General features: G+C 47.7%; 3 protein-coding genes across 7 annotated transcripts; 2 read left to right on the top strand and 1 right to left on the bottom strand.

The window, feature by feature from the left end:
* Positions 1–642: 642 nt before the first annotated feature.
* Positions 643–93,038, bottom strand: BBS5 (Bardet-Biedl syndrome 5). 5 transcript variants are annotated; one of them, XM_068133259.2, is made up of 13 exons: positions 92,914–93,038; positions 56,739–56,821; positions 56,522–56,587; positions 54,215–54,264; positions 53,982–54,109; positions 49,810–49,945; positions 40,637–40,732; positions 39,872–39,934; positions 21,815–21,949; positions 12,259–12,342; positions 3,001–3,024; positions 1,630–1,719; positions 643–1,393 (listed from the first exon to the last, which is right to left on the bottom strand). In XM_068133259.2, exons 2-13 carry the CDS (start codon positions 56,815–56,817, stop codon positions 1,355–1,357), a joined length of 990 nt encoding a protein of 329 aa, XP_067989360.2. In that variant the 5' UTR covers positions 56,818–56,821; positions 92,914–93,038; the 3' UTR covers positions 643–1,354. The 5 variants fall into 5 exon arrangements, with proteins under 5 accessions (XP_067989360.2, XP_067989362.2, XP_067989359.2 ...); XM_068133261.2 differs by lacking the exon at positions 92,914–93,038 and adding an exon at positions 87,850–87,869; XM_068133258.2 differs by lacking the exon at positions 92,914–93,038 and adding an exon at positions 56,988–57,066.
* Positions 9,303–11,950, top strand: LOC137437708 (uncharacterized). Its single transcript, XM_068132252.2, has 3 exons — positions 9,303–10,662; positions 10,790–10,927; positions 11,019–11,950. Exons 1-3 carry the CDS (start codon positions 9,312–9,314, stop codon positions 11,186–11,188), a joined length of 1,659 nt encoding a protein of 552 aa, XP_067988353.2. The 5' UTR covers positions 9,303–9,311; the 3' UTR covers positions 11,189–11,950.
* Positions 75,763–109,004, top strand: GLIPR2 (GLI pathogenesis related 2). Its single transcript, XM_068133264.2, has 6 exons — positions 75,763–75,889; positions 92,949–93,057; positions 100,498–100,601; positions 103,284–103,361; positions 103,607–103,775; positions 108,560–109,004. Exons 1-5 carry the CDS (start codon positions 75,877–75,879, stop codon positions 103,768–103,770), a joined length of 468 nt encoding a protein of 155 aa, XP_067989365.2. The 5' UTR covers positions 75,763–75,876; the 3' UTR covers positions 103,771–103,775; positions 108,560–109,004.
* The last annotated feature ends 12,892 nt before the right edge of the window (positions 109,005–121,896 follow it).

The following is a 121,896-nucleotide window of genomic DNA, read 5'->3' as shown; positions in this document are numbered from 1 at the left end:
GACGGGACGTGTTATTTTCGTGATTAATCTCCCTCGTTTGTGTTTGCTGTCAGTCGTGTGGGGACGTCCCGATTTAGGTTTATTAGAGTTATTAGATTTACCGGCGGGCTTTTTCACTGGCTTTACTTTTCCTAATAAACCCTTATATTACTTTTTGTACATAATATCTGAACGCAGTTTTCCTGGGTGTTTGATTTTAATAGATAAGGTTGCGGAGCCTTCGCTGCGCCCCGCCATTCCGCGCGTTGGTGTTGAACTTGAGTCCGCCATTGAGTGTTCGCCTCGGGAGTTAAAGTCTCGCAAATCGGTCATCCGTAACTGTGGTGTTAATCACGGTTACGCGACAGTATTTATACACCAATAAAGATTTGAATGCTGGCCGAATCGACCCAAAGATTTCAAAAATGGAAGCATCATTGCTGGCTTGGATGCTCAGCATTTAAAGGATAGTGTGGATAACCAACTAACTATAAGTTAGCAATGTGTAAACTTGCATAGGCTTATGATAGGCCGAATGGCTTCTTGTCTTGAATTCCTTGTAAGGGACCATGTATTATTAAAACTAGCAACGGTAGCAGCCCTACGGGTGGGGCTTCAATTGGGAGGCCCAAATGAAAAGGCAAAATATTAGAAATTGAAGGCTTTTTAAATTTTAAATGATTTATATAAACATCCGTTAAATCATATCACACGCAAATCATCAAAATCTAAACAGTATTTGTAGAATTTCAATAAAAGCCACATCACTGTTCATATCGGTAAATATTATTCCATCGTGTTTGGAAAAACTGGAAAATTGGAAAAACAGTATTGCCTATTTTACTCCAGGGGTCCCAGGATTACCCACCCCAAATTTCGTTGCGATCGGTTCAGCCGTTTTTGCGATACCTGAAATCAGACGGACAGACAGACATTTGGTGAATTATAGTAAGATGGTTTATTTTCCATCGTGCACTTTGTGTCAAAAAGATCAACGGTTGCAGAAAAAAAGGAATTTTAATGGGAATAATCCCAGAAAATTCCGGTGGAAGAATAATAAATCGGGTACCACAGCCTGAAAGGCATGTAGTACCATAATAAAAGAGGTCTGCTCATATTCGCAGTACAATGAAGAATTAGTAGTGCTCATGAAGGAATAGTGGCAATCTATATTGGTGGTCAGGTACAACGATGGATTGGAAGCAAGAAACCGACGCTTCGGGCTCGGACGAAGGATCAACGCGCTGGAAACGTCAGCTTCTATTTGCTTCCTTCGGAGGTTAGCATACCTCGATCAACGTCCTGTCCATTCCATCCATTGTTCATATCCGCTGCTTTGTTGTACCATTCACTTGGGAATAGCAGGAGAGTAGGTTCAAGGTAGCCATCTCACATCGAAGACAATTTCACGTTGCTGTAACAATTGCAAATGGGAGATCACAAACTGCTGTAATTCATCTTTCACTTTGATAATATAGTGCAGTTAATAGTAAAAGAAACCATCGCTCCAGAATGGAGAAACACTGCACATGAGCGGATGTGAATGTGAACCGGGAGGGATTTGATGGGATGTGATCTTATGGTGGTAGTAATCCCAGTTATGAACGATCTCTTAGTCCGTGAAAAGGGAGCAGAACTTTAGCTCAGGACCTCCCAGAGACTCTGCAGGGTGAAACCATCTCGTAGTTTTTCCACTGCTAGCCCCAGCTCTTCACAATACACTGGCTCATGATCTTGTTCCTGAAACAAAAGGGTTTCATTTTAGAAACTCGAAGTACAATCTTCGCAATTTATTTAAAAATAAGCAATTCCAGCAAAAATACTCGTTTGGTTTTTCCAGCGAGTGTGAAGGAAGGGCAGGGGACAAGATTAAAAGTGAATTAAATAAAGTAGTAAAGAACCCATCCTTACGGAGAGGTTAATTCCCCCAGAATTAGGATGGCTTGTGTTCCCCAGAATTGCGGACGGGTTCATCCCTCCACTTCTCTGATGTCAATAGTTTTCATGCAGAGAATTGGCGTATTTTATTATGACTTATTTTGCTCTCCCCTCTGGGTCGGTGCTCCTGCCTCACACCTAGCTCAGCTTCAAGCTGTTGAAACCAAAGCTTTCAGAATCATTGGAATCTCCTGCGATGAAGCTGATTCTGAGGGTCTTTCTCTCACTCACTGCAGGCAGGTTGGTGGTTTTTCTGTCTTCTACCGACTCCTCTCTGGCCTTCCCCCCCCCCCCCCCCCCCCAGCTCTATCTGGGCTCTGTCCCCCAAATATTCCTACAGGTCGCACAAGATCTGCCTGCAACCCTCTTATGGTGAAACTGCCAACATCGAGACTCTGCTCACCTTCACTCATTCATTCCTCTTTTCTCCCGCCTCTGGAACAAACTCCCTCACTCTTCAATCCCACTCATCCCTCCAGGTCTTTAAAGCAGCTGTTCACCACCATCTCTTATGGGGTTCACCACCCCCATCCACAACCTTGATCTTTTGGATACCACCGTGGATTCACCCCAGATCCCCTTTTTTGAAATACCGACTTCTTTCCTGGAAGTCCGAGCAGTGTCCATTTGTTTTATACCTCTCTCCCCCCCCACCCCCCTTCCCCTGCCCCCTGCCCCCTCCCCCCAAGCCCTCTCCCTCCCACAGATCACCCGATGTCCCTGTTCTCTACCGTTGTTGTGCTTGTGTGCTTCCCTCTCCCCACCTTGTCTCCCGCTCCCTTTAATACATGTTTTATGTGTCCGTTCATGTTTTTTGTGATTAATGTTAGCACTTCCACGAGCCTCGATCTTGTATTAAAAAAAAGAAAAAAAAAAAAAAAGAACAATGCACTGAAAAGTGTTTTGTGATACATGTAGTACAGTACCTTTACACATATGGGGATTACATGAAAATACAGTCTATACATCATCACAACATTCAAAAATAAAGATCTCTTTGTCATTGATTGGCTCCAAAATTTCAAATAAAGAATGTCCTGTGATTTATTATGTCTGTTTGTATTTTGCCCAGTTTGAGCTTACCTTGTTACTATCAGCAAAGTAAGCCTGTGAAAACAAAAACAATATCAATTGTGCAATTACATAAATACAGGTCTTTGTTGTTGGAATTCTGGAAACATAATCCTTGGTTTCATGATATAAACAGTGGAAGAATTTTGAACATGACAATTAAAACAAACCCTGTATTATGCAGGGAAGTATTCTGTGAGCAAAGCAGCGCCACATTGCACAATATCTACATACTAATTAATCTTACTATAATTCACCAAATGTCTGTCTGTCTGTTCGAAGGTACCGTAAAAACTGCTGAACCGATCGCAACGATATTTTGGGTGGATAATCCTGGGATCTCCAGGAGTAAAATAGGCTATTTAGTTTTCCCAATTTCAGCTTTGGACTCCCGCATAACATTCACGTTCGCATAACGTCCATTGTTCTCATTGTGACGATGTTGTTTTCCTGGGTGCTGCACAACGGCTGCACCGATCGCTGCACAGCTGCACCTATCGAACTCGGTGACCTCGGACAAAGACCTTTTATTATTCCTTTTAAACCTTTTATTAAAGTTAAATTTAAAAATTTAAATATTCCTTTAAAGGTCCCAAAAGTTTCTGGTTATTTATATATTAACTTGACCTTGCTAGTGAAGAAATCACCCATGTTTCTTTTTTAAAATAAACAATGGGATAATTAGACCAATATTTTGAACATTTGTAGTGTTTTTCACAACTTGGTATGCCCCGCCCCTCAAAAAAGTGGAGTTCAGCGAACCGCAGGTCACGTGACCGGTGACGTCATCTCCAGAACGAAATCCATGCCATTTCGATTCGCTATGCTTCGGCCCACGATCCGTTCCGTGTAATTTGTACGTACTCTACTTTTGATTTGCTTGATCTTAATCTGAGGTATGCTGAGACACATGTGTGTCACGCCTCGCCTCGTTGATAAGCCCGCAAGGTCGCTCCGTGGAGTAGCCTGCACATATTCACCTATGGGTGAATTAAATAAATAACAACTCACGGTCTGAGGTAACTCGGCAAAAAATTATCCGATTTGCACCAAATAAAGTTTATGAATGGTTGCACAGACCCCTAATTCTCACTAAAAGTGGAAACAGAATGTAAATTGGAGTTAAAATAAGTGTTTGATTTGTATCAAGCAAATGCACGTGGAGCATGCTTGTGAGCGAGCTGAGTTCTGGAGGTGACGTCACATGGATTACGTCATCGGCTTTGAGGTATGGGGCAGAATTTTTAGGGGCGTTCCCAAGTGGTTCGGTTTTCTTTCATTTTTAATGTTTCAGAGTGAATATAACAAAAAATCAATGCCATATTTGAATTCACCATAAAAAGACTCATTTGGATGACATCAAATGCATTTTGAGTTGAGATTCCGTGTCTGTGGACCTTTAAACCTTTTATTAATTTTTTTAATTAAAGACGTTTTATTTTATTTTATTATTATATTATTCCATCGTGTTTCAAATCGTGATACCAACTGTACACTTTTCTTTAGGAAAAAAAAATAGAATGATTTTGTACGAACATCACAATGAAACACAATCACAATTCACATATTCGTGAAATTCGAATATTTTCGTCACAATGAAAACATCGTCACAAACGGGTACTGGAGACAATGCGACAAACGTCACAAACGGGTACAATATCGGAGAGGTCATTGCCAAAACGATTTGTTTTCTCTGGTACGTGTTTTTGGGCGGGTACCGTTTCAGATAAACCGGTAAAATGCCTCCCAAACGGAAAGCCTCATTAACGAAAACGTCCATGGAAGCTGTTGCAAGAAAGAAGGCTAGGCTAGATGAGGACTGTCGGAGGCAGGAACAAGTACACGGCTGCACACCAGTCTCGGAGGCAGTCCGAGGAATAGAGATCTGGTGAACAAGGACGCGCCTTTTCATTTCGGCTTCCCAACTGAAGCCCCGCCCGTAGGCACAATACTAGTTTATTTAATGCACAATACTTGTTTATTTAATGCACAATACTAGTTTATTTAATGCACAATACTAGTTTATTTAATGCACAATACTAGTTTATTTAATGCACAATACTTGCACAGTGAAAATGTCTTTGAAGGTCCACATTTAGGCAATTCCGCACAATATCCAAAGCTTCGGAGCTTTACGTATGATGCCGAGCACATCACGGACACGCCAACGTAATCATTATTATTATTAAAGGTTGGATTGAATCTTCTACTTTAATATGCAGCACAAGGCTGTGGCGTAACAACATTGGCTGAGGGTGCAGCTGCGCTGGTGATGCAGTGCCCCCTGTTGGTTAGGCCAGGAAGTTGTAATTTGACTGTGGTGCCGGCGAAAGCTGGCCTACTTTTCGCAAAGAAGACCGTGGGATCTTTAACATCCACCAACCTAATGCCGGCAGATGGGACGCCGAGTTTAACGTGTATCCCAAGGATGGCACACACATTGATGAATCATCCTGCCTGTGAAACACCAGGATGACAGTTTATAGCCGGACTTAGATCCAAATCCAGGCTAGACAGCTTATAGGCGAGTGTGCATATCTCTAGGCCATCCTACCAGTCGCATAGTCAAGATGTGTTCTCAGGAATTTGTATCAACCAGATGGATACCATCTCAGTATGCTCAGTGATATTCACAAGAGTTTTGATTCACAGACATTTGACTGCACATGATTATTTTATTATTTAGATTTTTAACTTGCAGTGTAAGCCTCATGAAGGTTGATCACAGAATACTGAGACTGTACATGGTTTTATATTAAGTTCAGAGGATTGTTTCTGCAGCGCTGCCTCTTAAATGGTAGCGCTCTAGAGGTCAACCTACATTGCACTTAGGACATGTTACATTACTGGCATTACATGTAGTATGGCAGATAGGTGCAGGAATTGTGCCGTTGATGATACAAGCATAGCATTTGGCACACAGTCAGAGTATGTCCTAAGGAAGATATTTGGCTATAGGGCCATCGCAGATTTGTCGTTTAAAAAAAAAAAATGGCCGCCATTGTTGTCACAGGACAAATCTGTGATGGTCCTATAGCCAAATATCTTCCTTAGGGCATACTCTAACTGTGTACCAACTCTCGTGCTTGTATCATCAAAGGCACAATTCTCCCAAATATTTCACCTATCTGCCGTACTAAAAATTGGGCGCCATTTTTATTGGACACATCTGTGATGACTCTAATAGTCAGAATATTTAACTGTGTACCAAATACCATGCTTGTATGATTCAAACAACAGTTTATACCAATTAATATACCATATACCATATACCATAATATACCATATAAATGACGGCCATTCTAAAAACATTGTTGTCACAGGACAAATACATGACAACCCTATAGTTAGGGGTCTTTAATTATGTGCCAAATGTCAAGCTTGTATGACCACAACCACAGTTTATACACAGTAATGTACCAAATATATGTAAAATATTTGGTTTCCCTTTGTAATCCCTTCCAGGGCTCTTCCTGTTCAGGCTGGAGTTCCCCAAGGCAGTGTTCTGGGCCCTGTGCTATTTCTGGTCTTCATCAATGATCTCTCTGACTCTCTGGAAATTCCTCTCTATCTCTTTGCTGAGGACTCCACCCTACGCCGCTCCATTCCTCGTCCCTCAGATCGGCAGACTGCAGCCTCCTCACTATCTGCAGACCTGGACAAAATCACAGACTGGGCAAACAAGTGGAACATGTCTTTCAATCCTGACAAATCTCACACTCTTACTATGTCTCTCCGAAAAGAGCGACTGGACAACCCTCCCATCCACCTTTTCAACAATCCTCTGCAAGAAGTTCTGTCGCTCAAGCTTTTGGGTCTCACTATCTGCCATGATCTTTCCTGGGAAAACCACATTTCCAAGCTGGCCTCCAAAGCCAGTCGCCGACTGGGCATCCTCCGTCGTGCGAAGTCTTTCCTTGGCACACCTGAGCTCCTCACCACATATAAGGCTTTCATCCGCAGCTCAATGGAATACTGTTCCCCCCTCTGGGCTGATGCTCCTGCCGCACACCTACCTCGACTTCACGATGTTGAAACCAAAGCTTTCAGAATCATTGGAATCTCCCGTGATGAAGCTATCTCCGAGGGCCTTTCACTTACGGTGGTCTTGTGCTCTTTCACAGGCAGGTTGGTGGTCTTTCCGTCTTCTACCGACTCCTCTCCGGCCTTGCTCCCCCAGCTCTCTCTCTCTCTGTGTTCTGTCCCCCAAATATTCCTACAGGTCGCACACGATCTGCCTGCAACCCTCTTATGGTTAAACTGCCAAAATCAAGACTCTCTGCTCACCTTCACTTCTTCATTCCTCTTTTCTCCCGCCTCTGGAACAAACTCCCCCACTCCCTTCAATCCCACTCCTCCCTCCAGGTCTTTAAAACAGCTGTTCACCACCATCTCTTATCTTCCCCCATCCAAAACCTTGATCTTTTCTACCCCCGTTAATTTCACCCCAAATACACTTTTTTGAAATACCAACTTCTGTCCTGGAAGTCCTTGGTGTCCTTGTGTTTATACTTCTCGCTCCCCCCTCCCCCTTCCCACGCCTCCTCCCCCCAAGCCCTCTCCCTCCCACACATCTCCTGATGTCCCTGCTCTCAAATGTTGTGTTTGTGTGCTTCCCTTTCTCTCCCCCATCTTGTCTACCGCTCCCTCTTTTTATATATTTTGTTTGTCTGTTTCATTAATTTTTTTCGTGATAAATGTAAGCTCTTTCACGAACCTCGATTCTGTATCTGGGGAAAAAACAAACAAACAAAAAAAAAAGCAATGGAGGCCATTTTTAAAAATGGCCGCCATTGTTGTCACAGGACAAATCTGTGATGGCCCTATAGCCAAATATCTTCCTTAGGGCATACTCTAACTGTGTGCCAACTCTCGTGCTTGTATCGTCAAAGTCACAATTCTCCCAAATATTTCACCTATCTGCCGTACTAATGTACATGTTGTTACATGTAGAGAAGTTCAACAGATTATCCTTTCCCTAAAGTTTGGCTTTTAACAACAATCCAATATAGACAGGTCCATGCCAGGCAGAAATGGCGCCGTTTTCCAGTCAAGGTTTTCTCAGTGGATTTATATACTTTTGATCATACTCTGTCGAATAAGCTTGTGGGCCACCCTGAAATTTGCCTCAAATCCAAGATGGCGGCCAAAAATCCAAAATGGCCAACAGAATAGCTAAAATAGTATTTCTGAGAGTTGCTTTTACCCATAGATGATTTTTTTTCAACTGATTGTGGCCTATTATGATAAAGAAAGATAACTCAGTCATAACTCAGCCATAAAAATTAACAATCGGTACTTTATTAACAAAATGGCCGCCGGGCAACTTCCGTATTACGGAAACTGCTATAACTTCAGTTCCGAGTGTGATATGATTATAATTTTGGTGTCCAGTCATATGTTTTTGGGGTCAAGGAATCCATATTTGTACTTTTTATTTCAGTGAAATATATATTACAATACATTTTGATTCAATTTCTTGGTTTCCATTTCAGATTCCTTGAATCCGGATGCAAAGAAATGATTCCATGAATGCGGACGCAAAGAAATGATTCCATGAATCCTGGCTTAGCAGATACAGTGAATCCTCATAAAATTACTACATAAAGACAAAACTTTTTTGGCACAGGAGAAAAGGGTTGCACAATGGCATCCACGCCGATTTTGAGTTTAGCAAGGGGCGACAAACCGTTGTGCTGCCTCTGTAATGAAACTATTAAGGACGTTGAGTCAGCTTATAATATGACTGAGGAGGGATTGCAGTCTATTCAAGAATTAGCGGGAAGATGGGTTAAAGTTGACAAGAGTCTGTGTACTCAGGCACCATATGCTGAATTTCAATCAGCCGCTGTGAGACTATCTAGTGCAGGCCATGATGTCAAGATTCATGAGAACTGTAGAATCACATTTCGGAACAGAATTGCCCGAAAGGAAGCCCAGTCTCGCAAACTTCCCGTTTCCAGTTCAGAGAATATTCATGAGTCGAATGAACCAGTTGCTGCTCCCGCGTATAGGATACGCAGGGGGTCACTTGAGAAAAAGCAAATCTGTTTCGTGTGCAACGTGGATACGAAAGATGACAGTAAACCGTACAATAGTGGTGGTCTTGGTAGATGCTCCGAGAAGAATGCTGTCAGTAAAGTAGTGGAAATTAACATGAAACTGGAGTGGAAATTAACCAAGGTATTGTCAGTGGCTTGTTGTCATCAACCGAAGCAGGAGAGAAACAATTCCAAGACTTTGTTAACCTTAGACTCAAGGCTACTGGAGAAGGCAGAATGAACATTTTTGACAGGATTGTGAATCTCAAGATCAAAACGGGCATGGAGAAGGTCAAGAAAAATCCAAAGGCAGTGAACGTTCTCAAGGAGGATCGACAAGCATTTGGTGTGTTGGTAGGAAAGGCAACTACCCCTGAAGAGGCACATTCACACCCCCTGACAACTATTCCACTTGCCCTTGCCACACCAGAACGAGACATTCGACAAGGTTCTAAAGCAGCGCTGAGGAACTACCTTATTGAGGAATCTTCATCAACTACAGAGGAACCGCCAAATAGAAGCAACTGGCTGATTGACGGAATGGCAGCTGTAAAGTCAATCCCGGCTCAACAGACTTGGGGAGAATACACTGATGCCCTATTGAAATTCTGCATGCCACCAAGCCAGTCAAACCCAAAACAGCTTGGGATCATATTTGATTCCTACTGTACGTCCACTACAAAGGAGTTAACCCAACGACGCCGAGGGATCTCTGGTAGAAGAACCCACATCACAAGCCCCGAGCAGAGTATGCCCAGAGGCAAAGATTGGGACGCATTTCTGCATAATGCTGAAAACAAGACTGAGCTGATTAAATTTATGGTCACTTACTTCAAAAGTGATTCAGTCAGATCGAAACTCAGAATTCCACTCACCGTGACAGAGGAACAGAATACATGGTTGATCACGCAAACTAAGTTTGAACAACTTGAATCCTGCAACCATCATGAGGCTGACACCAGGCTTGTTCTTCATGCAAGCAAGTGCGAAGGTCCGGTTGTGATTAAGGCTTCAGATACAGATGTACTGATCCTCTTGAGCTATGCCTATTCTGTCTGCAAACCACCACAAGACTGGTTCATGAAGATTGACCATCGGTACGTCAGTGTCAAGAAACTAACGACTCATTTTGGAGATGAAGTGTGTCAAACTCTCCCAGCATATCATAGCATTACTGGATGTGACACGACATCATTCCCATTTCGCATCGGCAAAATCAAGCCATTGAAGAAGATGTTGAAACAAGAGAAATCCCATCTACTCTCTCAGCTGGGCAGATCAAATCAATCTTTTCAAGATGCTACCAGTGCTAAATGCTTCTTCAGAACCTGCATGTATTCTGGAAGTGAACAAGAAAGCTTTGTTGAAACAAGGATCCGAACGTACAACACTCAAAAGGTGAAATCTAGTTCCAGCATCCTTCCAGACGAGAGTAGCACCAATGAACACCTCAAGAGGAGTGACCTTCAGGCATGGGTGTGGTACCAGTGTCTCAAGCAAAACATTGAGTATCCTTCTATCACTGACAGAGGATGGGAAAATACAGATGATGGTATCAGGCCAATATGGTTTACCTGCCTGCAACTCCCTCCAAGCCTCTCCAAGAAAAAGAGCAAGAAAAGACAAATTCAAAGTAAGTATACTAAAAATATATCATTACTTTGATCATTGCTTTTCGTTCCTGTCATAAAGTTCCTCCAATGTATTCCCACTGGCAGTGCATTCATCCAGATTAAATATGTGTAACCTTCCACTTACAGGTCTCGCGGAGTATGATGCAGATTTAGAAGATGCAGTAGAAGAGAGAAGCCAGCCTTCAAGGAAGAAGAGACACAGGAATACAAGCAGAAAACATGTACAAGACAGTGAAGTTCACTGTAGAGAAAGAGAAAAGCAAGGTAGATAAGTCCAAAATGCAATCGTAATTTTGTTATTTTTATATGATTTACTGTTTTGAATCCCGACTATATCCATTCACATTTTTTATAGGTATCGGTGGGGCAGAAGAAAGAGCAGAAGAATCTGAAGTTGATGAAGAGTACCAAGGAGATGGGGAAAATTCGGAGAGCACCATGGAACAACTTTCTTCGGATACCTGTGGACTTTATTCAGACTTTCAGAGTGAAGAGAGTGATCTTGATCTTGATCTTAGTAACTGAGGATTATGTGCCTTTTGAACAACATATTTTTCCCAAAGCATAACCAAAGCCGGGGATCATATTGAATGGGAATTCAGATACATTTTATAAACCTGTGTAGTTTGGTAGACGAAGCAAAACTGACTAGGAGCCGTTCAGCGGCAGCCATCTTGGATTTATTGTTCATCCATGATTTAGGGGATGATCTATTGAGCTAGTGTCATGATAAACCAACTAAATGGATAACCAGACTTTGGAAACCAAGAAATTGAATCAAAATGTATTGTAATATATATTATGGAGCACAAGACATGACTGAATCTGCCACATCGGTGGCCAGTATTGGCAGCCATCTTAGATTTCTTTATGAACCAATGATTTCACTGAAATAAAAAGTACAAATATGGATTCCTTGACCCCAAAAACATATGACTGGACACCAAAATTATAATCATATCACACTCGGAACTGAAGTTATAGCAGTTTCCGTAATACGGAAGTTGCCCGGCGGCCATTTTGTTAATAAAGTACCGATTGTTAATTTTTATGGCTGAGTTATGACTGAGTTATCTTTCTTTATCATAATAGGCCACAATCAGTTGAAAAAAAATCATCTATGGGTAAAAGCAACTCTCAGAAATACTATTTTAGCTATTCTGGTGGCCATTTTGGATTTTTGGCCGCCATCTTGGATTTGAGGCAAATTTCAGGGTGGCCCACAAGCTTATTCGACAGAGTATGATCAAAAGTATATAAATCCACTGAGAAAACCTTGACTGGAAAACGGCGCCATTTCTGCCTGGCATGGACCTGTCTAATAGTGACATGGTAATTCTTGAGAACCAGTTCCTTTGTATGGCGTCCTCACCACTAGGCCATCACTTGTGCACACAACCGTTTGAATATATAGGAAAGGGCATTGAGGCCCAATTATGCTTGCCACATTCCATCCATAATGATAGGCCTATTATGCGGCAGATAGAAGAACAATGAGGGACAGCGGGACAGAAAAAAATAGCGTCATAGAGGAATAGAAACATCAAAAATGGAACAAATACAAAAATGAAGAAACTGGTTGTGACACGACTTACCACGAAAACATCTGCCTGTCCGTTTGAATCGATTTCCATGTCATCTTGCGTTTCTTGAACTGTAACTTCCTCCAGCGACTGAGGCTGAAATAATGCCGTCGCCATAAGAGAGCAACGTCTCAGATTGTCTTTCACTTTTGCAAAACGTTCAATCCACTAACTATATAATGTGATAAAATTCTGTTTAGCCGCCTATGCATATGAAGAGTATGATTCCAAAAAACGATAAATGCCAATTCCACGTTTTGTGAGCCTTCAGCAGCTTATCGATATATTTCCTTAAAATGCAATACACGTAATGTAGTTTCATGCAGAAAAAAACGGTTTTTCAAAACTCGGGATCCAACATCCGCAGTGACTCACAACACAATAGAGATAAAGTACGTTAAAGTAAGGAAAATGGTGGAATTTTGCCTCCTCCACCCAACTCAAATTTCCGTGTAGATTTATCTTCCCTGCATTTACTCTCACCTCCAATCCTCCTTTCCCTTCATTTCCCCCTCGATCCCACCCATCCCTCCTCCCCTCATTAACTCAATTTTCTCTTTGTCAATTGATAAGTAGATAACTCCGAGTGGATCTATGAATCAAGATGGCATAATGCTCTTCCTTATCATATGTCCGGAAGCTAAATTCATCGGCAAATGGGTTAATATAAGCCGATCGATACGTATCAAATAAGTATTGGGACAGTGAAGTCAAATTTGTTATTATTGTTATATACTCTAGAAATTTGGATTTCAGATCAAAAGATGAATATGAAGCAAGGGAACAGAAGGTCAACTTTTATTTCTTAGTATTTCTATGTTTGTATGTTTTTAGTATGGCGGCCATAGGCCATATTTTAAAACTTGGTTGCACCCACCTTGTGTAAACCGACATCCCCAATAATTTCATTAAGTGGACCCATTTGGACCATATTAGGAGGGCTGTCAAGTTCTCGCGGTGTGCGGGGGTTTAGGACAATGCGATTAATGTCTGCTGGTGTCAGGGTCCAAACGCGTTTTCTTGAATTCTTAAAATCACACACAACTCTGCCAATAATGGACATAGAGGGTCGTGTGAGGTGTCAAAATGATCAGAGTACTTCCATACAATATGTAAGCTACAACCCAGCTGTCAGTGACATCTGCGGTTACCTCTGGGTCAAGAAATCTGTAAAAATGGTGAAATTTATATTTTGTTTTACATTTTGATACATCATAAATGTCTTCATAACTCAGAGATTAACGAAGGTATTGGTTTAATGTGTACTTTAAAAGTTTCCCAGTACACTGTGCAAAATAATGATACCACACAAATATATCTGATATTAATATTTCTGAGTTTAATACCGCAAAACCTAAGTGTACCCCCTTATTTTCTTCATGGTATGCATACAACATAAGTTTGGATAAAGTCGATGTGATATTGGCAATTACTTCAGGTATAACATAGAGATAACCCTGGTGTTGGGCTAGCGGCTAGGGTGCCGGCTTAGGATCCTAGGATCCTGGGTTCGAATCCCGGTCGATCGCTGAATTAACGCCAGGGGGGTTGACTCAGCCTGTCATCCTTCCGAGGTCGGCTAATTGAGTACCAGTTCACTGGTAATTCCCTGTTTGTCGTTAAAGGTGGCAAAAATGGTTGGCGTCAGGAAGGGCATCTGGCCGTAAAACATCGCTTCAAAAAGTGGACCAAAAAACAACAACAACCACGGTTCCCGAAAAAGGCCAACCCCCGCTTTGCGGGGAAAAATGGCCTCTAAAGGTGGTTATTTATTTTTTATATATAACATAGAGATAAATATCATGATTTTCACGACTGCATTGCACATTAGCAAGACTAAAGAGACCTTAATTAAAGATGCCTTAGATTATTTTGGGCACCTGTGGAATAATACACACAAACACAAAAATACACCATAAATGTTTAATTTGGAGATACACGTGTTTCATAATACTAAATGTTTGTCCAACAAAATCAGAATTCACTTGAATGTCCATCATATTTTCTATTCAGTTGAATGCCCATCATGTTCATGATTTAACTAAGATGTCCAGCAAAATAAAAGTTCACTTGAATGTCCATCTTGGTAACTATCCATTTTAATGTCTATCATCTATCTATAATTCCACTAATCTCTGTGTGTATGTGTGTGTGTATGTGTGTGTGTATACGACAACGATTTCTCGACAACTACCGGTCCGATCTACTTGAAACTTGCCAGGTATATTGCTGGGGACCCGAGGATGTGCCTTTTCAAGGTTTGAAATTAATCGGACAAGTACTTACCGAGCTATGGCGATTTAGCCGTTCGCCGTTCGCTTTGGCGTTGCGAATGGACCAAACCATTTCATGTAAATAGAGGGGGGGGGGGGGGGGTTCTGTGGTCGTTGCGAATGGACCAAACCATTTCATGTAAATAGAGGGGGGGGATTGTCACTGTACTCGCAAGCCGTTCGCCGTTCGCTTTGGCGTTGCGAATGGACCAAACCATTTCATGTAAATAGAGGGGGGGGGATATAATTTTAGATATATATATAGTACGGGCATATATATAGTACAGGCATGCCCTAGTGTTCACAATTCACTTAAATGTCCACCATAATTACAATGCATCTGAAAGTCCATCAGTTAGTCTAATCATCTGCTTCTGAATCGGATGTCTCATCACCAGCCAGAGAGTTTGCCGGGTTTGTGCATCTTGGTCCGCATTTACATGCACCAATGCATGGGACGGACATGCTTTTACACGAGCATCTTGATGATGCACAACTTCTCTGGCATCCACAGCTTATTAACTCGCGGCAGGCATCTGGTACAGGTACGAGGCTCATTAGCTTTGGTACTAACTTCGCGCCATCGATGTGCCATCCACATTCCTCTGGTGGAGGAAGGTCAGGATATGCCTGTCCTGCATGTGTCCAGATCAGGGCTTGATAGGTAGCTCGCATGATGTGAAATGTCAGGGCATCTTTTGTTGGTGGTAGTTTACTCGGGTCATCCTTATGGTGAAAGAGTTTACATCGTAGACTGTCAATTGACTGATGTTTGTCACATGATGGCGAATACAGCCTCATTACAAACATTTCCACTCGGGCCATGTTCGTTGGTGTGAGCGTAGCTCCTACATGTCCAGAGAGAGCATATGACAAGAGGGATGCATGCTGTAGCATTACTCGCCATGTTGACTTCTTCCCCAGTCCAGCAAATTGACTGGTAGTGTCACATCCCGTTAAGGCATGGTATAGAGGCAACCCATCTATTACTTCAGAGCTAAGACCTTGCCGAATGAGGTTAACTGGAAAGAATCTTGGTTTCTTTCCTGTGCCACAGTTGATCCAAACATTAGGGCCAAGGTCATGATGCAGAGCGAGGACCAAGACATCCGTGTCTCGACTACAGATCACAATCTTTGCATAACTTTGCTGCACGGCGTCCAAGGCATGCAGAATGACTCTGGTGTCAGCTTCTTCTTGGCTTGAGTAAAGATGCCTAAGGTTTCCTTTAGAAGAGGAGACAGCACCTTCACCAGATGCTGTTCTCCAGCAACAATGAGTTCTTGACCATCTGCAAGTGTCGCAGCTTTCAGCAACATCTCTTTAGCAAGGAAGCTAATAAGGTTGGTCTTGTTGCTCTCAAGGGCAAGAAACGATTTCCATGAGGTAGGCAGTGGCACACTTCGACTGTCGACAATACGTCTCACTTGACGAGTTTTACCGATACGTTTCTCCCGCGTTGATGTCTTGATGGAGTTTCCCTTGTAGGTGTCAAATATGACGTCAACTCTGTTGCACCCATTCACAAAGTTAGCAAAAATTGTGGATGTGAAATGGTCAGCGTAATCTCCAAATGTCTGGCATTCTTTAGGTTTCTGTATGGCTTGTACCACGGCCATTGCGTCAATCAGAGTACAGTTTACTTCTTCTGAGATTGGACATTCAGTCACCGCATGCTTATCACCTAAGATGTGTGCAAGACTGGATTTGTCTGTTCGATGGAGTTGACCATCAAGGGTTGCCAACGAGGGCGGGACAGGGTAGAGCTCATGCCGTAGTATGTTAGCAAATTTTATGCCCCGACCAGTGCTTGCTGCTGATAGAAGTCTATGGTATATTTTTCTGTCTGCCTTCAGTCTTTTAGGTGTTGACTTCATGCTGGATGACTCCGTAGACATATCATGAAATGTCTTGGAATTATTCTTCCTTATTGGATCAAAGAAACCCTTTATTGGCGATGGCCCTAGCCGTGAAGTGATGAACTCTTCCAACAACCTTTTACCACGATCTTTTGCTGTCATCAGGTCTTCCTTCACGTTGTTTGGAGCAACATCATTTGTTGCTATACAAATCAACTCGTTCTCTTGACGTCCAAAAGGGTTGAAACTTTCAAGCTGGGTGACAAGTTTTTGGACATCATTCTCATCTCGTTTGAGCCTGGAGGATGAACCATCTTTGTGTACAGTGGAAACAGCAGATTTCATCCGAGCCAGTGTACGTGCATCATCAGCCAGTCATGCTCTCTCACTGCAGGTAAGTAACCAGCGATTCATTGCTGACTCTGAGCGAGTTATGCCAATGAGACCTCCCGATACTTTGCACATTTTGTTTACCAACTCCAGTGCCTGATCCGTCGAAACCTGGTTGAAATTCTCTGACCTGTGTTTGACAACAAAGTTTCCTGATGTGAACTCAGCCTGTACTTCTGGAGCAGTCTCATTCAGTTGTTGCATGTCTGCAAGATAGACGACTCCCCACCTGGTGTAGTTTACATGGTCGTACACAGCCATCAGTGGGAGCATTTATTTGAACATTTCCAGGTGGAGCTCCCAGTTCCCATCCCTCTCAGCTCTAATAAAGCATAACAGTGTGCTTACGAAATCAAGACATTGCTTCCATAGCATGAACGTTGGATTGCTTGAGTTTTCTTCAATGAATTGTTCAAACTCGTGTAGTGATTGTTGCATTACTTTTGTGGATTTCTCCAGACAAGATGTTAGCTCTGATTCCTTGTCACTTTCGAGCACGTATTTCAGCTCTATTAATGCTTCGTGTTGTACATGGTCATCACCCTTGCCAGTGTCAGTACGCCATACTTCATACTGCGTCCACAAGAGTCTCCAGATTGCTTCTGTCATCAACTTGTGAGCCCTCACAGCCCTGTTCCAGCTCTTGCCATCCATGATTTTGTGGGCAGCTGTGTCAGTGTACACTCTTGACTCGTACATCACTTCCGCCAGACCCGAGTCTTTGAAGTGATGTCCAAGGGTCTTCAAGAAGCTCAAGCCAATGTGAAAACCACCCAGTCTGACAATGACGTTCTGGAAATCGTCAGGATTATGCCAAATGAGTTCCTTGGCTTTGCAATACAAAGCCTTGTCAAATGTAATCACAACGTGTGGATGTCCCAAGTGCTTAGTAATGGCCTGACATCTTGTGAGCACTGTTGCGATTGTATCCAACTCATGGGCTGGAGCTGGAATTATCGGCAAATATCCAGTGATACTCTGTGGACTATCTTTGTCTGAAGTTTTCTGATTGAATGCTGTCCAACCTGGAATCTTCTGGTTCTCTTGCGAGTTCTTTCTGGCACATAACCAGACAACATCTAGTAGGCGAGCTTCCTGTGAAACCACTTCGTCGCATGTCATGATGTCCGTGGACACTGGTGCTGTGAATTTTGGCAACTGTCGGGTTGGTTGTCGATTAGCGGACTCAATTTCATTCAGCTGATGTGGAACAGACTTTAGAGACTTCTGTTTACCAATGACAGATGATGAATGGGGGATATTTTCAGAGGGGCCATGCTGGAAAGCTGCCATCTGGGTCACATGAAATGTTCCCTTGCCATCCAAGGTTTCTTCTACAATGTCCAAGTTGTCAGCAGCAAACTGCACAAACCTTCCAGGAACAAGTGAGTTTGGAACATCAACATTGTCATTTTCATGAAAGAGTTCAAGTTGGTCTGCTGCAATTGTGGTATCTATTCTGCGTAGTGTATCATAGCTGACACAGTCACCCATATTGTGCAGATATTGAACCAGAGTCTTCGACCTTGTCAGTTGATGTACAAAGAAAGCCGTACCAACATGCTTAGGTGTGAGTGTCTTACTGTTTGTTGCATGAAAGAGAATGGTTGCTCCAGTCTTAAGGATGCGGTTGTGAACGTCGTCATCACAGTTCATTTCCAACTCTTCAGTTGAATCTGCTTCATCAGAGTTGGTATACAGCCATTTAAGGAGCAGGTACAGGCTATCAGGGACACATGTTTCTGCGGCAGAAATGTTGATATCATCATAGGTACCAATGCCCTTTACATGATCGAGATCCGCTTTGATTTTGGTACACATAGCTTAGTGCTTGAAAGAATAGTTGATCATGAAAGGGACCACAAGGCACATATTCTGAAGCATCTGTCATGGACGTTGTGGTTTCTGATGTTGTTCTCAAAGCCTCAATTGCATCTCCAATGGACAGGGCTGGAAACACTAACAATGGCTTTGATTTGTCACGTTGCTGCTTGAAGAGGATCCTGGAACAATAGTGCTTCTGTAGTTTCTGCTTTAATTGGTGGGATCGATATGATGTTGATTGTATGCCTTCATCATCGAGGAGTATACAGTAATGTGTGAGAACATCACTCATTGAGTACACATTGCCTGCATCAAAGCCAGCGTCAAGCATATGCGTCAGTTTTTCAAAAGCTTTTGCAAACTTGTCTGATGTGGTAGAATCCTGTACCTGTGCTGTAGCCGAGCTCAAACGTTCAGCCTTTATTTTGCATCTCCTGTGATAATGAGCCTCGAATGCTATCAAGTCATTCTGACCAATCAGACACTTGAGTTTATGGTCAGATTTGGCGATGTCTTGGATACAGTCATTGACTGCATGGGACATCACTTGGTGAAGATCTTTGCGAGACCTACTCTGGCAGAAGATGCAAGACTTCCAATCAACACCAGGAACTACAGTCCTCGTCAGTGCAACACTGTGCTGTTCTGCTACCGGTGTTTCTGACACGACTGCTTTGCCAGAAACTTGTTTCGATTGTCTGTCCTTCATACGCTTCAGGTTCCGTGAACTTGTGAAGGCGGCGTAACATGATTTGTGCCATTTACCACCCTTCTCAACTAGAATGTTAATATCAGGAAATAAACGCTCCAGTGCTATACTGTTGTCCCCAAGTGAAACACGTTCTGTGTGAGCAGCTTTTACCTTCTCGGCCCCAACAAATGATGCCTTCAAAATCGGAAGATGAGCATCCTGGCAGAAAATGCAAGGATCCCACTGAGTCTCAGAAATGCGCTGTTTCTTGGTAGGAACAGTTGCTACGGGTGGAATGTTGTCACTCATCTTGTTCCAACTGTCTTATCGTGCTTGATGGCCTGAAAAAAAAACCAGCATTAGTAATATCACATGCATAACGACACATATAATGCTATATTTATTTATTTGTCATATTTTAGTTATTCATCTTTAGTTATTTATTTTTTAAATTTCATTTATTTACTTTATTTATTTATTGTAAACTTCATGCATTATATTAATATCAGATATATTTGTGTGGTATCATTATTTTGCACAGTGTACTGGGAAACTTTTAAAGTACACATTAAAGCAATACCTTCCTTATTCTATGAGTTATGAAGACATTTATGATGTATCAAAATCTAAAACAAAATATAAATTTCACCATTTTTACAGATTTCTTGACCCAGAGGTAACCGCAGATGTCACTGACAGCTGGGTTGTAGCTTACATATTGTATGGAAGTACTCTGATCATTTTGACACCTCACACGCCCCTCTATGTCCATTATTGGCAGAGTTATGTGTGATTTTAAGAATTCAAGAAAACGCGTTTGGACCCTGACACCAGCAGACATTAATCGCATTCTCGTAAACCCCCGCACACCGCGAGAACTTGACAACCCTCCTAATATGGTCCAAATGGGTCCACTTAATGAAATTATTGGGGTTGTCGGTTTACACAAGGTGGGTGCAGCCAGCTCAAAATCTAGAGGCCTTTTCCCCAAATGGCCGCCATACTATAATACCAGGTGGGTTGACTCAGCCTGGCATCCTTCCGAGTTCAGCAAAATGAGTACCAGCCTACTGGTAACAGGGGCTGCATCACTGCATCAGCATCACTGCAACTGCATCAGCGGCATAGCCGCGCTTACAGAAAATGATGCAACCAGCAGCCAGAAGGCTGTATACACAACAACAACATCGCCAAACACTTGGTATCTTCATTTGAGATGCTTTTCCAAGCCTTCACTGCAGCCATTTTCAGTTGTTTATTTCGGGGGTTTCTGACTTTCGTCTCCTCTTCAGCAAGTGAAATTCATGCTCCATTGGATTTAAATCAGGAGATTGACTTGGCCAGTCTAACACCTTCCACTTTTTCCCCTGATGAACTCAATTCCCCTGATGAAATGACACTTTCACCTTTCCATCACCTTAGTAAAGGTTTATCTTGATCTCATCTGTCCATAAAACTTTGTTCCGGAACTCACCGGCTCACCTCTCTACTTGGAAAATTCTAATCTGGCCTTTCTATTTTTGGTGCTGATGAGACATTTGCATCTTGCAGTGCAGCCTTTGTAATTCTGCTGTCAAAGTCTTCTGCGAACGGTAGATTGTGAATTTTTCACCCCTACACCATGGAGGTTGTTGATGATGTCACTGACAGTTGTTTTAGGGTTTTTCTTCACATCTCTGATGATTTTTCTGTCATCAACTGCAGTGGTTTTCCTTGGCCGACCTGGCCGTTGTCTATTTATAAGTACACTCGTGGTTTCTTTCTTTGTCAAGTTTTAACAAATTGTTGTATTTGCTCTGCCCAATTGTTATGTTGTGGTTCTAATTGAATTATTCTGTTCTTTCCACTTCCAAATTGCTTGTTTTTCTTTCATAGACAGTTCTCTGGTCTTCATGTTGCTTTATGTCTACAGACTCCAAAGGCAAAGGCTAAAACCAAGACTAGACATTCACAGCTCTTTTATGTGTGAATAATCAATGCAACAAGAAACACCTGAGCAACAATAAACACCTGTCAGTCATTTGTTCCAATGCTTATGCTTATCTAAAATGGGGGAATGAACATAAAAAGTGCTATTGTTCTACAATGGTAAAACATTTATTCATAGAAATACCAAGAAATAAAATCTCACCTTCTGTACTTTTGCCTCATATTCATCTTTTGATCTCAAATCCAAATTTCTTAAGTATACAGCAATAATAACAAATTTGACTTCGCTGTTCCAATACTTGTGGAGGGCAATGTATATAAGAGCCGCTTCATGTGTGGAGGGCAATGTATATAAGATCAGCTTATCAATATATTTCCGCCAGACTTTTCAAGGCAGAATAGTGTAAATATACAGAAGGGTCGCCCGTCATTTTGACAAACTTTTCCAATCGTAATACTATCAAGGATAGAGTGTTGTGGAAGCAACACAGAGTTGGGACAACTGTTGGATACAGTTAGCAATATAAAGAATAATGTACAGCAGAGTAGGACTGTGGTAAGTAAGAGCGGCACAGCTGCTTCTGTACCCAACCCATCTGTACCTTTTCCTCGGTCTCAAACTGCACACCAAACATGGGGTTTGTGGAATGGACACGATGTAAGGAGCGAATTTCCTTCACTGCCTCCTGCAGCTTTTCCACGGGGTCAATGCGGAATCCCAGCACATAACCTCCACTCTGAAAGGCATATTCTACAAGCCATTAGGGGTTAACACAATGAGAGGCCTTGCCCAAAATGGCATTTTAAAAAGGCATTTAAGACTCACCCCCATTTAAGACCCATATTTAAGACCTATTGTTACCATATAAGTAAAAAAAGAAGTAGGAAAGGACATGTTTTTGAAATGAGAGAGAACATGTGAGAGTGGAAGCAATTGTATATTATACTCAGAGGCAAAAGTTATTGTGACATGGAATTTTTTCATTGGTAATCTTGTGAATGAATTTTTGGATTTGAACCAGAGAAAGAGTGTGTTAAAATGGTCGAAGAAACGCAACCAAGCAGTTGTTGTTCGAATTGCACGAAATTTGCAAGAAGCATGACATATTCGAGAAAAATGGCCAGCAATGTTCACTTTAAAAGGCCAGACAACCAGACGCTTATCATTTCCACTCAATGCAGTCTTAAGAAGTGCAGAAGTCAGAAAAACACCTCTATTCATCGTTCTGGAACAAGTTCGACATGCCACACCTCGGGGAAAATGACAGATGGAGAGCTATAGGTATGCTTCAGTCTGGTACCTCGCAGCGTGATGTTGCTCGTCGATTCAACGTCCATAGAAACACCATTTGGCACAGCTTCACCGAGCTGACGGTAGGACACGTGTCTACAGGCGCACAGGTGAACGTTACATCAGGCCATGTGTTCTGGAAGGGGATCGTTTTGGAGGTGGGGGCGTTATGATCTGGGGTGGGATAACAGCTGCAGCAAGAACGCCAATGATTGTGATTGAGGGGAACTTGAATGCTGTGAGGTACCGAGACGAGATTTTGCAAATGGCCGCTTTACCGTTTTTGCAACAGAACGGCCCTAGAGTGACGTTTCAACACGATAACGCCAGACCACACGTTGCTCGAGTTGTACAGCAGTATCTTAATCAGAACAATGTTAATGTGTTACCCTGGCCTGCAAGATCCCCTGATTTGTCACCCATTGAACACGTCTGGGATGAAATGGAGCGACGTTTACGACGTCATCCGAATCCTCCAAAAACGCTGCAGGAACTCCGCCAAATCCTTCCTCGGATATGGAATGATCTTCCCAAGGACTTTCATCGACGTTTAGTGGCCTCAATGAGGCGGAGGTGCCAGGACTGCATCAATGCACAAGGTGGACACACTCGTTACTGACCGTGTGAACTTGCTTGTGAACCCCCTCTTGTGTTGTGGCTCATTTGCATATGCCAGGTGCACTGTTCTTATGGACTGTTGATCGTTACCATACCTTGAAACATTTGTCTTTACATGTAATAACATTTCATTCGCGGCAGTAAAAGTTTAACACTGATTCTGTTTGTTGTTTGTGTGTCACAATAACTTTTGCCTTTGAGTATAAAATAAATAAAATACATTTTTCGAATTCCTCATCTTGATACAGATTATATTGTTGCGAATATGGAATTTGGCCTCCATATCCGCTTGTAAATATTCCCCTATTTCCCCAATACTCCCCAACTATCCCCAATCCCCCATTCCCTAGTCCCATTGTCTGTAAACAACACTCTGTAGAACCGACCTTCCCCTTTTTCCCCCATTAAATGTCGTGCCCAGGTCCACCGCATCTCACGTAGACAACTTTCGGACATCTTGCTAGTTATTCTTAGTCTATGTCAGTTAAGGACTCGTTTCCATTAATTCTGACTCTTCATTGCACCAGAATGTGATTGTATGGCACCAGTAGTGAGTTTAGGACCTTCCCTTACCTCCTCCCATCTTCCCCATGAAACAACAACAACAACTACAACAACGGCGCGCGGGGGGAGTGTGCGTCCTCACACCGGCTCGGTTAGCCGCCATGACCATGCGCTCCGACGGGGTTACCACGAAGGGGCTCCTTGTCAGCCCCTCGTCAAGGGCGGAGCCGGTAACCCCCCCGCACGCACCCAATGAGAAGCAACGTGCCGATTCCATCTGGGGCGGAGCTAACGAGCCGAGGGCGTGTCACTCCCCGCCGGATATACGCGGCCACGTACCGGACGTGACGTCAGATGCGCCTGAACTACGGAGAGCAGAGGAAGCCACCGCCACCCCCAGCGCGACGATACCTCCCCGCATCTTTGGACCGGACCGAACCGGGTCGATTCTGCCCTGAGCCCAGGTGCACCTGGAGCCATCGATCCTGCCTTTCCTTGCCATCAATCCCCGTGTGAGTCAGTTTTTGTCCCGTTTATCTGTCGTCTGTTGGGGTTAATATAAGTGTGTCTAAGTGCCTGTCTTTCTATGGTGTCCCTCTTGTAGTTGTAATCTAACCTTCCGAACGAATATAACCTCCTCCGGAGGTCTTGAGAACTGAACCCTTGGTGTCGTGTCATTTGAACCCAGCCGTGTGTCCTTTTCCTTCATTGATCTAGCGTAGCGCGACTAGTCAACGTTCGAGCATAATCGGGTAAACTGTGCAGACGTGGTCATACCAAACCGCTCAGTAAACTAACATCCACCACCGCGTCTGTAACAATATCTTTACTATAATTCACCAAATGTCTATCTGTCTGTTTGAAGGTGCCGTAAAAACTGCTGAACTGCATTTCGCTCTTTCACGAGCCTCGATCTTGTATACAAAAAAAAAAAAAAACCGATCGTAACGATTTTTTGGGTGGATAATCCTGGGATCCCCAGGAGTAAAAGATGCTATTGAAGCGCGGTGCTACACGCGCCACTTGTATAACAAGGATGAAGCGGACAACGCAGTAGGTTCAAGAGTTTATTACAAGAGCTCAACTGTAGCACTGGAGCGCTCCGGGCTGCGCGCCCCGTGTATGTCCCGCGGCCACGCCTACCCCTCGGGCGTGGCCGCCGCCCACTTGGTGCACGGAATGATGCCCTCACGCCAGTGAGCTTTCGTGTCCGCCACACGCGCCCCCCCAGAATTCCCGCACACCTGGAGGGCCAGTTTGCGGGGCAAACGGATGACCCGGCCGAAGCGCCCTCTGGCGACCGGCGGCGTCCGGGGTGCAGAGATGCCAGCTGGGATGCCTCCGGCTGCACCCGGGATGGGTGCAGGATCGGGGGGCGGCGCGCCGGCGGGCCTGGGCGGTGCCGGGGGTCCGCCCGCAGGGCGGCGGCCCCGACGCGGGGGCCGAGCCACCGGCGGTGGGTGGTCCACGTCGAGGTGGGCCGGCTTGAGGCGATCCACCGAGACGCGGTCGGGAGTACCGCCGATGTCCAAGGTGAAATGTTTCACCCCGGTCTCCAGCACGCGGAAAGGCCCGTCGTACGGGGGCCGCAGTGGTGTCCGGTGGGCGTCGTGCCGGATGAAGACGTACTCCGCGGTGCGAAGCTCCGGGGCGACGTGCGTAGGCGGGTGCCCGTGGTGCGCCATCGGCACTGGGGCGAACCTCCGGGCTGTCTCCTGCAGCGCGGAGCGCCCCTGCGCCGCGGACCATGGTGCCGTGGGGTCGGGGAGGAACTCGCCCGGCACCCGCAGCGGTTGTCTGAAGACCAACTCCGCCGCGGATGCGTGCAGGCCGTCCTTGGGCGCCGTCCGGAGGCCCAGCAGGACCCAGGGGAGCCTGTCGACCCAGCCGCCGTCACGGAGGGTGGCCCGGAGCGCGGCCTTAAACGAGCGGTAGAAGCGCTCGCACAGGCCATTGGCCTGGGGGTGGTAGGCCGTGGTTCGGTGCAGCTGGACCCCGAGCCCCCGCGTGACCGCCCCCCAGAGCTCCGAGGTGAACTGGGGGCCGCGGTCGGACGAGATGTCCGAGGGGGGTACCGAACCGGACGACCCAGGTGGCGATGAACACCTGCGCGACGTCCGCCGCCGTCGTCGCCGCCAAAGGCACGGCCTCCGGCCACCGGGTGGTGCGGTCCACCATTGTCAGGACATGGGTGAAACCCCGCGAGGGGGGCAGAGGTCCCACCAGGTCCACATGCACGTGGGCGAACCTACGTTCCGGCACCGTGAACGGGGCCAATGGGGCCTGGGTGTGCCGGTGCACCTTCGCGCGCTGGCACGTGAGGCACGTCCTGGTCCAGCCGCAGACGGCCTTCCGGAGGCGATGCCAGACAAACTTGTCGGCGACCAACCTCTGGGAGGCCTTCGTGCCCGGGTGAGACAGGCCGTGGATGGCGTCAAAAACCTGGCGCTGCCAGCCCGTGGGCACGATGGGGCGAGGCCGCCCGAGGGAGACGTCGCACAAGAGGGCTGTGCCCGCGCCGTCGAACGGCACCTCGGTGATGCGGAGGCCCGTGACGGCGGTCCGCAAGGCCTGGACGCCGGGGTCGGCGGCCTGGTCCGCCGCCATCCAGGTATAGTCGATGCCAAGGTGGACTGCGTGGGCGACGGACCGGGAAAGGCAATCCGCCACCGGGTTGTCCTTCCCCGCGACGTGCCGGATGTCCGTTGTATATTCGGACACGGCCGAGAGGTGACGCTGCTGCCGGGCCGACCACGGCTTGGCGACCTTGCCCATCGCGAAGACCAGTGGCTTGTGGTCGACGAAGGCCGTGAACGCACGGCCCTCGAGCAGATGGCGGAAGTGCCTGACCGCCAGGTGAAGCCCGAGCAACTCACGGTCGAAGGTACTATAACGGCGTTCGGGCGGGCGAAGCTGCCGGCTGAAGAATGCCAGCAGTTGCCAGGCACCACGCACCCATTGCTCGTGCACCGCGCCCACCGCGTAGTCCGAGGCGTCGGTGGTGAGGGCGATCGGTGCATCGGGCGCCCGGTGCGCGAGCATGGTGGCGTTAGCCAAGGCGAGCTTTGCGCCCGCGAACGCCGCGTCCATCTGCTCGGTCCAGGTAACGTCACCTTTGCCCGGCTTGCCTCGGAGGGCCTCGTGCAAGGGGCGCAGGATCTGGGCGATGCGGGGCAGGAACCGATGGTAAAAGTTTAGCATGCCCAGGAACTCCTGGAGCCCCTTGATCGCGCGGGGGCACGGAAACCCCTTCACCGCCTCCACCTTGGCTGGTAGGGGGACGGCACCGTGCCTGGTGACGCGGTGCCCCAAAAAGTCGATGTCGGCGACTCCGAACCGGCACTTGGCGGGGTTCACGATGAGACCATGCTGGCCCAGACGTTCGAAGAGCGTGCGGAGATGGTGTAGGTGCTCTTCGCGGGACGCGCTGGCGACGAGGATGTCGTCCAGGTAGACGTAGACGAAATCCAAGTCGCGCAAGACGCTGTCCATTAGTCGCTGGAACGCCTGAGCCGCATTCTTCAAACCGAAGGGCATCCAAAGAAATTCGAAAAGTCCGAATGGCGTGATGACCGCCGTCTTCGGGATGTCCTCCGGCCTGACGGGGACCTGATGGTAGCCGCGTATGAGGTCCACCTTCGAAAAGAAGGACATGCCCGCCAACCGGGCGGAGAAGTCCTGAATGTAGGGGACGGGGTAGCGGTCGGGGGTGGTGGCGTCGTTGAGGCGCCGGTAGTCCCCGCACGGTCGCCATCCCCCGCCGGGCTTTGGCACAATGTGAAGCGGCGACGCCCAAGCACTCTCGGAGCGCCGCACGATGCCGAGTCGCTCCAGCATAGCTAACTCCGCTTTAGCTACCGCGAGCTTCGTCGGCTCGAGGCGGCGTGCCCGGGCATAGACCGGTGGCCCGGCGGTGGGGATGTGGTGTTCCACCCCGTGCTTGACGGCCCCCGCCGAGAAGGTGGGCCGCGTGAGGGCCGGGAAACCAGCGAGGAGGCGGGTGAATTCGTTCGCTGCCGGAAGCGTACAGATGAACCTGGCCGGAACCGAACCGCTCAGCAAGCCGCTCGGCGAGCCGCTCGATGAGCCGCTCCGGGAGCTGCTCAACGAGGCGGGCAGTGCGCACGCGAGCGAGCTGAACGTCTCAGCCTGGACAAGCCTTCTGTGCTTTACGTCCACCAACAGGCCATTGGCACAGAGGAAGTCTGCGCCAAGCAGTGCCATAGGCACGTCGGCAGTGACGAACGACCACCGGAAAACCTGCCCTCCGAACCGCAGAGAAAGGCAGCGTTTTCCGTACGTGCGAATGGACGTACCGTTGGCAGCAAGCAGCGCGGGGCCCCGGCCCACGGACTGCTTGTCGGACGTACCAGCGGGAACGACACTCACCTGCGCTCCCGTGTCACACAGGTAACGGCGCCCGGATAAGGTGTCCGTGATGAACAGTAGGCTGTTTGAACGGCCGGCGCTCAGTGCCACTACCGAGGGCCGGCCCGGGCGTTTCCCGACCTGCCGAATGAGCACGGCGGGCGACATTGCCGAGCCTTGTGGCCGAACTGGGCGTGGAAAAAACACCAGGTTTGCGGCGAAGGCGGCGGAGGCCGCGGTTTTTTCCGCGGCAGTGGGCGGGGCGTGGTGGCGGACACGAAGTGCGCATCAGCCTCGAGATCCACGAGGCGTGGTGCATCAGCATCAGGGTCAGCCCCGAGAGCCGCGACGGCCGCACCAAAACTCGCCTGGGTGTCCAAAGCCGCGAAGAACCTGTCGGCCTCGGCAGCGAGAGCTTGGGGTTCCGTCGTCGCAGAACCGGCCAACGCGAGGCGGCCTCGTGCCAGCAGCTGGCGTCGAAATAACGCCCGGAATAGAGCGTTCGGGGTTTCGTCGCCCATCAACGACAGCATGTGGTCCATACGGACCGACGGTCGTGTGTCACCGAGCTCGGGGAGGTCCAGGAGGCGGTCGGCCCGAGCGTCCACCGTGAGGCCGAACGTGGCGAGGAGGAGACGCTTGATCGCCTCGTACCTGTCGTCGGCCGGTGGGTTCCTCAGGACTGACACGATGCGGGCGGCCGTGCCGGGCCCGAGGGAAGCGACCACGTGGCAGTACCTGGTCTCGTCCACCGTGATGCCTCGAAGTCGGAACTGGGCTTCTGCCTGCAGGAACCAAACTTCGGCTTGAGCCTCCCAGAACTCGGGGAGTTTGATTTGGACCGCGTTGGTTGCCATTGCTGTGGCGGGGTTGGGTGGTCAGCGACGGCTGACCAGAACGTCGGAGGGTCACCAATGAAGCGCGGTGCTACGCGCGCTACTTGTATAACAAGGAGGAAGCGGACAACACGGTAGGTTCAAGAGTCTTTATTACAAGAGCTCAACTGTAGCACTGGAGCGCTCCGGGCTACGCGCCCGGTGTATATCCCGCGGCCACGCCTACCCCTCGGGCGTGGCCGCCGCCCACTTGGTGCGCGGAATGATGCCCTCATGCCAGTGAGCTTTCGTGTCCGCCACACTATTTAGTTTTCCCAATTTCAGCTTTAGTCTCCAGAATTCTTGGGTTTGGACTCCCGCATAACATTCGCATTTGCATGACGTTCATTGTGACGTCTTCTTACGTCGAGCAACGGTACCCGCCCTATGGGCGGGGCTTCAATTGTGAGGCCCAAATGAAAAGGCTAAATATCGGAAATTGAAGCCTTATTTTCTTTTAAACGATTTATATAAACATCCGTTAAATCTCGATCGGTGCAGCCGTTTGTGCGGCACCCGGGAAAATAACGTCATGCGGGAGCAAGTATCAGCAGGATGTGGCAGTGTGGGAGTCCACGTTTGCACCGATCGCTGCACCGTGTGCCGCACAAATGGCTGCACCGATCACTGCACCGTGTGCCGCACAAACGACTGCACCGATCACTGCACAGTGTGCCGCACAAACGACTGCACCGATCACTGCACAGTGTGCCGCACAAACGACTGCACCGATCGCTGCACCGTGTGCCACACAAACGACTGCACCGATCGCTGCACGGCTGCACCGATCGGATGTGGCATGAAGGAGGATCTGCACGTCGGCATGAAGGAGGATCAGATCTAACAGATCGCTGTCTCCATCGATCTTGCCAAGGTCGTAACACCTATCGGCTCAAAATCCTTTTAACTGTTGATTTGGTACAGTTACACGTATCGGGAATTTGGTACACGTATCGGGAGCACATACGACATAGCGATTGTGAACACTATTATCGATCACGATTCACGACCACGATCATCACGATCATGTTGTATCGATCACGATTTGAAACACGATGGAATAATATTTACCGATATGAACAGTGATGTGGCTTTTATTGAAATTCTAAATATCGTTTAGATTTCGATGATTTGCGTGTGATATGATTCATCGGATGTTTTTATATGAATCGTTTAAAATAAAAAAAACCTTCAATTTCTGATATTTTCCCATCGCCATATGCAGATTCGCCACGGTCCCACGATCGATGTTTCTATACGTGAACGTACCCGTTTCTTTGCGAACAGGTACGTTTTTCATGGAAGCCTTTCACGAACTTGCTGTCCATGTCTCACGTGCGACTGAAGGTGCTACAGGAATGTGGAATTTATTGGTTTCATGCTTTAGCATTCGCCATATCTGCATTGCCTGTTTGCTTCTGGCCTCCCAGGCCAGAAGGGTATTTCTCCAGTATCTATCAATTTGGATTAATCTATCACATGACATGTGCAAAAATGGCAAAAAACCCAAAACCGCGGCCCCTCTCACATCCCCCTTCTTCTATCTCCTCCCAATCTCCTAGACCTGGGGTTCTTAACCTGGGGTATCCATATAGACTAGAGGCAAAATCTGAAAAGGGGCCTAGAAATCACTTTAGGGAGTACGGAATGTTAGGAGCTGGCATCCATGTCAGACTGTTAAAGTGGTTCATAGTGAACATATTTCAAGTGGATGCCCATCAAATTTGGCCTTTTTAAATATTATACAGCCAAAACAAAGTGGCCGCCATTATCGAAAACTCCGAAAACTCCGGATTGTAATAAAATTACACAACTTTGTATTTATACAGGATAACAATGAAATTTGCTGTATTTGGACATATTATAATAATACACACATCTTCCTCAAACGATCTAAGTGATATTTTATCTATTTCTTTCCCTATGGAGAGACAAACATGAAAAAATGCTCTGAAAATCTAAGAAAATTACATCTTGATGCATTATATTGAGCTTGTACAAATGTACGGACATACTTTGATGAAGTTCGTTTGATTTCAAAAAAAAAACTGTGTTGGGATAATATTAACATCAGTCTTCGGTGGTGTAGTCCGAGTCATCTTGGGCACTGTTCAAAGGATTCCGACACGTTCCGTCAGCGCAACCACAACCAGCGGTACATCTTAGCTCCTTAAGACGACAACTGCATCTGTGAGATTCGCAATTCTTACACTGGCATTGTGTAAGCTTGAGGTAAACCTCTGGAAATGGTTTATCACTCATCAAATGAGGAAGTATATTTCCAGTTGTACCGTCCTTGTTCCATCCATTTCCCACCGGGGAAGATATATCTGGTTGTGCGATCAGTGAAGAGAGCCAAATTGTACACTGATGGTGTGCTCGCTTGATATGCAGCTTCAGAGAAGATCGGGTTGGTGGCAACTTCTCTGGTTCTTTGTGACCTTTGAGGAACATTTTGAAACGCACGTCATTGATGTTTGTGTTGTTATCATTGTTTGAATACAGTCTGCAGATGAAGCTCTCTACATCTGTCAGTGTTCTTTCAGTAAGTGTGCCGCGTCCGAGCCCGTCCAATAAGGGACAGTTCTTGATGAACGTTTTCCATGCTATTGTTTTGCCAATGCCACAAAATTGACTGACTGTGTCGCAGCCCGAGAGGGCATGGAATGCTGGAAGATTGTGGCGGGGAGCTGGATCAAGGTCTACAGCGTGCACAGCAACAAAGCTCCGTTGCTTCGCTGTTCCCGTTTGCAACCAAAGCTCTCCAGATAAGTCACTGGCAAAGTGAACGAGGAGAACAAGGACGTCTGTGTCCCTGGAACAAATGATCAGACGCTCAAACCCAAGATCTGTCACAGACTTGGCGTGTAACAATATTCTGGTATCAGCTTCATCGTGGTTTGATTTGAGGGAGTTGACGTCCGTTCCACGGGATGACTCAACCGCCGTTCGGTCATGGAATCCGCCAGATGTCACGACTTCACGATTCGGTTGAGTCGACCTTGCTTGACGAATGAGCTCCATGCTCAAAAAGTGTTCCAGGTCTTGCTTGTTTTCTGGGAGGTCAATAAATTGCCTCCAGTTGACGGGTAATGGCACATCCCTGTTGTCCACTTTGCGACGTATTGGCCGGGTTTTCCCGGTCCGTAAAATCCGAGTGGTGTCCTTGATGGTATGTGCTTCATACCTATCAAATACAACGTCAACTCTGGAGCAAGTGTCACTGAAGTGACTGAAGACAGAGGCTACGAACCGGTCTGCGAGTTGTCCAAAATTGTGGGCATTTGCAGGTTTGCCGATTGCTTGAACAAGTGCCTGGCCATCGATGATTACACACGTTTTCAGATTTGCTGTCGGCGGCTCTTTCTCTACAGTTGTTCTTGTCTGAAGGATATTTCCGAGAGCTGCTTTGTTTGTGGATCGCATTGCTCCGGATGTGTCTGCAAGTGATAGAGGAACCGGCGAAAGTTCATGGCTGAGGATTTCCTTCAGGTCCACCTCGCGTCCAGCTTCTTTTGAAACAAGCAAGCGTTGAAAGAGGTTACGGTCTGCTTTGACGAGTTTTTGTTTCAGAGTCGAATTTTTGTTCTGGACCTGATACATGCTTTTCAGCGTCAGGCTTTTCGACTGTCTGAGCTTGTCATGGAATCCCACTTTTTTCGTGATGAGACGTAAGCCCACAAATTCTTTCAATTTGTCTTGCCCTTGTGCATGTGCTGTCAGAAGACATTCCGTTATTTGAGGAGAAGCTACATCTCGAGTGGCCAGGCTAACGACAGCTAGATTTTGGTGTTGAAAAATGCCGAATTTCTTCAGTTGGTCGACAATCTTCTGAACATCTTCCTTGTCCCGCTTTAGTCTTGAGGGTCCGGCTTCTTTTACATAAGAAGGGTTGTAGTCTTCATCTGTAGCATGCATGTCCAACATGGCGCTTGTGTCGTCTACTATTCTGCTCCGTTCGTTGAATGTGAGGCACCATTGATCTCTTGCTCCTTCTGATCTCATTATTCCTACAAGACCACCGGCAACTTTGCCGACTTTGTTGACGTGCTCTAAGGCTTGATCCGTCGATAGCTGATTGAATGTGTTATTGGTTGTCTTGACCACAAAATTTCCATTCATGAACTCCTGGTGAACATGGCTTGTTTCACGGATCATAATGTCAGCAAGATACACTGCCCCCCAGCGAGTGTAGTTTGCGTGGTCATACTGAGCAAACCAGGGTAACATTGCAGCAAAGGACGATTTATGTAGGTTCCAATTTCCAGTTCTCTCTGCACGCAGGAACAGCAACAAGATGGAGATCATTTTGATGTACGTCACCCAAAATCTGGTAGTGGGTGGTTGTGTCTCTTGGAAGTCGTCCAACAGTCTTGTTATTCTGGAGTGCTGAACTGCGTCTTTCAGTGCTTTGACTTTGTTGCTGGTCACATCTCGCTCATTGTGTGCTTCCAAAGCTTCTACGACGTGGACTGATAATGTTTGGAGCTCAACTTCTTCTACTTGGTGATCTTTAGCCCATACGATGAATGTCGGCCAGAGTGTTTTCCAAACAGCTTCAAATGTTAGCTTGTGTGCACGAATAGCCCGGTTGTACGATTTGGCCTGCATGTTATTTTGAGCTGTATTCTCTCCAAAAACGGAACTCTCCGCCCACACCTCCGTAAGACTAGAGTCTGCAAAATGATTTCCAATCACACACATGAAATTCTTGACAATGTGGAACCCCCCAAGTCGCAAGAATATCGTTTTGCATTCATTACTGTTTGCCCACTATATTTCCTTGGCCTTGCAGTACAGCTGCTGGTCCAGAGTAATGACTGTGGACTGGCCAGGATTTATAATGTTGGAAATCCTCAGGCATCGCATCATAACTGTCCACAGCGTGTCGTTCTCGTGGGCCGGGGCGTTGAGGAGCGGCAAATACCCGATTGTGCAGAGCTCGTGTTTGTCTTGTGTTGTAACTTGGTTGAACCCGGTCCACGCTGGCACATCGTCACTGTTAGAGCCATAGATGCGAGAGAGAATCCAGGCCATATCTCGGGCAGAAGCTTCGTCAGACACCTGATCATCTGGGGTAAACATCGTCTCATTCAAGGTGGCTGTGAATTTAGGATCTTCTCGAGAAGATTGGCGAGTGACTTTCTCCAAACGATGAAGTTCGGGAGGGACCTTCAAGGACCTTGACTTTCCAAGAGGAAGTACTTCCTGTTGCTGATGTTGAGGGGTCCCTCTCTGGTAAACTACCATCTGCGTCGCATGAAACGTCCCCATACCATCTAACGTTTCTTCGATAATGTCGATGTTATCAGCAGCGTATTGGCAAAACTTGTTGGATGATATATTTGAAGGGACAGGAGTATTGTTGCAATCTGCGAAGTGTTGCAGATTTTGAACTCCAAGAGTTGTGTCCAGTCTACGTATCTGGTCATAGCTGGGACAGTGTCCTGCGTGATGGATGAGTTCAATCAACGATTTTGAACGTGTTGCCTGATGAATTGCTAGGCCAAGTCCAACGTGTTTTGGTGTGAGCGTTTTGTGCTTCGACACTGCGTAGACTAGGTCTTGACTTATGCTCAAAGCAGTTCGCTTCACAAATTTATCGTCAGCCTGTCCGTCCACTTCCCCAGACAGCAAAATACTGAGGAATAGAAACAAGCTCTCCGGTACAATCTTTTCGGCACTCTCCTTACTAACTGACGTGCAATTATTTAGGCCTGGACGAGAACTGATGTCACCTCTAATGCGTAACGCGCAGTGATGCAAGGTCAACAACTCTTCTGTCTCTGAGCGCGAGAACTGGGTTGGCCTAAGATCATCCATATTTCTCTTTGTCTCCATTTCATCCGAACGCCTTTTCTGTGTCTGAACAGCGATCTTAGATGACAGTGTGGAAAACAACAATTGTGGTTGATGTGGATCGAGTTGAGGTACAAAGTTGATCTGTCCTGGAAGAAGTCGGTGTAGTTTCTCTTTGAGGCGGGATTTATTGTCCCGGTATGGTCCAGCGTCAATGCCGAATTCGCTGAGCAAAGACCTGTACCTTTCCCAAACGTCTAGAAGCGTATGGATTTCACCTCGGGCCAGTCCAGTCGATACTTCAGATGCGACTTTCTCAAAGCAGATATCTCTGGACGTTTGAGTTGTGCTTGTACTAGATTTCGATGCTTTTCTATTGAACTGTACATAACACTTAAGATGATACCTGGCATCAGCAGCCACGAGATCACTTACTCCTGCCAGGCGACACCGCAACACAGGGTCTGTTTGAGCTCCTTGGAGAATTTTGTCAGAAACATCAAAGGTAGCGACCAAATACGTTTGTTTGCAACTTTTCTCTTGGCAGAAAAAGCACAAATCAGTGTCCATAATGGACAGTTTACTGCGTAGAGATTGTCTCGGTGGTGAACTTGTCTCAGGTGCACTGCTTGAGGTGGCAAGAGTGCTTTCATATTTTTTCCTGAGTCGAGTTATTTTGAACGAACTTGTAAACGTCGAATAGCAGTCTTTGTGATTCAGGACTTCAGTCTGTTTTGTGATTTCCTTAAAGTCAATGTTTTGAATTCTTTCAACAGTGTGCCAGTTCTCAGAGTCATTGTACTTCTTGCGCTCTGCAGCGGCTTCACGGACTCTTTGAATTCCGGCGTCTCCGAGGTTTCTCGTTGGTTTCTTTGGGTCTCTGTTTTGACAGAAGATGCAGAGGGTCCAGTCAGTACTTGTGTCAGAACTCCGCTTTTGGCTCTGGCATTTTACCTTGGATTCCATGTTGAAGCTCAACTCAGTTCACCACATCCTGCAAACATCAGAAATTGCATAATATGATAGCCAGTTTCTGCCGGCATTTTTACGTGGCGTCCCGACCGTGCCGTCCCATTACTGCCGTAATGTCGAATCCTATAAAAAATTGAAATTTGTGCAGCCCGACTTCACGATAGCCGGACTGCGGGCTGTAGGTATCAAACTTTTCAATCAGCGTTTTCCCGTCGCAAAGATGTCCGTGTTCAAGCCAAAAAAGATCAATGCTGCACCTGTATAGCTGGTGAAAAGCTGAAGTTCATCTCAAACATCGGTCATCGGTCTGAACATCAGGCAACACTGACGCTGAACGGAAGCGGAAACACCGGAAGTGAAGCTGACCTGATAACGAGGCACTTCCGGCCGCGCCCAACATGGTGGATACGAACAGAAAATACGTGAATCTTTCCATAATGAGTTTCAAGTTTGTGAGAGGTTTAACGCCTAATGATTTGGTGAAATTATGTTTTAAACACATATGCTAAAATCACATTATGCTAAAATAATTTATTATATAATAAATGATTTTAACATGTGATTAAAACATAATATCTTTGCATCAATATATTTAGGACAATTCATATATTTAGAACAATTCATAGGTATCAATGAGATACAAATGCAACATTTCAGAACCATATTTTTGGTAAAGGTTAACATATTTTTCTTAATAGTCAAATCTGACTATTGTATATAAATATGCACATAACTTTATCAAATATGTATAGTTTGGCATGATATTTGCAGGACATCTTACTGGTATCACTGGAGTAAAATATACCAAACTCACAAACATACCCACAGTAAAAGTCAAGATAAGTCGCGTGATTTGAAAATTAACAGAGTTCAGCTTTGAGATTTTTTGTACATTTTTGTGACTGATCTGTATATAACTTTATCAATTCGTTATGGAATGGCCTAATACTTCTTGGACACTTTACTGGTATTGCTGCGATGATATATGTCAAATTTCAGAACCACAGCTTCAGTACAACTGAAGTTATCAGACATTTTCTAAGTTATACATTTTCTATTTGTCCGGCCATTTTGTTTTTGGTATAAAAAAATTAAAAAGGCCCAAATCAATGGGCATCCACCTGAAATATGTTCAGTATGGGTCATATTAACTAGCTGACATGGATGCCTGCTCCTAACATTCCGTACCCCCTGAAGTGGAATTTGAACATTTTTCCACCAGTCTAATACCCCTTAGGGGTATGGGGACCAAAATCTGGGGTATGGGACTTGTAATAAATAATAATAATAAATTGTAATAAATTCAATGAAATATCAACTTTAAATATATAATAAACAAGTACACATACATTCAAAGTACACCGCCCCATGCCAAATAATTAAATATGCTGCAGCGCGGCATTGCCGGGGCGCCTCCGGCGCCCGGCAATACCGCAGTGCAGCTCATTGAGGCTGCATTGGGAGGGAGAGGTGTACACTAATTGATTGATTAATTGTATAATTAAAATCAATAAAAGATTATCACAAAATATTTTCATAATCAATTGGCTAATCGCATAACTAAACCAGTAGTGCTTCATCCGAAGATGTATCTTTTAGAAATTTAATTAAATAAGTCATTTATAAAAAATTAAATAATTAATTGATTACTCAATAAATAATTAATCGATTAATCAATAAATACTTAATAGATGAAATGATTAATCAATAAATCAAAAATATCCTTGATAGCCACATCACTTGGTCACTCATGTCCAAATATTAGCTTCCCAGCTCAAAAGGTGCCTGAGATATTGGCCAAATGAGAAAGAAAATAAATAAATGATTAATAATGAAAATAAATAAATAATAATCATAAAAAAATTAAATTATTAATCAATTTGGTCAGAGAACACATAAACTACCACTATTTCATCAGAATCTGTAACTTTAAAAAAAAAAATTTTTTTTGTCATTAATCGAATAATTAAATAATTAATCGATTAATTGATTAATTAATAAATCAAAAATATCCTTTGCAGCCAAATCACCTGGTCATTGGCATGTCCAAATATCAGCTTCCTAACTCAAAAGGTGCCTGAGTTAATAATGGTCAGAAGATAAATGAAATTTAATTAATTAAATAAGTACTTAATTAAACGCTAATAATTAAATAACTCCTCAATTAATTGATTATTCAAAAAACAAAAAATACCGTATTTGACAAAGGACTTGCTCACTACTGTGCCGAAATTTCAGCTTCCTAGCTCAAAGGATGGCTGAGATATCGTCCGGACAACCAAGAAAACAAACAAGAAACCAGAGTGAAAACTGAGTACTCTCTTTCAGCGTGCGTCACTGCCGAGCCCCCTTCGGTGCCCGGCAATGACGATTTGCAATGCCTGGAGGTGGCATAGGAAAGGAGCGGTGTACAATATGGCGATGGCGAAGAGGGCAATGAATGTGTTGGTTCCCTTCACAACTACGTATCTCTGTGAAACAGGTTTCTCTGCATTATTGAACCTGAAATCAAAGTGGAGAAATCGACGAGATGTGTCCGACGATATGTGAGTGGCGTCGCGAACTGTGCCTCGATTCCATATTCTGATTGCACGAAAACAGCAGCAACAATCTCACTGGATTAGTAAAACGGCTTGCGTAAAACTTGCATGTTTTAGTTTAGTTTGTTTTGTTTCTTTGTTAACAAGCAAAGAAATAAATAGGGATGAAATCCGAATGATTTTCTTTCCTGTTCTGTTCCTAATTAACCATATGTAAAACTAAGCTATTGAGATATTTTGAAGTCACACTGGAACCTAATGGGAATCAGGCCCGGATCCCCGAATTTGGCCCATTTTCTGAGTAATAAGTTACCAATTTTCATCCAAAAAAATAGGCAATTAAAGTAAAAACACCCCCCACAATGCACCACAGAGCACCTAGAAATCAAAAAAATTATAGGGGGACATGTCCCCAGTCCCCCCATAGCTATGCGCACCTTGGGTGCGCCTTGGTCAGTCAACAGTCTGGCAAAGGGGGTATGGGGACATCATGGGCAATCCGTTGGGGGTCTTGACAGGGAAAAAGGTTAAGAACCCCTGACCTAGACAGTCACTAAACTGTCACAGTCACTCAAACTTTTAGTATCACTGTCAGCCATGATCTTTCTTGAGCAGACCACATTTCAAAGTTGGTCTCCAAAGTTAGCGACTGGGCATCTTCCGTCAGGCAAGGTCCTTCCTTGGCACACCTGAACTCTTATCCACCGACAAAGCCTTAATCCACATCTCGATGGAGTACTGCTCTCCCCTCTGGGCTGGTGCTCCTGCCTCACACCTTGCTCAACTCAACACTGGAAACCAAGGCCTTCAAGATCATTGGAATCTCCCATGATGAAACGGAGTCTACGGGCTTATCACTTTCCCATCGCAGACAGGTCAGTGCTCTCTGTCTTCTACCACCTCCTTTCTGGTCTTGCATCCCCTGTTCTCTGACTGTGACTTCTGGTGAAACTCCCAAAATCCAGAATCACTGCTCACCTCCATGTGGAACAATTTGTTCCTGTTTTTTTTTTTCCACCTGTGGAGCAAACATCCACATTCTCTTCAATCTCATTCTTCCCTCCAGGTCTTCAAGACAGCTGTTCACCACCATCTCAGATCATCCCCAGCCATGATCTATTCTACCCCCGTTTACACCACTCTCCTCCACAAGCCCTCCTCTTTCCAAATTCCCAGGTCTTTCCTTCCTCCGAGTTTGCATCTGTATACATCTTGTCCACCCCATGTGTCTTCCCCTGCCCCTCATTGTTCCCCACATCCATTTTGTTCAAGTCTCCCTCTATTTTGTCCTTCAACCCTGCGGTTGGTGTGCTTCTCCATTCTCTACTGTTCCTTTTATTCTGTTGCATCCTGATCCATTTTCTGTTCCAACTCTTCCACAAACCTAAACTTTATATCAAAAACCCTTTTCTATCCCCTTCTTCCCCATTCCATAAACCTACCTTTTCTCCCTTATAGCTCCCAACTTCCTTTCCTTTTCTCACCCTTATTCGTCTCAAGCCCCGCCCTGGCCCAAGCACATCTGTGTTTGGTGAAAGCTGAACTTATGTTCAAGCAGTACAGCAGGCAGGTGTGCCAAAAGTCCGATAAGACCAATGAAAATTTGGTCAAACGGACCAATCCCACTGGTGTGTTTAAACGTGCATACGGCATGCGAGAAAAAATTACCTACATCCACACAACTCGTCATACCTGTTGGGTTGTTTCAATAACCAGTGCGAGACCGAACTTTGAATCTCGGAGCTTTACCGAGCGCTGCAAAAAAAAAAAAGAGATATAAAAAATTCAGGAAACATCACAAATTCAGCGATCTGTTTCAGAAGGAATTGTTCATCATGGAATAAAAAAAAATTTAAAAAACCACCTTTAGAGGCCATTTTTCCCCGCAAGCGGGGGTTGGCCTTTTTCGGGAACCGTGGTTGTTGTTGTTTTTCGGTCCCCTATTTGAAGCAATGTTTTACGGCCGGATGCCCTTCCTGACGCCAACCCTTTTTGCCGCCTTTAACGACAAGCAGGGAATTACCAGTGAACTGGTACTCAATTAGCCGACCTCGGAAGGAAGGTATGACAGGCTGAGTCAACCCCCCTGGCATTAATTCAGCGATCGACGGGGATTCGAACCGAGGATCCTAGGTTATCCTAAGCCGGCACCCTAACTGCTAAGCCAACACCAGGGTAATGAGAGCTGAGGCAGGGGCATTCATCATGGAATAACGGAGAGTATTCACTTTGGAATCGTCTCAAGATGTGTACATTACAGGATTTATCAGAAAGGATAATCTTGTCTATTCACAATGGACAAGACAATACAAAACTTTGGCCAAATGCAATACAAAAGTTATTGTTTTACTTGCGCCATAGCAATAATTATGCATAAGTTATAGCAGGAGCAGAGTGCAAAGATTATAATTAACACGTGTGTTTGTGTGTTCACATGCAGAGGTAGCAGGTGGTTACAATTTGTAGGTAGGGCATGCTGATGTTGAATGCGTCGTTCAGGTTGGCATGCCAGACGAGGCGCACGTTGGTTATGAAAAAGGTTCCAAGGTTTCCCTGCAGGTGGAACAAGTCCGAGTACACGTGTTACATATTGTTAGCCCTCCATCAGCTTCAAAAGTTTCACAAACATGCAGTCATAACAAAGTTGGTGTATGAGAGCTGATTTGGGGGGGAGGGGAGGAGGTGTGAGAGCTGAAGTGGGGATATGAGAGCCGAAGCAGGGGTGAGAGTCGAGGCAGGGGCATGAGAGCCGAGGCAGGGGCATGAGAGCCGAGGCAGGGGGGCATGAGAGCCGAGGCAGGGGAATGAGAGTTGAGGCAGGGGCATGAGAGCTGAGGCAGGGGAATGAGAGCCGAGGCAGGGGAATGAGAGCCGAGGCAGGGGCATGAGAGCCGAGGCAGGGGCATGAGAGCTGAGGCAGGGGAATGAGAGCTGAGGCAGGGGCATGAGAGTCGGGGCAGGGGAATGAGAGCCGAGGCAGGGGAATGAGAGTTGAGGCAGGGGCATGAGAGCTGAGGCAGGGGAATGAGAGTTGAGGCAGGGGCATGAGAGCTGAGGCAGGGGAATGAGAGCCGAGGCAGGGGCATGAGAGCCGAGGCAGGGGCATGAGAGCTGAGGCAGGGGAATGAGAGCTGAGGCAGGGGCATGAGAGTCGGGGCAGGGGAATGAGAGTCGAGGCAGGGGGCATGAGAGTCGAGGCAGGGGCATGAGAGTCGAGGCAGGGGGGCATGAGAGTCGAGGCAGGGGCATGAGAGCCGAGGCAGGGGCATGAGAGCCGAGGCAGGGGCATGAGAGCTGAGGCAGGGGAATGAGAGCTGAGGCAGGGGCATGAGAGTCGGGGCAGGGGAATGAGAGTCGGGGCAGGGGAATGAGAGCTGAGGCAGGGGCATGAGAGTCGAGGCAGGGGGCATGAGAGCCGAGGCAGGGGCATGAGAGCCGAGGCAGGGGCATGAGAGCTGAGGCAGGGGAATGAGAGCTGAGGCAGGGGCATGAGAGTCGGGGCAGGGGAATGAGAGTTGAGGCAGGGGCATGAGAGCCGAGGCAGGGGCATGAGAGTCAGGGCAGGGGAATGAGAGCCGAGGCAGGGGAATGAGAGCCGAGGCAGGGGCATGAGAGTCAGGGCAAGGGTATGAGAGCCGAGGCAGGGGCATGAGATTCGGGGCAGGGGAATGAGAGTTGAGGCAGGGGCATGAGAGCCGAGGCAGGGGAATGAGAGTCAGGGCAGGGGAATGAGAGCCGAGGCAGGGGAATGAGAGTTGAGGCAGGGGCATGAGAGCTGAGGCAGGGGAATGAGAGTTGAGGCAGGGGCATGAGAGCTGAGGCAGGGGAATGAGAGCCGAGGCAGGGGCATGAGAGCCGAGGCAGGGGAATGAGAGCTGAGGCAGGGGAATGAGAGCTGAGGCAGGGGCATGAGAGTCGGGGCAGGGGAATGAGAGTCGAGGCAGGGGGCATGAGAGTCGAGGCAGGGGCATGAGAGTCGAGGCAGGGGCATGAGAGCCGAGGCAGGGGCATGAGAGCCGAGGCAGGGGCATGAGAGCCGAGGCAGGGGCATGAGAGCTGAGGCAGGGGAATGAGAGCTGAGGCAGGGGCATGAGAGTCGGGGCAGGGGAATGAGAGTCGGGGCAGGGGAATGAGAGCTGAGCCAGGGGCATGAGAGTCGAGGCAGGGGGCATGAGAGCCGAGGCAGGGGCATGAGAGCCGAGGCAGGGGCATGAGAGCTGAGGCAGGGGAATGAGAGCTGAGGCAGGGGCATGAGAGTCGGGGCAGGGGAATGAGAGTCGAGGCAGGGGGCATGAGAGTCGAGGCAGGGGCATGAGAGTCGAGGCAGGGGGGCATGAGAGTCGAGGCAGGGGCATGAGAGCCGAGGCAGGGGCATGAGAGCCGAGGCAGGGGCATGAGAGCCGAGGCAGGGGCATGAGAGCTGAGGCAGGGGAATGAGAGCTGAGGCAGGGGCATGAGAGTCGGGGCAGGGGAATGAGAGTCGGGGCAGGGGAATGAGAGCTGAGGCAGGGGCATGAGAGTCGAGGCAGGGGGCATGAGAGCCGAGGCAGGGGCATGAGAGCCGAGGCAAGGGCATGAGAGCTGAGGCAGGGGCATGAGAGTCGGGGCAGGGGAATGAGAGTTGAGGCAGGGTCATGAGAGCCGAGGCAGGGGCATGAGAGTCAGGGCAGGGGAATGAGAGCCGAGGCAGGGGAATGAGAGCCGAGGCAGGGGCAGGAGAGTCAGGGCAAGGGTATGAGAGCCGAGGCAGGGGCATGAGAGTCGGGGCAGGGGAATGAGAGTTGAGGCAGGGGCATGAGAGCCGAGGCAGGGGAATGAGAGTCAGGGCAGGGGAATGAGAGCCGAGGCAGGGGAATGAGAGTTGAGGCAGGGGCATGAGAGCTGAGGCAGGGGAATGAGAGTTGAGGCAGGGGCATGAGAGCTGAGGCAGGGGAATGAGAGCCGAGGCAGGGGCATGAGAGCCGAGGCAGGGGCATGAGAGCTGAGGCAGGGGAATGAGAGCTGAGGCAGGGGCATGAGAGTCGGGGCAGGGGAATGAGAGTCGAGGCAGGGGGCATGAGAGTCGAGGCGGGGGCATGAGAGTCGAGGCAGGGGGGCATGAGAGTCGAGGCAGGGGCATGAGAGCCGAGGCAGGGGCATGAGAGCCGAGGCAGGGGCATGAGAGCTGAGGCAGGGGAATGAGAGCTGAGGCAGGGGCATGAGAGTCGGGGCAGGGGAATGAGAGTCGGGGCAGGGGAATGAGAGCTGAGGCAGGGGCATGAGAGTCGAGGCAGGGGGCATGAGAGCCGAGGCAGGGGCATGAGAGCCGAGGCAGGGGCATGAGAGCTGAGGCAGGGGAATGAGAGCTGAGGCAGGGGCATGAGAGTCGGGGCAGGGGAATGAGAGCCGAAGCAGGGGTGAGAGTCGAGGCAGGGGCATGAGAGTCGAGGCAGGGGGGCATGAGAGCCGAGGCAGGGGCATGAGAGACGAGGCAGGGGCATGAGAGCCGAGGCAGGGGCATGAGAGCTGAGGCAGGGGAATGAGAGCTGAGGCAGGGGCATGAGAGTCGGGGCAGGGGAATGAGAGTCGGGGCAGGGGAATGAGAGCTGAGGCAGGGGCATGAGAGTCGAGGCAGGGGCATGAGAGTCGAGGCAGGGGGCATGAGAGCCGAGGCAGGGGCATGAGAGCCGAGGCAGGGGCATGAGAGCCGAGGCAGGGGCATGAGAGCTGAGGCAGGGGAATGAGAGCTGAGGCAGGGGCATGAGAGCTGAGGCAGGGGCATGAGAGTCGGGGCAGGGGCATGAGAGTCGGGGCAGGGGAATGAGAGCTGAGGCAGGGGCATGAGAGTCGAGGCAGGGGCATGAGAGCCGAGGCAGGGGCATGAGAGTCGGGGCAGGGGAATGAGAGTTGAGGCAGGGGCATGAGAGCCGAGGCAGGGGCATGAGAGTCAGGACAGGGGAATGAGAGCCGAGGCAGGGGAATGAGAGCCGAGGCAGGGGCATGAGAGTCAGGGCAAGGGTATGAGAGCCGAGGCAGGGGCATGAGAGTCGGGGCAGGTGAATGAGAGTTGAGGCAGGGGCATGAGAGCCGAGGCAGGGGCATGAGAGTCAGGGCAGGGGAATGAGAGCCGAGGCAGGGGAAAAATGATGCCGAGGCAGGGGCATGAGAGCTGAGGCCGGGGCATGAGAGCCGAGGCAGGGGAATGAGAGCTGAGGCAGGGGCATGAGAGTCGAGGCAGGGGGCATGAGAGCCGAGGCAGGGGCATGAGAGCCGAGGCAGGGGCATGAGAGCTGAGGCAGGGGCATGAGAGCCGAGGCAGGGGAATGAGAGCTGAGGCAGGGGCATGAGAGTCGGGGCAGGGGAATGAGAGTTGAGGCAGGGGCATGGGAGCCGAGGCAGGGGCACGAGAGTCAGGGCAGGGGAATGAGAGCCGAGGCAGGGGAATGAGAGCCGAGGCAGGGGCATGAGAGTCGGGGCAGGGGAATGAGAGCCGGGGCAGGGGCATGAGAGCCGGGGCAGGGGCATGAGAGTCGGGGCAGGGGAATGAGAGTCGGGGCAGGGGAATGAGAGCCGAGGCAGGGGAATGAGAGCCGAGGCAGGGGCATGAGAGTCAGGGCAAGGGTATGAGAGCCGAGGCAGGGGCATGAGAGTCGGGGCAGGGGAATGAGAGCCGAGGCAGGGGCATGAGAGCCGAGGCAGGGGCATGAGAGTCAGGGCAAGGGTATGAGAGCTGAGGCAGGGGCATGAGAGTCGGGGCAGGGGAATGAGAGTCGGGGCAGGGGAATGAGAGCTGAGCCAGGGGCATGAGAGTCGAGGCAGGGGGCATGAGAGCCGAGGCAGGGGCATGAGAGCCGAGGCAGGGGCATGAGAGCTGAGGCAGGGGAATGAGAGCTGAGGCAGGGGCATGAGAGTCGGGGCAGGGGAATGAGAGTCGAGGCAGGGGGCATGAGAGTCGAGGCAGGGGCATGAGAGTCGAGGCAGGGGGGCATGAGAGTCGAGGCAGGGGCATGAGAGCCGAGGCAGGGGCATGAGAGCCGAGGCAGGGGCATGAGAGCTGAGGCAGGGGAATGAGAGCTGAGGCAGGGGCATGAGAGTCGGGGCAGGGGAATGAGAGTCGGGGCAGGGGAATGAGAGCTGAGGCAGGGGCATGAGAGTCGAGGCAGGGGGCATGAGAGCCGAGGCAGGGGCATGAGAGCCGAGGCAAGGGCATGAGAGCTGAGGCAGGGGCATGAGAGTCGGGGCAGGGGAATGAGAGTTGAGGCAGGGTCATGAGAGCCGAGGCAGGGGCATGAGAGTCAGGGCAGGGGAATGAGAGCCGAGGCAGGGGAATGAGAGCCGAGGCAGGGGCAGGAGAGTCAGGGCAAGGGTATGAGAGCCGAGGCAGGGGCATGAGAGTCGGGGCAGGGGAATGAGAGTTGAGGCAGGGGCATGAGAGCCGAGGCAGGGGAATGAGAGTCAGGGCAGGGGAATGAGAGCCGAGGCAGGGGAATGAGAGTTGAGGCAGGGGCATGAGAGCTGAGGCAGGGGAATGAGAGTTGAGGCAGGGGCATGAGAGCTGAGGCAGGGGAATGAGAGCCGAGGCAGGGGCATGAGAGCCGAGGCAGGGGCATGAGAGCTGAGGCAGGGGAATGAGAGCTGAGGCAGGGGCATGAGAGTCGGGGCAGGGGAATGAGAGTCGAGGCAGGGGGGCATGAGAGTCGAGGCAGGGGCATGAGAGTCGAGGCAGGGGGGCATGAGAGTCGAGGCAGGGGCATGAGAGCCGAGGCAGGGGCATGAGAGCCGAGGCAGGGGCATGAGAGCTGAGGCAGGGGAATGAGAGCTGAGGCAGGGGCATGAGAGTCGGGGCAGGGGAATGAGAGTCGGGGCAGGGGAATGAGAGCTGAGGCAGGGGCATGAGAGTCGAGGCAGGGGGCATGAGAGCCGAGGCAGGGGCATGAGAGCCGAGGCAGGGGCATGAGAGCTGAGGCAGGGGAATGAGAGCTGAGGCAGGGGCATGAGAGTCGGGGCAGGGGAATGAGAGCCGAAGCAGGGGTGAGAGTCGAGGCAGGGGCATGAGAGTCGAGGCAGGGGGGCATGAGAGCCGAGGCAGGGGCATGAGAGACGAGGCAGGGGCATGAGAGCTGAGGCAGGGGAATGAGAGCTGAGGCAGGGGCATGAGAGTCGGGGCAGGGGAATGAGAGTCGGGGCAGGGGAATGAGAGCTGAGGCAGGGGCATGAGAGTCGAGGCAGGGGCATGAGAGTCGAGGCAGGGGGCATGAGAGCCGAGGCAGGGGCATGAGAGCCGAGGCAGGGGCATGAGAGCCGAGGCAGGGGCATGAGAGCTGAGGCAGGGGAATGAGAGCTGAGGCAGGGGAATGAGAGCTGAGGCAGGGGCATGAGAGTCGGGGCAGGGGCATGAGAGTCGGGGCAGGGGAATGAGAGCTGAGGCAGGGGCATGAGAGTCGAGGCAGGGGCATGAGAGCCGAGGCAGGGGCATGAGAGTCGGGGCAGGGGAATGAGAGTTGAGGCAGGGGCATGAGAGCCGAGGCAGGGGCATGAGAGTCAGGACAGGGGAATGAGAGCCGAGGCAGGGGAATGAGAGCCGAGGCAGGGGCATGAGAGTCAGGGCAAGGGTATGAGAGCCGAGGCAGGGGCATGAGAGTCGGGGCAGGTGAATGAGAGTTGAGGCAGGGGCATGAGAGCCGAGGCAGGGGCATGAGAGTCAGGGCAGGGGAATGAGAGCCGAGGCAGGGGAAAAATGATGCCGAGGCAGGGGCATGAGAGCTGAGGCCGGGGCATGAGAGCCGAGGCAGGGGAATGAGAGCTGAGGCAGGGGCATGAGAGTCGAGGCAGGGGGCATGAGAGCCGAGGCAGGGGCATGAGAGCCGAGGCAGGGGCATGAGAGCTGAGGCAGGGGCATGAGAGCCGAGGCAGGGGAATGAGAGCTGAGGCAGGGGCATGAGAGTCGGGGCAGGGGAATGAGAGTTGAGGCAGGGGCATGGGAGCCGAGGCAGGGGCACGAGAGTCAGGGCAGGGGAATGAGAGCCGAGGCAGGGGAATGAGAGCCGAGGCAGGGGAATGAGAGCCGGGGCAGGGGCATGAGAGCCGGGGCAGGGGCATGAGAGTCGGGGCAGGGGAATGAGAGTCGGGGCAGGGGAATGAGAGCCGAGGCAGGGGAATGAGAGCCGAGGCAGGGGCATGAGAGTCAGGGCAAGGGTATGAGAGCCGAGGCAGGGGCATGAGAGTCGGGGCAGGGGAATGAGAGCCGAGGCAGGGGCATGAGAGCCGAGGCAGGGGCATGAGAGTCAGGGCAAGGGTATGAGAGCCGAGGCAGGGGCATGAGAGTCAGGGCAAGGGTATGAGAGCCGAGGCAGGGGCATGAGAGTCGGGGCAGGGGAATGAGAGCCGAGGCAGGGGCATGACAGTCGGGGCAGGGGTATGAGAGCCGAGGCAGGGGCATGAGAGTCAGGGCAAGGGTATGAGAGCCGAGGCAGGGGCATGAGAGTCAGGGCAGGGGAATGAGAGTCAGGGCAGGGGAATGAGAGTCGGGGCAGGGGAATGAGAGCCGAGGCAGGGGCATGAGAGTCAGGGCAAGGGTATGAGACCCGAGGCAGGGGCATGAGAGTCGGGGCAGGGGCATGAGAGCCGAGGTGGGGTGAGAGTCGAGGTGGGTGCGTGGGGCAAGGGTCAATGTGTAAGGTCTTGTAAAGTCACAAAGTTACTCTTCACTGTGTCAGAGCAAAGGACCATGACCCACAGTTTTTGGGGGTTGGGTGGGCATGGGCAGCCAAGTGTGCGGTTCTTGACGAAAAAAATGAAATGGTAACATTTCGTGCACTTTGAGGGTTTAACTTTTCCCTCAAGATCCTCGGACATTTTCACACGTTTTAATCAGAACGTTGTACAAATATTTGAAGAGTTGATGATTTTACTATTTGAAGATGATGCTGCTGAGTTTGTTCCCACAAAACCAGTTTAATAACAATCCTTTTTGTTCAGACACAAAGTCCACACCCCAATCATCATGGTACACGCATTGGTACATGGTACATCATGGTGCATCAGGTATTAGTATCACACAAAAAGGAGCTCATTCCACCTGTGCACAAGTCATGAAGCACTGAGGCCAACAACAATGAATGATTTCACGAGAATGTTGTCAATAGGAATGACACGATTTCTGAAGGTCGACACTGACTTCCTGAGCAATTGTTGGAAAAAAAACATCACACGATGATTCACAAAGGTTTGGGAAGTGCTGAGCCAGCAAATAAGGCCCAACAGCTATTTAAGGCGTTAGTATAGCAAACTGATTTTATGCGAAGATGACTCAACAAAATTTCTCCACAAAGTTCAACAATTCACGTTGCAACAGGAGGATTGAAATAAACGACACTTACAGAACAGATGAAAACACCCCGGTTCACACCCTGCTCTGGCTCGCACGATGCTTTGGTTCACACGATGCTTTGGTTCAAGCCCTGCTTCGGCTCACACCCTACTCCGGCTCACAACCTGCTTCAGCTCACACCCTGCTCTGGCTCACACCATGCTCCGGCTCACACCCTGCTCCGGCTCACGCCCTGCTTCAGCTCACACCCTGCTCTGGCTCACACCATGCTCCGGCTCACACCCTGCTCCGGCTCACGCCCTGGTCTGGCTCACACCATGCTTTGGCTCACACCCTGCTTCGACTCACACCCTGCTTCGGCTCGCGCCCTGGTCTGGCTCACACCATGCTTTGGCTCACACCCTGCTTCGGCTCACGCCCTGCTCCAGGTCACGTCATGCTTCGGCTCACGCCCTGCTCTGCCTCACAACCTGCTTCGGCTCACAGCCTGCTTCAGCTCACACCCTGCTTCGGCTCACACCTGCTCTGACTCTCACCCTGCTCCAGCTCACACCATGCTCCGGCTCACAACCATGCTTCGGCGCACACCCTGCTCCGGCTGACACCATGCTTTGGCTCACGCCCTGCTCCGGCTCACAACCTGCTTCGGCCCACAGCTTGCTCAGGCTCACATCATGCTTTGGCTCACGGCCTGGTCCGGCTCACAACCTGCTTCGGCTCACAGCTTGCTTCGGCTGACACCCTGCTTCGGCTCACATCTGCTCTGGCTCACACCCTGCTCCGGCTCACACCATGCTCCGGCTCACACCATGCTTCAGCGCACACCCTGCTCCGGCTCACACCATGCTTTGGCTCACGGCCTGGTCCGGCTCACAACCTGCTTCGGCTCACACCCTGCTTCAGCTCACACCCTGCTCCGGCTCACACCATGCTTTGGCTCACGGCCTGGTCCGGCTCACAACCTGCTGCGGCTCACAGCTTGCTCAGGCTCACACCCTGATTCGGCTCACACCCTGCTTCAGCTCACGCCCTGGTCTGGCTTACACCATGCTTTGGCTCATGCCCTGCTTTGGCTCACGCCCTGCTCCGGCTCACAACCTGCTTCGGCTCACAGCTTGCTCAGGCTCACACCCAGCTTCGGCTCACAGCTCGCTCAGGCTCACACCCACCTTCGGCTCACACCCTGCTCAGGCTCACAACCTAGTTTTAAAATGGTAGCCGCTATAACTTCAATGGATACATCAGGGTAGTTTCATTGTATGCAAGTGGGGAAAGGGGTTAAGCTTGTGTGACCCGACAGCCTCGCGCTGTGTTCACGAACCTGATCGCTGGAGAGGTTCCACACACCATTTAGCTCGTCATAAACCTGTTCTTGCGGAAGCAAGCATAGCTGCTTGTTCCGTATGATTGCGCCTCTCAGCTTCAGATCTCGGTACATCTTAGAGGTGCCATACGCTCTGGAACAAAGATGGATCAAAGAAAGAATAATGAAAAATGACAAAAGTCTAATGGAAAATAATGAAGTAAATAAATAATTAAATCTTATAAATGAGACACTTGAGGCTGAAGCTGCTCATCGTGGGAATCATGTGGCCCAATGCTTGGTAATGAAGGCATAACCGAACGGTGTACAAGCCATGACGTGCATTGACGTCTCATCATCAATGTACGAAACTCTTAAAAAGTGTCGGTTCTACAAACGCAGTCTCTTAGCTAAGGTCAGAATCCCGGATATGTCACCACTCTGGTGCAGTACACTCAAATGAAAGTTCAGGAATTTATTAAGTATGCCGGTGATAACTTGCCACCTCTTAACGAATCTACATGTCTCTCAGACAACATTGACCAACTTTTATCCACTCATCCCAACTGTCTCTTCCTCCTAATATATGGTGATTTCAACTGATGCCATGCTGGGTGTCGGTGCCCCTCTCACCAGCAATGGCACTGCAGGAAAGGACTTCTGTGACTCCACGGGACTCAATCCATGGATTTCAGACCCGGGTTTGTCCCATTGGCAAATCCTCCCTTATGGAAATGGCGATGATAAAACTTCCCCACAAATGTCTCCTGCTCTTCCCCTGCTCCAATTGGATCACGTGATCATCTGCTCGTGCAGGTCAACATCTCTGGCTATTCTCAGGGAGCTGCCTCAGTACCGGCGAGTCTGGCATTTCACTCGAGCAGATTGGCAGAGACTGCAAGCAGCCTTCTCTCTTCAGGACTGGTCTCCTATATCTACCGCACCGGATATTAACTCTTCCTGGGAATTCTTCCACAGAATCCTGCTCTCGCTGATGCACAGATTCATCCCATCTCGTCTTCAGTTGTCTTACCCTTCCTCCCGTCCATGGTACACTGAATCTTGTGGTGAGGCAGTTGCCCTGAAACAACTTGCCTTTGCCTCTTGGAAGGCTAATCCAACTGAAGGAAATCTCAGTTCCTTCCACCAAGCTCGGAACAAGTGTGTGTCTACCCTCAGGAGTGCCAGGAAGCACTATCTCTCCTCACTCAAGAATGAACTCTCAAACCTGTCTCCCTCCTCTAACACCAGGTGGTGCCTTATTAAATCTGTCTCTGGTGTATGTTCCCCTTCCGTCCCTTCCCTCAATTCAAACAGCACCACAGGCGACTCCACTCGTGTGAAGGCCGAATTCCTCAATCCTACGGCCCAACCCCTCACACTACCCAGTTATACCCAACTACTCCTGACTCTTATTCTTTTGCATCTGAGAAGGTGGAGAGGTTTCTTTCAAACCTCGACTCTGATTGTGTAACTGGCTCTCCTGCTCTTGCACGTCTTCCCTCTGCTCTTTTCATCGGACATGCCATCTCGATAAACACATCTTGGACATTCTACTGTTTAACATCCCGCACTTGCTCTCCTCACTCTCTGCTTATGGCATTCTAGGCCAACGCTTATGGTTTACTGACTTTCTCTACCCCCGTGGCCGATGTGGCTCTCAATGGAATCCTGACATCTCCTCTCCCTGTCAAGGCCGGAGTCCCCCCAGGCCCAAGGCAGTGTTCTGGGCCACACTTCATATCTCCTTGCTGATGATAACGTTTACTCCGCACTCTGCTGTGACATCCCTCATCCTCCAGACAGGCAGCGGCCTCTTCCCTCTATTCCGACCTTGACAAAATCAAAATATGCTCAAACACTTGTAATATGTCCTTCAATCCTGACAAATCTTACCCTTTCACTATCTCTCTCTGAAAGGACCGTCTGACAAACCCTCCCATCTACTTTCTAACCCATCATCTTGAAGAAGTTCAGCCACTGAAACTTTTAGACCTCACCAGCAGTCTTTATCTTTCTTGGGAAAAACACAAGCCAAGTTGGTCTCCAAAGGCAATGCAACCTCCATCGTGCAAACTCCTTCCTTCGCACTCCTGAACTCTTGTCCACCCACAAGGCCTTGATCCGCAGCTTGATGGAGTACTGCTCTCCCCTCTGGGCTGGCGCTCCTGCCTCGCATCTTGCTTACCTTGACGCTGTGGAAGCTCCCATGATGAAGCTTCGTCTTTGGGCCTATCACTTTCACAACACAGATGAGGTCGGTTGTCTCATTTTCCTCTACTACCTCCTTTCTGGTGTTACACCCTCTGCCCCGTTTCATGCTATGTCCCCTCCAAATCTCCCTCCAACCCAGGTTTCTGCAGGGCGCACGTGGTCTGCCAGCAACCCCCTTTTGGTGAAACTCCCAAAATCCAGAATCACTTTTACCATGTTGTATGCAGCCTGTGGCTGCTGGTTACATCATTGCTGAGAGTGCAGCTGTGCCGCTGATGCAGTGCACCCGTAATCCGGTACTCATTTTGCCGACCTCGGAAGGATAACAGACTGAGTCAACCCACCTGGTGTTATTTAACGGCATGACAAGGGCTCAAACTCAAGACCCTAACATCTTAACCTATACTGTTAGGCCAATACCAGGCTTAATCCTGAATCACTGCTCACCTGAACTCATTCATTCCTCTTTTTCCAACCTGGAGAACCAACTTTCTCTGTCTCTAGAAATCTGATTCTTTCCTCCAGGTATTCAAGCTGTTCAACACCAAATCACATCCCCATCCACAACCATGATGTTTTATACCCCCACCTCCTTCCAAATTTCCAGTTTTTCCTTCCTGAAAGTTTCCTTCTGTATCCCATGCATCCTCCACAACCCAGAATTTTTCTCCACATCCCATATTTACTCACGCCAGGGAGTAATGCATTCGATCGTGTGTGTGTGTGTGCGTGTGTGTGTGCGTGTGTTTGTGAACAAGATATCTGGAAAAGTTCTGAACGGATTTGGATGGAAGTTGGTGGGATGATTGCCCTTGGGATAAGGAAGAATTGACTAGTTTTTGGTGAAGCTCAGGATATTATTCCGGATCCAGGAATTTTTTGAAGGATTGTTTACCATTGGAAGACAGGGCTCATTTTTTTTAACATTATCTTCTATATATTCTATATTTAACATTGTGATGTGAAAATAGTTTTCATATTTGTTGTAAATGTAGTTTAAACTCGTGGTTATGCGTTAGAGCGGTGTATTGTTTAGCAGCGTCGTCTTCAATGTTCATTTTTTTTTCTAATAAAGACATATTCTGTCATTTTAAAACCACCAAACTGTGTATTCGGTTTCCCCGTTTCATAAAATGTATCGTTTGATACGTATAATGCTTTAAAACGTTTTTTTGTTTTTTTTTGTTTTAACCTAAGAAGAGATATCAACATTTACCTCAGCGAATGTCAATCGCGGTGTCAGGATTTGATGAACTTATAAAGACTTAGGTGAGTTATAAGTGTGACCAGCATGTGCACGGGATTCTTCCCAGAATGAGTGGTCGCATTAGCTTGTACGACTTTGAGCGAGTTTTGTTTTGACGTTTGGGCCAGTTTTACATGTTGTATCCCTAAGGAATGAAACGAACGTTTTCCTGGCTTACAATTTTATTTGAACTCACACATGCCTCAAAATACACTCACTTATATAGAATTGAACGCTGAATCCGAAAATGTAAGTGAAATTGCCTTGTTTTTTTTTTTACATTATCTTCTACATATTCTAAATATATATCTGTGCAGTGTCTGTCTGGTGTTGTCTTGTCTTGTGTTGTCACTGAACTACTCCCTCAAACTTTTGTGAAATCGTACGATTCCAACTTGACCCACGGCGGGAGTATGCGCTCTACTGAGTGGCGTTCTAGTTGTCCAAGTGTCCATCTATTTTGTCCGTCAAGCCTGCTGAAGGTGCGTTCTGCCCCCCCTCCCCCCCCCCTCTTTTTATGACGTTCCTTTTGTGATGTCACGTCCTGGTCCGTTATGAGGCAATGACGGACATTTGTGGCACCAAGATGCTGCTTTTGATCCAGATCATATTCCATCAGGAATCGAACCTAGGCCTCGCACCTTCTACCATTGCGCTATCCCGTCGGTTCGGAATGAAATAGGTTGTGATGGATCTGTCTGTTTACTTGTTTTGCTGTTACCCAGCACACCTGTGCACGGCCATGACGGAGGAGAAGAGCCTCGGACTGCCGGTCACCAGGTTGGTGAAAATGAACTCGAACCGGGTGTTGTTGCACTTGGTAAGGATGTACAGCGCCTCCGTCTGTCCGCGGAGTTTCTGCAGACACATAACGTTTGTGATGCCACGTGGAGGTGAAGGTCCAGTCCGATGTACGTTATTTGCTCGGTGAATAATTTCCACCGTTTGATGGAATCCACTCACCGAGTTCGCCATTCTTGTTGAGATGTTGATGATGCAGTTGTAGCCGATTGCTGCGGGATACAAAGAACACAAGGGTTTCAAAAAGAAGAAGAAGAAGATTGCTTCATAGGTGGAGCAGAAAAATTAAAACTGAGAAAAGGAGGATAATGCGAAAGAATAAAAGAAAGAATCATGACCTTTTTAACCCCTAAATAACCGCATTCCCAAGCACTCCCCTTTTCCAGGTTATTGTGACTTACCCCCTCTCTCTTCCCCCATTTTGATTGTTCGTTTGTCGGTTGACTTTTTCCTTTTCTGTTTCATCTCCACTTTCCCCTTCCTCTTCTTGCTGTGATTCATTCAGTTCGTGCACAGCTCGTTCACCCTCCATGTGTCCTTCTCTCCCTCCCCTTGATCTCACTCTCACTCTGCTGTTGGTGTTTTCCCAATTTCCATTTTGTTCCCTTCCATTCTGCTCTCGCTCTTCCATGAGCCTCGATCATGTATACAAAAAATATTGGCAATGCCACTGGGCTCACCTGGTAGAACCAGGGAACCATTGGAAGGTAGGGATGACCCGCGACATTTGTAACGACAATAAAGTAAATGCCTATTTTGGGGGGTAAACCCCTGGTTTTTTTTTACTGCTGTGACCAAACAAACTCAAAGGTGATGAAGTTTGTGGTCAAGTTTCATCGAAATTGTGTATGTGCTTTCAAAGAAGTTCCGAGTGTTTACATACAGCTTGACTGACTCACTGCCTGACAGCCTGGAGGCTCACTGCCTGACTGACTCACTGCCTGACAGCCTGGAGGCTCACTGCCTGACTGACTCAATGCCTGACAGATTCACTGCCTGACAGCCTGACTGACTCACTGCCTGACTGACTCAATGCCTGACAGACTCACTGCCTGACAGCCTGACTGACTCACTGTCTGGATGACACACTGCCTGACAGACTAAATGCCTGACAGACTCACTGCCTGACAGACTCACTGCCTGACAGCCTGACTGACTCACTGCCTGACTGACTCACTGCCTGACAGACTCACTGCCTGACAGCCTGACTGACTCACTGTCTGGATGACTCACTGCCTGACAGCCTGACTGACTCACAGCCTGGACGACTCTACCTGACAGCCTGACAGCCTGACTGACTCACTGCCTGACAGACTAATTGACTGACTGACTCACTGCCTCACAGGCTGACTGACTCATTGACTGACGGACTCACTGCCTGACTGACTGACTGACTCACTGCCTGACTGACTCACTGCCTGACTGACTCACTGCCTGACAGCCTGACTACCTGACAGCCTGACTGACTCACTGCCTGACAGACACACTGCCTGACAGCCTGACCGACTCATTGACTGACTGACTCACTGCCTGACTGACTCACTGCCTCACTGACTCACAGCCTGACTGACTTACTGCCTGACAGCCTGACTGACTCACTGCCTGACTGACTCACTGCCTGACTGACTCACTGCCTGACAGCCTGACTGACTGACTAACTGCCTGACTGACTCACTGCCTGACAGCCTGACTGACTCACTGCCTGACAGCCCGACTGACTCACTGCCTGACAGACACACTGCCTGACAGCCTGACTGACTCATTGACTGACTGACTCACTGCCTCACTGACTCACTGCCTCACTGACTCACAGCCTGACTGACTCACTGCCTGACAGCCTGACTGACTCACTGCCTGACAGCCTGCCTGACTCATTGACTGACTGACTCACTGCCTGACAGCCTGACTGACTCACTGCCTGACTGACTCACTGCCTGACTGACTCACTGCCTGACAGCCTGACTGACTCATTGACTGAATGACTGACTCACTGCCTGACTGACTCACTGCCTGACAGCCTGACTGACTCATTGACTGAATGACTGACTCACTGCCTGACTGACTCACAGCCTGACAGCCTGACTGACTCACTGCCTGACAGACTGATTGCCTGACAGACTCACTGCCTGACAGCCTGACTGACCCACAGCCTGACTGACTCACTGCCTGACTGACTCACAGCCTGATTGAATCACAGCCTGACGGACTCACTGCCTGACAGACGGACACTGCACAGTGTTAATACCTCCCCTGAACAACGTTTGTTCCAGGTGAGCTAAAAAGGGTAGGAGGAAGAGCTGTTATGTTGAAGGTAAAGGGAGGTGAGGAACCAGCCATGTATATAAATATATCATCCACGAAATGTTCGGATCGGTTGGGGAGGAGGGGATGTTAAAAATTCGCCAATTTGCAAACGTAATAAATAAATGGCGCCTTTAAATAAAAGACAGAAAAAGAAATAAATCTTACAGAGGTTGACCCTGGAGAGGGACAGCGAGTGCCAAATGATTCTCAAGTTCGTAACCATAAGTCGCCCTGAAAAGGCAACACAACACGAGACGTTTGTTAGGCCTACACACACCGGCATGATGGATCAAACGACCTCTTCCTGTTTGTGTGTGTACACGTGTCGTACTACTAATACTATACTACATACTATATCATGTCGTTCTTTCTCTCCCATTACCTCGAACGCCATTGTTTCCTTTGGTGTCCTCTATGGAGTCCAAACAATCAATGAGCATCTCTCCTGAGCGCATCCTCATGTGTCTGCATGAAAATCAAATGCAGGGAAATATATTATACATATATATATATATATGTACAGACGCGGTGCGAAATAGTAACGTTTTAAAAAGGGCAGACAGATAAGGAAGGAATACAGGACGAGATTAAGACAGCGAGTCGGATAGACAGGTAGAGACAGAGGACTAACTGTTGTGTGATGTCAAAACGAACATCCCGATCTTCCCACAGCGGCTCCAAGCAGGCCGCCATGACGGCTTCGCTGTGTCACCATGGAGACTGGATTCTTCTTCTTATTTTGGCATTGAAAATTCTTCTTCTTCTTAGGAATAATAACCAATCTTATGGGGGGTTTTCGCTATGTTATAGAATACTAGGGCATGCCCGTACTATATATAAGCTAGGACGTGCCCGTACGTGGGTGCCCGTTCCTTGCCAAAAAAAAAAAAAAAAAAAATTTGTGTAGGGGTGTGTGTGTGTAAACATCCTAGGGCGTGCCCGTACGTGGGTGCAAAAAAACATGCGTGCAAACAACAACAACAAAAAAAAACTTTGAAACCACGTGGCAGTAACGACCACAGAACCCCCCCCCCCTCTATTTACATGAATGGTTTGGTCCATTCGCAACGACCACAGAACCCCCCCCCCCCCCTCTATTTACATGCAATGGTTTGGTCCAAAGCGAACGGCTTGCAGTGTTTGGTAAAGAAATCGCCATAGCTCGGTAACTACTTCTCCGATTAATATGAAACCTTGAAAAGGCACATCCTCGGGTCCCCAGCAATATACCTGGCAAGTTTAAAGTATATCGGACCGGTAGTTGTCGAGAAACAGCGGTCACAGACAAACATACACACATACACACATACACACATACACACATACACACATACACACATACACACAGAGATTAATGGAATTATAGATAGATAGTAGCTTTACACATGCATGAGAATTGGTAAATTTATATTGATACACGCACACCCCACACTTAATTTATTTATTTAGTTATATAGTTACCCTGCGCTCGCGAAGCGAAAAGTACGTACGTATGTCGTACGTGCGTGTTTGAATTTTAAAAATTCATTTTCTCGGCAACCGTTGGTCTGATTGCCACGAAATTTACCATAGGAGCACCTCCACCTCTATAAATTTTTGGTCATAATTATGACGTCATATGTCACGTAGTACAGACGCCATATTGGAAAAACGGTTGCACCTCCATCTCTCTGAAACCGCTCCATGGAAAAAATTGAAACATGGCTCATTGTCAAGCACTCCCCATGGGGAATAAGATATTTTAATGATGATGTCATACCTTCATGATGACGTCATAATTTGCCAAGTACACCACTTAGTCCGATCAGTTTGAAATTTATTGAGCATGATCCACGCAACAACTATGTTAGAGAATGCAAATTTATGACGTCTTCGGTCACGTGGTCTGGCAGCCATGTTGAATCGAAGAAAAAAAAACCTTAAAAATCAGGAGTGTTGGCTCGCCTTCGGGTGCGGGAAGAGTGTGGTTGTGTGGACGCACCTCTTCACATCTAACCCAGACACTAAATTACCCATGGTCATGTACTCATGGTCATGCCCCAGAAACACAAGCACAAAAACAAATCAACAAAAAACAACAAACGCACACATACAACACCAGATCACATGTGAGTAATAACAATAAAAAGAGCAGAGCAACCCATCAATGATGTGCTTTGATGGTCATTTTGCTTTAGGTTTGCAAAAAGAAAAACTCCTTTATCTGTCCTGGAGCACCAGCACGTGACCGGAAGCAACCACCTGATTAATAAAACGGGTATGTGCCGGGGCTCGTGGTCTATTGGCCTAAAGAAGCCTGCTGTGAAACGGGTGAAACGGCACTTGAGACTTACTCAAACACGTGGCCTGCGTACTTGCTCAAATTTGAGGAGTAGATCTAGTTTTACTTTTTGATTGGAAGCGCCTTATTTCTTTAAAAAAAAAAAACTTATATATATATATGATAGACAGACAGGCAAAGACACATAGATAGACAGATAGATAGATACACAGACACAATACACAGATAAATACACAGACACAATACACAGATAGATACACAGACTCTCCACCCACAATTGTCAGGAAGAAAAAAGATGCGCCTGTCCACATTTTGGTTTTCTCTTAAGCCTAAGATTTCTCATATTCACAATTTGAATGATCCGAGCTATATATGAACGATGTATTTTTATGCACATAAGCGCGGCGTTACGCGCGCTGCTTGCGAGCAAGGAGGAAGCGGACAAGCGGTAACTTATAAACGTCTTTATTTCAAGAGCTCACTGTAACACTGGCCCGCTCCGGGCTGGGCGCCCGGTGTATACCATGAGGCCACGCCTACCCCTCGGGCGTGGCCACCGCCCACTTGGTGCGCGGAATGATGTCACCACGCCAGTGGGCTTTTGTGTCCGCCACACGCGCCCCCCCAGAATTCCCGCGCACCTGGAGGGCCAGTTTGCGGGGCAGACGAATGACCCGGCCGAAGCGCCCCCTGGCGATCGGCGGCGTCCGGGGTGCAGGGATGCCAGGTGGGATGCCCCTGGCTGCTCCTGGGATGGGTGCAGGACCGGGGGGCGGCGTGGCGGCGGGGCTGGGCGGTGCCGGGGGTCCGCCCGCAGGAGGGCGGCCCCGACGTGGGGGTCGGGCCACTGGCGGTGGATGGTCCACATCGAGGTGGGCCGGCTTGAGGCAGTCTACCGAAACGCGGTCAGGAGTACCGCCGATGTCCAGGGTGAAGTGCTTCGCCCCGGTCTCCAGCACGCGGAAAGGCCCGTCGTACGGGGGCCGCAGTGGTGTCCGATGGGCATCGTGGCGGACGAAGACGTACTCCGCCGTGCGAAGCTCCGGGGCGACGTGCGTCGGTGGGTGCCCGTGGCATGCCGTTGGCACCGGGGCGAACCTCTGGGCGGTCTCTTGCAGAGCGGAGCGCTGCTGTGCCGCGGACCATGGTGCCGTGGAGTCGGGGAGGAACTCGCCCGGCACCCGCAGCGGTTGCCCGAAGACCAACTCCGCCGCGGATGCGCGCAGGTCCTCCTTGGGCGCCGTCCGGAGGCCCAGCAGGACCCAGGGGAGCCTGTCGACCCAGCCGCCGTCGCGGAGGGTGGCACGGAGCGCGGCCTTCAATGAGCGGTGAAATCGCTCACACAGGCCGTTAGCCTGGGGGTGGTAGGCCGTGGTTCAGTGCAGCCGGACCCCGAGCCCCTGCGAAACCGCCCCCCAGAGCTCCGAGGTGAACTGGGGGCCGCGGTCGGATGAGATGTCTGAGGGGGCGCCGAACCGGGCGACCCAGGTGGCGATGAAAGCCTGCACGACATCGGCCGCCGTTGTCGACGCCAAGGGCACGGCCTCCGGCCACCGGGTGGTGCGGTCCACCATGGTGAGGACGTAGGTGAAACCCCGCGAGGGGGGCAGAGGTCCCACCAGGTCCACGTGGACGTGGTCAAACCGGCGTTCCGGCACCGTGAACGGGGCCAACGGGGCCTGGGTGTGCCGGTGCACCTTGGCGCGCTGGCACGCGAGGCATGTCCTGGCCCAGCCGCGGACGGCCTTCCGGAGGCCATGCCAGACGAACTTGTCGGCGATCAGCCTTTGGGAGGCCCTCGCGCCCGGGTGGGACAGGCCGTGGATGGCGTCAAACACCTGGCGCTGCCAGCCCGCGCGCACGATGGGGCGAGGACGCCCGAGGGAGACGTCGCACAAGAAGGCCGTGCCCGCGCCGTCGAACGGCACCTCGGTGACGCGGAGGCCCGTGACGGCAGTCCGCAAGGCCTGGACGTCGGGGTCAGCGGCCTGGTCCGCTGCCATCCGGGCATAGTCGATGCCGAGGTGGACTGCGTGGGCGACGGCCCGGGAAAGGCAATCCGCCACCGGGTTGTCCTTCCCCGCGACGTGCTGGATGTCCGTCGTGTACTCGGACACGGCCGAGAGGTGACGCTGCTGCCGGGCCGACCACGGCTCGGTGACCTTGCCCATCGCGAAGATCAGCGGCTTGTGGTCGACGAAGGCAGTGAACGCACGGCCCTCGAGCAGATGGCGGAAGTGCCTGACCGCCAAGTGAAGTCCGAGCAACTCGCGGTCGAAGGTACTGTAACGGCGTTCGGGCGGGCGAAGCTGCCGGCTAAAGAACGCCAGCGGTTGCCAAGCTCCACGCACCCATTGCTCGTGCACCGCGCCCACCGCGTAGTCCGAGGCATCGGTGGTGAGGGCGATCGGTGCATCGGGCGCCGGGTGCGCGAGCATGGTGGCGTTAGCCAAGGCGAGCTTCGCGCCCGTGAATGCCGTGTCCATCTGCTCGGTCCAGGTAACGTCGCCTTTGCCCGGCTTACCTCGGAGAGCTTCGTGCAGGGGGCGCAGGAGCTGGGCGATACGGGGCAGGAACCGATGGTAAAAGTTCACCATGCCCAGGAACTCCTGCAGCCCTCTGATCGTGCGGGGGTGCGGAAACCCCTTCACCGCCTCCACCTTCGCCGGCAGGGGGACGGCTCCCTGCCTGGTGACACGGTGCCCCAGAAAATCGATGATGGCGGCGCCGAACCGGCACTTTGCGGGGTTCACAATCAGGCCATGCTGGCCCAGGCGTTCGCAGAGCGTGCGGAGGTGGCGTAGGTGCTCTTCGCGGGACGCGCTGGCGACGAGGATATCGTCCAGGTAGACGTAGACAAAATCCAAGTCGCGCAGGACGCTGTCCATCAGTCGCTGGAACGCCTGAGCCGCATTCTTCAGACCGAAGGGCATGCGCAGGAACTCGAAGAGTCTGAATGGCGTGATGACCGCCGTCTTCGGGACGTCCTCCGGCCTGACGGGGACCTGATGGTAGCCGCGTATGAGGTCCACCTTCGAGAAGAAGGACCTGCCCGCAAAACGGGCGGAAAAGTCCTGAATGTGGGGGATGGGGTAGCGGTCGGGAGTCGTGGCGTCATTGAGACGGCGATAGTCCCCGCACGGTCGCCATCCCCCGCCGGGCTTCGGCACGATGTGCAGCGGCGACGCCCAAGCGCTCTCTGAGCGCCGAACGATGCCGAGTCGCTCCAGGGTAGCGAACGCCGCTTTTGCCACCGCCAGCTTCGTCGGCTCGAGGCGGCGTGCCCGGGCGTAGACCGGTGGCCCGACGGTGGGGATGTGATGGGCCACCCCGTGCTTGACGGCCCCCGCCGAGAAGGTGGGCCGCGTGAGGGCCGGGAAGCCGGCGAGGAGGCGGGTGAATGCGTCCGCTGCCGGAAGCGTACAGACCAACGTGGCCGGAACCGAACTGTTCGGCAAGCCGCTTGGCAAGCTGGTTGAGCTGGGCAACGCACAAGCGAGCGAGCTGAACGTCTCGGCCTGGACAAGACGTCTGCGCTTGACGTCGACCAGGAGCCCATTAGCGCACAGGAAGTCCGCGCCAAGCAGTGCCATGGGCACGTCGGCGGTGACGAACGTCCATCGGAAAACCTGCCCTCCAAACCGCAGAGAGAGGCAGCGTTTTCCGTACGTACGGATGGGCGTCCCGTTCGCGGCAAGCAGCGCGGGGCCCCCACCCGCGGCGTGCTTGTCTGACGTGCCGGCGGGAATGACACTCACCTGCGCTCCCGTGTCACACAGGTAACGGCGCCCGGAGAAGGTGTCCGTTATGAACAGCAGGCTGCTCGAACGGCCGGCGCTCATCGCCACTATTGAGCGCCGGCCCGGGCGTTTCCCGACCTGTTGAAGGAGCATGGCGGATGACACTGCCGAGCTTCATGGCCGAACTTGGCGTGGAACCAGCACCAGGTGGTGGAGCTGGAGGAGCGCGGCTGGCTCCGCCAGGCCGGTGGAGTTGGTGGGTTTCCCCGCGGTGGCGGTTTTCGCCGCGGCGGTGGGCGGGGCGTGGCGGCGTTCACGAGCTGATGCTGTGGAATGCGTTCATCAGCATGCTGCGTATGCTGTAGAAGCTGATGCTGTGGAACAGCAGCATCAGCAGCATCAGCAGCATCAGCCTCGAGGGCCGTGACGGCCACGCCGACTCTCGCCCGCGTGTCCGAAGCGGCGAAGTACCTGTCCGCCTCGGCTGCCAATGCTCGGGGTTCCGTTGGCCCGGTCCCGGCCAACGCGAGGTGAACCTGCGCTGGAAGTTGGCGACGGAAAAGCGCCCGGAATAGAGAACCGGGGGCTTCGTCGCCCAACAATGACAGCATATGGTCCATTCGGACCGACGGGCACGTGTCACCGAGCTCGGGGAGATCCAGGAGGCGGTCGGCCCGTGCGTCGTCCATGAGGCCAAACGTGGCTAGGAGTAGCCGCTTGAGTGCCTCGTACTTGTGGCCGTCCGGTGGGTGGCGAAGGACGGACACCACTCGAGCGGCCGTGCCGGGCCCGAGGGAGGCGACGACGTGGCAATAGCGCGTGTCATCGCCGGTGAGGCGCCGAAGCTGAAATTGGGCTTCGGCCTGGACAAACCAGACTTCGGCCTGAGCCTCCCAAAATTCGGGAAGTTTGACGAAGTTGGCCATGGCAATGGCGTCGCGTGTGGAAGGATCGCTCCGGCAGATCCAACGTCGAGGGGGTCACCAGTAAAGCGCGGCGTTACGCGCGCTGCTTGCGAGCAAGGAGGAAGCTGACAAGCGGTAACTTATAAACGTCTTTATTTCAGGAGCTCACTGTAACACTGGCCCGCTCCGGGCTGGGCGCCCGGTGTATACCATGAGGCCACGCCTACCCCTCGGGCGTGGCCACCACCCACTTGGTGCGCGGAATGATGTCACCACGCCAGTGGGCTTTTGTGTCCGCCACAATATATATATATGATAGACAGACAGGCAAAGACACATAGATAGACAGATAGATAGATACACAGACACAATACACAGATAAATACACAGACACAATACACAGATAGATACACAGACTCTCCACCCACAATTGTCAGGAAGAAAAAAGATGCGTCTGTCCACATTTTGGTTTTCTCTTAATAGTCAGGTTTGTTATGTAATTTCGTTCTTTTTTTGTGGAGATTAGCAAAACTATACATTTTTGGAAAGCTGATAGCACCAGGAATCCGAAAAACCATGTTTCCATTTGCGCAAATTTTTCTTTGGCGGCCATATTGGATTTTCAAAATGGCCACCATCGGAAACCTATTTTTCGCGATATCTCAACATCCGAACCACCTAGAGTGCTGATTCCAACACCTATACCCACATTTTTGGGGATGAGGAATCACATGAAGCCATCTAAAATAATCTACACCTACCCTGGGATACCAGGTGGCAGCCTACAGCGGATTTTCAAGATGGCCACTTTCAGGAAACATGTTTTTTTCTGAATATGTATACCACATTGAGTGATGTTTCGCTACATTGTGGCACACGGATCATAATTATGAAACCACATCCCTCATATATCCTAAACAGGTGATTTATGTATTCAAGAGGTAAGTATATAGAGATGAGGCTATACAATCCATAATTATACATGTAATAATTACTTTTATTTGAACATAGAATATTTCCCATAGATGAAATTTTATCTTTGTCAACATTCATCAACAGTTCGTCCTCATAGGTTTTCAAATGTCCTCATCACTGTCGTCAGAGCAGAGAACAGGTTGACAGTCATCGTCGTTTTCACATTCGGAGCTGCACAAACACAAGTCTGTGCATGCCAAGTCATTGGCACGGCACGAACACCGTCTCGATGAGCAGTCTCCTTTGCACTGACATCTGACCATCTCAAGTATTGCTTTCGGTGTTGGTGGTACATCTGTCATTAGTGGTTTCAATTCCCCATCGTTGTCCTTGAAGTAGCCATGTTGCTGTGGATCCAGGAACACTTGATGTGCGATAGTAGCCTGAGCCCATACCCTTGCCTGAAGATGTACACGATCAACATGCTGATTTAGAGCCCCTAGCGTTGGAGGTAACTTGTGACTTTCAGTCATGTGTTTACAGAAGAGGTACCAGCGCAACTCCGGAATGCTGTTGATACATATTCCCTTTGGTACGTACACTGCACATACAAATCTTGCCAAGTTGGACATCTGATCTGCGGTCACATCTGCAGCATCACCGAGCATTCTCATGGCCTGTATCACGTCACTATCGGCTCTGACGAAAGCTTCAAACCATGTTGTTTTGCCTATTCGCGAAAACCGTCCAGTATTGTCTGCTCCTGTGAATGTGTGGAATGCTGGCAATGCCTTGGCCTTTTCGACGCCAAGATTGTTCCAGATTGGTTGTACTTGCACAAGGCCCGACACAAGGGAGACAGCAGTGTTTTTGAGCAGAACATCATAGTTAGCTATGACCAAGACCAGGACATCCGTATCAGGAGAGAAGAAGGTAAGCTGTTCTGCGTTGGGATTGCGGCGAGTTGCCAGCACTGCTTGGTGAATCATCAGAGTGTCTGCCTCCTCATGATTATTGTCTTCAAAATGCACGCCTTTGTTACTCTTGGCCTTTCCTGCTGCACATATAATTATCAGCTTGGAGGCATCTCTGTTGTACTCCAACGTTTTCTCAGCCAGATATTCTGCCAAATCTGACTTTGTCTGAGCGTGTGACAAGAACCGCTTCATGGTGATGTGTTGGATCTTGGTATTGTCCTTCACTTGGTACTGGACTGGATTGTGCCCCCCTCGTCTTTTTTGTCTTGTGCTTTGCTTCAACGAATCGGCCTTGTAAGTATCAAACACGAGGATAACTTCGTCAAAATGTCTTGTCAGTGACATCAATCTGGTATTAAAGCTGACACTGAGATCTTCAACGGTTACTGTTGCAGCTGGTTTTGCCGACAATTTCTGTACAAGAACCATGGCGTCGACTACTGCTATTTTCATAGCTGCAGAGTTATGGACTTGAGCTTGAGGACTTGAGGTCGGAGCTAAGTCACCCGGAGCTAAGTCTCCATGTTTCACAAGGAGATGGATTAACTTTGACTTGTCAAGGCAAGGAAGCAGGTCACCGTTTGGTGCGAACAAGGCGCGAGGTGTAAGGGTGAATTCGTAGTTGCCTATTGCGTCTTTCTGGTCAACATCACGGCTTGATTTTGTCAATATCATCAGCCTTCCATACAAGTCTTTTGTTTCCTTCAAGTCGACTGACTTGTCCCTGAGCATGATCTTGGTCTTCTTCACACCAGACAAGTACATCGTGTTGTTTTCTTTTTTCACGGGTGCAAATAAGCTGACTGTTCCGTTGATTCTTTCGTCAACATACTCTTCGTACAAGTGTTGACCAATGTTGTCGATATTCAGGATTTGTGACGTGTGCTCCTCTGGGACATAGGCATGTGTGATCAAGTTGTATATGCTATTTCCTTCTGTGGTAAATGGATTGCCATGACTCATGATAGCAGCCTTGATCTTTTCAACCGCTGTATTGTTCAGATTCACTGCCCTCGGACTAAGTTCGTGGTGTTCTGTCACTTTGTCTGTTTTGGTGTCGAACTGATCTTTGAATTCTCTGGTCAGCCGTGACAATTCTGGAGAGGCCATAAAGAATCTCTGCCTTGCATTGGCATTATTGGAGATGCCTGGAAGTCCAGAATGAACCTTCATTGCTCTGTTTTCCTGTTCACAAGCGTGGTCTGCACCGATTGATACAAAGGGGATGCTAGATTTCGTTACTGAGATATTTCCATTCTCGAGTTCCCTGTAATGTGGCCGGATGCGTCTTCCTCAGGTCATACATATCTGCTATGTATCGCGGCCAAAGACGTTTGTATTTGATACGATCCATGGAGAAAAATAGCTTGCTGAGTGCCTCACCAGATTCGAGGTGGAGTTTGAGATCTGCGTCCCGAGAAGCTTCCACAAAGAACAGAATTGTCTCCACTCGATTCAGGTAATTCATCAAGGACTTGAACATGGCTTTTTTGGATTGTTCTGTTTCCCAAGTCTTGAATATGTTCACAACATCAGCTGTAGTGATGACATTCAACAGTTTTGTGTTGGCTTCTTTCACACTTGTGGCTTTGGTGAACTTGTCCTTTTCTGAACATGCCTCGTCTATTTCTTCTGACATATCTGAGCAAACGGCTTTCAACTGTGGATAATCTTTGAAGAACAGGTCCAGCGCCATTTCATAAAGTGCCATATATGAATAAATATGAGCACGGAGAGTGCGTTTGTAATGCGAACATCTCAGGATCTGCCTTGTTGTTGAAGGTCCGTAGAGGTCGGCCTCTATCCACGCGTCATCAATACCTGAGTTCTCAATGGAAGTACCCAGGGCTCTCAAAGCAGCCATGACCACATGCAGCTCGCCAAGCCAAGGTACAACGGTACCTTTCAGGTCTGGCCTTTCATCCAGCAGCCTTATCACCTTTTCATAGAGGGCCATATCCCAGGAAATGACTGTAGGGTGGCTTGTACCAACAACTAAGTTCTTTAGCTGAGTTGTCTGAGAGATGACGGTCAGAAGAGTCGACCACTCGTGTGCTACTTCAGGTAGAAGGGGTAAGACTCCGACTTGTGTCAAACTGTGACTACCCGACAGCAATGAGTGGTATCCTGCCCAACCAGGTATATATGTGCTGTTTGATTTCTGCATTCTGGTGATCATAGAAGCAACCAACCATCCTAGATGTGTAAGGTGATACGCTGGTGATATACCATCCTTGCTGATGTGGAATGTGTCTGTTCTCTTTATGGTTTTCGGCACCGGCTTGTCACAATGAAGCATAGGAACCTGGTACGGGGTCACTGACAAACTGGTAGTGTCAGCTATGCTCAGTTGTGGCGCCAATGTTTCTCCTTGAGTGTCACGTTTTTGATAAACAGCAATGATTGTTCCATGGGTTGTCCCTTTGCCATCCACGCTGTCTTCAGCAAAGTCTGTGTTATCAGCTGCAAAAAACACAAAAGTTCCCTTCTTCAAAAATGGAGGAACATAAAGTCCTTGGAACTTCAGGGTGTTTTCCACAATGGCATTTGCTAGGGCTGTTTCGAGGTGCATAACACGACTGTACGAGACACAGTAACCTTGAGAGCAGAGACTTTCCAGGAGTTTCTTGTTTCTTGTGTCATGGTGAACTGCCAAGGCTAATCCTAGAGACTGTGGAGTTTCTTGTGATTTGGTTGATCGGAAGGTCGCAGAATCAGTTTTGGGCCTATAGTTCACTTGCTTGTCAGATTTGAATCCACCCAATAGCATCTGACTAACAGTGAGTACTTCTCTGTTAACGTGAGTGGTTCGTTTTTCAGTTTCTAGTGTTTCTGTTGGCCCCACCATAACCCATCTGATCATTGCGTGGAGTGCTGCTGGAACATCATCTGTGCTGCTAGTGACCTGTATAGCATCGGATGAGTTTTCCTGTTGGTGGAAGTTCTTGATAATTCTGCGCAATGCCTTTGCTGCTTTATAGATAATATTCAGATCGTCTACTTCACTTTCTATCATGGCAGACTGAACCATATCGGATTCGCATGCATCTGGGGAGTAAAGAACAGAAGGTTTTCTCCTGTCCTTTTGCCTAACAGACGTTACGTGTGGTAGTTCTAGAAGAATTCTCTCCTTGAGCCAGTGTCTACTATATGCAGGGAAGTGGTGCGCCAATGCATCTGTGCCACCAAGCAAGTTGATGTATGTTGTTTCAATATGTGCCATGGATAAGTATTGTTTATTCTGAGTTTGACAGTCGACAAGGCTAATCAACTCGATCAAACATGATGTTTGAAACGGATGACCTCTCTGTTGTTCCCTTGTTATCCTTGGTACGTAACACATGGAATACATTTGTTGTCCAACATGACTTGTGGTATTGAACATCGATTGCATGTGCATCAGTGGGTGAGATGGATGTGTTTAACCTAGTTTGCAGGGTGAGATTTCCAGACAGCTCCACAGCATCGTGTAATGCTTTCCCACCGTTTTCTGTTCTCAATGTGTACAATTTTTGCTCGTTATCTTCCTGGCAGAAAAAGCAATGTTCCTTAATGAATGGAGCTGTTGCAGAACGTGTAAACGGACTGGTGGTGGAAGTTGATGGTTCGTCCAGTTCTGTGCTTTTTCGCTTTTGTCCACGTTTTTTCTCTGTGTAGGAGCCGGCTGAAATGTGATATTGATGGCGGTCTTTGGCACGTTGTACCTTCTCTTTGTTGGTTGCATTTGAATAACAGATACGATGCCAAACTGCATTATTGAATTGCAGACTTTCACTTGTTTCATCCTTTAAGCGACTGTGAATTTTAACATATTTTCCATCATGGTAGGCTGCTCTATCATTAAGGGTTTGTAGCAAGTGTTCAAACGAGTCCGGTTTGGGCTGCTGGACAAGCGTTCCATATTTTGCTGAAGCGGTTTGACAAATTATGCAGTGCTGCCACTGTGTGGGCTGAGTCGTAACTTCACTCATCTTCTCTCAAGACCTGCAAATATATAAAACGACAACAGGTAAGTAATTGTGAGCTTCATGAGGTTTATTTTAAATGAACTATTAGGTCTGATATAATGACTTTCCATGTACATGAACTGAACATGTTGAAATGATCCCATTTATGACTATGACTGTACTGAGGCGAAACATCACTCAATGTGGTATACATATTCAGAAAAAAACATGTTTCCTGAAAGTGGCCATCTTGAAAATCCGCTGTAGGCTGCCACCTGGTATCCCAGGGTAGGTGTAGATTATTTTAGATGGCTTCATGTGATTCCTCATCCCCAAAAATGTGGGTATAGGTGTTGGAATCAGCACTCTAGGTGGTTCGGATGTTGAGATATCGCGAAAAATAGGTTTCCGATGGTGGCCATTTTGAAAATCCAATATGGCCGCCAAAGAAAAATTTGCGCAAATGGAAACATGGTTTTTCGGATTCTTGGTGCTATAAGCTTTCCAAAAATGTATAGGTTTGCTAATCTCCACAAAAAAAGAACGAAATTATAAATCTGAACATAATGAACCTGACTATAAGCCTAAGATTTCTCATATTCACAATTTGAATGATCCGAGCTATATATGAACGATGTATTTTTATGCACATAAGCAGTAGCTATTTTTTTTGCTTCATGTACCGGTACGTAAGCCACGGTATTTTTTGTGAGCGATTGAGGCAGCGGTCTGACCAATACACCGCCCAAATAAAAGGATGAACAATTTGTGCAATCAATTAAGGTTATTCTACATAATGGGGGGGGGGGGGGGGGAGAGAATGGGGAGGGGGAAGAAAGAGGGGAGTGGCAGAGAGAAAAGGAGGATAAGGAGGAGTTCCCTTTTGTATTGTCGCGTCGCCGGGGATTAGGATCCCCGAGCTGACGGATAGCCGAAACGAACTTTAACTCCCAGGTGTACTTCGAACTTGGCGGGATTATGTTTTCGCGCGCGAGGGAAGGTTCGAGGCCTTATCTGATCGGAAACACACGGGGTTATTCCAAACCCACAAAACAAAGAAATGAACTCGGACAGAAAGTAAAATTCAACAAGTATAAATTTATTTCCAGTCATGTAAAAGACAATGAAAGGTGAGGTAAACTGAAATACCTAAATGAGGCACCCTCCACTCTGATGCAAAACATAGACAGGGGAAAAGATAATGAAAATAAAATGGTGCTTATAGTGCCGGCACTTAGCGTTGTTGTGCAAGCGAGGGCGTCAAATGAAGCTTGGCAGCACAAAGTGGCCCGCAGCCGCACGCTGGAAAATCGCCATATGGCGCGAAGCTCGTCTTCGAGTCGCCACGAACGTGAGGTGATTTCGTGTGGCCGGTCCCCTTTCGCTTTTGTCTCCCTCCGACCGACGCGCCAAGAGCTCCACAAGCTGCCGCCATATTCCTCCTCCTCACAGGCGCACACGTGATCAAAACCACACCAGCACAACCCACACCTGCCTTCCACCAAGGCACCGAGACAGAGAGATCGATGGGACGGCGTCTTCTTCCTCTGTTACTATCCAAGGCTTCACGAAAGTACACAGCACAACCACAGCCGTTTGACATTGCGACCAAGACAAAACGAGAGGAAGATAGAGAGATGCGGCCGCCAGCTGCCAAACTCAGGGCAAGAGAGACCAATATGGCCAGACTATGTCTTTTTCCTCCAGCTCTCGAATGTTCGACGATGACATCACACTCTGTCCAATCACCGAGCGCTACTCAATCACTCCATGGCTTCTTAACCAGCCACGAAGGCCGGGGTGTGGTCTCCTCATTACGAGTTATCAGGGAGCGGAGTCTAGTCGTCCTTCAAGAATGTTCAGCTTGGCGGGGTTCCTTTGCCGATCAGCATGTCTGGTCATACTGTCAGCGAGCAGGGTTGTTGTAATGGCAGCCCATTTTGATGCAATAACAACGAAGGGAAAAATCACAGGGCAATTATACACTGGGGGTTATCCTTAAGCCCTACATCATTAGCAGAGCTCCACCCCTCATATGGAGACACATATTCGATCTTATTCTATACAGATTCCCAACTTAGTTACATCGAGGTGGGCTTCTTCTTCGCGTCACACGGTCCATACTAAAACTTACACATTCCTAACCTTCCTATGAGCTTCATCATCTACCCCCACAAATGTAACAGTTTCCATCCTGTTCACCCCATTCCTCCTAACCCCATTGTTTGTCAAATCTCCCTACATTTTGTCCTTCAATTTTGCTATTGCGGTTTCCCCCTCTCACCACAGTTCCTTTTGTCCTGTTGCATCCTGATCCGTTCAGTGTTCTATCTCTTCCATGAGCCTTGCCCCTGTATACAAAAAACTGTCATAAGGTAGCAATCATTGTGCAGGCTTGATGGGCTGAATGGTCTCTTTCTGTGTTGAAGTTCCTTGGAAGGGAAGTCATCTATTATATTGTCGTGTGACTACCTTGTGTGGTGCACATCATAGGGTAGCACGGATGACCAAACGAGCTGTTACTCCGAGGCGTTCAATCAAATGGCAGATAATACGTGTGGGGGAGCAAGAGGGAGAGAGAAAACCGGAGCCTTACCTGAACGGATTCCACTCGACGTCTTCAACCCTGCAATAAATCAACTCAAACAACCCAGGTTTAAAATGTACGAAAATAACAGGTTTAATGAAAATAAATGCCAGCAAACAAAGAAAATGCACAATGAACTAAGTTCCTAATTTGGAGTGCTCCCACAACCAGACTCATATACAGACAATGGGATAAAATAACTGGAAAACAAATGTGTAATTTATGTAGGGGACTCAACTCAAATCGGCTGGTGGGGGGGGGGGGGGAAGGGAGGGGGGGTCTACATCAGGGGTCATCAAAATCGTCTCAGGGCCTGTTCACGGGAACCGCCTGTTCATTGGTGGGAACCGCTCGTTTGTTGGCGGGAACCTCTCGTTCATTGGCGGGAACCTCTTGTTCATTGGCGGGAACCTCTCGTTCATTGGCGGGTACCTCTGGTTCATTGGCGGGAACCTCTTGTTCATTGGCGGGAACCTCTCGTTCATTGGCGGGAACCTCTCATTCATTGGCGGGAACCGCTTGATCGTTGACGGGAACCGCTTGTTCGTTGGTGGGAACCCAGGCCTCGCTGTGTGTCACACTGCAGCGAGCCAGCAGCGCTCGTCCACCCATCGCTCTTGCTTGGAAAGCTGTGGGTCTTCCTCTTCACGACCACCAGCAAGATATCGGTACACAGCCGCCCGCGATGAGATCCAAAATCAGAGAAGAACCAGAAGGGCATTGATGCGGAGAGATATAAAAATGCGATCGTTCACCAACAAAGTTCAAAACGAGCAGGTGCAAGAGGGAATCGGACAGAGCGAAGAGCCAAGGGGAAGAGAACAGAGAATGTCTGATTGCGTGTAAAGCCAAGAAGAAGACCAGAGAGCAAAGAAGAAAGAAATGTCCGCTAGCACGTTCTTTTATCATCCAGGCTCTGACGTCACCTGGGGTGCTTTGCCAATCAGCGAGTTGCTTCCCACCAGTCTTTCCCATCAATCAAAACCCCACCCAATCACGGCTCCTCGGGGCGTGGCCTGCCCTGCCCAACCTGTGCGCTTTCCAAGTCAAGGATGTCAGCGGTAGGGCTTGATGCATGACTTCCGGTTAGCTTTTTAATTAGTGAGTTTAAATGCGGGAGATTGCGTGGCTTGGCTTTGTGTCTATGGTGTGGTGCCAAAAGGGACATAGGAAATAAATTACAGAGGTAACGACATAGAAGGGATAAATTACCCATAATCCCTGAGCTAATTAACATACCCCATTCCTCGTAATGGGGACAAAGAAACACTTAATCCGAACACACGGTCTACTGGATCCATACTTATAGTACATCGAGGTGGTTCTTCCTCTTCACGACAGTCGAGCACACTAATCTATACACTCTACCTGGCCTATGGTATCCCTACCCCCTACAAACATTACAATATTTTGTGAACTGTGGTGTCTGTCTGTGCGTTCGTCTGTCTCCCGTTTACGGCAACCTCTTCCTGCACTGCGTTTGAAAATCTCAACGTTCACTTTTGAAATGACGGACATTGAATGGATAATGTTGACGTTAAATTATATTTTGTAAGCAAAATGTTCTACACTCTTTTTAGCCAAATTGAACATCCCCCACCCGATGTTGCACCACCATTTTGTGATGGGCAGTACAGGTAGCTCAGAGCTTTCATTTGGTGTGAAACCAAGAGTGCAACACTATTACCCTTTTTTAAATGAATGAAATTATTTAAATTCTTTAAAACAGCTGTTTACCACCATCTCTTATCTTCCCCCATCCAAAACCTTTATCTTTTCTACCCCTGTTAATTCACCCCAGATCCACTTTTCTGAAATACCGACTTCTTTCCTGGAAGTGCGAGCAGTGTCCATGTGTTTTATACCTCTCCCACTGCCCAACCCTCCCCTTCCCATGCCTCCTCCCCCCAACCCCTCTCCCTCCCATAGATCTCCCGATGTCCCTGTTCTCTGCTGTTGTACTTGTGTGCTTCCTCATCTCTCCCCATCTTGTCTCCCGCTCCCTTTATTTTGTCTTATGTGTCCGTTTGCTTTTTTGTCATGAATGTTAGCTCTTACACGAGCCTCGATGTTGTATAGAAAAAAAAAAAAAAATTTGATGGATTGATTTCAACTTTTCCCATCACTGGGGACTCTTCCTAACACAGTATATATAATATATTGTTACGGATCTCACCGTCTGCTCCTTTTCCCCTTACCAAGGGGGGATTAATCCCCTTGTCTGCGACTGACCGACGTGAGTCCTGAAGCTGCCCAGCTCCCTCCAGAGAGGCAGGTGAGCAACCTCGTTCGAGACCGCGGACAAGATGTTACTTGCCGAGCGGATTAGCAGCCGCGGCTCGAACCATTAACAAAAACTAGACCCGATTCTTATTCGTTGGCCAAATCGTGCCACAGGTATTCAATGGGGAAGTCACAAAGACGATCGGACGAGGAAGAAGAAGAAAACAAAAGTAGGAAATAACAGGGATTTATTACTAATATTTACAAGACCAAAGAAACCAAGGAAGAAGGAAGAATACGAAAATAATTTACAGAAGAGGAAGGAGACACAGTGCAATACTAGCTTACCTATACAGTCTTACTTATTCCCAGGGACAACATAAAGGACAGACGACAATCAGACTTATGTGAGGAATGAAGCAGAAATGAATGGCAGGAGGTGGATGGCTGGACGGACGAGAAGGTGGGATCACAGGGCGGGAAGGATGCGGGCCCGGTTGGTGTGATGGCGCGGCTCGAGGTGAGCAGCCACCGACCCTCCTCAATCGGTTTCGCACGGCGGCGTTCCTTCGTAGCCGCGGCCGAAACCGCTGTCAAAGCTCAAAGCTGCGGTGGTCAAAGCTGCGGTGGATTCAAAGCTCATCGGAGGTCCCTCGCTCATGTGTGGTTCATCTGCCGCATCTCCCGCATCTCCCGCATCTGACTCCGCAGTCCTTCCCCACCCCCTTTTTATGAGGCGCGTCGCGATCAAGCCGCCGGCCTGTTGGAAACGCCCATCGGTGAGCTCGCCTCGGCCTTGATTGGTCGCGAGGGCTCACCGATCCCGCCCCTTGAGGAGGCGTTGGCAAAGCCACGCCTTGTTCCTGGCGCTTTGCTGACTCCTCCCACCTTCTGCTCCAAGATGACCTCGTGTTCAATGGAGTCTTGGGGTGAAGAAAACCGCCCAAAGCCGTAGTGGCGAGCGCCACAGAAAACCGCCCAATGTTACTGGCACTTTGAAGAGGCCATGGGGGTGTCGGAGGGATCTATCTTATGTCATTTGGTGCAATGCAGAGTCAACTAGTGGGAAACAGAGCCTTAAACTACATAGAATAAGAAATAACTATTTAGAAGGGTATATGGTGGCCTACGTGCTTGTACATGGACTAGCTAAGGGGACGACCTTTGACCTTTACAATTAACGGAGGTATTTACAAGGATCACTAGAGGGGCATATTTACAAACAGGATTCTCAGATCCGCAACAATATTAATAAATAATATACACCGTGTTGAACATTCAAAGTGGGCACAATCAAAATCAATTATATATCTCGATATTATAGAGCAAAAGGAGAGTTACCTCCTCGGAAAACTTACATTGAAGGACCATTTTTTGTGTAATTCTTGAAAACCATCCAAACATGTGTTTTTACACGAATGGGATGTGGATTGGAAAATAATTCCATTACAATGCTCCTCAATCTGTAAAGCTGATTATTTTGGACCTTTCGAAATAGTATGAACAGTGCTGTTGGTTTTCAGGCCCATCTATCTATGACGTAATCAAGTGTATACACAATATATACCGTTTAGCTCCTCTTCTGCAAGTTGTAAAGACCATGAGAGAAAATGAAGGTTTCCAACTGCTGTAAATTCACAGAATTCGGTAACGGATGTGCGTGAGTCATTCGGCAACTGGTGCGTTTTCTCTGAATCCGCACGAGCCTTATAAGGCGCGCGTGACGACCCTTCGCGAGACGAATTCTTCCAGCGGGTCACGTGACTCGAGCCTGACCGACGTCATCAGTTTCCATACGCTTACGGGGGCGGAGCATAAGCTATTTCGGGGGCGGAGCAATGCCGAACATAAGCTATTTCGAAAGGAAGGATCGTAGTTTACACGCTTCGTCGCGCAGGCTGATCATTTGTAGTGAGTAAAAGAGAGGACAGAGAGAGTTTGTAATATGGGGAAGTCTGGTAAGTGTTTGTTTGTGTGTAAATGCTTTTTACATGTACTCTATTATTAATTTGTTGGTCGTTCAGCTGTAAACGTGACTTTTCTTCGGGCATCGTACACGGAATTTTCTTTATACGTTATGTGCATTACGTTGCAATACTTTAAACCTCAACGTTGCTCGGAATTTCGATGCAGTGTTTGCGATAAAAGCGCGGGTAAACTCGAACGGCACTCATTGGAGAGCGTACATACCTCCACCTGGTTGGCCATATCACTCAATGGTGAAGAATCACTTAAAAATTATACGAGCTGAATCGGATCCGGATCTTCATCAACATTGAATCGATCCTTCCTGGTCACACACACAACCTCTCCTACAAGTTTCCTCCAATTCCGTCCATAACTTTTTGAGATATCCTACTATGTATCGTTTTTGGCCATATCTCCCAATGGTGAAGATTCACTTAAAAAATTAAATAATTCTCATATCCGAATCCATATTCAGATCTTCACCAAAATCGAATCTATTTGTCCTTCTCAGACACCCAACTGGTCCACCAAGTTTCGGCCAATTCCGTCCATAACGTTTTCAGATATCCTGCTATGTATCGTTTTTGGCCATATCTCCCAATGGTGAAGAATTACTTAAAATATTAAATAATTCTCATATCCGAATCCATATTCAGATCTTCACCAAAATCGAATCTATTTGTCCTTGTCAGACAACCAACTGGTCCACCAAGTTTCGTTCAAATCCGTCCATAACATTTTGAGATATCCTGCTATGTATCGTTTTTGTCCCTATCTCACAATGGTGAAGAATTACGTAAACAATTAAATAATTCTCATATCCGAATCCATATTCAGATCTTCACCAAAATCGAATCTATTTGTCCTTGTCAGACACCCAACTGGTCCACCAAGTTTCGTTCAAATCCGTCCATAACTTTCTGAGATATCCTGCTATGTATCGTTTTTGTCCCTATCTCACAATGGTGAAGAATTACGTACAGAATTAAATAATTCTCATATCCGAATCCATATTCAGATCTTCACCAAAATCGAATCTATTTGTCCTTGTCAGACACCCAACTGGTCCACCAAGTTTCGTTCAAATCCGTCCATAACTATTTGAGATATCCTGCTATGTATCGTTTTTGTCCCTATCTCACAATGGTGAAGAATCACTTGAAAAATTCTAGTAGCCGGATCCGAATCCGGATCTTCACCAAAATCGAATCATTTCGTCCGTGTCGCATACACAACCTCTGTGCCAAATTTCGTCCGAATCCGTCCACAACTCTGAGATATTTTGTTCACAAACAAACAAACAAACAGGGGTGAAAACATAACCTCCATCCACCTTTGGTCGTGCAGGTAATAACGCTTTGAGCACTGTTAGTGTTCGTTTACATTTAGGTTTCATTGGAATTTTTAGATAAATTACTAAATGTAGATATTATCAGGGCCATTTTAGTAATCATGGCTCTCTCTCATCCTCTCCGTGGAATGTTCAAAATGAGATACCGATCACATTAGCTGTTAGTCCAAAACATGGGTCAATATTTTCTTTGTCAATACAATAAACGAGCACGAGTGCCCGACAATAACCTAGCAACTAGCACGAGTCAATTTGTTTTTCTTTCCTATTTTTTGTGGGTGCCTAAACACTTTCCTACACCTACTGAGGAAAATTCATATTTAATATTATAATAACACACACACACACACACACACACACACACACACACACACACACACACACACACACACACACACACACACACACACACACACACACATACACTGATCGGGAATAATTTAATACTAGCAACAGTGCCCGCCCTACGGGCGATGCTCCAATTGGGAAGCCACAATGAAAAGGAAAAATATCAGAAATTGAAGACTTTTTTTAATTTTAAACGATTCATATAAACATCCGTTGAATCATATCACACGCAAATCATCAGAATCTAAACAGCACATGGACGACCACGTACCACGTACATTTCACGTCTCGCTCGCTCTCATGTTGTCCTGATAAATGATCCTTCCGCAGGTTCACCGACGGAAACCTTGTTACTGAAGGAACTGCGCTCCAACGCGAGTCGAAAGAATTGACGCGACCAAAGACGGAATTCGTCCGAGTTGCTTTATTGAAACAAAACAGCTCAGGTATTCTGACAAGCCCGTTTATCGGGCAGCAATATATATACACATTTATGTCGGGAAGTTTGCCCGGCAAAAGCTATACCGGGCATGCCCGGGTATCAAGGGCGAGCCTTGGAAAGGCGAGTCTGGACCTGCCGGGCGTGTTTGGCTGCGGCCTGGCAAGTCGAGGCTGGGCGTGCCCGGGCGCTCTGGGCGAGCACTGGAAAGGCGATAGCGGGCATGCCCGGACGCTCTGGGCGAGCCCTGGAAAGGCGATAGCGGGCATGCCCGGACGCTCTGGGCGAGCCCTGGAAAGGCGATAGCGGGCATGCCCGGACGCTCTGGGCGAGCCCTGGAAAGGCGAGAGCGGGCATGCCCGGGAAAGACGAGACCGGGCGTGCCCGGGAGGTTCGGGCGTGCCCGGGAACAGTGAGTCCGGGCATGCCCGGGAGAGGCGCGTCTGGCCGTGTTCTGGCCGGTGCAAGGCGATTATGTACATCCAGCGGTAACCGCTACACACGCCCCTCCAGAATCGACCTGCACCGGCAGGGTCAATTTAAGGGGGGTCCGGATGACCCGGCCGAAGCGACCCCTGGAGGGTCGTGGGTAGGGGTCTGACGTGGTGGTGGGTGGTCGAGCGGGGGGAACTGTGGACGGGGGGCGGCCTCGCCGCGGAGGAAGGGCCAACCGTGGTGGTCGGTCGACGTCCATGTGCGCCGGTTTGAGGCGGTCCACAGAAATCCGGTCCGGCCGGCCGCCGATGAAAGACTTGTCGCCCCGTCGCAGGACCCAGAAGGGCCCGTCGTACGGCGGCCGGAGTGGCCCCCGGTGCGCGTCATGACGCACAAAGACGTACTCCGCTGTGCGAAGCGCCGGGGGGACGTAGGACTGGGGGCCACCGTGGCGGGACGTCGGCACGGGGGCAAATCGTCGGGCGGCCTCCTGGAGGTCCGAGCGCTGGCGAGCGGCGGACCAGGGACTGGTAGCGTCAGGCACGAATTCGCCCGGGACGCGGAGTGGCTGGCCGTAGACGAGCTCGGCGGCGGACGCCTGGAGGTCTTCCTTGGGGGCCGTGCGAAGGCCCAAAAGGACCCACGGCAGCCGGTCGGCCCAACCGTCGTCCTGAAGGCCAGCCATGAGTGCGGCCTTCATGGAGCGGTGAAACCGCTCGCACAACCCATTGGCTTGGGGGTGGTAGGCCATGGTGCGGTGCAGCGTGACCCCCAACGAACGGGCGACCGCGCCCCAAAGCTCAGACGTGAACTGTGGGCCGCGGTCGGATGAGATGTCCGCTGGTGCGCCGAAGCGCGCGACCCAGGTGGCGATGAACGCTTGCGCCACGTCGGCGGTGGTGGTGGAGGTGAGGGGCACGGCCTCCGGCCACCTGGTGGTCCTGTCCACCATGGTGAGCAGGTGGGTGAACCCCCGCGAGGGGGGCAGGGGACCCACCAGGTCCACGTGGATGTGGTCGAAATGCCGTTCAGGCACGGCGAAAGGTGCCAGCGGGGCCTGGGTGTGGCGGTGGACCTTGGCTCGCTGGCAGGCCGTGCAGGCATTGGCCCAGTCGCGGATGTTTCGTCGAAGGCCGTGCCAGACGAAACGCGCCGACACCAGCTTCTGAGAAGCTTTCCGGCTCGGGTGAGAAAGGCCGTGGATGGAGGCGAAGATGCGGCGCTGCCAGGAAACGGGCACGATGGGGCGAGGCTGGCCCTGGGAGACGTCGCAGAGCAGGACGGTGCCCGCGAAGGGGATGTCGGCCAGGCGGAGGCCCGTGTCCGCCACGCGGAGTGCCTGCACCGAGGCGTCGGTGGTCTGGTCGGCCGCCATGAGCGTGAAGTCCACGCCGAGGTGGACCGCGTTCACGCTGGCCCGCGAAAGGCAGTCGGCCACGGCGTTGTCTTTGCCGGCGACGTGCTGGATGTCCGTGGTGAACTCCGACACGGCGGAGAGGTGGCGCTGCTGGCGGGCCGACCACGGCTCCGTGACCTTAGCCATTGCGTAGACCAACGGCTTGTGGTCGACGAAAGCCGTGAACGGGCGGCCCTCCAGGAGGTGTCGGAAATGGCGAACGGCCAGGAATAGCCCGAGCAGCTCGCGGTCGAACGTGCTGTAGTTTAACTCGTTCGGCCGGAGTTGCCGGCTGAAAAAAGCGAGTGGCTGCCAAACCCCGTCCACCCATTGCTCATGGACGGCGCCCACCTCGTAGTTGGAGGCGTCCGTAGTGAGGGCGATGGGCGCGTTGAGCACCGGGTGAGCCAGCAGCGTTGCGTCGGCGAGGGCCCGTTTGGCACTGGCGAAGGCCGCGTCCATGGCCGCGGACCAAACAATGTCATGCTTGGCCGGCTTGCCCCGGAGGGCCTCGTAAAGGGGCCGCATGAGCTGAGCAGTGCGGGGCACGAATCGGTGATAAAAATTCACCATGCCGAGGAACTCTTGGAGGGCCTTGATGGAACGGGGACGCGGGAACGTGGTGATGGCCTCGACCTTGGTCGGCAGCGGCACGGCCCCGGTCTTGGTGATGCGGTGGCCCAAAACGTCAACGGTCGTCACGCCGAAGTGGCATTTGACCGGGTTGACAATTAAGCGGTGCTCGCTGAGGCGACCGAACAGTGTTCGGAGGTGGAGGAGGTGCTCGGCGCGGGGCGTGCTGGCGACGAGGATGTCGTCCAGATAGACGAAAAGAAACGGCAGGTCGCGCAGCACGCCGTCCATCAAGCGCTGGAACGCCTGGGCCGCGTTCTTGAGGCCAAACGGCATCCGCAAAAATTCGAACAGGCCGAACGGCGTGATGACGGCCGTCTTCGGGACGTCGGCCGCCCGGACAGGTACCTGGTGGTAGCCCCGTATCAGGTCAATTTTCGAAAAGATGACCCGTCCCGCCAAACGGGCGGAAAAGTCCTGAATATGCGGGATCGGGTACCTGTCGGGGGTGGTAGCGTCATTGAGACGGCGGTAGTCGCCACACGGGCGCCATCCACCCCCCGGCTTTGGCACGATGTGCAGTGGCGAGGCCCACGCGCTATCGGAGCGCCGCACGATGCCGAGGTGCTCCAACACGTCGAATTCGGCCTTTGCCACGGCGAGCTTGGCTGGGTCGAGGCGGCGGGCCCTGGCGTAGACCGGCGGGCCCGTAGTGGGTATGTGGTGCTCGATCCCGTGCCGCACCGCGACGGCCGAAAACGTCGGCCGCGTGGGGGCCGGGAATTCCACGAGCAGGCGAGCGAACTCGTTCGTTGCCGGGAGGGCGCACGCCAGTTCGGTCGGCGCGGAGCTGCTCATTGTGCACGCCAGGGAGCTGAAGGTCTCGGCGTGGACAAGGCGACGTCGTTTGACGTCGACCAGCAGCCCGTGCGCGCAGAGGAAGTCGGCGCCCAGCAAAGCCACGGGGACGCTGGCGGTAACAAAAGTCCATTGAAAGCGCTGGCTGCCGAAGCAGAGGGTGACGACGCGTGGGCCGAAAGTGCGTATGGCCGAGCCATTAGCAGCGACCAAAGAGGGGCCGCAAACTGCGTCCAGCCTGTCCTGCTCGGAGGCAGGTATGACACTCAGTTGGGCGCCGGTGTCGCACAGGAAACGCCGTCCAGACGCTTTGTCCCGAATAAACAGCAAGTTGCCCGAGTGGCCGGCGCTCATGGCTGGGAATGAACGCCGGCCCGGCCGTTTCCCGACCTGCCGAAAGTGCACGGGGGCCGGCATGTCCGAGCCTTGTGTCCGAACCTGGCGTGGTAATAACACCACGCCCGGTCAGGTGGAGGCCCCGGCCGTCGTGTCGGAAGCGGGCGGTGCGGCGTGGCGGCCGCCAGTTGCACCGGCAGTTCGGCCTCCAACCGCGCAGGGCGCTCGGGCGTCGTGGGCGTCGCCTCGGACGGCGGCGGGCTCCAGGTAACCGCGCCGATGTGCTGGCCCGCCGAGGAGATCTTATCGGCTTCCCTGGCGAGGGCGCGGGAATCCGTGATCAACGTGCCAGCCAGGGCGAGGCGTACCGGGTTAGGCAGCTGACGGAGGAACAGCTCCCGGAACAGGAATGCCGGAGAGTGCTCGCCGAGCAACGAGAGCATATAGTCCATGCGCTCGGACGGGCGCGTGTCGCCGAGCTCGGGCAGGTCAAGCAGGCGCCGTGCGCGTGCTGCCGGTGAGAGGGCGAAAGCACCGAGGAGGAGCGTCTTCAGCGCGTCGTATTTGTCAGCAGCCGGCGGGTGCTGGAGGAGGCTCAAGGCGCGGGCTGCGGTGGTGGAACCGAGCGCCGCCACAACATGGTGGAAGCGGGTGTCGTCCGCCGTGATGCCTCGCAGGGCGAACTGGGAGTCCGCCTGGGCGAACCAAACAGCCGCGTGAGTCTCCCAGAAGGTAGGCAGTTTAAGCGTCACTGCCGTATCCATGTCGGTAGGTCACCAATGAAGGAACTGCGCTCCAACGCGAGTCGAAAGAATTGACGCGACCAAAGACGGAATTCGTCCGAGTTGCTTTATTGAAACAAAACAGCTCAGGTATTCTGACAAGCCCGTTTTTCGGGCAACAATATATATACACATTTATGTCGGGAAGTTTGCCCGGCAAAAGCTATACCGGGCATGCCCGGGTATCAAGGGCGAGCCTTGGAAAGGCGAGTCTGGACCTGCCCGGGCGTGTTTGGCTGCGGCCTGGCAAGTCGAGGCTGGGCGTGCCCGGGCGCTCTGGGCGAGCACTGGAAAGGCAATAGCGGGCATGCCCGGACGCTCTGGGCGAGCCCTGGAAAGGCGATAGCGGGCATGCCCGGACGCTCTGGGCGTGCCCTGGAAAGGCGATAGCGGGCATGCCCGGACGCTCTGGGCGAGCCCTGGAAAGGCGATAGCGGGCATGCCCGGACGCTCTGGGCGAGCCCTGGAAAGGCGAGAGCGGGCATGCCCGGGAAAGACGAGACCGGGCGTGCCCGGGAGGTTCGGGCGTGCCCGGGAACAGTGAGTCCGGGCATGCCCGGGAGAGGCGCGTCTGGCCGTGTTCTGGCCGGTGCAAGGCGATTATGTACATCCAGCGGTAACCGCTACATAACGACTTTTACTTCCTCTAGAGTCTAGACAGTCAAGGTCGCTCATCTTTTCGGTGCACCGGCACGAGCCGAGAACGGCCCGTGCAGGGGCTGATCCGAGGATCTCGTCAAACCGTCCGATCGGTAGTAGCGGTAGTAGCGTCCGATCGGTAGTCCAATCGGTGTGTACAAAGGGCAGGGACTTGATCAACGTGAGCTGATGACTCGCGCTTGCTGGGAATTCCTCGTTCGTGGGACACTGTCTCAAGCCCCGGTCCCCGTCACGGATGGGGCTCAGCAGTTTACCCGAGCCTGACGGCGAAGGGCAAGGTACAGGCTGGCCCGTCCAGTGTAGTGCGCGTGCGGCCCCGAAATTACCTTTCACATTGCTACAAAGACTAAGGCACTATAGAGCAATCTTACTATAATTCACCAAATGTATGTCTGTCTGTCCATCCATCTGTTCCCAGGTACCGCAAAAACGGCTGAACCGATCGCAACGAAATTTTGGGTGGGTAATCCTGGGACCCCCTGGAGTAAAATAGGCTATATTGTTTTTCCAATTTTTTCCCCCAATTTTTCCAATTTTCCAGTTTTTCCAAACACGATGGAATAATATTTACCGATATGAACAGTGATGTGGCTTTTATTGAAATTCTACAAATACTGTTTATATTTTGATGATTTGCGTGTGATATGATTTAACGGATGTTCATATAAATCGTTTAAAATAAAAAAAAGGCTTCAATTACTGATATTTTGCCTTTTCATTTGGGCCTCACAATTGAAGCCCCGCCCATAGGGCAGGTACCGTTGCTAGTTAATTTAATCCCCCAAAAACATCGAATTTTTTTTCTTAAAAATTAATTGTTTTTTTTATTTATTAAAACCCTGCACAACACTCACTAATGAACCTCTCAAGGTTTGACGAAGATCCGTTCAGACATATCTGAGAAAAATGGCGACACACACGGACAAACGTCTCTCTTATAGTATATATCATTGTAATTGATTGTTGTTTTTTAAAATCACAAATGACTCGTTGCACTGAGATTGGCTTTCCTTCGACTTCTAAGTATTGTATCTCGTTCACAGAACGTTTTGAACAACCATCAATCATTTGTATACCTCACATAAAATGATGTTGAATACTATATGTACAAGAAAAAAAAACATTACAAAGGTAAAAGCATTGATGGATGAAATATAAAAAAAAACAAACAACAACAACCAAATAAGGTAGGAATGACACCACAAAACACCACCACAATCCTGTTATGGATTACCATCACAACATATTTTGACATTTTATTTTTGTTGTGCGATTGAGATGGAACAACGTCAAATTATGTCTTAATGGTAATCCATAAGAGGATTGTGATGTCATAGCATGGTGTCATAGCATGGTGTCGTATTGTGGTGTCGTATTGTGGTGTCGTATTGTGGTGTCGTATTGTGGTGTCATATTGTGGTGTCGTATTGTGGTGTCGTATTGTGGTGTCGTATTGTGGTGTCGTATTGTGGTGTCGTATTGTGGTGTCGTATTGTGGTGTCGTATTGTGGTGTCGTATTGTGGTGACGTATTGTGGTGTCATATTGTGGTGTCGTATTGTGGTGACGTATTGTGGTGTATTTGTGTGGTGTAGTATTGTGGTGTCGTATTGTGGTGACGTATTGTGGTGTCGTATTGTGGTGTCGTATTGTGGTGTCGTATTGTGGTGACGTATTGTGGTGTCGTATTGTGGTGTCGTATTGTGGTGACGTATTGTGGTGTCGTATTGTGGTGACGTATTGTGGTGTCGTATTGTGGTGACGTATTGTGGTGTCATATTGTGGTGTCGTATTGTGGTGACGTATTGTGGTGTATTTGTGTGGTGTAGTATTGTGGTGTCGTATTGTGGTGACGTATTGTGGTGTCGTATTGTGGTGACGTATTGTGGTGTCGTATTGTGGTGTCGTATTGTGGTGTCGTATTGTGGTGTCGTATTGTGGTGTCGTATTGTGGTGACGTATTGTGGTGACGTATTGTGGTGTCGTATTGTGGTGACGTATTGTGGTGTCGTATTGTGGTGTCGTATTGTGGTGTCGTATTGTGGTGTCGTATTGTGGTGTCGTATTGTGGTGTCGTATTGTGGTGTCGTATTGTGGTGTCGTATTGTGGTGTCGTATTGTGGTGACGTATTGTGGTGTCATATTGTGGTGTCGTATTGTGGTGACGTATTGTGGTGTATTTGTGTGGTGTAGTATTGTGGTGTCGTATTGTGGTGTCGTATTGTGGTGACGTATTGTGGTGTCGTATTGTGGTGTCGTATTGTGGTGTCGTATTGTGGTGACGTATTGTGGTGTCGTATTGTGGTGTCGTATTGTGGTGTCGGATTGTGGTGTCGTATTGTGGTGACGTATTGTGGTGTCGTATTGTGGTGACGTATTGTGGTGTCGTATTGTGGTGACGTATTGTGGTGTCATATTGTGGTGTCGTATTGTGGTGACGTATTGTGGTGTATTTGTGTGGTGTAGTATTGTGGTGTCGTATTGTGGTGACGTATTGTGGTGTCGTATTGTGGTGACGTATTGTGGTGTCGTATTGTGGTGTCGTATTGTGGTGTCGTATTGTGGTGTCGTATTGTGGTGTCGTATTGTGGTGTCGTATTGTGGTGTCGTATTGTTGTGTCGGATTGTGGTGTCGTATTGTGGTGTCGTATTGTGGTGTCGTATTGTTGTGTCGGATTGTGGTGTCGTATTGTGGTGACGTATTGTGGTGTCGTATTGTGGTGTCGTATTGTGGTGTCGTATTGTGGTGTCGTATTGTGGTGTCGTATTGTGGTGTCGTATTGTGGTGTCGTATTGTGGTGTCGTATTGTGGTGTCGTATTGTGGTGTCGTATTGTGGTGTCGTATTGTGGTGTCGTATTGTGGTGACGTATTGTGGTGTCGTATTGTGGTGTCGTATTGTGGTGTCGTATTGTGGTGTCGTATTGTGGTGTCGTATTGTGGTGACGTATTGTGGTGTCGTATTGTGGTGTCGTATTGTGGTGTCGTATTGTGGTGTCGTATTGTGGTGTCGTATTGTGGTGTCGTATTGTGGTGTCGTATTGTGGTGCCGTATTGTGGTGTCGTATTGTGGTGTCGTATTGTGGTGTCGTATTGTGGTGTCGTATTGTGGTGTCGTATTGTGGTGTCGTATTGTGGTGTCGTATTGTGGTGTCGTATTGTGGTGACGTATTGTGGTGTCGTATTGTGGTGTCGTATTGTGGTGTCGTATTGTGGTGTCGTATTGTGGTGTCGTATTGTTGTGTCGGATTGTGGTGTCGTATTGTGGTGTCGTATTGTGGTCTTGTATTGTGGTGTCGTATTGTGGTGTCGTATTGTGGTGTCGTATTGTGGTGTCGTATTGTGGTGTCGTATTGTGGTGTAGTATTGTGGTGTCGTATTGTGGTGTCGTATTGTGGTGTCGTATTGTGGTGTCGTATTGTGGTGACGTATTGTGGTGTCGTATTGTGGTGACGTATTGTGGTGTCGTATTGTGGTGTCGTATTGTGGACTTGTATTGTGGTGTCGTATTGAGGTGTCGTATTGTGGTGTCGTATTGTGGTGTCGTATTGTGGTGTCGTATTGTGGTGACGTATTGTGGTGTCGTATTGTGGTGTCGTATTGTGGACTTGTATTGTGGTGTCGTATTGTGGTGTCGTATTGTGGTGACGTATTGTGGTGTTGTTCCTACTCTCATTCCTACGTTCCTATTTTTTTGAGATTTCATCCCTCTGTTTTTACATTTTTTCGAAATGTTGTTTTTTCCTCGTTTCTGGCGTTTTTTTGTTTTGAGGGGGAATATATAAAAGAGTTCACAAAGAACACAAAATACTTGGATACAGATCAATAAGATAGTATCCGGACATCAGTGCGTATCACCCACTGGAGCAGCATCGTTCTTTGGGGCGAGAAGACGGCCACACCCGACATCACAATCACTCGAACAGGAAATTTAGAGCTTCCCATCAGTTAATGTCACGATTTGTATTTGTGCGAGTTCTTTTTAAGATTATATATATATATATATACTGTATATGGATTTGTAATCTGTCTGTCAATCGATAGAATCGGCCCCACCAGTAGTAAGCCCATCATATTACATACCGTTGGAATCCTCTTGGCAAATGGATATGCAAGAAAACATCTTCAAACATACAGGGTGGGGGGTTCAGGATGGGGGAAACACCACAATTCTCTCTATGTAAATGTGTATCGTATAGCGCCACCGGGTGGTGTTAGCCAGTATTACAAAACAGCATATATATATATATATATATATATGTGTGTGTGTGTGTGTAGTGTATATATATACAGTATATATACACACACACACACACACACACACACACACACACACACACACACACACACACACACACACACACACACACACACACACACACACACACGCGCGCGCTACGGAGTGTCGTTCTACTTTGTACTGTTTTCTCGTTTTCTATGTAGTCGTCACGCATTTGGTTCAGCAATCGGGCCCTTCACCAGCACTTGGTTCCAGAAATGGTCACACAGACACAAAGGCTTTGTGATGGCTGGCCTCTGATCCTTTTTGACCATTAATAGAATCCAGTTCAAGACAATTTAAATGTTAAGATTTCCATCCACATCCTATGACAGCATGAGGTGCTGCATCGTGGAGCTTTCTATTCCTCGTCCGCACTAACTTAGGGATTTATAAGCTAAATCCCATGGCGTCTTTTTAACTAACTTGGCCAAAATAAAAGGGATCTCATGCATTAACACAAGTAAAAATAGATCAAAATCCAAAGAAAAATACCTTTTTTATTTTTGACTTGCCAAGGTACGCCGGGGACACACACAAAAAATAAAGTCAAAACAACAAAAAAAAGTCCCCAAGGACCTTCCTCCTCCCACCCTTCCCCTTCCTCCTCCCACCCTTCCCCTTCCTCCTCCCACCATTCCCCTTCCTTCTCCCATCCTTCCCCTTCCTCCTCCCACCCTTCCCCTTCCTCCTCCCACCCTTCCCCTCCCTCTTCCCACCCCTCCCCCTGCCACCTCCCACCTCACCCCCTCCCTCTTCCGCACAAGGTGTGGGTACCTCTGACCTCTGCTAGTTCGGAATATTTGTCATAATTTTAGCGAATTTAATATGCTTACATTTTTATAAGTTTTATTATTTTGGTATGATCATACCAAATCCCTCTGTTTAGCTGCCCCACCAAAGGTAGGCGGAGGTTGTTATCACCCCTGTTAGTTTGTCTGTGAACATGATATCTCAAAGTTGTGTATGGATTTGGACGAATTTTGGAGGAGAGGTAGGGTATGTGTTGAGACCAAAATTGTTCGATTTTGGCGAAGATCTCAATCCGGATGTGGATCTGAGAATTTTAAAGTGATTCTTCAGCATTGAGAAATAGGGCAAAATGGCAAAAATATATAACATGATATCTCAACGTTTTTTGACGGATTCGGCCAAAACTTGTTGGACAGGTTGCAAGTGTGACAGTGAAGAATTGATTCAATTTTGGTGAAGAATCGAATTCGGATCAGAGAATTTTTTTTTCAGTGATTCTTCGCCATTCAGTGATCGGGCCAAAAATGATATACAGCACGATATTTCAAAAAGTTGTGGACAAATTATGACAAAACTAGGTGGAGGAGTTGGTTCGGAGACAAGAACAAGCAATAAGATTTGGTTCAGGTCCGGATCCAGATCTGGCCTATCAGTGGGATACAAAGTAGTTTTACATGATTTATATAGTTGTTTCTGTTGATATTTTGGTGGAATGTCATGGTGAATGGTACAATCATTTTATCCTCCCCTCCTGCCCCCCAACCCCACACACACACAATCCCAGCTTATTTTGGTTGAGCCCACATTTATGTTTCAATAGGCCAGAGACAAAGTAACTTCCTCATGTTGAAATCACCTTCATCGCTTGAGCCGTTATTGTGCTAGGTTGGGCAACAGTTTAACATTGTTTTTAGAGGGGAAGACGAAGACGAAGTACAATTTGGCGATTATAGTGATCTCCTGGTGTGGTACTTTAGCGATGTACAGACTCGGCATTTAATATGGAATTTTTTTTCTTTCTTGACTTGGTTTACTTTCTTAACTCAGTATATCAATCTGGTGAGTTTATTTTACACTTTGGTGATTTATTTGTTAAAAGAACCATGTCACTGATTGTCTGTCGCAGCAAGAAGTCAACAACAGGATTATATCACAGGTGGCGTGGCAAAATGTACAGACAGGTGCATTTGATGATTGGCTTCACAGTCGGGTATACAATGGTTGTTGCGTTCTGTATTAGTGGAAAACAACTGTTGCACGTCTCCAAAAGTTATTGCCGCTTTCTCCGGAGATGGTCCGTCAACTCGACAATGCTGTTTGTCATGGAGTGGTGGCTTTACGAAATTACAGCATGAAACAGCGTGCTATTGCTCGGCAGTATGGCATCACTCAAGGTCAGGTGTCAAAGATCCTGAAACGAAATGCTCAGAGGGGTGTCTCTACTCCAATACTGAGGCCAGGACGTCCCCGCAGAACCACAAAGAGGGATGATCACCAGCTGCAACGGTTAGTCCGCAATGGCCGCACCAAGTCAGCTAATCGGCTTAGGGCTGAGTGGCAGCAACTGCCAAATGTGCCTGTATCCAGAAGGCTAGTCAACCAACGACTGGTTCAAGCAGGCTATCGTGCCAGGCGTCCCCTGAGAAAGCCACGCCTGACCAGACAACACGCCGATTGCAGTGGGCCAGAGAGCACCGTCAATGGCAGCCAGGACACTGGAATTACGTGATCTTCAGTGACGAGTCTATATTTCTGGTCTGTCGTCAAGATGGCCGCGTCCGAATGCGCAGACAAGTGCATGGAGCCTACAACAAAGATTGTATAGTGCCAAGAGTCGCAGCTGGAGGTGGTGGGGTGACCGTTTGGGCTGCTTTTCATGCAGGGGGCAAAACTGACCTGGTTGTTCTGAATGGAAACCTGAACCAGTTCAAGCACAGCACCATTCTGGAAGAAACATTGCTTCCATTTGCTCGTGCAGCCTTTCGAGGAAACTTTGTCTTCCAAGATGACAATGCACGGCCTCATCGTGCTTGCATGATCCAACACTTTCTTGCTGACCGTGGTGTAGAGCATATGGAGTGGCCTGCCATGTCCCCAGATATGAATCCGGTAGAGAACTTGTGGGCAGAATTAACTGTCAAATCGACCACTTGGACCAGCAGCCGACCTCTGTGCGTGAATTGCAGCAGGCTATTGTCACTGCATGGCAAGCGATTCCTGTCCAAACCTTGGCAAATCTCGTGAACAGCATGCCTCAACATGTACGTGCTCTCCTGAATGCTCGTGGGGGTTACACGAAGTACTGAACTGTAATTTTACTGACCGTAATCCCAGTCGTAATTTAACTTTTGTTTTTGTTAAAAAATTTTTGGCTAATGTGCAAAATAAAGAGATACTTCTGGAAAACGTACAGAAGTTTAACACAGCACTGTCCATGAATTGAGTTCGATATCAGTTTACATCACTTTCAAGGATCAATTTATTTGTTTCGAAATGTCAAATGTGGTTTTTGTTTCTTTTAAAGGTCACATTAACAAAATCTAGAATAATTTCAACATCATTCCAATGAACTTTTGATTCTAAGTCATCTTGAAAAGTAAGTTCACCCCCAAAAAATATTCCATATTAAATGCCAAGTCTGTATTTTGTTGTCTTTTAAAGTTTTGGTAGTTCAGAAAACACTCGAAAATAAAAGGGATGGTTTTTATAATCCTCATATCCTCACTCTATATTATCTTGGCGTATCACTTTGTACACATTTGATGCGGCGGCCATTTTTTCACATGATCATCCCTCTCTCTATATGGAGTACTGCCATACTCCATTATATATATACATATCTCTCTACATATCTGTTTTCTCCATATCTCTAAGATGATTCAATGTCCATCTGTCATGTAGCTCCTCCTAAATTGCTGGTCGCACCCCATTCAGAATGCTACCAAACCAATCATCTGGTTCGAGAGGTTTGCACAAGGGCACAATCTTTCACCCCAACCCTTACGGGGTTGGATGATTTTCTCAAAACCCCATTTGCTCCTGTTGCCATGGCAATATTCTGTGTTGTGGTCCATTTTCACCTCAGCACAGCTGGGCAGTGTAGTTCCCCAAAAAAGCGACACAAAAACATTAGGTTTTTTTGATGTTTTCAAAAATCAATTATAAAACAATATAATCTCTATTTCGAAGATTTTCAAACACAGGGCCTTGTATACAATACAAACAACGTGCTGAGAAAAGCGACAAATCGCCATTACCAAGTTCATTTCCGGCTTTGTGCATCATGAATGCAGCAATGCTACGGTTGCCATGGCAACATAACTGTGTTGTGGTCCATTTTCACCTCAGCAGAGTTGAGCGGTGAATTTCCCGATAAAAGTGACGCAAAAACATTACTGGTTTCTTTTGATGTTTTATAAAATCTATATACAGTATATAAAACTGAAAAACATGGTCAGTGAAGCCATGTGACTATATATCCATTAATTACATACTGTTTGAAAGTCAGTTGCATCCTGACTACACCTACGTCTATTATTTATGTACTATTGTAACTAGCAAGGGTACCCGCCCTATGGGGCGTGGCTTCAATTTGGAGGCCCAAATGATCAGAAATTGAAGGCTTTTTTTCTTATAAACGATTTTTATAAACATCGGTTAAATCATATCACACGCAAATCATCAAAATCTAAACAGTATTTGTAGAATTTCAATAAAAGCCACATCACTGTTCATATCGGTAAATATTATTCCGTGTTTGGAAAAATGGGAAAATTGGAAAAAAAATTGGAAAAACAATCTAGCCTATTTTACTCCAGGGGGTCCCAGGATTACCGACCCAAAATTTCGTTGCGATCGGTTCAGCCGTTTTTGTGGTACCTGGGAACGGACAGACGGACATTTGGTGAATTATAGTAAGATATACCTTTCGACCCTTTAGACTGCTGAGGCCCCTTCGACCTTTGAATACCCTTTAAGACCATGTGGACCCAAAAGACCGAGAGGACCTAAAAGACCCCAAGGACCCCTAAAGACCCAATAGACCCCCAGAGTCTGGACAAGACCCAAAAGAAAAGAAGATCCAGAAGACCCATAAGATCCCAAAGACCCTAAAACAAAATAAATGTTTGTATTATGATTGGTGGAAATCATGACAACATAGCAACTCATGTACAGTCATTGTCCTCAGTCCCCTCCGATCAGCCCATGATGTTATTGGCCCCACCCCGCACGGCTGCTATTGGCCCTCGAGCTCAGTTCGTGGGTGGGGCAACCTGCCATGACCTCTCAACGAGATGGTGCTGGTGATGAGTGTCGTGGTGTTTCCCGGAAAAACTCGTGCCGGCGGCCTGGCTTATCATATAAAGAACATATAGGACAGATTACAATGGAAGGAGCATTGGAAAGGGTTAAAGGGAAGCCGTTTTAGATCCGCATGTGGGGAAGATTGACAGCAGCTTGCTATCGGAACATCGACGCATTCCCTGTCATATAGGCTTTTTACCTTACGCTTATGCTAATGCATGTAGGAAGGGAAATAATAATTATTACACTATGCATGATTACCCCCAAGAAGGCATTCTGGCAATGTGTACGAACACACAAACACACACATGAAACATGGATAGATTCAATGTTTCCACATCAGTATTGTAAAGTGATGTGAATTTCTTGTATAATGGGTAATTCCTACGTTATTAATAATTGTCAATTATAGGTCCATGATCCACATGGAGGCTTCAGTACTTTCATTATATGGTATTATTATAAAGACCATTCATTAAGCATGGATATACCCATATTTACCCGTCCTCTCTCCCTCAATCCATTTCCACCCCAAGCCTCAAAGCAGTTTTCCAGAGACTTGGTGCGCGAACACAATGTGTTCCGCAAGAAGCACGGCTCGTCTCCCCTCGGCCTCTCTGGGAAACTGTGTCGAGAAGCCCAGAGGTAAACTGAGGGAGGAGAAGTGGTTCATATAGCATGCCCCGTCATTCATTCATTCATTCTTTTTTTCTGCCAGGTCGGGCTGGAATGAAATTAATTGTTTTGTTCATGAAATGACTACAAACATCGAGAAAATTGTAGCTTTAATTGTAGCGGGGGTGGGTGGGTGTGTTGGGAGATGAGAACTATGGGAGGCAGATGCACAGACATAACCAGAGTGATTATATATACATATACTGTACACAAGAAAAAAATTGGAATTTTTTAATTTTTTTTACATTTTTTGGGGGTGCGGATTGAGAAAGGCCGACAGCACGTTCACTTTTGGACAGGACAACTCACACTCACAGATACCACAAACCACAAAAATTCCACCTGCGTAATCACCCCTCAATGACTAAGCTACCTCAGTCCTGCCAAATATTCACTCCTCCACCCCCAATGTTTCCTTGTTCCTCTATCAATCGAGTTTACACGTCATTCCTGTTTCTGCTGCCACTTCCTTTGCAGGACGACCGCACATCTGTGGCATTAACTGTCCATTCAGCTGAAAAACTTCAGCATTTATTTTATTTTCCTCCTTCATTAAACATCTTTATCAGGTCTCTTTGTATAAAGAATTATAACATCCTGTGTCCTTTAGCGATTCTCATAGCTTCATCCAGCTTGACCCAGAATCAATTTAGTAACTCCACGCTGAACTCTCTCTATGGCAGAAATGTCCTTCCTCAGATGTGGTGACGAAAGCTGTCCACAATATTCGAGGTGAAGCTACCTCCTTTGATATGTAATTTATCCCCCTACGATCAATACAACCTAAAGCCCTATTTGTTTTACCTATAGCTACCGGTCACTGTCCTATCTGCTTATCCCCATACCCCAATATCTAATGCCACCCCCAGATCCTTATCCTGTGTGGCATGCGCAAAGATTGTCCCTCGTATCATGTGATCTCTATTTTCATTATTCTTACCCATCCCCGGCACCTTACATTGCTTTATGTTAAACTACATCTGCCAATCATTTTCCCAAACTAGGAAGCATCCAGACTTCTTGAATCTGGTGACCACCCTATCTGCTGTCTAACTCACCTCAAAATAATCCAATAAACATTTGTGAACAAATGAATGCTCGACTTACTTTTTGGAGTTGGGAAGGATGCAATATGAGATTTCCAGTTTGCAATTGTTGAACTTATTTTCATGAAACTTTAGTGACTCTTGGCCACATCTGCGACACTCGCGCAATTTCCAGTGTTTTGCGGAACTTTCTTCATTAGCGGTTAAAATGGCAGTACAATGTTTAAAGCAAGAATGAAAACGTAAAGACCAGAATAAACACATTTGAACAATTTGTTTTTAAGAAATGAACAGCAAATGGGAGAGGAGTTTTAAATACCGTGTCTAATGGACAGACTTGTGCATGTATTACCTGTCGGGCATTTTTTTTATTTTTTTTTGTATACAGGATCAAGGCTCGTGAAAGAGCTAACCTTAATCACACAAAAAATCAAACAGACACATAAAACATATAATAAGGGGAGCGGTAGACAAGATGGGGAGAGAGGGGGAAGCACACAAACACAACATTTGAGAGCAGGGGCATCGGGAGATCTGTGGGAGGGAGAGGGCTTGGGGGGAGATGGGAGAAGTATAAAACACCCGGACACTGCAAGGAATTCCAGGAAAGAAGTTGGTATTTCAAAAAAGTGGATCTGGGGTGAATTAGCGGGGGTAGAAAAGATCAAGGTTTTGGATGGGGGAAGATAAGATATATATATATATTTTTTTTTGTATACAAGATCGAGGCTCGTGAAAGAGCTAACATTAATCACACAGAAAGACAAACCGACACATAAAACACAAAATAAGGGGAGCGGAACACAAGATGGGGAGAGAGGGGGAAGGACACAAACACAACATTGGAGAGCAAGGACATCGAGAGAAATGTGGGGGGGGGGGGGGGGGGGGTGGGAGAGGTATAAAACATATCAACACTGCAAGGACTTCCAGGAAAGAAGTTGGAATTTCAAAAAAAGTGTATCTGGGGTGAATTAGCGGGGGTAGAAAAGATCAAGGTTTTGGATGGGGGAAGATAAGAGATGGTGGTGAACAGCTGTTTTAAAGACCTGGAGGGAGGAGTGGGATTGAAGGGATTGGGGGTTTGTACTTTGATACACATTGTTGTACTTTGCATGGTTTGTAATGATATTAGGAGACAATTATGGCAAATCGCAAACAAAATTGAAAAGAATTCCAAACAGGAAACTTACTGTTTTTAGGGATGTCAAAAAGGACATAAACAGGCAAGAATAACTAATGTAACGTTTTGAATAAGGTGGTGTAAAAGATGCTGTATCAACAGCGGTAAACTTCAAAAAAAATTTTTTTGCTTTCCTTCCACATCCTTTAAAACTCTTATTTTATTTCAATATGATTAAATAGTTGAACACGAGAACACAAATCGCCTTCTTGGCACTTTTAAAAACCTTTTGTTTAGCGGTACTCGGAAAGATATTCACCCTATCCAACACTCGGTGTGCAGATTAACTGTGTGAGATTCTGCATCAGACAAATGTGGTGGCACCTCGTGCCGTTTCGCTCTCAGCGTTGGGGAATATCGAGATCCAGAGAAACTCGCGGCTCATAGGAAATGCTCGTGCTCCGAAACACAATACAAAGAGTTCAAAATACCGTTCCCATGTCCTTTCTCTCAAGACCGTGCGGAGTAAGGCGTTCTATGAATTCTCTAGTTTGAATAACTATTGACCATATTTAAACGAGTTTCCTAAACATTGCTTTTGCACCATCATAAACCCAAAACAATTGTCAGGGCCTCTGGATTCAGCTGTTTTACCACCACAAGCACAATTTCTCGAAGTTCTAGCCCAAAAAAATTTCTCCTGAGAATTTTCAATTGAGGGGGTGATTCTCACTTAACAACTATCAATGGCGGTGAGTGAGGGATGATCATTTTCCTGACATCTTGATAAAACGCTTTGGGCTTCGACCAGACTCGGTGGCCTCATGGTTTGAGTTTCTGCTTTGGGTCTGGGAGGTCTGTGGTTTGATTCTGGCCCTGGCCGAGTCATGATAAAGACTTTGGGAATGGTACGTGCTGCTTCCTCACTTAATGCTCATAAATTAATAGAATATGGAGCATAGATAGACCCCACGGGTTGTCAATCCAACCCATGGGGTCTTTCCCTGCTCCCTACTACAGGAGAGGGATGTTGCGGGAGGGGTCCAAAATGCAGGGAGGATAACGTTGACTGTAGAGAAAAAAGCGGTCCAAAAATACCCAGAGTGCCCTGGGAAGCTATGTCACTTCCTTCCAGGATCACTGGCTGTGTTTGTCTGAATGGCTGTATTGTCTGGCAGCTCCTCCGCGGGTCTTAGATCATGTAAAATGTAACACAAATGACCAAACTGTGGTCACAACCTGTCCGGTAACGGAACGATTGGGAAACAAACATTTAATGCTCTATTGAAAGATGAACTCGACGCCTCTTATCCATGTCACCCTCCGCCACAGTTATATCGGAACGAATTGATTTGTCACACGGTCACGGATTGTTTAACCCCAATATGTGACCGTTCAAAAATTATGTAACGCTATTTTTATTGGACACATTTATGAGATTTTTCGGGGTACCTCGTCGTGAGTGAAACAAAGCCGATGGAAATATGACGCAACAAACCCGGGCAGTGTGTAACCAGCAGAGGCCCACAGGCCTGAAGTCTTAGGCCCACCAGAAAAACAAGATGGGGCCATATCATTTTGTCGGGGTGTCATGTTAGGTTGAGTCGAGCGACAAATGTGGGTTGGGTCCGGCAGCTGTCCGACCAATGGGTGAACATTTCAAAAATCGATCCAACAAGAACCACAACAGCAACAACAACCACGGAGGGAGCTCTTGCAGATCTGCGACATGTCGCAACTAAAAATGTTAGCGATTATGTTGTTCTTTTTTAGCTGCGATTATTTTATATCATGGACATGTTATTTAAATTTTAATGCAGAAACTTTTTCTTTGTATTCAGTCCCAGAAGTGCAGTGAAATGGTCGAATAACAGATTGCTTGTTACTTATAATATCACAAGCAAACAGACCGCAGGCTGCAGCTGAAAGGAAATGATATCGATTTGTTTTAATCCAGGTTAACCAACTCTCTTGGCTTTTAACCATGTAACGCGGGTATGGGTGTTGTGGATTAGATGAGGAAGTGGTTAAAAGGAAAAGAAATGCAATAACGCCCGTTTTCCTCCCATTGTTTAGCACGATCAAGTTGATTATAACTCAAAACATGATCATGATATTTTACCCTCGTTAACTCCGACTAGACCCACGCCCCAAGCCCACCTCCTTCCAAATTTCCACCGAAGGTGGATGGAGGTTATGTTTTCGCCTCTGTATGTCTGTCTGTTTGTTTGTGATCAGGATATCTCAAAAAGTTGTGGACGGGTTTGGACGAAACTTGCTGGACAGGTTGGGTGTGTGACAAAGACGAAATGATTAGATTTTGGTGAAGATCTGAATCCGGATCCGATAATTTTTTTAATTTCTCAAGTGATTCTTCACCATCGAGTGATAGGGCCAAAAAACGACATATAGCACGTTATTCCAAAAAGTTGTGGACGACTTGTGACAAAAGTGGGTGAGTTGGTTAGGTGACGAGAGCAAGCCAATTAGATTTTGGGCCAGGTCTGGATCCCGATCCGTGTGATACAAAACATAAACTGTTCGGCCTACAGAGGTGTGCTCTCGAACACGATCTACCCCATGCATCCTCTCCTGTTCCGCATTCTTCCCCACACCCATTGTTTTTCCAGGTCTCCCTCTATTTTGTCCTTCAACCCTGCTGTTGGTGATCCCCCCCCCCCCCACCCCTCTACTGTCCCTTTTTTCTACTATGTCCTGATCCATTCAGTGTCCTTGCTCCTCTAGACTCAAAAGTGTTGACTCGGTATACCAAAATAAAAACGGCACATTTACTCAAATTTGCCCTTTTAAGCAATGTTTTGCTCTCTATCAAATGTATAATTTCTTGCTTTGTCTGACCATCACTTGCATGTGATTTCATGTCCACATTTCAATGCTTGGTTACCTGGTTATGAGGGCAGCTTGAGTTCTGATTAAAAAGCAAAAAAAATTCCATCTGCTGGGTATGTCATTTGGTCAATAAAGTATATAATAGTTTTGCAACAAGGACCAAACCATGAAATGCAGATCTGTTGAGCAATTGCGGATAAAGGAAGTACAACTCTATGCCCAGTTCAGGTGTTACAAGCCATGCCTACCTGTCGCCTAACTGACAGGTTTAATCAAAAGACAGCAAGTTGTAATTCACAAACATATTGCATTTCTATCCGAGTGTCAATGGGATGTAAAATGAACTAAAACGCCCGAAAAAGGATCTTTTATACCACTTTATTGCAGTTATTGGTGTTATTGTTTGTGTGCTCCTTCAGACTTTTATTTATTTTTCTATTGCTTTGAGAAGTATTACTATATATAATTTTGTGTACTCCTTCCGTGTCTTACTAATGGGTTTCTGCTGTCATACAATAAGGCCAAGTAAAAAAAAAAAATTTTTTCTCGTCCCCGCCCGCTTCCTTTTTGGTCGCCGCCTACTTTCATTTACGATTTAATACTATTTTTTTAAAATATATACTTGTTTAAAAAAAAATCGTTTTGCGAAGAAACTCGGTCTAAAACTTGCCGTTTCCGGGCGTTTGCTGATCGTATCTTGTGCATTGATGATCTGAACTATTATGGATCTCGCCCTCTAACGGAGCTTCCTGGTTAATACATGCTAGGCTTAACGCAGACACTTTGTGCTAAAGACGGTCAATTCTCGCAGCGGTTGTGCACTGGGCAAGTGCAATTTACGTGTAAAAATCTTGCATTTCATACTTTTAATGGTACAAATTTGAGTGGGGAATATGACGATATTCGTGTGTGTAAGCATACGTTCGTCGACAAAAGTTTTGAAGTCTTGGTTCGCGAGATCAGTTGTAGATGAGAAGCGAACGTTGAACGATCTCTTCGCTAAATTTGCCAGTGGAGAATTTGACGATGGAGATGACATAGAGTCTTTAAGTCAGCCACAGTGGTCATTAAATTCATGGCAGCCATCTTGGAAAAAAAATAGCAAAAAAAAAGAAAATAGTAAATAGTAAGGGCCTCCCTCCTCCTTTTTTCAAAAAAGTCCGGACGAGAAACTTTTTTTTTTTTTACTTGGCCTAATAAATGTTACTGTTGGAAGCTCTGCATTAAGCTCACATTCCCGCTTCTTCTTCCTCAATCCCAGAACGACGGGCTTCCAAAACAGCAATTTTTATGATCAAACGGGCATTAATTCTTATTTCAATAAATTGATTATATTAGCTTTCTAGCAGCACCATTTTTATTATTATATGACAGCAGGAACCGCTGAAGCTTGAAGGTTGGCTCCTTCTTTGCAACACACACACACACACACACACACACACACACACACACACACACACACACACACACACACACACACACACACACACACCTCCTTTTAGTAATAAATGGCCAAATGGGAGCTGCAATATGAGGTGTAGTTTATTTATTTTAAAAATGTGGTGATACGACTGCGGTATGTCGTGTTGACATGCCCTGAATGCTGGGGTGTCCTTTTTGGGGGAAAGGTGGTGTTTGGTGTGGTTGAAAATGAGGAAAATGTTTGATATGGGTGCACATGAAGGGTAGGTGCAGGAGGTGGGGGGTGGGTGAGGGGGAAGAACCGCCTTTAGAGGCCATTTTTCCCCGCAGAGCAGGGGTTGGCCTTTTTCGGGCACCATGGTCCCCTTTTTGAAGCAATGTTTTATGGCCGGATGCCCTTCCTGCCGCCAACCCTGTTAGTCACCTCTTGCGACACACAGGGAATTACCAGTGAACTGGTACTCAATTTGCCGACCTCGGAAGGATGACAGGCTGAGTCAACCCACCTGGTGCTAATTCAGTGATCGACCGGGATTCAAACCCAGGATCCTAGGATCCCAAGCCGGCACCCGAACCACTAAGCCAACACCAGGCTCGGGTGAGGGGGAGGTGGGGGGGGGGGGGGGGGGGGGGAAACATTGACATATGTGGGAAAATTACACACCCAGACCGGGAATTGAACCCAGGTTCTCTGATGAACCGTACCACTGCTATCTGGGTGATCTGAGCTATCTGGGTGACCCTAAGGACCTGGGTACGGTTCACCAGAGGACCTGGGCTAGATTCCGGGTCTGGATGTGTAATTTTCCCACATGCGAATTAATTATTTATAATCTTGTTTATGTATATGGAAATATATTTTATAATGCTATTTGACATACCATAAATGTGTTTCATCATGATATAGGTAGGCCCTGATGAAAACGCAACTCAGCTGTAAGTTTTTTACTTTTCATCTTTTCACTGTAGTTATGCTGAATCTCTGGCCCATACACGGATCCTGAAGCACAGTAGTGAATCGGAGCGCGGCAAATGTGGAGAGAATCTCGCATGGGCCTCGTATGACCAGCCCGGTATGGAAGATTCAACTCCTCTTGTACACCGCTCCTTTCCTATGCCATCTCCGGGTGCTGCATGACGTCATTGCGGGGCACCGTAGGGAGCCCGGCAATGACGTGCGCTGAAAGGGAGTACTGCGTTTTCACTCCGGTTTCTTGCTTTCTTGTTTGTTTGTTTGTCCGGGCGATATCTCAGCCATCCTTTGAGCGAGGAAGCTGATATTTTGGCGCAATAGTGAGCAAGTACTTTGGCAAAATGGTATTTTTTTGTTCTTTGATTAATCAATTAATTGATTAGTTATTTAATTATTATCGATTAATTAAGTACTTATTTATTTTCTTTCTCATCCGGGCAATATCTCAGGCACCTTTTCAGCTAGGAAGCTGATATTTGGACATGACAATGACCAAGTGATTTGGCTGTAAAGGGTAGTTAGATTTATTGATTAATCAATTAATCGAATAACAATATATTGATTAATAAATTAATTATTTAATTTCTTTTGTTAATGATTTATTGAATTACATTTCTAAAAGTTTCATCTTCGGATGAAGCACTAGTGGTTTAGTTATGCTATTAGCCAATTGATTAAGAAAATATTTTATGACAATCTTTTATTGATTTTAATTATACAATTAATCAATAAATTATTGTGCACCTCTCCCTCCAAATACAGTCTCTATGAGCTGCACGACGGTATTGCCGGGCGCAAGAGGCGCCCCGGCAATGCTGCACTGGAGGATATTTAATTATTTGGCATGGGGGCCGTGTACTTTGAATGTATCTGTACCTGTTTGTTTTCTTGTTACCCTCGCCAGAGAGAGTATTGTATTTGAGTTTGTTTGTCTGTTTGCTTGTTTGTTTGTTTGTCCGCACAGAACAAATATTGTTTTCTCTGCAACCGTTGGTCCGATTGACAGGAAATTTTCACTATAGGTGCAACTCCACCTGTAGAATTTTTTATGATAATTATGACATCATCGGTCACGTGGTTCGGCCGCCATCTTGGAAAAACCGAAAACCTTTGCACCTCTATACCTCCGAAAGCGCTGCATAGAAAAAATTGAGACATGGCTCATTGTAAAGAACTCTCCATGTGGAATAAAATTTGTTAATGATGTAATCGGTGCATCCATTATGACGTCATAATTTGACAAGTACAAAACGTCATCCGATCAAGATGAAATTTCTTGAGCATCATCGAGGGATAAATTGGTGGAGAAAAAAAAACGATGACATCATTGGTCATGTGGTTTGGTCGCCATATTTGTTTTAACACAAAAGCCTTAAAAACCACTGAAAACACGTCCTGGCGAGGGTCCGCAATCTCTGATTGCTCTTTCTTGTTTGTTTTTTGATTAATCAATTAATTGATTTGTTACTTAATGATTATCGATTAATTAAGTACTTATTTATTTCCTTTCTCTTTTGGGCAGCATTATCTCAGGCACCTTTTGAGCTAGGAAACTGACATTTCGGCACAATAGTGAGCAAGTACTTTGTCAAAAAACGGTATTTTTTTGTTTTTTGATTAGTCAATTAATTGATTAGTTACTTAATTATTATCGATTAATTAAGTACTTATTTATTTCCTTTCTCTTCTGGGCAGCATTATCTCAGGCACCTTTTGAACTAGGAAGCTGATATTTGGACACGGCAGTGACATAGTAATTTAGCTGCAAAGGCTATTTTTGATTTATTGATTAATCAATTCATTGATTAATTATTTAATTATTCAATTAATGATTTAGTTCATTAAATTTTTAAAAGTTACAGATTCGGATGAAACGGTGGTAGTTTAGGTATTCTATTAGCCAATTGATTAATTATTTACTTATGTTATGAGTATTATTTATTTATTTTCATTATTAATCATTTATTTATTTTCTCTCTCATCTGGGCAATATCTCAGGCACCTTTTGAGCTAGGAAGCTAATATTTGGACACGACAGTGACCAAGTGATGTGGCTCTAAAGGATATTTTTGATTTATTGACTAATCAAGTAACTGATTATTTATTGATAAATTAGTTAATTTTTTTTCCGATTAATGGCTTATTTAATTAACTTTCAAAAAGTTACAGCTTCGGATGAAGCACAGGTGGTTTAGGTATGCTATTAGCCAATTGATTAAGAAAATATTTTATGATCACTATTTATTGATTTTAATGATGCAATTAATCAATCAATTCTTGTACAAGTCTCCCACCCAATACAGTCTCTATGAGCTGCACAGCGGTATGCATGGGGGCTGTGTACTTTGAATGTCTTAGAAACTGTCAAGTCTTACTGTCAAGTGTGTCAAGGTGTACTGTCAAGTCTTAAACTTTGCTGCAGCATAAATCAACTTTCTTAGTTCAATCCCCTGTTGTGCCGATCCCTTGGTCTTGAGGTCAATCCCCTGTCGTGCCGTTGAATTAACACCAGCCGGGTTGACTCGGGCTGTCATCCTTCCGATGTCGGCAAAATGAGTACAGCTAGCTGGTAAGGGGGCACTGCATTGGCAGCACGGCCACACCCCCAGAAGATGATCCAGCCAAGCAGCCACAGGCTGCATACAAATAAATAAATCAACTTTGGTTTTCATGAACCAAATTGTAATAAGAGGTTAATTGTGACATTTTATCAATATTAAGTGTTTTATATCTGCGTGATGTCTAAGATTGTAGATATAACACCAAAAATATTGTTATTTAGCAAAAGAAGTGGCTGAACGCTGGTATGGAGAAATAAAGAACTACAACTTCAACCAGCCTGGTTTTACATCTGGCAGTGGTGAGTTCTGGGTAATTATCTTTTCACCCCACACTGGAGCAATTCACCATTGGGAATGCTGGTCGATCCATTCGGTCGTTTGGGCATGACCCACGAGCGGCCTTGGGTTCACGTCGCATTGAATGCATGTCTTGTGGGACACGTCTATGGATTCCTTCATCCTCGCATGCTGGTGGACACTGTTTAGAGATTAAATATTATGCTGATGCCTGTTTTTCAATTACCTCAATGTGGTTCATGTCCAGGGCACTTCACTGCCATGGTGTGGAAGGGCAGTACAAAACTGGGCGTAGGGAAGGCCCAGGCAGGAGATGGTTCGAGCTTTGTCGTGGCACGATACTTTCCAGCAGGAAATGTCGTCAACTCCGGTTGCTTTGAACAGAACGTCCTACCACCAATTGCTTCTTAGTGCAGGTACGTCTCAGCACACTGTTTGACAAAGTTTGTATTTTTAGACCCATGCATGTAATGTTTTATATTAATTAGGCAGGTTCCACCAGTCACTGTCGTACACATTCATGGCCACTTCTCTTTTACATTTATTTGATAGTTTTCGGTCAACTGGATGTACAGTGCCTTCAGAAAGTATTCACACCCCTTCACTTTTTTCACATTTTCTTGTGTTACAGCCTGAATTTAAAATGGATGAAATTGAGATTTTTGTCACTGATCTACACATAATACCCTATATTGACAAAGTGGAATTTTGTGTTTTTAGAAGTTTTCACAAAATAATTCAAAATGAAATACAGAAATATCTACTTTACATAAATATTCAACTCCCTGAATCAATACTTCGTAGAAGCGCCTTTGGCAGCGATTACAGATTTGAGTCTTCTTTGGTACGTCTGTTTCACCTTTATACATCTGGATTTGGGGAGTTTCTCCCATTCTTTCTTCCTTGCAGATTTGCTCAAATTTTGTCAAGTTGGATGGGGAGCATCGGTGAACAGCAATCTTCTTCAAGTCTTTCCACAGATTCTCAATGTGATTCAAGTCTGGGCTTTGACTGGGCCACTCAACGACTTTTACGTTCTTGTTATGAAGCCATTCCAGTGTTACTTTGGCTGTATGCTTGGGGGTCATTGTCCTGTTGGAACGTAAATCTTTGCCGCATTCTAAGGTCTTTTGCACTCTGAAGCACGTTCTCCACAAGGATTTGCCTGTATTTAGCTCCATTCATTTTTCCCTCTGTCATTAAAAATCTCCGAGTCCCTCCCGCTAAAAAGCATCCCCATAGCATGATGCTGCCACCACCATGCTTCACGGTAGGGATGGTGTTAGATGGGTGATGATCTGTACTCGGTTTCCGCCAGACGTAGCACTTTCCATTCAGGCCAAAGAGTTCAATTTTAGTCATCATACAACAGAATCTTTTGCCTCATGCTCTGAGTCTTTCACGTGCCTTTTTGCAAATTCCAGGCGCACTGTCATGTGCCTTTTTCTCAGGAGTTGCGTCCGCCTGGCCACTCTTCCATAAACCCTCGATCTGTGAAGTGCTGCAGAGACTGTTGTCCTTTGGCAGGTTCTCCCATCTCAGTCAAAGAACTTTGTAGTTCTGTCAAAGTAGTGATTGGGTTCCTGGTCACCTCCCTGTCCAAGGTCCTTCTTGCTCGGTTGCTCAGTTTGGTCGGACGGCCAGCTCGAGGAAGAGTCAGTCTGGATAGTACCATATTCTTTCCATTTCCTAATGATGGAGCTCACTGTGCTCTTGGGAACTTTCAACACTCTAGAAATTGTTTTATACCATTCCGCAGATCTATGCCTCCCCGCAATTCTATCTTGGAGTTCTATGAACAGTTCCTTGGACTTCATGGTGAAGTTTCTGCTGTAACATGCACTGTCAACTGTGGGACCTTATATAGAAAGGTGTTTCTTTCTAAACCATGCCCAGTCAATTGAATTGGCCACAGGTGGACTCCAGTCAAGTTGTAGAGACATCACAAGGATGATCAAGGGAAATTGGATGCACCTGAGCTCAATTTGAAGTGTCATAGCAAAGGGGTTGAATACTTGTTGACTCAACACATTTCAGCTTTTCATTTTTAATTATTTTGTAAAAAAAAATCACTTCGTCATTATGGGGTATTATGTGTAGATCATTGACAAAAAAAATCTAAATTTCATCCATTTTAAATTCAGGCTGTGACGCAATGAAATGTGAAAAAAGTGAACGGGTGTGAATACTTTCTGAAGGCACCGTATAGTATCCTGTGTTGTGGGCAAAGGTTTGCATTTGAGCCAGTTATTTGACCATATTGACCCTGCCTATTTATGAATAAGACGCAAAGATGCAAGTTGATGCAAGTGTTAAATAAGATGCAAGTTGGGTAAATAGTTTGCCTAGATATGAAATCTACATTTGCATATGACATCGACAAGGTCTGGTTACAGAAGCAGTGTGCTTTCCGAATGGCCAAATCAAAGGAAACCATATCTCGGCGGTCTCTTAAAACAAATTCACTTTACCAATGTTTATGTCCCATTGGTGGATTAACACACGTGCCCCGAGCTCTGGGCCCCGGGGCTCTGGGCTTCTCCATAAAAGCAAACGAGACATTGTTTGTTTGTTTGTGACCCTACTCATCTGAGCTCCCAAGGTTAATCGCACCGAAACTTTATAGGATCACTTTCTTCTTTTTCTTTTTTTTACCACGATGCACCTTACTAGGGTTTTAACATCATTTTCTCACAATTCGTAACTTGTAAACGCACAATCCACTACCGGTCGTCATCTCCAATCGAGGGTACATCAATACATGCAATGTTTTCTAAAAAGCCCAATTTTTTTCAGAATTCAACCTGAATACCTGTATAATTGGTGAGATGGTGAGCTCCGATCATCAAATATGGTATCAAATGTGAAAAATAATTGTTAATTGATCGGGAAGATCAGCGACGGAGTCACATAAATAAAAAAAATAACCACCTTTAGAGGCCATTTTTCCCCGCAAAGCAGGGGTTGGCCTTTTTCGGGGACCGTGGTTGTTGTTGTTTTTTTTTTTGGTCCCCTTTTTGAAGCAATGTTTTACGGCCGGATGCCCTTCCTGCCACCAACCCTTTTTGTCGCCTTTTACGACAAGCAGGGAATTACCAGTGAACTGGTACGCAATTAGCCGACCTCGGAAGGATGACAGGCTGAGTCAACCCCCCTGGCGTTAATTCAGCGATCGACTGGGATTCGAACCCAGGATCCTGGGATCCGAAGCTGGCACCCTAGCCGCTAGCCCAACACCAGGGAGTCACATGACCTCTCAAAATGTGCTAATCGCTAATTATTCAAAACCTGAAAATAGTACAAACACAACCTATGCATGGATTTAAAGGTGATTCGACTGCTCATCATCCGACGTAACTCACAAGGGTATAAGAAGAGTTCACTCAAGGGTATACAAACTTAAGAGTTTGTAGAAAAAAAGGTCATCACCTTAACTAACTTATCCAAACATCCAACATTCGAAAATTTTAAAATATCCATGAAGACGAAAGGCAAACTGGAACAAATCCATAAATAAACAGATATACTTAAGACAGAAATATAAATATAGGGCAAACGGTCATTTGCGCTTATAGTGGGGAAGGATGAGGTGATAGAAAGGTCTCGAAGGACAAGGGGATGGATGTAGGCAACAATATGTGCGGCTCTCCAGGGCGAGCAGCACGGGTCAGTCCCACAGCCACAACACAAAAGTGAAGCAGAGAGAGAGCAAACAGCACGTGTACAGCCTCTTTGATCTCCTCTTCTCCCCCGCCTCCTGTGCCTCTCTAAGTAATTCTTAGTTCATTGTGTGGCACTGGCCGGCGAGGTGGCAATTCGCTCCTTCCCTGGTAATGTCATGTGCACTCGGTGTCGCCACTGAATCAACGACGTGACACCTTGCAGTGGACCAATGGTCTTTCGAGTCCTTGTGATGGCAAATGCCACATTGGATAGTTTATATTGAGAGTGCAGACCACGAGGGGGTGGGGGGAGCCTGCCCAAACACAAAGCGCCAACATCCAAATCCATCCCTCTCCTAATATTGCGTAGAGTGGATATAGATACGTATGAATTACTCTTTCCTGTCTAAATCGTATGTCATCTATACCACCTTTCATGGTATACATAAAAACAGGACAACTTCACTCTAACAGGTCCCTGGTTTCAGCAAGTGTTCTAATGTAGATGTACACACGGACCTCACTAACCTCACATGCTACCTAACTTGTACTCCCTACAACTTAACAATACCAATTGATTGATACCTTGGGTTGGCTTGATGGTTTCCGATCTGAGCGCAGTTGTTAGTCAAACTTAGTCAAATTTTGTTAGTCAAAATTTCGTCAAAAATTAAACAATTCTCATATCGGAATCCATGTTCAGATCTTCACCAAAGTCTAATCGATTCTTCCTCGTCACACACACAACCTGTCCACCAAGTTTCGTCCAAATCTATCAACAACTTTTTGAGATATCCTGCTATGTATCATTTTTGGACCGATCTCCCAATGGTGAAGAATCGCTTAAGAAATTAAATAATTTTCATATCCGAATCCATATTCAGATCTTCACCAAAATCGAATGTATTTGTCCTTGTCAGACACAACCTGTCCAACAAGTTCCATCTAAATCCATCCATTACTTTTTGAGATATCCTGCTATGTATCTTTTTTGGCACGATCCCCCAATGGTGAAGAATCACTTTTAAAAATTCTAGTAGCCGGATCCGAATCCGGATCTTCACCAAAATCTAATCATTTCGTCCTTGTCACATACGCTACATCTCTGCCAAATTTCGTCCGAATCCGTCCACAACCTTTTGAAATATTCTGTTCACAAACAAACAAACAAACAAACAAACAAACGGACAAACAGACAAACAGACAGGCGTGAATACTCAACCTCCATCCACCTTTGGTGACGTAGGTAATAATGGTTTGAGTTTAAGGGTTTAAATGCTATGTTGGATATTTTTTTTAGACAGTTGTTGCCTCCTGGACCTGCTGATCATGCCTCCTGTTGACATATGGAGCTTTACCCATTTCCGCAGACAATGTAAAGGGTCATTGAAAGGTTTTCTCGATGATAGCGGGATAAACTGGGAGTGGAACGGGTTCTTGTCTAATCCTTTGAAGGAAAGGAAAATTGGTTTACATGATATGTTACAACATGTACAATTGGACCCGTTAACTAACCACAAACACCTGTCTTTAAACAGAGGCCCCTGCACTAGACCACTCGACAGCTTCGGTGCACCTCTGCGAACATCCGACGGAACCGCTGCCAGAAGCCACACTCGGACTCACAGCCGGAACACCTGGGACCATGGTCCAGCAAGCAATTGGACACTTTCCACCAATGCTTTGGGACACTTTTGGGTTTTTGGCAACTTCCGGCTTTCAGAAACCTGACATGGCCGTCGCTGATGTTTACTCTTTGACAAACTACTTTTTTTGGGGTTTTTTTGCGCAAGATCTGGAAACTTGTGGACAAAGTTTGCAATTTGAAGGACACAATGTCACTCTGCTGTATGTAAATAATACATGCAGTGGTCATCTTGTCTCCGCGTCTTCTCCTCTCGGATTTATTTTGTACGAGTGAATATAACCTCCTCGGTTGAAGTACTTTACGTTATTTCGCGTTCCAATAAACTTTTGAGTGAATATCTTGTGACTACCCGATGGTTATTGATTTCTGGTTGGACAGTTGTTTTTATGTTTTCACACCTGTCTGTCTGCCTGACTGTTTGTCTGTGAACAGGATATCTCACAAAGTTATGGACGGATTTGGACGAAGTTTGGTGGACAGATTGGGTGTGTAACAAAGATGAACTGGTTCGATTTTGGTGAAGATCCGGATCTAGATTCGAGAATTTTTAAGTCATTATTCATCATTCAGTTATAGTATCAGGCTTAAAATGACATATAGCACAATATCTCAGAAAGTTTTTTTTTTTTTTTAAAGACATGGGCGAAGACTCGTTGTAGAGCTCAAACACACACACACACACACAAACACACGCAAACGGACAGGACATACTGACGAGACAAGCACTCAACACAGCCACTGAGCTTGGGGGAAGTGACGTCACTTCCTGGGATGCTCTGGGTACCAACAACGTCATAACAATGGCGCAGCTTTTCTCACCGTACTCAGCGGAGCATTTCCTCCTCCCCATGAATGTCAACTGATGGGGATTGTCTGTGCTCTCTCCCTTTCAGGGAAGGAAGCAGCACGCACCATTTTAAAAGTCTTTGGTTTGACTTGAACCGGTCCAAACCAGATCAGTGTTTTTTTAAGAGACACCATCCCCTTCCTGGATGGCCGTTGGCTTCCTACTGAAGCTCATCCGCCCTTTGCCAGGTGTTGTTTTTGGTCCTGGCAAGGTTTCACAGTCACCCTCCCCACTAGCAAAACCAGTTGACAACCCGACCTTGCAGCAGGTAGCACTGCAAGTTACAAGTTACCTGCAGCAGTCCAAAGAGACTGACCTGACCTGAAATGTTACGCTATGGGCGGATTATGACAAAACTACGTGGATGAGTTGGTTTGGTGACGAGAACAAGCCAATTTGATTTCGGTTCAGGTCGGAATCCAGATCCGGCCTATCAGTGGATACAAAACGTAAACTGTTCAGCCTGGCGAAGGTGTGCGCTCTACCGAGTGACCTTCTAGTTTTGTTTTTACGAGGGTAGATTTCTATCAGAGTGAGTGGTTCGACTTAAACAGGTGGAATATTTTTGAATATCCATAAATTGTTGCCAAATTAGCATTCTCTTCCAGAGTGGTACATTTCATTAGTGGAACTTTTTGGAATACAACATGCATTTTAAGGCCATTTTCCCTGCTAGAGCGGCCTTGCGGTCTCCATGACAATCTTCTCCATTTTGCCCTATTTTCTGCATCTCCCCTTGTTAACCCCCTTGCCCGCATTTCTTCTTCCACCACCTTTAGCCAAGTCTTTCTCGGTCTTCCCCGTCCTCTACTTCCTTCTACATTCATTTCCATCACTCTTCTCAACCAGTCACTTTCATCCTTCCTCAACACATGACCAAACCATCTCAACCTGTTCCTCTTCACAGCATCAATCACAGGCTCTATTCCCATCATCTTTCGCAATTCATCATTTGTCTTCCTCTCTCTCAACGATACTCCGCACATCCACCGAACCATTCGCATTTCCACCCTTTCCAGCCTTCGTTTTTTTTGTATTTTTTTTTTTTTGTATACAAGATCGAGGCTCGTGAAAGAGCTAACATTAATCACACAAAATACAAAAAACAAGGGGAGCGGCAGACAAGATGGGGAGAGAGGGGGAAGGACACAAACACAACATTTGAGAGCAGGGACATCGGGAGGACTTGGGGGGAGGTGGGAGAGGTATAAAACATATGAACACTTCGTTGCTGCTCTACGTTCATTACCCATGTCTCGCTCCCATAAATCATAACACTTCTCACACATGCAGCATACACCTTTCCCTTCAGCTTCGACGACACTCCCCTCCTCGTCAGCACGCCACTCAGTTCCAGAAACTTCTTCCATGCACAGCTCACTCCAGCAACCGTTGCCGAGTCTGATCCACCTTCTCCATTCAGCATGTCTCCGAGGTAGCAAAATGTTTTCACACCTTCCAGCTTCACGCCATCTCCAAGATCCAACTCAACATTTCCTCCATCTGCAGCTCCCTCTGTGCACACCTTACATTTGAATGTAGCTGCCACACTGGTTAATGACCCTATCAGACCACTACATTTTTGATGAACCCATTCAGCGCCAGCAACCACTTTGATGAATCCATAAATTGTTGCCCAAATTAACATTCTCCTGGTACATTTCATTGGTGGAACTTTTTGGAATATCCATAAATAAACAGGTAGAACGACTTAAACAGGTGGAACTTTTTGGAATATCCATAAATTGTTGCCAAATTAACATTCTCTTCCAGGTGGTACATTTCATTGGTGTGAAGTGACACCACAGTTTGCCAGCCACACTTCAGTCGACTGAAAAACCAACATTACCCAGCAGAGGGCACAGTTATCCAATCTTCAATCCCTCTGTTCTGCGTTCTGCCCGGTTCAGGTTCAGTGCTTCGAAAGCAGTTTCAAGGCAGGAAGATTTGCACTGGGTGGTTTGCCATTGCTTTCCGAGCAGAAGCTATTACTGGAATCTGGTAGAAGGTACAGGCTCGAATCACTTCCACTTGTTTGAAAGATATTATATCAGGTGGGAATGAATTATTAGTTTAACAAAACTATGTGAAAAGGGGGGTGTTGTGGGGTATGTTTAATTTTGTACTCGTTGCATACCCAAGAAATGGAGTCAACGGGAGGGAGGTCAGAAATTCCATCATATTTGCGTACATAAGAAATGTGAATGTTAACCACATTTAAAATGGTGATAAACTGGCGTATGGTAACGTGATTTACTTGCCACATGGTAACACATAATCACCATGGCAACCAACAATAAATATCTTAGTGTTTAAAATTAAATGTATTTACTTATTGTCCACACCTCCAACATAATCCACAGAGAATGTTGAACTTCAGTCTTTAGTGGGACAAAATCTAGCCAACAGGTCATAGGTCTTCTTTCCTTCGGACTTCCTGCAGCTGGACCATGATACATGATCGTGTTGGACAGGTTTGTCGGCACAAGGTCGACGTAGCCAAGTGTCAGCGCAGTTCACACGCCACGAGGCGGTGGACTCAAGGGGGCGTGTCGGGTTTGCTCGTGACGTCAGAGCTTCACGCGCGTAAATCGAGGTCGGGTCGGACAATCCCATCCCCGAGGCGCGCTTTGTGTCGCATTCCATGACAGCACGCAAAAGGTTGGTGTGCAGCTACTTCAAGATGAAACACAATCTCGTGTCGTCCGTCAGGAAGTGAGTAATCAATCATGGGAGGTCTAATCAGAACGGTGTAAAATATAAATACCTGTCTGTGTACCTGCTTTCAACGGCTTGTTCTTTTTATAATGAAGAATGTCGAGGGATCAAAAGGAGTGCCCCCCCACCGTTGGTGACATGCACCCCACCTCCCCGCTTGTGGGCGACCCCATCCCACCCTGACCCCCTTCCCAAACCTTTTTTTCCCCCCCAAGAATACCCTTCCAGTCAATCAGTACTTTTCATATGAGATGTATCGTGGTAGTTAGTATGTGCTGCGTTGTTCTGGATTACGTTTGAAAACCCCCAAAGGTGCGTTGAAACACGTGTAAAATTGCTGACCGAAACCTCCCCCACCCACTATCTAGGTGACAAGACATTGGTCCTTCCCTCAGGTCGTCTCAGCCTTGACATTGCAAGACATCTTTACATTGAAGTGCGCGACCACGAAAACCTCATAAACATCTTTAATACCCCTATGACCCCTAAGACACTCTAAAACCCGAGGACCGTGCAGACCCTATAGACTCCCTTAGACTCCAAATATCCTATAGACCCTTGTTGCACCCTTTAGAACACTTAGACTTCCAAGACCATTTAGATCCTCTTAGACCTTGTAGAACCCCGAACACACTTTTGTATACTAAGTCGAGGCTCGTGTAAGAGGTAACACATAAAACATATAATAAAGGGAGTGGGAGACAAGAGGGGGAGAGAGAGGAAAGCATACAAGCACAACATCAGTAGAGAACAGGGACAATGGGAGATCTGTGGAGGGAGTGGGCTGGGGCGGGGTACATGGGATAAACAAGATGGACACTACTGGGACTTTCAGGAAAGAAATCGAAAACAGATTGTGGGAGTTTGTTCCAGAAGTGGGGAAAAAGAGGAATGAAAGAGTGAAGGTGAACAGAGAGTCTTGATTTTGGCAGTTTCACCATAAGAAGGTTGCTGGCAGATCTTGTGCGACCTGTAGGAATATTTGGGGGACAGATCCCAGAGAGAGCTGGGGGGGGGCAAGGCCAGAGAGGAGTCGGTAGAAGACGGAAAGACCACCAACCTGCCTGTGGTGAGTGAGTGAGAGGCCCTTGGAGTTAGCTTCATCGCGGGAGATTCCAATGATTCTGAACGCTTTGGTTTCAACAGCGTGAAGACGAGCTAGGTGTGAGGCAGAAGCACCAGCCCAGAGGGGAGAGCAGTATTCCATTGAGCTGCGGATAAAAGCCTTGTATGTGGTGAGGAGCTCAGGTGTGCCAAGGAAGGACTTCGCACGACGGAGGATGCCCAGTCGGCGACTGGCTTTGGAGGCCAGATTGGAAATGTGGTTTTCCCAGGAACGATCATGGCAGATAGTGAGACCCAATCGCTTGAGTGACAGAACTTTTTCAAGAGGATTGTTGAGAAAGTAGATGGGAGGGTTGTCCAGTCGGTCTTTTCAGAGAGACAAAGTGAGAGTGTGAGATTTGTCAGGATTGAAAGACATGTTCCACTTGTTTGACCAGTCTGTGACTTTGTCCAGGTCTGCAGAGAGTGAGGAGGCTGCTGCATGCCAATCTGAGGGATGAGTTATGGAGCGACAGAGTGTGGAGTCATCAGCAAAGAGATAGAGAGGATTTTCCAGAGAGTCGGAGAGATCATTGATGAAGACCAGAAAAAGCACAGGGCCCAGAACACTGCCTTGATGAATTCAACCTTGGACAGGAAGAGGAGATGAGAGAATTCCATTTTGGAGCCACACGTTGACTACGACATGAGAGGAAGTCCGCGTGGAGATTTCCATGGATACCATAGGAGGAGAGTTTGGTGAGCAGAGCTGGGTGCCAGACCGTATCGAAGGCATGTGATATGTCAAGGAAGACAGCTCTGATTTCCTGTTTGACCTTGAGGACCTCCATCCATTGTTGAGACAGCAGAATCAGCATGTCCAGAGTCGAGTGACCTGGTCTGAATCCAAATTGATGATCTGAGATCAAGCCATTGGAGAAAAGGAAGGATTTAATATCAGAAGCGATGATGGATTCCATGACCTTGCTGATAATTGGGAGCAGGCTGATTGGTCTGTAGTTGCAAGGATCTGTTTTTGCACCTTTTTTGTGTAAAGCGGTAATGTTGGCTGATTTCCAAGCTGATGGCAGATGACCTTGAGCAAAAGAGAGGGTGAAGAGAACAGACAGAGGGTGAGAAAAAGCGGAAGAGCAGGATTCCAGGACCCGTGGGCTGATGCCGTCTGGTCCAGTTCCATGTCCAGTTGCACTGGGACTCCTTTCTACCTTTTAGACCTTTCAACATTCACACCTTTCAGACCTTTTAATCAAATGTAGACCCCTTTGACCATTAGACCATTCTAGACGTTTTCAAACCCTTTTGACATTTACATCGTTTTGACCCTTTGGAGTGATTTAGACCATTAGACCTTCAAACCATTTGACCTTTACAAATTTTCAGACTTTTGAGCTTTCCACATTTACAACTCCATGACTTTGTATGATGACTTTACCTTTTGCATTTATATGACTTTGTAAAGGAATTCCTTTGGAGAAAATGCACTTTATGCTTTGAGCGGCCTCACAGGTTTCTTTTAACTTCAACTTGATTTCTATTTTCGGTTTTGGTGGTGGCTGGATTGGTTGAACTCTCGACTTCAACAAATTTGGTGGAAATCTGATAAATTTTGACGAACTTAAAACCTTTGAGTCATAGTTACTCCCGTAGTTTATCCGCATTTGTGCGTTTTCCCACTCACCCCTTGAGAGCCATAGTTACTGCCATTGTTTACCTGCGCTTCTTTGAATTCATTTAATAACCCTAAGGCGAACACCGCAATAGGTGGTTACTCCCACCGTTTACCCGCACGTATATTCCTTTGTTCACTAACACCAAGCCTAATATATTAATGATTTAACATGAGAAATGATGATGATCATCGTCATTTCCCCCTCAATGCTTCGAGCAGCCTCACGGGTTTATTTTAACTCCAATTTGATTTCTGTTTTCCATTTCGGTGGTTGCGTGAGTAGATTCACACTAAACTACAACAAATTTGGTGAAAATCCGATGAATTTGACTAGCTTACAACCATTAATGACAATGTTTGGCATTCAGGAGCCGCATTGTCCTCTCTTTTTGTCATTGTTATCGCGATGGCTCCAGATGTTCTTCAGGACCTCACACTCATTTTAACTCTGATTTGATTTCTGTTTCCATAGTCGCTGAGGTCGATAAAAGCCCTGGTATAACAAATTTGGTGATAATCGGTTAAGTTTGGACTCCGGTATAGTGACATGTGGTGAGGCTTCTCTTTCCCCCCTCTCTCTCTCTCCCCCTCCCCCTCTTCCTCTCCCCTTCCCTCCCCTCCTCATCTCCTCTTCCCTCCTGCTACTCCCCTTCCACTTCTACACCCATCCCCATCCCTCCCCCACCCCTTCCCTTTCTCCCCCCTTCCCTCCAATTCCCACTACCCTTCCTTTCCCCCATCCCCTTCTCTCCCCCCCCCCCCCTTTCCCCACTCTCTTCATATTCCAAGCACGAAGCGACTCTGCATTGCCCGGCATAGCCGGGTACTTTTGCTAGTAATTTGAGTAATCTTCCCCCAATTTTAATGATGTTGAGTTTTATGGATGGATTGCAGATGGGGACACCTTTTCTTAATTTACACTCTATCCCGAGAGTTCAAGGTCATATGGCCATCATTGAATCACGGGTACTGAGCGAGGCTTGCCCTTGGCGATTGCAGATATCTAGTTATTGTAAGCATTGCACAATACAACCTGTATATTAAGGGTTTAAGAATGAATGCTTTCCAGGGGAGGGTTAAAGCGACTTTTGGGCCTCCCTTTAGTTGACAGCAAATGGTGTATGAAGAAGAAGAACCACTGATTTCGCATATTCAGACGCATACAGCTGCCGAGGTAGTTTTCCATTGGCTCGGGGGCACGATCCTGGATGGGTCGCCACTCCTACGTAAGATACTCGAATGGCCCATTCTTTCCAGTAAGCTGGTACTCATTCCACCGACCTGGGAAGCATGACAGGCTGAGTCAACCCACCTGGTGATAATTCAACAGCTTTTAACTTTTAAAAGTTCAGCAAAGTTTTGAATACATTCATTCAGCTGTACAGGTAAACCGGTTTAACAAAGCACTCACTAAAAGGGAACCCTCTATCAGGTGGCTTAGAGTCAGCGGCGGTAACTTTGATTGGATAGTAAAGTCATGATGTGAAAGTACCGGATGTGCAACCACCAACCACAAATAAACATAAATACCAACTTTCAATACAAACTCTATTTACCTTTGGCATGAATTTCCTAATTCATCTGTCAATATATGAGGTGAACGCAAACTCCGCCCTTTCCTTTGCTCCAACCCAAGAGGATAAGGGAGTTTGGGGGAGGGGGGGGGGGGGGGGTCAATAATAATTCTACCAATTCGGTACGTAATAAGTAGATGGCTCGTTTTACATGAATATTGAAAAAGGAAACACCCTCGTTTATATAATCAGAAGAGTGCACAAAGTAGGGCTTTGCAAATGACGTCAATCACATCAGAAAAACGATGGCCGATCTTAATAGAGCACAATAGGCTCTTACATCACGCACAGTGTGGCCTTGTTGGTCTTGGTCCCTTTACAATGAATGGGTGTTGCTCGATGCTGCGACCACCATGATGTCACGTTCAAGTTCTCGAGGTTTGTATACATGCATCCTATTCTGTATACAATGTCTCGTCTTTGATATTCAAGATTTCACTTGGTCAGCCATTGATTTGGGGTCGATGCTCGTAATACCGCATGTCCGATGAGCATTCGGAGAATGCTTGGGGGTGTCTTTCAGACAGAGACGATGCTTGTGACCAAATCCGAGAAGCGGGTGAGAATATCCACTGATAAAGAAGAAGACGCGTGGGGAAAGAGAAGATGGAGCGTCAAAGATTTACGGTGCAGTACGAAGATTGTGCTAACGAGAAATGCCAATAAAAGAACCGATCGATGTAAATTGTAAATACCAACAGTGTGTGCGTTTATTGGAGGTAGAGAGAGAGAGAGTGCGACTGCAAAAAAAGGTATTAAAATGCATGATAAACGGTTAAGAGACTGGTATGCACATCCATTTAAATGATCACGTGATGCCAATATGACGAGAGACCGGATGCTGTTGCAGGTGGCCATTTTTCCCATGATCGTGCGATCCCAGGCCCTGAAACGAGGGAAAGCTGGAAATCAATGGAGGGAGGAATTTCCGTCGCCCAGCGCCCTGAGTGGCCACATCCTGCCTGAGTCAGCGCCTCGCTGCGAACTGCCGTGGCCCAGACCACGTCCGCAGTCTAAGCCGGCACCGGCCTGGCCCAGGGCCTGTCCCAGATGACCCGCGCTGACGCCGCCCGTGGCTCCTGTGGCCTTATTTTATAGGGAGACCAAACCTTGTTATATGCCTGTGCTGGGCCCACCAAGCCTGCATTCTATGTTCGAGAGACTTCCACACGTGGGCAGTCGTTGTGGAAGTGGAATTCCGAGGCAAGATTCATAGCATGTGCTGTTCACCTATCAGCGTCTGTTTTAGCTACCAGCTTGTGTACATGACACAAACCAAGGGAGAATTGGGACTTGCAGGATGGCCTAAAGTTATGCACATTCGCCTCTGAACAGTCTAGCCTGGGTTCAAATCTCGGCCGGGCTATAAACTGTCATCCTGGTGTTTCACAGGCGGAGTGAAGCATCAATGTGTGCGCCTTCCCTCGGATGGACGTTACCTTGGTTGGTGTTGTTGTATAACCCTGGACAGTTCTCTCGAACAAGGCTGCGGCATGGAGATTCTCACAGGGGCGATACAGAGATCTCCCACATCTAGGATGGTGTACTTCCGCCTTCACAAAGTCAGGGCCATGACAGAGTTAGAGAGAGAGAGAGAGAGAGAGAGAGAGAGAGAGAGAGAGAGAAAGGGCCTGTCCATGGGCTCTCTGACCTTGGCCAGGCAGCAGGGAAGAATGGGGAAGATTTGGCTCCAGACTTGCGTTTGGAGGTTACAACCACCATGAAGAGGCGTCCCCGATAGTTGTAGTTACGCTGGTTGTCTTGTCTGCTGGCATTAGCTGGCGGACATTAAAGATCCCACAGTGTCCTTCACGAAGACTAGGGCGAGAGCAAGCGCCAAGTATTCGCAAGGGCCAAAAAAAATCCAGAATTCCTCCCCTAACCTTGTGTTTCCCCTGTCCAAAGCGAACGAAGTGAAAAAGGGTCAACCCCCAAGTGGGTCGCTACGCTTTTCAGCTGGGTATGCCGACTTGTAATAATGGTAGTGCCCTTCGTGAAAGGTAAGCGAATTATCGCCGGCACTACACTGACCAAATTACAAATTCCTGCTCTAACCTACAGAGGGCACTGCATTAGGGCAACCTCCTGCCCTCCTCTCTCCTCCTCATGCCACGTGTAGCCACGTGAATGGCTGACGGGTGAATTACGTTTTTGGATCATCGAAAAGCGGTAGAACCTTTCTGAACAACAACATGAGAAATTCTTTGTCCCTGTTCCTCCGAGCTCTCGCCGCAGACATGGAGCTTCACACAACAAGGGCAACAACTCGGATACTTTTTTAAACAGACATCGCACAGCAATATGTAATTGCCGTTGCACAATGCTGCATAATACTTTTTGATTGGACGATATCTTTCTTCGACAGACACGGGAATGTCACATTCCAAAAGAACAACGCCAGCTTGCATTATACGAGACATTTGCGCGGGCCGCTGAGCTTGGGGGAAGTGACGTCACTTCCCGGGGCACTCTGGGTACAAGTGACGTCACAACAATAGCGCCGACTTTCTTGCCGCACTCGACAGGGCATTTCCCAAGAAGCAATTTTGTCCTCCCCATGGATGCCAGCCTATGGGGATAATATCTGTGCTCTTAATCTTTTAAATGCTGAACGTCAAGCAAGGAAGCAGCACGTACCAGTTAAAGTCTTTGGTATGACTCCAACCGGTCCAATCCCGATGGGTGTTTTTTTAGGAGACACCATCTCTTTACTGGATGGCCGTCGACTCCCTTCGGAAGCCCATCCGCCCTTTGTCAGGTGTTGTTTTTAGTCCTGGCAGGGTTTCACAGTCACCCTCCCCACCAGCAAAGCCAGTGAGGTGTGCCGGTTTAGTCGGCGACAACCCGACCATGCGGCAGGTAGCACTGGGTTAGACTGTTACCAGTGGCAGCGCCAAAAGACTGACCTGATGAAAGTGCCAATCCTATTGAATAATCCTTGTGAATATGTGAGCGATGTTCGGAAGTTTGTAGATTGGTGCGACCCTCAGCCTTTTGATTCTCAATATCGATAAGACAAAGAAAATGATTTTCGCCGCTCAGCAGGAGCCAATGACCCTTTGATATCCATGATCATGGTATGGAATTGGTTTCTGAATGTAAGTATTCCGGCAAGGTGATTGATTCCAAACTGAAATGTAACAGGAATTCTGAAGTGCTGCCCATAAAGCAAACCAAAGAATGGACTTTTTAAGGTTAATGAAAGTGTTTCATGTTGACAACAGTATTTTATACATTTCTTTTTTAAATCAGTCATGATTTGTACTTTTGGCATAATCATCAAAAGGAACTACAATGAAACTAAAAAGACCCAGGAAGATTGTAAAATGAGTCATTGATAAACTAACCCCTCAATTTGTACTTTGTATGAGAAACATGTTCTCCTAAAAGGTTCACCATCTGTTGATGCAACACCTGTCACCCTCACTCATTAATTGTTTCCGTTTTAATCGTTCAGGCATTCGCCGTTGTGTTTAGCAGTACTCTGGTGCCGAATTCGTTCCGATCGTGCATGCCCAGACAGGAGCGAGATCATTTATTTATTCTGTCAGCCTATCTGGCAGCGAAACAAAATTGAAAATCATTCCAAAGAGAAAACCTACTGTTTTAAAGGATGTTATGAAAGACACAGACGACACAAAGAAATAATTTAACATGTTAAATAAGGTGGTGTAAAAGATGCTACAGTAAACTTATGGAATTAAGTTTACCGCTTATCAATGACGGTAAACTTATGGAATTTTTTTCTCTCCAACCTTTAAAATCGATATTTGATTTCAATTGAATTATATACCCTCAGACCCCGCTATTCACGGGGGATACATTCCTGGAAAATCCGCTAATAGCGAAACCACAAATAGTGGGGTATTGTTTCAATGGAAAAAGGGGGTATAGGTTCTTGAGTTGCGAAAATCCGTGAATAGAGAGGACCAAATCGCGAATGGCGAGGCAATATCCACGAATGGCGAGGCAATATCCACGAATGGCGAGGCAATATCCACGAATGGCGAGGCAATATCCACAAATGGCGAGGCAATATCCACGAATGACGAGGCAATATCCACGAATGACAAGGCAATATCCACGAATGACAAGGCAATATCCGCAAATGGCGAGGCTATGTCCGCGAATGGCGAGGCAATATCCGCTAATAGCGAGGCAAAATCCATGAATGGTGAGGCAATATCCGCTAATGGCGAGGCAAAATCCACGAATGGCGAGGGAAAATCCGCAAATGACAAGGCAATATCCGCGAATGACAAGGCAATATCCGCCAATGGCGAGGCAATATCCGCTAATGGCGAGGCAAAAGCCACGAATGGCGAGGCAATATCCGCAAATGACAAGGCGATATCCGCGAATAGCAATATGACAAGGCAATATCCCTAACCCTAATGACAAGGCTATGTCCGCGAATGGGAAGGCAATATCCGCTAATGGCGAGGCAAAATCCACGAATGACAAGGCAATATCCGCGAATGGCGAGGCAATATCCGCTAATGGCGAGGCAATATCCGCTAATGGCGAGGCAAAATCCACGAATGGCGAGGCAATATCCACGAATGACAAGGCAATATCCGCGAATGACAAGGCTATGTCCACGAATGGCAAGGCAATATCCGCGAATGGCGAGGCAATATCCACGAATGGTGAGGCAATATCCATGAATGGTGAGGCAAATCCAGAGAATGTCGACGATAATCCATGAAGGTTGATGAAAGTCCCGCAAATGGCGAGGCAAATCCCACGAACGTCGATGATAATCCGCGAAGGGTGATGAAAATCCCACGAATGTATGTCGCGGCGTTGTTTCAATGGCCTGAAAATGCACAAATTTGCAGAACATGGCCACAAATAGGACGAAAAAACCCCGCGATTTTGCAGAACACGGCCGCGTATAGATAAAACCCCGAAAATTTGCGGGACATTTTGCCGCGAAAAGAGAAACAGCTCACATTTTATCACCCGCGAATATGCAGAACCCGTGAATAGTTGAACCGCAAATAGTGGGGTCCAACCGTACTTGAACATTGTAGAACACAAATCTTCTTTTTGGCAATTTCAATTTTTGGCAAACATTCTGTTTAGCAGTCGGCCCTACTTGGACCAAATTTTATGCCATTTTGCATCATTTCGACCAATCAAATTTTCCGCTTGTCAACCCTGCCAATGTCCTTCCTTCTAGAGACTGCGTGGAGTAAGGTGTTCTATGAATTCTTCAGTTGGTTATTGCATTGCCAGTGGATGTCAAATATCTGTTTTATAACATGGACAACTAGAACAGCACTCGGTAGAGAGCGTTCCTCCGCCAAGCTGACAGATTATGTTTTGTATTCAAATGATAGGTCAGATCT

The sequence above is a fragment of the Myxine glutinosa genome, chromosome 12 (assembly GCF_964187855.1).
Source record: "Myxine glutinosa chromosome 12, kmMyxGlut1.1, whole genome shotgun sequence".
NCBI classification, from domain to species: domain Eukaryota; kingdom Metazoa; phylum Chordata; class Myxini; order Myxiniformes; family Myxinidae; genus Myxine; species Myxine glutinosa.
Note: the sequence above shows the minus strand (reverse complement) of the source record. Positions and strands in the feature narration are given on the sequence as shown.

Bases quoted from the DNA above. Each gene is read 5' to 3' on its own strand.
- LOC137437708 (XM_068132252.2), top strand. From the start codon at position 9,312: ATGGAGAAGGTCAAGAAAAATCCAAAGGCAGTGAACGTTCTCAAGGAG. The intron at 10,663-10,789 runs GTAAGTATACTA...TTCCACTTACAG, and splicing joins CAAGAAAAGACAAATTCAAA to GTCTCGCGGAGTATGATGCA. The intron at 10,928-11,018 runs GTAGATAAGTCC...CATTTTTTATAG, and splicing joins TAGAGAAAGAGAAAAGCAAG to GTATCGGTGGGGCAGAAGAA.
- BBS5 (XM_068133258.2), bottom strand. From the start codon at position 57,049: ATGGCGGCCTGCTTGGAGCCGCTGTGGGAAGATCGGGATGTTCGTTTT. The intron at 3,025-12,258 runs GTAAGTCGTGTC...TTGTTTTCACAG, and splicing joins GACAGGCAGATGTTTTCGTG to GCTTACTTTGCTGATAGTAA. The intron at 1,720-3,000 runs GTAAGCTCAAAC...CTTTTGTTTCAG, and splicing joins ACTTTGCTGATAGTAACAAG to GAACAAGATCATGAGCCAGT.
- GLIPR2 (XM_068133264.2), top strand. The intron at 93,058-100,497 runs GTAAACTGAGGG...TTTTCACTGTAG, and splicing joins CTGTGTCGAGAAGCCCAGAG to TTATGCTGAATCTCTGGCCC. The intron at 100,602-103,283 runs GTATGGAAGATT...ATTGTTATTTAG, and splicing joins GGCCTCGTATGACCAGCCCG to CAAAAGAAGTGGCTGAACGC.